Raw genomic sequence first — 136,604 nt, forward strand, 5'->3', positions numbered from 1 at the left:
GGAGAAGGGCAAGGTGTTGGAATGTTGACTTGCCAGTACAGGGTTGGAAAGGGGGCTAGTGAGGGTCAAATATGTGCAAAACAGGACTGTACTTTCACACCTTATTTTTTAACTGCAGCACATCCATATAAGATATTGACTGTCCAAACTGCAAACAGATGCCGACTGTTTTTTTGATTGGTTGTGTGTTTCTAGTTGGTTATGTCTGTAGAGAATGCATGTTCTCCAATTCAGGTATAAAAACAAACATAAGAAAAGCCAAAAAGAAGAGGAAGAAAAAAGAGATTGATCTCTTTTATTAGTACCTGTAAACACCATATATACACAGAATTAATCCAGAATCATAGTTTTTTTTGTACATTTGAACACTGTACAGAAATGTCATATCTACAAATGTGTTATATAATTACAGTTTGAATATACAGAGTTTCGGTAGCATATTGGACAACATAAAAAAAGAAAAAAGAAGAGAAACATATTGAATAAGTTATTTACATAAATGTTTAAATACTCACATCAACCACATATCTTCATTGAGTGTGTTTTTGGGACGGGTGATGAAACATGAAATACACCCACGTGCTTCAGGTTACATCTCATATTCATCTTTTCACAGTAAAAAACGAAACATATGGTCTGCTCTCACAGTACAGTCCTTTCAATGTCAAAAATGACCAAATATGGAGTAACGTAATAGTTAGTTACATCACTTAGTTTTGATTATGTGTGTTGAACATTTCCATTCAAATTTATAGTAAATAGCCTACATAACTGACAACATAAGAGTTGAGCAGAGGACGACATATGATTAAAAATAAATCATGTTATTTAAATAATGTAAATATAGCCTCATCAGTTTGATTATAATTACATTTTCGAATGTTCCTTCTTAAAATTAGCGACACGCCTATTCAAACTGGGCATGTACTGCAGAGATGACCACACGACTGCACACTCAAAGTAGCGTTTTATACTGATATCGAACTTCTAGGGGTCCCAAGTTAGCAAGTATGTCAGTTAAGAAGCTTGATTCTTTTCTCTGAATTGTGCCTTGGTTCACTTACAGGAAATAGAATTTCCTTCCGAACATACTTATCCCAAACCCAATCAAAAACAAATCATTTGGAAGAGAAGAAAATTCTAGATCCAAGGTCTAGATCCAACCCCCAAAAAAATCACTAGTTTGGAGAGAAAAGGCAACTCTCTCATGAGTTTAATTTTGGACGATAAACAGAAAAACAGACTGCGTATTTCCTTTGTGATCATGGTCAGTGTCCAACATGATGTAGGTGTGTGTGTGTGTGTGGGAATCAGACATCAATGCATCAGGGAAAATATTCTGATCATAGCTTAGCTCATGTGCTGTAGGTGTGGTGTCAAGGTCTTTGTATTGGAGTTGCTGGGTTACCTTCTAAATGTTTCCCCTTGTGGACTAAACATCCCTGGTGTGGCTAGATAGCCCTCAGCAAAGACAGCTGATGGACAGGCCATCATGTAGAAGCATTGACACGGACACTTGTGTACACACACGCAGACATGCACCTGCTTACACACACCAAACATACATGTGCCTCTACCCTCATGCACACACAGATGTGTGTGAGCCACACCAATAGTAAGAAGATACACACCAAAGGAGGGGAGAAACGTAATTATGTGGCATAATTGCACTTTTGCCCAGGGTATTTACATAGGCTCCTTCTGCTGGGTCCATTAAGAGAATAGCTGTTCTAGTTCCCATTCTAATCCCATTACAGCTCGTCTCCACGAGCTACCGTGAGGAATACAAAAAAAAGGAATCAAATAAATAGGAATCGGTGAACGGACAAAAGAATGAACAGAAAAGGCTTCCATGATTTCAGTGAACTCAAAAGGAACATAAAATAACATTCAGATTTCATGACGTCGGTGAAAACTTTTTAAATGACGTTGAGAAACAAATAAATAAATCATATTTAAATGGACAACTAAAGACCAGCCCTAGATCCAACACCTCATGTTAACAACAATGACGTGCAAAGTCTCTCTGGTGTGGTGCTCACAGGAGGTCGTCTTCTGTCTCGGGACACAAACAAACTCGGGGAATAGGTGTCGACACGTTCCTAAAATGTAGGTTTTGCACACTCGGAACAACATTTCATCCATATGTGCTTTGCCACGTACGGACGGACAGTAACAAAAATGCACATGTACGAGCATGAGAGGAGGGTTAGCACCTTGTAAGTGCAGACTTCGGTTTTCACTTTAGGTTCACCAGGGGAACAGTATGCAGACGGTGGATGTAGGGGGTGGGGGAAGGGCGTCATTCAGAACTACATTCAGCCATTGGCACATAGGACTTCTGAAGGACAGGAACGGCAGCTTGCTGTGAACTGCATTAACCACTGGCTTTAGCAATATCAATATAATCCCCTTAACTTATTCCGAAATGTGTGTCCTCAAGACTCTGCAGGAAATGCATGAAGATGACGAGCAGGTTGGGGCGGTACTGACCGACAAGCCTCGTGGGCTGCTGGGAGAGTTCTGCACACTATTCTACGGGGGCATGGATTGGTCAGTGGTCATTCATTTTTAGATAAAAAACCACAGAGCTTTGTCAAGGTGGATTCCAAAAGGTTACACATCAGGATCTGCCTCTATTTGATTGATGATTAAAACAGCTGCTCCAGTGTTGAGGTCAACGCATGGTGTTGGTATCGGAGCAGGAGCGTAGTGTTGGTTGAGTCCAACAGCACAATGATGCATTGTCTGGAAGATCAGAAAGTCAATCCGGTCGTGACCGAAGGAGGGGTAAGGCATCTCGACAGGCCCAGTCCTCCCACCACGCTCCAGACAGAAGCTAAGATCATCTTCAAATGAAATACAGGCGCTACTGGCACTGAAACATTCAATTCTGTCCTTCTTATAGGGTTTGAGTGTGTACAATACATGTTGTGTGTGTGTGTATGTGTGTGCGATTGTGAGGCCTTCATTTCCCGTCTAGCTGTGTGCACAAACAGTAGGGATGGGGACTCCCCACTCCTTCGCTTGGCCCTGACTCCTTCTCGTCGTCTCCCACGGTCACTTCTTTCTTGCCCCGTCGACTGGATCTCTCTGCTGCTTAATTAGTCTTTCAATCTCCGCCCCCAACGTCTGAAGATTCTCCTGGAAAGAGAGAAGCGGAAATAGAGAGAGAAAGGGTGGGGGGGGGAGAGAGGGAGAGAAACAGACATAGAAGATAGAGATGAAGATCAATAAGAATTTCTGACCCATTTAAGAACTGCAAATATTCTGGCTGTTGGATTCTACAAAGGATCATCTGGAGTCACTCTCCATTCTGCTTTCTAGGTCAGAAGACCTGGACTGAAAATAGAAGAGAGTGGCAGAGAGAGTGAGAGGCATGGAGAGGGTGAGGGCTATGCATTAAATGAGGTAAAAAGAGTGTATATGTGAAACGAGTTTCTGAGGCTGAGAGAGACAGAGAGAGAAGAAAGGATTGGGGGAGTGAGTGGGTATAGGAAGACACTTACGGCCTGAGATCAATGCCTCCCTGCGCTGTGCTTTTACTTGGAACCGTCTGATTCCCTCAGCATACTGGTACTCATCAAATGCCGCACCCCGGGGCGACAAAGGACAGGTCTGGGAAGCCCCTTAGTGTCAATTCTCCGTTAACACGGTTGTGTTTGGTGGAGTGAGAATCAACCCTCAATCTAACCGGTAGAGACCGGAGTTTCCCTGACTAGGCTGCCCAGACATCTCTTTTGGCTGCGTGTAAAACTCTATTCTCTATAGATTTGTGGTTTTTAACATTGCTCGGTTAAAAAGTGCTTACTGGCTGAATGCTGAAACCAAAAACAGGTAGAAAGTGTGAAGGGGTTTGAGGGTGAAGAAATTAGGGGTATGACTGAAAACTGTGCAACATGTCTGGCTTATTGATGGTGGTGTGAGTTCTGCCCTGGCAACACCATCACCAAGGCATGCAAGTAGAAATATGTCAACAGTCATGCACTGCTTGAAAACCACACTCATCTTGCCTGTCAAAGAATGTGATGTTAATATAAGGTTAGGATTACTTTCAGTTCAACAAAATGGGCTGCACTTTGCTCGGATGAAATTCAGGGCCGCAAACAAATTGGAAGGAAACCTGAGCAGTGAGAGCCCAGACAAAGCCTTGATATCAGACAAAAAGAAAAGTGCCCCTATTTTTCTGTTCAACCGGCATTGAAAACCCAGGGCATGCTCATTGCCAACTTGTCAGACAGTACCGTAGACAATACCAATGGACGCTTGCTGACAGTGTAATAGAACTTTAGGTTGTATGTCAAATGAATGTGTTTTAATTGTGGTTGAATTGTAAGCTCCTTTGTTCATTGTTAAAAAACATCCTGAGACTAGCTTACATTTTGCAGAAAAGGAGTTAGGTCAAGAGGGGTTGAAGGATTTAGGTTAAAAGGGGTTGAAGGATTTAGGGGAATGTTTGTTTGACCGAAGGGGGGTAGGAGACACAAAGTTTGGGTGACTTGAGAGTTACGAGTTTTTGGGAATGTGTAAAGGGTAACACCTTTTTCCTGTTAAGACATCCATTGTGGAGAAGAGTGTGTTCAATGTTTATAATGATTGATTGTTGTTTAGAATGACCAGATGCTGTGAGTGTATACAAGACTGTGTCTGTTGTGGGATCCTCATCACTCAGCTGAACGACATTTAGGTTACGTGTAGACTGGTCACAGAGCGCTCTGTTAAGTACCTTCACTATACTGAATAAATCATTTGTATTAATCCAGGCAATACTGACAATTCGAGTATCCAGCGTCTTCAGAATTCTTCCTTGACAACAAACCTACAAGATGATGTCCGTCAGAGAGGCACGTTGACCACCTTTTGCTTGCCTGGTTCAAGAGGAGGAAGGAGGCGGTGGAACAGACAGAGTGCCGGCTTCAGACCAGGCCAAGTATGACAGAACAACAACAGCAGCAGCAGCAGCACCTCTCGGTACAGAAGCCCAGAGGGAGGAAGAAGAACCCAGCACGTTTACAGAGAAAGACAATGACTGTCACCCAGTCAGAAAGATAAACTAACAAGGAACTGGAGAGGAGCAAGAGGCTGGGAGAGACAGAGAGAGAGGCTGGGACAGAGAGAGCGAGAGACAGAGAGAGGCTGGGAGAGAGAGGCTGGGAGAGACAGAGAGAGGCTGGGACAGAGAGAGCGAGAGACAGAGAGAGGCTCGGAGACAGAGAACGAACAGGGGGGAGCCCCCACCGTGTAGGATGATGTCACAATGCCGAGTCCACATTTTTATTCCTCCGGGGAACAGAAGGGCGACCCACCTTGAGCGTGATGTTTTTAAGCAGCGTGTCCTCCAGGACGGCCTGCAGCTTCCTGTTGATCTCCAGCGAGAGGTCAAGGGTCAAGCCGCTGTCGGCTGGGTGGGACGTGTACAGGGAGGCCATGATGCCGCCCCTGCGGCTCAGGTTGGCTTTGTTAAAGTCTGAGGCCTCCGTGGACAGAGCCCCGGTCTCTTCTCTTAACACGTAGCTCTGGATGATCCTGCAGGTGAGGAGGACACAGGACAACGTTACAGGCAAGCTGAGCCATCTAGCTGAACAGTCTACTGTGGTTATACACACACACACACACAATCAGACTAAAAGCACATCCTGCTGAAACTAATTTTATAGGAGGCCTAACCTAGACACTTGGGAGGCTGCTTGTGGATGCGTTAGAAGCAACAGAACGTGAACACTGTGTGCCTCCTTCACAGACACACCCGCCTGCTTGGAAACGACACACTATCGCTGAACTGGGAGGACTGCGTTTGGTAGTAGTCTCATCCGCTCGCTATTTTGAGCTGAACATTCAATCAGAGCCCTAATGGCTGCACCGTGCCAGTCACAGTTTATGGGGTAGAAGGTTCTTTCACTAATGAAGCAGGGTCACTGCATTAATGTGGGCTGCTAGGACCTCCATTTATCCCAATCCTCCATCTAAAATCAGCTGTCTGTGTGTGTGTGTGTGTGTGTGTGTTTTAATATCTTGGACTATGAAGAGATAAAGATAACTTATTTCCAAAACACTGGAACATATAAAAAATAAAGATACCCTCAAATACTAATATATAAATATAATAACTTTCTTTTGTTTGATTTAAGTCACTTCAATCAAGTGTGGAATATGCATCTTGAAAGTGGACAAAAAGGTTCAGGGTTTATCTTGCAAGACAACCCTCGCCTAATTAAATGATGAACATATTTATATTGAGATCTACCTCCGAAAACCCGCCGAGTAATAAAAGCTCAATTTACATGAAATTGGATCCATGGAGTTCTTATGTTAACAGCGATGGTCATTTGAAATCTTCATTGCCCCGTGTCTCCATTTCTAGTTTTTCTTCCTTATGCAGTGGACAGTTAAGGAGAAACACTCCAGTCTTTTTAACAGTGTGAAGTGGCACGGAGAGAAAAGAATGAGGGGGAGGACGAGGAGAGAGAGATATTTCCATCTCATCCCATCTTTTGTCCAGACTTGTTTGCAATTCTATGGCGCGGATGAGTCAGTAACATTTTGAGGGTGAAATGCTCGACAGGAAACCCAGGTAACCTTTTAAGCTCCCTTCTTGGTATTGATGAAGCTCTTTAGGGGGGATAATATGCTTCATGAAATGTTTCAATTTTCAAGTAAACACACTTCCGTTGGAAACCGTTGATGAATCATGGTCAAGGAATGCTGATGGGGTAATGACAGGTGATAAAAAGCAGTTTTAGCTAAAGCTACGATTTCAAGAACTGTTGGAAATAAAATCTACGCGCAATGTGTTACTAACAAAGGCATTTCTTCTGAAATTCAATTTGTAGCATTTGAACATGTGCATGAACAATGTCAAAATGTTCAAGAATATACTCGTTTGACACTGGGACAGAATGTGCTTCAAACTATCCTAACACAAGAGGGATCACTGAAAACATATTAAACAACAACTCTTAAGACACAGCAGTTATTAAGCACAGTCTAAACAACAAAAAGATGAAAGCTATGTGAGCACTAGAAGAAGAAGCAAGCGATCACCACAAAACACGCACGCACACACACAGTCACACCAAGATAACATGACTTACCCTCGAATTCTGGGGGTCCAATTTCGGACCCCAAATTCCATCACGGTAGTGTTAGTAAAAACAAACAAAGTGACAACAATTGAAAAGAAACGGCTGGCTGGTGAGGTGACAGGCATGCAGAGCTGGGGGGGGTGCAGGGAGGGGGCTGGCTCACCACCAAGCATGTGTCGGAGCGCACGTGTACGTGTTTGACTGCAAATGTGTCTGGTGTGCCTTTTCCAATCACGAGCAGTGGAGGGGGTCAGCAGCAAGGGCAGGAGGACAGCCATGCGTGAAATGCAGCTAGAAGCATGGAGGACATCCTGAGGGGAAGACATACACGCTTGGAGGCTTGTGCACCGGGAGCATCTATCTGGGGGTGAGAGAGACCGTCTCCGTCCGTCCACAGCTGAGGACGTTCTTTACGAGGCCTCCGCAACCTCCGTACTTTTCTCTCGAAATCTGGGAAAGCTTCGAGATCAACTAAGTCGATCGAAATTGTGAAGGCAGTGAAAAGTTGGCTTTCCCACCGAAACGGCACGGATTTCGAATCATGCATCGTGCAATCGGAAAAACATTGTCCTTGAAAGTGTTGCTAATGCAGACCCAAGCTATCCTTGCTTGATGGGATCTAGAATAACCTTGCCTGCGACACCAAGTGTGTAATTGAGCTCAACGATTTTTTTCCGGCCCCCAATGACTTGCATGGCTGATTCCGTTCCTCCTTCGCAATACAGATTATCCTGATCATATCCTGATCACTATCAAAGAGGAGAAAAAAAATCTCTCTGGAGGAACAGCCATCCCTCCTCTGCCAAGCAGAGGCCTGCTCCCTTAGAGACGACACAATCCCAGTCTAACAGCTAAAGGATCTTTAGCCTCGATGCTAACACAAAGCTCACAACTGGAGGTTGAACGCTTCATCTACGGCCCCCACGTTGTCCTTGGGGGAAGGTGTTTGCGTGATGCATCAAGGGACAGCAGCAGATAGACATGGCGAGGACGAGGACACTTTATATCCCCCGGGCTTCACCTCTGCCAGTGTGGCACTGGATAACTCAACGGCGTGGCCGGGCGATGGCATGTTTACGGGTGAAAGGACCAGAGGGCCTTTCTTGCTGGGATAAATCACGTTGTTTATCCTAAAAGGGGAAACGCACGAGGGCAACCTGCTTCTGTACGACAACGGCTCAAGGTCTAGCTCCCAGAAACGACACCGGGGGACAGCACACCTTCCACCCCCTCCCCCCCCCCCTCTCTCATTCAGACACCCTCCCCCGTCTTTCGTGACCCCCGGAGGGATTGGGAGCGAAAGGCAAAAAGGACAAATTCACATCGACATTGCAGAATGAAGATGCCTCCCACCAGCAGAGATTAAACCAAGCTAAATTAAGCTCGGCTGTCGAGGGCTTCGGCCTCGATTTCTTAACTTGTGAATGTAGGTTGCGGTTGATGGCTCTGCTCCGAGCCTATAGAATGGAAATCTTAGAACATAGAAATCTTCCAACAGCATCAAATTAGTCAAACGCCGGGGTGGGAAAATCCCAGGGTCTCGAGGTCTGATGAGAAGTCGTGGAGGGATCCGCAAAAAGGATCCGTAATAAAGCCTGTCCTGAGATAACTCTTGAAACATGATGTCACAGGAAGTTCAAAACCTACCGATCTCCCCCTCCCTCCATCGGAAAAAACAAACCAGTCAGGGCTGCCCCCCAGCTCTCCCTGCCTCACCCCGGACTCCTTAGGCCTCTTAGGGGATTTAAACACAGACAAGACTGGCCTGTCCTCCAGCTAGTGATGCGTTCGACGCCGTCTCTTTGGCTTAGGCTAGGCTGCTGGGCATGAATATGGATACCACATCATTAAGGTCTTCACTGGCGTCTCCATCTCCCTGGACCAGGCTGCTATAAATAGCTGCGACAAACCCTCGTCTGTCAGAATACGGGGATGGAGGTGTGTGCGTGAGGCGCGGGGGGGGGGGGGGGGGAGAGTGAATGAGATTGTGAGTACACACGCTTGCATGCAGCCTATGCATAATGCATGACTGTGTTTCTACTTTGCAGTGTTTTTTTTTTTTTTTTAGGGGGGTAGGGTTATTGGGGGGGGGGGACGCGAGTGCAATAATTCAATGATGTGTCTGTCACACCAGAAGACTGGGTTGAGGAAGACAGCCCTGTGTGAGTGACAATGACCTGCCAAAAAACCTTCACACAGCTGTAAACACAGGTCCCTGAGAGAGGGAGGGGGGGACTTGGGCTATTTTTAGCATCATGACGCAAGACAGAGAGTCAGTGAAAGAGCTGCGCCGCTAAAGCCAGACCGACTTACGGAAATCAATACATCTCATATTAGCCTTCCAAATAGCTGATAGCATCTAGTAGCTTCGTGCTTCTTTAACTATAGTTAAAAGGGCCTCTTTTTCAATTCCGTTGCGCACGTTTAAACTTCAGCATGATCCTTCTGGTACACATTCTTCACGCGTCAAGTGTGAAGGAGACTTTTGCGATCTCTCTCCTCCTCTTCCTCTCTTCCACGCCCGGTCTGTGCTCCTCCAACTCACTTGGTCTTCCTGCGGATCTCCTCCACCAGCTGCTTGATGTGGTCCTCCATGAACTCGATCTTCTCCTGCTGCCTGGCCTGGGCCTTCTGCAGGCGGACGATGCGCTCCACCAGCATGGCCTTGTCCACCTCGGGGAAGCTGTCCACCACCACCACCGAGGAACCCGATTGGCTCTCTGGTGAGCGCTCCTCCAGGGTCCCGCCCCCTCCTCCTCCTCCGTGACGCGTGTTCAAGGAACCTGGTGACATCAGAGAAGGAGGAAGAGAAAACACAGTTGGCGGTGTAGACAAAGACCGCATTATTCTGCCATTCTTTTTTCATCTCTTGTCAAGTTGGTTTTCTTTTGTTGGATGAGACAGCGAAGGACGGACAGGGAGGAGAAAGGAAAGGGACGGAACATGTATGTTCCCCCCCCCCCCCCCCCCCAAGTTGTGATGAAACACGCGCTCCCCTTCCTTCTCGGATGAGAACCCTGGAGGGAGCCGTCCCGGCTGCTTACCTGAGGAGCTGGAGCGGCTGCCCATGCTGCTGACCTCCCGGTCGCAGCCTCCGTTCTCCTGCTGCTCCAGCCTCTTGCGAGCTGTCGGCGACAAGACACACGGGACGACAAGGCCGGTTAGCACACAGCATGACAACCACGCGCAAGACAACGCGGCTTTTTGGGTGGGGGGGGTCTATTTTTGGGGGGGGCTTTTGTCACGGTTTGTTGGCCGGTTATTTAAGCGAAGCGTGACAGGAAACGCGGGGGTTCAAACTGGGGCCGCTGCAGTGCGGCCTCAGCCTACGTGGTGCGCGCGCTTACCCAGGAGCCAAACGTTTACGGCCGAGCTGGCGGGCGACGGCAACGCCGCCTCCCCAGAGAACCTTTCCCGTGTGTCGACCACATTACAAGTAAAAAGCTTTTCCAGCAGAGCTCGGAGAAGCACACTCGTTAACATCGGTGCCCAGAGAGAGGCGGTCGAGGTAACGGCAGCTCTTTAAAAATAACCCCACGTCCTTTCTCATCCTAGCGATGGTAAAACGGGTCCCGAGGCTCTCCTCCTCCTCCTCCTCCTCATCCTCCTCCTCCATCATCCTTCGCTCCGAGACACTGCCCCCCTTTTCTCCCTCCCATCCTTCAATCTGGACGAGCAGGAGTCGTCTCACAACAGCCCCGAGCGCTAGTCTGCAGCCGCTAGCGTGGAGGGGCCTAGACTTGTGTACTACAGCAACACCAACCAACTACACACACACGGTCCGGTGAAATATAACCACACACTGTAGATATGTCTGAATTGGATATAGATTTGCCACTAGCGAGATACTTTTTCTTTGGAGGATGCAGGTTTAGACCTTGCCTGAAGTCCTGGTGGAATGTGTGTCACCTTGCGGGGGCTGTTTAGCTGTCGTACGACCTGCTTTTTCTAAACCGAGGCTCGAGCGGAAACCACAGAGAGGAGTTCGACGCGAGCATCATTTAGTTTGGGGTTGAATGGGACGAGACCAGTCCGTTTCGACATGGCCGTTCCCTTCAGCGGGTTCCGGGGGGTTCCATCCTGACCTTGCGTCAGCTGCTTGGTCAGGTCCTTGAGGTTGGCCGCCTGCTTCCTCTTCTGGGTCTGCAGCTCGTCCCTCAGCTCGCCCACGCGGGTCTGCAGCCGGGCCGTCTCCTCCTGCAGCCGGTCCCTCTCCTCCTGCAGCGCACGGCCCTCCGCCTGCCTCAGAGACTCCTCCCTCCTCAGGCGCTCCGTCTGCACCCGGGGGACAAGCGCTGCAGTTACAACTTGCACATTTGAGAAACTTTTTTATAAAAAAAATTTTTTTGCTGACACGGCAAGTAGCAAGAGTCATTGAGGTTTAATCCACGTTATCGTTTTATACATGAACTGTATATAGGATTCTATTTGTATATATATATATTCTTTTTATGACATTAAAAACACAGCTGCTAGCACAGAGCCCTCTCTGAGTCACCCACAAGGTTGAGAACATCGTTTTTGCCCACGTCAGCTGGGCTATCCACCAGGTGACACCGGCCGGCACGAACAACAACAACAACAACCGCGTCGAACGGTGCGTTGGACCTCGACGGCGGCGGCCTCACCTGCTCGGCCAGGGCCCGGTGAGTGTCCTCCAGCCGCTCCTGCAGCTCCCTGGAGGCGGCGCTGAGGCGGTCCGCCTGGGACTGCAGCCCGTTGCTCTCTGACTGCAGCTGGGCGTTCTTGCTGGTCAGCTTCTCTGTGAAGCCCAGCAGCTCGGCCTCGCGCGTCCGGCTGCCCTGCACGTCCCGCTGGAGGTCGGTGATCTGACCGTTGAGGCTGTCCACCTCCTCACTCAGAGCGGCCACCTCCTGTCCATCACTGGGAGAAAAAGAGTGAGTGAGTGAACGAGTGAATGAGTGAGTGTACAAATAGTAACATTGGCGTTCCCTCAGGTGTTTTCGGTCTGCAGGCTGTCACGGACCATCTAATAAATAAACTGAATGGCTCATGGTTTTACTATAATAGCCAACAGTAAAATGGAATGTCTAACTTCCAGACAGGATGAAGCTATGTTGTTAAGGTTCACACTTGCTCTCCCACACAATCATGTGTGCTGCCCATTTCTCCCAAGTTCCTCTCGGTTCTACGTCCCATTTGTCCTTGACCTAACTCGGAGAGCTTGGCTACGTGAAAGTAGGGCGCATATCCAACCAAGGACAACGCTCACCTTTGCGGTGATGTCAGACCAATTAGGATGAAAACAGACTGCTCCTTCAGAGAACCCAGAGTCATCACGCACAACGTCCCAGGTGTGATCACAAGGTCAAGGTGAAGAGATGCGTGCGTGCGTGTGTACACAGCTGAATTGACCCATGTTGGTGAGGGTGACATGTTCACGGTATATGAGCACTAGAAAACGGGTGACTGCTTCTCTGAGCCGAAAATATTCCTACGGTTCCTCATTAGGCACATCTTCCACGACCAACTTGAAGTGGAGTTCAGCACGAACCTCGGTCACATCCGTCACATCTCCTGGGACACTTGAATTATTGAGTGTTAGATGTGGAAAGTGGACTCTGCTAAGACAGGCAAACGAGGAGAGGAGCCTATGGCCGTCTTCAAACGTGAGTGGCAGCCACTGCCGACAAACAGCGAGTTGGAACGTGTGCGTGTGTCTGGACGTGTGTGAGAGAGAGAGTGTGTGTGCGTCTGAGTGTGCAAGTATGTGTTGGTGAATGAATGTGAGAAAAGTGCTGGAGCGAGGAATGATCTTAGAGACTGTGTGTGTTTTGTGTATGTATGCGTGTGTGTGTGTGAGAGAGAGTGAGCTTCACGTCTCACCGCTGGTGCTGCTCCTCCAGGGAGGTGATCTCTCCCAGCTTGTCTCTCTGCCTCTGGATCTCAGCCTTCTGCCTGTTGATGATCTCTCTGTACTTGGAGAGCTCATCCTCCCAGCGTGGTCTCTCCTCCTCCAGACACTTCAGCTGAGGAGGGAGAGAGGCAGACGGGTGTGTGAGACACACACACACTCTTATACACACACATTCATGTTCATGCACGCACGCACGCACGCACACACACACACGCACACACACACCTTGGTTCGTAGAGTTATCAGCTCATCCATTCCTTCCTTGAAGGTCCTCTTCAAGTCTTCCAGCTCCTTAGATTTCACTCGATGCATCTGTCAGTCAGGTGTTGAGACAGATGACTCACTTTAACCAATGAATAGCTCGAATAGAAAATCACTCTCTTCCCACTATTCCTTTATGTACAGTACAGTATTCTCACAGCACAAAAACTATTCAATAGAAAACGTCACTAATTATACAGACTATTCTTAGCAGAATTGTGATTAAGTGATTAAAGCATGCTGGATGTTTCCCGTAAATCTGTAAAAACCCAGACTAGATGACAGGTTGTTGTTGGGTTCAATGAGATGTTCCACCTGGCCTTACACAAGTGCTACTGCCATTTCATCACTTGAGTTACCTTCAAAAAGGATTCACCTTCAAACACCATCAAAACAAGGCGACCAGCACAGGGACGTACAGTAAACATGTTCGTCCCCGTCAAATCGGATTTAGCTCTGTCCCTTTTCAGGCGTGAATGCACTCTTTGTTTACAGACACGACACGAGGCAGTCAGCGCCCGGGGCCCCCGTGTGGATTCTGACTGGCTGGCGGAAGACGCCTGAGGAGGGTTGATAATGAAACTTGGGCGGAAGCTCAATCGATACTGACAACGGCCCGACGCGAGTCAAGGTGAAGCAAGAGGTGAATTCAAACCAGTAGTTCAGTGGGGTATTTGGAGTGGGGGGGGGAGAAAACACACACCCCAAATGTAACCCTACAAATGGTAACGTAGCTCCTATGACTTTCTCTACTGTGAGAGAATGTATCTACCGTTTCTATATCCACGTCTATCTACTGTATCGATAAGCGTACAATCGGCCTTTAAATCATGCCATATTATAACTGTCATGGCAACGCATCCTTGGATGAAAGAGAGACTGGAGAGAGGGACAACGGGTGATGTCTTTTGGGTTGTTGTTGCAGCGACCCGTGGCTTCATATTGATCCTTTCAGGACCATGTATTTAAAGTGTGTTTTCCCTTGGCCTTGTGAAAGGGGGGGTTCTCTGTGGTTATGTGTGCGTCTGTTATGAGTGTGTGTGTGTGTGTGTGTGGTACCTCCAGCTGGTCTGTCTGCTCCTGCTTGTGTTTCTCCAGCTGTCCTCTGGTCTCCCGCAGTTTGGCATCCAGCTCGTTTGACTTGATCTCCTCAGACTCCTGACAAGATGGAGAGGGACAGGAAGTCGAGGATGACAATGAAGGATCGTTACAAAAAAAGGAGGGGGAACGGTAGATGCATGCGTAGGGGAACGAGACAAAGACCATATCAAAGTTGAACAGAGAACGCTTGGAAAAGGGAGGCGTGACAGATGAAAAAAAAAAAAAAAAAAAAACTAAACAAGCACATTGACCTTGTAGGTAACGCGTTCCTGATTCAAAAAGGTTTGTAATGACAATAGCTCTGCTCCTTAAATCAAACACATGAAACGCATCAAAGCGATGACACAAACAAATTGCAGTCTGTGGCCGGCAACTGATAAGCCAGGGAGAGCGCCACAGCCTCGTACCACCCTCTAGTGGAGCACAGAGCCCAGGCTGCAGAGCCCCAGGCAGGGAGGTCTGCTTCTCACCAGCCACACTGAGGAGCACAGAGCCCAGGCTGCAGAGCCCCAGGCAGGGAGGTCTGCTTCGCACCAGCCACACTGAGGAGCACAGAGCCCAGGCTGCAGAGCCCCAGGCTGCAGAGCCCCAGGCTGCAGAGCCCCAGGCTGCAGAGCCCCAGGCTGCAGAGCCCCAGGCAGGGAGGTCTGCTTCTCACCAGCCACACTGAGACCAAGCATCACCTGATAGGTGCGGATCATATCCTGGCAGTTCTTGCGGATCTGCTCCGTCTCCTCCTTGGCCTGGGTGAGTTTGGCTGTGGTCTCCCTCAGCTTGTCTTTCGTCTCCTGAGGCGGCGTGGGAGAACACACAGTCAGCCGTGTGGGGAACAAACGCTACGACAGTAGGAGATGCACACACACCTGCGCACACACAGACCCGCACGCACACACACCTGCGCACACACAGACCCGCACGCACACACACACTTATCTCCAGGGTGTCAATGATAATACGTCTCGTCTGCACATTTCCTCAAAGCAATTTCTCAGTGCCCCAGTTTCACATCAGGATGAAGATGATCATTTCTTATGATAACACTCCCAAATAAGCCAGTTAACAAGGGCCCTCAGTTGAGCTATAATCATTATCACAAAACTTTCATCTGGATTGTGACAGCAATTTGGCATTACGCAACTCCCAATTCAATTGAAGCATAAATGGACACTTAAAAAGGCATTAGTTTACCTTCCTCCAGAAACCATAACACATCACAAAACAAAATAAGGATAATTGGATCCATTTGAATTACAATATAAAATGGTTTAAAACCATTTGGACTGTTTTCTAATCAGCATATCAAGCCCAGAGATTAAGTACATGCTGTACTGGAGGCAGAAGTGTGGAGACCATCATGTCCTGTAGACCATCATGTCCTGTAGACCACTCACCTTGTGGACATCACACTCGCTCTTCAGCTTGTTCTGGGCCCACTTGACTTTGATAAGGTGAGAGTTCATCTCCTCCTTCACCTTCTCCAGCTCCCGGGTCAGTCTGCTCACCTCTCCCTCCTGAGGTCAGACAGACACAGACAGACAGACGCAGACAGACAGACACAGACAGACAGACGCAGACAGACAGACACAGAGAGGAGGGGCGGGGGGGGGCTTAGTCCTGACCCCACGTTGACTTGGAGGCGGCAACAGCAATGCACAAATAACATGCCTTCATCCCAAGTTCCTCTCTGTCACATGGGCTATTTTGTCTTGGAGATCCACCTCTCAAGTAGGCCAAAACTAAGCAAGACGAGTCAAAAGTACTGTCATGGTTTATTAAGTTAATTTAACTCTACTGTCTGTTTGGGTCACCTAAGAGCACTGCATAGAGGAGAGCAACTCTAAATTCGAGCTCTTCTATTTTTCTATAATGACCCTGACAGCTGTGTGTAGGTGAGTAAAAACATGATTCATGAGTCAAATGTTGTGCCAACATCTCATCACAGCAGTAGTGACCCTTTGTCCCAGGCAATACACCCTGCAGTCTGCCTTTCCCCCCAGTAAACCGATCACGCTCTTCTGTCTGTGTGTGTGTGTGTGTGTGTGTGTGTGTGTGTGTGTGTGTGTGTGTGTGTGTGTGTGCGTGCGATATGACCCAATGGCCTACACCAGCGTTACCATACAGTTATACAAGCTGGCAGGCTGGGGGGGTGTCTGTGAGTTATACATTTGAATATTTGCGTATTTTCCTACTAACATTGTGGAGGGGGACGTGCTCAGTGACTGCATCGGGGCCAGCTGGCTGCGCGCATCCCGCGCACGCGTCTGTGTGACCTAAAGAATGCGCCGCGTAGCGAGAGCCTTGCCGTTGCCCGTGGTTACCTTGGCTTCGTGGAGCTGCTGCAGGCGGCCCTTCTCCTGAGCCAGCTGGTTGCCTCTCAGGGCCTGGCGGTCCACCTCCTTGCTGGCCTCCCGCAGCCTCTTCTCCAGGGACTCCTTGTCCCTGCGCAGGTCCAGCGCCTCCTTCTCCCCCCGGACGTACCTCATGACCATGGACTCCTTCTCCTGGCGCGCCTCCTCGCACTTCTTGCCCGCCTGGGAGGAGAGGGGGACGGGGGCGAAATTGGTGTGACTTTGCGTTAAAGGTTTCCCAATGTTGTCACATCTGGGCACAGATACATGTCTGTCGAGACGGGAGAGGACGACAGGGGTCTTCCTTTATCTGTCCGATCACGTTCTTATCTTGCAGGTCCTTCATGAAAGACTTGAATGTGAACGCCAAAAGCGGAAAGTATAAACTCATTTGATAAACGAAGAGGGGTCGGCTGTGGTAAAAATAAAAATAAAGTGAAATAGCTGCCTCGTAAAGCATGGTTAAGAGCTGCAATATCTAGGGGGAGGGGGGGGGGATTTAACAATTCTACACAAGTCTGTTAGGTATCACACCATGCGAAAGGAGGGCCAGAGCATACCGTGATTGAATGGTCTGCTTCTATCCATAAATTAGGAAGACATGCAGTCATTGGTCATTCACTCTTCCCTGCCCATGGAAACCCTCGTTGATTGGACGGTAAGTTTTCCCTGTGTTAGCTGACCGCTGGCCTTGAGACAGCCAGTGGCTCTCACACAGGTGTGTTCATTTCTCATGAGGATGACATCTCCTCAATGTGTCAGACGACGCAGGCGAAGGGAGGAGAACGGTGGATTCGTACCTCCTGTCCTGCACACACACTCGCCACCACAGAGACTATGGCTGGTATAAGAGAGACAGGTTGAATGTCAGCAGTCTCTCTGACTCCCTGTATCCCCTTTCTCAGTGTCTCCATGTAAGGAGGAGAGCTCAGAAGCAACCCTCCTCTCAGGGGTTGCTTGAAGGCAAGAAGTAAGAGTGAGGAGACCGTTGAGAACCAGAGAGAGAGGGAGACAAAAATAGAGAGAATGAGAGATAGAGTAATGAGTAGAGGGGTGAGCCGGTGTAGTTCTCGTCTCAAAACAAGGGAGGCTGTTTAATCTGTTTAATCTTCTAGATCACCTGTCTACAAGCGAGAGGGCATCACACAATGTTTGAGGTAAATATTCAGATGGAGGGTTGGGGGGCTGAAATTCTGTCAGATCCATTTCCTAGAGTTCAGTGGACAGTGAAATTGAAGGTGTTCCTTTTCCAAAAGCCATTGGAGCACAGTAGCTTGACAGTTCAAAATCAGGTGTACAAATACTGAAACTAAAGACGACACAGTCACTTGCCTGTGCCTGTACCTGGGTCTGTGACCTTGACTGCTTTAGCGCAGAGCTGAGAGCGCCGCAGTTTTGAGAACACGCCATGAATTTAGACTCTTTAGCGTGTAAAACGGTTACGACGGTGAGAGGAGTGATGTGCAGACCATGCCCTCACCTGTTCGAGGCGGAAGGCCATCTCTCTCTGCATCTGCTGCAGGGCCCCCTTGGCTGCCTGGTCCTGGTGAACCAGTTTGTCCCTGGATTCCTTCAGCTCCTTGAACAGCTCCTCCACCCTGGCCTCAAACTGAAGACAGTGTCATACAGCAGGTTAGACTGGAGCTGGCAGACCCAGGGGAGCCCGCCTAACAGGTGTGTATGACAGTCACTAAAATACTGAGAACCAAAAATGTGATTATGTCCAATGGGACAGACAGACTTCCTTGTTAAGGGAAGTTACTTACAAATCTAAAAATGGATATATATATATATATATATATATATATTCATATTCTTTTCTTTTCTAACAAACCTTTTGCATTTGCTATATTATAGCCCAATAAAAAAAGTTTCTCATCATTTCTGTCTCCAATGCAATCATTCAGAGATGGCAACACACACCCAAATCATGTTTCATTAAAAAAGGTAGGCCGGTATGAGGAACTCAAACACATATTTTCATTTCTACGACGGCCTCAGATGCGTTGAATAACATTCAGATGCGTTGAATAACATGCAAAGGTCACATGGGGATCAGATTGCTGATAAGCCTTGGCTTGGAACAAAGCGAGTGAGCGCGCGCGCACACACACGCGCTACCCTGACAAGCACCTGCAGTGTTTGGCAAACGCGTGTCAGCTTCCTGCTGGCTGCAGACAGCCAGCTGCAGATGACAATCACAGCTCTCTTCTGAGCAGACGGCTCTGTTTGGCGAGCATTATTACCGGTTTGCAGGGCCAGCGCTACCGTTAAATTAGCTAGTAATTACACTGTGACAAGATTTGCTCTCAAACACAAAAACAATTTGCCTTCCACCAATCACAGAGCGTAAGGAGGAAACACTGGATTACTAATGTGAGGAAACGGTGAATGGTGGGCAGTGTTAAGATGACACAGAATTGGAATGAAAATAGATGGACAATCAAGTCCTTTGTCGATCGGGCTGGCTGCAATCACCATGCTACACAGCAAGCGACCCATTCATGTGAATACATTTACCTGTCGATTTTCTGCTTTGTGCACTGTGCAAATGTTACGTTCGTCAGGAAAGGTTCCAACTAGTAGCGCTTACCTTCTTGATGGTGGCCATGTGCTGCTTCTCTGTCTCCGCTCTCCTCCTCAGCTCCTCCCTCATGGTGTCCTTCTCAGAGCAGATGCCCAGGATCAGCTCCTGGTGTTTCTTATTTTCATCCAGCAGCCTAAAGGGGGAAACAATCCAAAAAGTGAACTATGTCCTGGTTACAAATCAGTCTTACCTGTGGAGATCAACACGTGTGGCTCCTTTACAGAAATATGGCAAAAATATCTGACCTGAATATTTACACCTGTAATATGAACCTCTACCTCAATGACCTCCAGGCAAGGAACAGAATTCAAGGGTTTATAAAACAGGATTATGGCAGGCACCTAAGCCCTTTGTGAATTATATGAAGTGAAAACTACCCATTTCAACACTTCTACCCTGAAGTCTTCAATAAGAAACAACAAGCTAAAAAGGGGTCTGTAACTACGCCTTGGACTTTTCTTACAAGCTACACCTGATAATGACAACAGCACTTATATTAGTTAGTGGTTGCTTTTACATTTCTGGGTCACTTCAAGTGGAATTCATCAGAACATACAATTTAAACAATGGCTATTTGCTCAAAGCATCACTGCATTCATGTCCAGGAGACTAGACTACCGTAGGTCTGCTAAAGAGATTAGCACACGGGTTAATCCTATAGCAGCTGAATGGACCCATTATAAGGGCTACAACCTTGGGGCTGATCAGATAGCAGACGTGAATGGTTGATGATATGGCAGCACACCGCCTGTCAACCCTCTGGGTGGCCTTGTGCATCATCACTGACTCAGCACCAGAACAGGAACATGGATTAGCCTACAGCGCCAATCATGGGGGTGGAACTAAGCTTCTCTACAAACATTGTTTCTCTGTATGGAAGACCGTCCTCGGAACATGAATCCAGGAGAAATACCGAGTGGCTACACTCAGGATTTCAATGTTAAAGACTGTATCCGAACCAAATCCATCCCCATTATATTGATGATATAACCACAATGTACGGTATCAGGGACAGAGACAGAGAAGTTGCGTTCATCATTGTAATACATGAAGCCTGCTGTGCCGCAACAACGCATTGGTAGTAAAATGGGCTCTTGAGCATCCAACAGTTGCTCTCAAGGCCATCATCTCACCTCTTGATAGCCTTCTCCTGCTGGGCGTACTTGTGCTGGACACATTTCTCAAAGGCCATGTGACCCTCCGGGTCCGTCTGCAGCCCGTTGACGAGGGGGTTTCCATGGCGCCCTCCGCCCCCTCTTCCTCCCTCCGGGAGCTGGTATGCAAGCAGCTCTGACTCCAACTCATCCAGGAGGGACTCCTGAGACAGCGAGCGCTGGATCTGGGACATGAGCTTGCGGCTGCAGTCCGTGTCGTATGGGCTGGAGGAGCTAGGTGGGGGAGGCTTGCTGTTCTTGGTAGGAGGGCTGGAGGCCACAGAGCTTGCGGTGTCAGGGCTGGAGGGCGTCGAGGGCGTGGTAAGACCGTTTGAGACCCCAGAGTCAGGTGTGGAGTTGGCAGTCGTGAAAGGAAGTTCGGTGGAGCATTCCAAAGTGGAAGGGGGACTTTCCCCGGCTCCTTCAATAACAGCGGGGGGGGTTTCGGTAGAACCATCCAGGACGGAGGGCGAGGAATCTCGCACGTCCTGCAGAGGAGCCAAGAGAGATTCTCTCACACCACCCAGCACAGAAGTGGAGGCTTCTATTGTTCCCTCCAGAACAGAGGAGGAGCTTTCCACCACCTCATCCAAGACAGTGGGGGAAGATTCCAGAACACCACCCGTTCCATCCAGAAGAGCAGGTAAAGTCCTACCGTCTTCAATGGAGGCTGTCTCACTGCCGCAGGTGGTGTCTAGCTCCTGGTCACCTCCACACCTAGCTGGGACACTCGGCTCTGTCTGGGTGTCTGTCTGTGCGTCTGTCTGCATCCATGTCCTTGGTTCTATTGGCTCTGCATCGTTACATGTTGGTGCTGTGCCATCTTCCAGACCAGGCCGTTCTGTTTCCCCTCCACTTTCAACGTGGTGGTCTCCTTCCATCTTTCCCGCAAACGTGACCTCTGACCCTTGAGGCAGGCTGCCTGCTGGGGGATCAGACTGGTCCATGGGTCTCCTTCAGCTACACACCTGGGGGTGGGGGGAGAGACACATAAGAGAGGAGAGAGAGAGAGAAAGAGAGAATGAGAGAAGGTAAGATGGAGATGGGGCCAGACTAAGATGAATGAAACTAAAACGCACATTTAAAGCCAACATCACAATACTCACTCTCAGACCCTCCCACACAGACTCACATGCAACAGAGAGGTGTGGCGCTGCAAATGACACAATAGCAATATAGCTTTAATTCCACCCTTTTTCTAAAGGTTGTGAAACTCAGTTGGGTGTGGGCTTGCTACACCCATACCAGTCTTCCTCTATATACATCTAAAATGTCAGCCATTATGTACACACAAAATGAATGAAACGTAATATCAATTATTTGGAGTGCCACTGCCAACCGCCTTGGGCCAGTATTCCACAAATGGATGAGGCCTTACCTTGCTTGCATATGAACAGACTAAGCCAATAGATGAATATTGCCCAGCACAACAGTCCTCAGTTAATTAATCACCATTGCATAGCACTAGGCTTACTGACAGCATAGGTCAGTAAAAAATGACTTACTCTAGTTTTGCAATTATCTTTAACCACAACATTAAAGAGGCCCCTGGACAGTGTTGAACTTTGCTGACGTTTACACTTGTATTGTCCAGATTCGGCGATGATCTGTAAGGTGCACCAGTAGCTGTCGGCTATGGCTGCATCAAGCAGCGACGATAACGACCGTTTAGTTACCAAGGCATGCAAAAACAAACACAAATTGCTACAGTAACCATTCAGCTCTGACAATCTATGCTAGAAAACTGCTCCAGTCTTGCTTGTTAGCATTTTAAGCTAACTTGAAGCATTTGTTGTTTATTGGGGTTTGCTAACTTGCTAGTTGTGACTACCGGGCTAAGGTACGTGGATGTGCATTGTCTAAAATGTGCACGTAGAGTGTAAGATTGGGTAGCTAGTTAACTCACGATCTTTTAAATACAAGGTTATTGACCATGGACTTGGCTAGGCTAACCATTTACCACTGCTTGACAGATAAGAGATAGCTAGTCGTCTAACGACGTTAAGTAGTGCTAGGCTAGTGCTAGATAGCTAGGCTAGCTACAGTACCTCCCACACCGGTAGATTTGATCATACCTAGCACGAGTTGATACTTCAAAACCATACGTTCGTAACAATCGCACCAACCTTATATGATAAATCCATTCTATAACGTTTATGTAGATGAGAATATAAATCTGGAAATATGTAGCTGGCTAGCTTCGCTTGACTGAGGCTTGTCCAGCTGGGTAGTCGAAACCAGTCGCTACTGAGGTGACACATCAACAAATATGGCCACTGGCACTGTAAGAAACAACGTCGATAACCAATCAACCAATGAAAGCCGTGAAATGGGCTGACGTTAAATTTAAAGGTCCGCGAAGTTAGTAGTTTTTTTTTTTTATTAGAGGGACGCAACTGTCCAATTCAAAAAGGACCAATTCAAATTGAGTATTTCTACAACCACCATCTAGTAACAGAACTAGCCACACACTTTGCTACTTGCCTTGTTGTTCTCTTGATCACCCAAGGAAACTGAACCTATTGTCTTTCTAATGCCTTGTCATCTCTAAATAATTTCATAAAATAATACTTAAATACATACTGTAGCCTACAGCCTATATAAACTTTTGGCTCAACTTGTCCCAGCTTCACTGGCATATTTTACTCCAAATGATCCAGTTTGACAAAATTGTTTCACACAGTGGCTCAAATTCTATTATCAGTGGCTCATATTATGCTAAGTTTATTACCTTGTTTTGTATCTTACACATGGGCGGAAATCCCGGGGGGGACAGGGGGACACGACCCCCCCAATCCTGGGAAAAATATGATTTGTCCCCCCCAATAAATCACTGTAAACATAACTATGTAATTTCAACAACATTGATAATATGCAATGAAAGCGCTTTGCTGATTATGGACACAATGGCGCTTTTTGAAGTTTAAAAAGATTTCAAACCCCGCCCTTGGTCCCACAATGGTTTGATCCACAGCCCCAGCCCTCAGCAGTGATGCAGGTACGTGTGTGAAAATCGGACAGTATCTGTTTGTGTCGTTGGTGGCTGATGTCCAGTAAGTAGTTGTAATATCTGACAAGGTGACTTGAGTGTCTACCATTTGAAATGCACGTGGCTAACGTGAAATTAATCCAGTTAATCGCACCATAGCGATTTCACTATGTTGGCAGGGTTCACACACACTACTGTAAGCTAGCTGCATTTGCATAGCTAGCAAACAAACCGATAGAGAAAACATTAGCTAGCACTATTCCATTTGGCGTCGTCAAAAGATGGAAACTTTGCTATCGTCAATTTAATCCAAGATCAGCACGGATATTGTAGTTCTTCTAAATCCATTTGCCATGCGTAGCGATACTGAACAGAACTATACTATATTCTACCATTGTCATAATTATCTTAACCCTTGTGTTATCTTCGGGTCGTTCTGACCCATCAGTCATTGTGACCCACCGTCGTATTGCGACAACTTTACCGCATACAAAAACAAAGTGAAGCATTTTCTTTTAACCGTTGGGCTGTCTGAGACCCCCCACATTGCCAAGGTTAAAAGAAAATTATTTTTATTTGTTTTTGTATTGGGTAAAATTGGGTAAACACAACGATGGTTCGTTATGAACCTTTGGGTCATGTGACCCGAAGGCAGCACGAGGGTTAAATGGTCCAGTTGCAAAAGCTAAATCGTCTCTAGGGACTTTGAAGCACCTGTGTGCCGATCTGGAGTAAACTGGCCATAACAAAGATGATGGCAAATACCACACAAACGGAATTGGGGCTCGCTAGCTGCATATTCAGCTATTTTGGGAAGCCAGCCAAATATAAAACCAAAACATGAATTATATTAAAATGACAAAAGGTTGCAGTTTGCGTTGTGTAAAGGGTGAACTCATACAGCTGTCAATCCAGCTGTCAATGCAATCCGTTTCACCTTTCCTAACTGACTGTCTAGCTACCTGGTAGATCGAAGCCTATTCTAGAAGAATGGTAATAAATGATAAAAGCCCATCTCCTACTGTAAATAACCTGTACATTGTGTGTGCGGCCAGCATGGTAGAAAAATTGCAGAAAAAAGAAAGACGGACATCAGAGCATTTCAGGACACCAAAACGCAAAGAAAGAACCCTAGGGGCCTAATTTCAAAGACTAGTTGATAAAATGTTCATAAAAATGATGTGAAATGTGCTAAAATAAGTTTGTTGAGTCTCTTGTTTGGCAACATGACGGGTTCTCTTCTTTAGACTTGTAAAATAGGGACATAATTGGACAATGCCATGGATACCCTCACTCTCTACTTAAACTGGTGACTGAAACAAGATTAATTTGAGGCAATGGTATTGTTGTTGTGATTAATTGTGTAGTATTGGGTACTGGTAGTTAGGAGGATGGCAAACATCTTATTTCTTTTCTAGGAGACAGACTGTGAGTCAGTGAGGGTGGTGAAAGGGAAAGAGCCAGGGAGAGACTTCAGATGATAGTGTCACAGCCATGGCAGGTCCGGGGGTCAACCTTTTTGCCAGCAGCACCAGTATAGGAGACAGTGGCACAGCACTGTCTAGTCACCTCAGTGGTGGCACAGAACCATATCAGCCACACCCACAATTTATAGAACCGCAGACTCTTGCCAACAAAGTGTTGACATTTCAAGAGAAATGGTTTTGCGATTTCCCCCAACTTTATGATGGTTCAATTGAGATTATTTTAGATGAGACTGCACCATGCCCATTGTAATGACATAAACTGCACCCATACAGTGTACAGTACATACTGGCCTTTCTTGGTATTGCTGGTTGTAAATACTGTACACCTGCATACTTGACTGATAAGAAACACTACTATAACTACATTTGAACAAGTTGAGACAACCCTTCAGTTACTAACTATAAATGATCCAGGAGTATTAATTATGGTTCCTCAATATACATTTAACATATTACAATGTAGGCTGTGTTACAGCAGTCATTTTGGTGTCCCCCTCAGAAATTGCTCTTGAGAAAATGTCATATAATTGTCCCCCTCAAAGTTGATAGCAGATTTTCACCACTGATCTTACACGACCTTAATATGTCATCATGTCCAAAACAAATAGTAACTTACATTAAAATAGTTGGGAGCGGCCACTATTTTCTAGCCATACAGTTAGGTCCATAAATATTTGGACATTGACACAATTTTCATCATTTTGGCTCTGTATACCACCACAATGGATTTGAAATGAAACAATAAGATGTGCTTTAAGTGCAGACTTTCAGCTTTAATTTCAAGGTATTTACATCCAAATCAGGTGAACGGTGTAGGAATTACAACACATTTTATATGTGGCCCCCCCTTTTTAAGGGACCAAAAATAATTGGACAAACTAACATAATCATAAATCTAATTGTCACTTTTAATACTTGGTTGCAAATCCTTTGCAGTCAATGACAGCCTGAAGTCTGGAACCCATAGACATCACCAGACGCTGGGTTTCGTCCCTGGTGATGCTCTGCCAGGCCTCTACTGCAACTGTCTTCAGTTCCTGCTTGTTCTTGGGGCATTTTCCCTTCAGTTTTGTCTTTAGCAAGTGAAATGCATGCTCAATTTAGGTCAGGTGATTGACTTGGCCATTGCAGAACATTCCACTTCTTTGCCTTAAAAAACTCTTTGGTTGCTTTCGCAGTATGCTTCGGGTCATTGTCCATCTGCACTGTGAAGCGCCGTCCTATGAGTTCTGAAGCATTTGGCTGAATCTGAGCAGATAATATTGCCAGAAACACTTCAGAATTCATCCTACTGCTTTTGTCAGCAGTCACATCATCGATAAATACAAGGGAACCAGTTCCATTGGCAGCCATACATGCCCACGCCATAACACTACCTCCACCATGCTTCACTGATGAGGTGGTATGCTTTGGATCATGAGCAGTTCCTTCCCTTTTCCATACTCTTCTCTTCCCATCATTCTGGTACAAGTTGATCTTGGTCTCATCTGTCCATAGGATGTTGTTCCAGAACTGTACAGGCTCTTTTAGATGTTTTTTGGCAAACTCTAATCTGGTCTTCCTGTTTTTGAGACTCACCAATGGTTTACATCTTGTGGTGAACCCTCTGTATTTACTCTGGTGAAGTCTTCTCTTAATTTTTGACTTTGACACAGATATGCCTACCTCCTGGAGAGTGTTCTTGATCTGGCCAACTGTTGTGAAGGGGTTTTTCTTCACCAGGGAAAGAATTCTTGTCATCCACCACAGTTGTTTTCCGTGGTCTTCCGGGTCTTTTGGTGTTGCTGAGCTCACCAGTGCGTTCTTTCTTTTTAACCCTTGTGTTATCTTCGGGTCATTCTGACCCATCAGTCATTGTGACCCACCGTCGTATTGCGACAACTTTACCGCATACCAAAACAAAGTGAATCATTTTCTTTTAACCGTTGGGCTGTCTCAGACCCTCCACATTGCGACGGTTAAAAGAAAATTATTTTTATTTGTTTTTGTATTGGGTAAAATTGGGTAAACACAACGATGGTTCGTTATGAACCTTTGGGTCATGTGACCCGAAGGCAGCACAAGGGTTAAGAATGTACCAAACAGTTGATTTGGCCACACCTAATGTTTTTGCTATCTCTCTGATAGGTTTGTTTTGATTTTTCAGCCTAACGATGGCTTGCTTCACTGATGGTGACAGCTCTTTGGACTTCATATTGAGAGTTGACAGCAACAGATTCCAAACACAAATACCATACTTGAAATGAACTCTAGACCTTTTATCTGCTCCTTGTCAATGAAATAACGAACTCCCATGAGGGAATAACATACACCTGGCCATAGAACAGCTGAGCAGCCAATTGTCCAATTACTTTTGGTCCCTTAAAAAGGGGGGGGCCACATTTCAAATGTGTTGTAATTCCTACACGTTCACCTGATTTGGATGTAAATACCCTGAAATTAAAGCTGAAAGTCTGCACTTAAAGCACATCTTGATTGTTTCATTTCAAATCCATTGTGGTGGTATACAGAGCCAAAATGATGAAAATTGTGTCAATGTCCAAATATTTATGGACCTAACTGTATATGTTCCAGCAATCCTATTCCAGCTGTCCTTGTCAATCAAACTCGAGCTAGAGGAAAGGGCGGAACTTCAGACAAATGGGTGCGCTGTTTCTCGTATTTTATTTTCTTAGGTTACTGAGAATTTTAATTGATTTACTGATTTAATTTTAATTTAGTTTTTATTCGAATTTAGATGATTGGTCCTAACCCTTTAGACAGTTTTTAGCTGTATATCCAAATCAAAATAGATCTAAACATTCTTATCAATAGGCTAAAATATTCATAATATAGAACATTTGCATTACAACAACTTAAATGTAACATACAGCACTGACAAAAGACAAAATAACTTCATTTCATTTTCGATTCCATTTGGATCCCATTTTATTCCAAAATGATTACCCAAATAGCCAATTTCCTAGTTTAACGCACGTGCACGGTGCGCGTTCGAAGTCTGTGCACCAGTGTTCACAATCATGACATGACATTCAACTCACTGAAACTCAAAGCGCAACACGTGGGTGGTTTTGAAAGGTAAAATGTCCACGTTTTATTGCTTCGTTTGTAAATAGAACAATATGTTCATAGCAATAACCGTAATATGCACTGCAGGGAAAGTTACTTGTTTTTAGGAGGCCTATCTTAGAAGTGTTTTCATAAAACAAAACATTGGTCTGTACAGTAGCTAGCTGTTTTTTTTTGCCAACATTGAATTGAATGTTGCTAACGTGACTTGACGTAGCCTCGTCAAGTAGAACATTATCAGCTAGCTAGCTTCACAAAACGATTTAGCTAGCTAGCCTATACGTACTAACCAAACGGCTAGCTTCGTCACAACATGCCTACTATTAGTAGGGTGGGCCTATTATGCACTTAAGTTCCACTGGGCTGTGGAAGGAGCCATGGGTGGCACTAGGTTTTTAATAAACAAAAAAACTAAACTGTGATAGCAGCTGTCGCAAACTGGAAACAGCCTGGAACATGTGCACAGTCAGTACAGTGCTAGCCGATTTTGTAGTTAAGTGCGTTGAAAACGTAGGCGTAGATGACCTGTGGTGGTGATTGCATGTTTCTTGCAGCTATGACATTGCTGGCTAGCTGTATCCCGCTGTGCAAACATACATGTTTGAGATGTTGATATTATCTTTCAATTCGTATCCTTCAGTTAACAAGCCATATCGTCATGAAACGCACGTTTCCCCAATCAATGGTGATGCCCAACATGCCACTGAGGAGGCCTTCCACCAGCCAGGGCGATGCCCCGGTCTCTCCCAAGACTTTCACCCCGCCCATCGGAACACCAGAGCGGCCTCTAGTGACTTTGAACGGTGATGGCGGTACGCAAAATGTTTTTTGTGCCAGTAGCAATGTTTTTCTTTCATGATAAATTAACATCATTAAAAATCAGACTTTTTTTTTTCAAGGTGGTGCCGAATCTGTTGTTCGTTCTTTGGTATGTATATACATTACGTAAATATGTGACCTATCTCAACTATTATATTATATTCTTAGTAATAATAATAAATATTTAAAAAAAAATAGCTTTCTGGTGAAAGACAGTGGGTTGGGGGATTTCTTATCAGCAGGCCTGTTCACTATTGGGTAGATTAAATGTAAATGTAAATTAAATGTACACAAATATGAAGAAAGAAAGAAAATCAACAAGTGTCATGTGTTTTGCTCAGAGTGATTCCTTGCCACCCATGACTGTGAAGCTGTGCAACTACTGCAGCCAGCAAGGTCAGTTGTCATTCTTGACATTTCCAGCGATCAGGTTCATATTTTTTTTCTTTTGATTCTATAATGAACATTTCTGTAGTATAATCTATTCACCATTTGATTCATGTCTACTGTGTGATCTATGCTGATGTAAGGAAACCTTCTCTGTACACGCTGCAAGAGAACCTGGTACTGCTCATTGGCATGTCAGAAAGCCAACTGGAACGCTCACAGACACTTGTGCATGCCAAGTACGCCAGAAAGCCCTACTAGGTAAACTGAGTCCTCCCAGAGTGGGGACATCACTTAAGCCCACTTTATACTCACGGACACAGGGAACGCCCTCGGAGAGCCCCGAATTTTACGGGTACCCCTTGGCCGTGATTGGTCCGCTACCGCTAACCCTACCTACTATTCTGGCGGTGAATTGTTTTCAGTACCCACAGCCTTCGGAGTACTATAAATTCAAAAGAGTAAATCGAATCAGTCCGAATCCGTTTGTCTGTCTGTCCGTATCGGAGTTGGAGTAGTATAAAGCTAGCTATAGCCACACAATACATTTCTTTATGGACAAACCCTGACATAAGCTCTCCAGTTTAACAATTTCTCTTTCAATTGTTTATAAAAAGTGACCCAAAAGAAACTCCACTGTCACCAGTAGGAAATGGATCCAACACAAACTCAAAGGTATCGTTATTTTTTATGTTGTAAAATACTTTTTCTGTGAAGTGTAAAATATACACAGTTCAGGCAAATACCCAAGCATTACCAATAGTAATGGTTGCACCTGTAAGACGTTTTTGTTTCCAGTTCAAACAATATGCCCCAGGGCACCTTATTGCTGATATGGGTTCAGCGATAAGACCTTTATTCATTCCAGCTGATGACCTTTTGTGTTCTGACCTTTTCAGGTGAACAACTGTGATGTGGCTGGTCCCCGGAGAGTCTACCTCCAGAATCTGCACAAGAACGACCTCAGCAAAGGAGCTGAAGTACAGGTTTGGGATTATGCCCATTTATCATCCCAGGAGGACAGGTTATAAGTGCGTGCTTACGTGCTCCAGGTTAGGGTTGGATATTGAAAAACCCGACCATTTAGCACCAACCAAAGGAGATATCGAATATCAAATGTTTTTAATCTCAAAAGTACTAGAGTACAGAACCAAAAATTACATTGTCACTATGCAATGATTTATGGTGTTCACTAATCATTTTTATCAAAGTTGTTGGCCTGTAATCTTATTAGGTTTTCATGATTAAAATGATCGTGAAGGCATTGTATTAAAAGTATCTGAAATCTTCAAACAACATCCAACACGATTCCAGGCAACTGTGGTGGAGCTCCGAAGCCCTGGCAGGTTTTTCATCCACGTGCAGAGCCCTGAGACCATGGAGTCTCTTAAAACCATTTCTGGAGAACTACAGAAATACAGCGTCAGTCCTCTGAGGTCCACCTATGTGCCTGATCAAAGAGAGGTCTGCGCTGTCAAATTCTCCTTGGATCAGGTGAGCTGTCCGGTCAATTGTCGTTGCCCATTCCAAACACTGGCCCTCCTGTCAGCTTGACATCCATACAGAGGAGCACAAACTGAAGAATGATTCTCAAGTAAATAGTTTTAATGTTATGTTTTTAGTCTTTCATGGGCGTGTGTTTTATGCTGTTTATGAGCCTCTAATCTAAGACAATCTTCTATCTTTATGTGATAGACAATAGAGTTGTTTGTATTGAATTTAAAGAACTGAACCGCATGTCTGCCGTCCTGTCTTTACAGAACTGGTACAGAGGTATGGTCCAGTCTGTGGCTTCAGACCAGAAGACTGCCAGTATTCTCTATATTGACTTTGGCAACGAGGAGAATGTGACAATGGACATGATTAAGCCCCTGGCTGCTAGCCTGGAGCTCATGCCACCTTGTGTGAGTCATAGGATTTTAAACAGGAAGAACTTTGTATGTTAAAGCCTTTTTTATTTTTTATTAAATGAAGAAAAATTTCCCTTTATGGAAATAATACTTTTTATTAGTGCAGTAGTTCTACCCTCGAGAACTAGCTTATGACGGTAAACATTTCTCCAATTGAACAAAACTTACCTTATTGTACAGCTAATCTGTAGTTTCAGCTTTCTACAAATCTCTACTAAACAATATATGTAGTGGATGCAATTATAAAAGGTAAAACTCCTAGTAGCTACCCACATCAAATGGGCCCAGGTGCTGTGTCACCTCAGGCCCCAGAGGTTTCTTTGACAGGTTGTGACTCCCAGATTCTCCTGTGTCAGGCCGTGGAGTGCCGCGTGGCAGGGATCGAGCCCGTGACGGACAGCTGGACGGAGGAGTGTATCATAGCAGTGAAGCAGCTGGTCGCAGGGAAGAGCCTGACGGTGACTGTGGTGGATGTCCAGGAGAGCGACAGCGTCCACTCTGTGGACGTGTTATTGTCTCCTATTGGTAATGTCTATGACTATGTACAGGCTCATTCCTGGGCATGTTGCTAAAGCCAGTTAAGCAGTTAGAAGTTGTGCTCCCACCTTTTGCCTATCGCTGGCTAGTCTTTGAGCTCTTTTCCTCCTAAATCCATCCACCTCACAGGCAAGAATCTCAGTACCTTACTCGTGGCCCAAGGATATGCGGCGAAGGTGACCAACAAGCAGTGCTCTGAACAGGACATTGGTGAGGAAACTTCCTTAGTCAGCCTGTAGCTGGCTATCACAAGAGTTCAATTCAACTGACAATGAAAATTAATGGCGCATTTCAATATTTTGGTTACTCTTGTTTTTGTTGAACAGGTGATTTGTAGCATACTTAAACTCTTTATTCCGCTACATTCCTAAGCGTTGTATCGTATCTAGTGAAGGTTTTATAACTCTGATACTCCAGTGAGTGCTTCCCTGGAGAACTTCCGTAGCCAGTCGGGCGGTAAGAATGAGAACACGGATGCCCGGTCACCCGACCCGCTGACCCAGGGGTTGGGAGACTCCTTCACTGCTGTGGTCACTCACCTGCAGTCCCCTGACGACATCATCTGTCAGAAGTTGGAGAACGCCAGTAAGTGCCACCCACCTGCCGAGCCTGCTGAAAGGTTTTTCGTGTCAATGCTAGGTTGTATGGTTTCCAACTGGGACCCATTGGTCCAGAAATATCTCAAGTGATCTTAATATAGACCGGCCTGTGGAGAGCGCTGCCTCCAGATGGTCCCAGTGGTCGGAGCAGTACTGGTGTGTGTGTGTGTAGGTGTGATCCAGGAGCTGCAGCTGAAGCTGAGGGAGCGCTGCTGTCAGGCTCCTCCAGCCAGTGCCAACTTCAGACCGGCCCCTGGCACTGTCTGCTGTGCCCTGTTTTCAGGTACCAGGTCATTCTCCAATCACAGTCTCACTTTTACACACACACACGATCGACAGTCAATCATTTTTTTTAACAGAAATGCAGAACGTGGCATCGCCAGCAACAAACGACGCAGGCAAAACCACTTCAATCCTAACACACGGCTGGCTTCTACCATTTGCATAAACTTGGCATGTGTCAGTGTTGACATGTGCTGCGCCTGTCTCTCTGCAGAGGACAACCAGTGGTACAGAGCCACTGTGCTGGCCTACTCGTCCGAGGAGCGAGTGTGTGTGGGGTACATTGACTTTGGCAACTCTGAGGAGGTGGACCTGGGGCGCCTGCTGCCTCTGAGCCCGGAGCTGCTGGTTCTGCCCATGCAAGCCATCCCCTGCGCCCTGGCCGGTAAGATGCCAGGTCCTGGAGTCGGCTCTTAATATCGAGCTGCATGGCCTGATATGAGTTTTTTCTAAGGGTTTGAACAACCACAGGCAGTGGAGAAAGCTGTACACTTGTTTAGATGTGGTCCTCAAGTGTAAAATAGTCAACATGGGAAGTTTGACAGTTTAAACAGGTTTGTGTCTTTTTAACCTGGAAGGTGAAAGGCTGTAGTTTTTAACGCGTGGACACTCCCTGCCGTCCTCCAGGCGTGCGGCCCGTGGCGGAGGCCTGGTCCGAGGACGGCGTCCAGATGCTGCGGCGCACCGTGTGCAACCGCTTCCTGCGCGTGGAGATCCTGGGAGAGAGCGAGGGCAGGGCGCTGGTCACCATGGTGGACGAGGCCAGCGACCCCCAAGCCAACGTGGCCGAGGTGCTGGTCGCCACCGGCTACGCCCTGCCTGCTGACCCCAGCCCCCCCCGGGACGCGGAGGCTGAGGCCGCCCCCGGGGTGGAGGCCCTGGAGTGGTCCTGTGTGGAGCTTCCCTGCGAGGGCCAGAAGGTGGCGATGTTGGTCAGCGTGATCGAGAGCCCGGGAGAATTCTACTGCAACGTCTACAGCACTAAAGGTACAGCCGTTCAGATCTGTCAAATAAACAGTGTTCCATCCATGCTTGACTTGTTTTCAAAATGGCTGAATTTGCAATGATGCAGTTATTAAATGAGTAATGTGAATAAATACTCTATTTTAGAAAAATACTCTTTCTAAACTTTCTATTTATCTAGTACATGTTTGTGTTCTTGTTCAGAGTTTCAGGTTCTCGCTGAGCTGAGGTTGGAGTTGACTCAATACTGTGAGGCAAACAACACCCCCTTCACGCCTACAGTGGGAGTGCCCTGCTGTGCCATGTTCTCTGGTAACACCTCACCCAAGCTACCACAATCTCCAAATCCAAATATGAAGAAATACTCTGTAGACCCCCCCCTCTCTCTCTGCAGGAGACGGTGTGTGGTACCGAGGTATGGTGCAGGAGGTGTGTGAGGGCAAGGCCAGAGTCTTCTTTGTGGACTACGGCAACTCCGGCGAGGTGGAGCTGCCCCACCTCCGAGTCATCACGCCACACCTCCTCAGACATCCCTTCCAGGCCATCCGCTGTTACCTCGCAGGTACGGTGTGAACGGCCTGCATTTGAATTTCACGCCAAAAACTGAATGTCTTTTCAAAGAGTACTGACAAAACATTTCTAACTGGAATTAAATCTCGACGTGTGTGTCGTGCCAGGTGTGGAGCCCCCAGGCTTCCAGTGGAGCAGCGAGTCTCTCAGACGGTTCCAGGCCCTGTGCATCGGCCACCAGCTGCTGGGCCGAGTCCTCTCCATTACGGAGCAGGGCTACGGCATCGAGCTTGAGCGCGGCGGTCAGAACATCCGTGCCACCCTCTTCTCTGAACAGCTGGCCAGAGTGTCCGGTCAGCAGCTCACACCAGCTTCTAAAGAGACCACAGCTAGCACCGGCCCACCCACAGCCATGCCCACCAATCAGAAGGAACATCACTTGGAGATGCCCAAACTGGCCATTCAGAAGGAGGCTCCTGCTCAGGTTCCGATGCCAAAGGAAGGTTCGTGATTGGCCAGACAAAATAATTTGTATGTGGTAAAAAAAAATAAAGTGGTCAAAGTTTTTTTTTTTTTTTTTCTCAGCAGCTTCTTTCCCTGTGGACTGGAGGACTGAGGAGTTACCCACCCATGAGACCTTCCAGCCCCGCATTGCAGCTGTGGTCAGCCCTAGCCTGTTCTATCTGTTCAACCCCAACCAGGGTGAGGAGGCCACACACACGCAGCCCCCCCCCCTACCCATCATGCTGCGTGGCGCGTCAGTCCTGGTCAGACGTGTGTTTTCTGTCTGTTTGTTTCCCAGTGGACCGGGAGCAGCTGCAGCAGGTGATGAGGGACCTGAGTGTCTACTGCAGCAGCCAGCCCCCCCCCAGCCAGGGCACTCCTCCCCCTGGAGCTGCCTGCTGTGCCCAGTTCTCTGGTCAGCACTCCAGTCCCCATCTTGCTGCACGGCTGCTCTTAACTGTGACACGTGACCCCATACGTCTCCGCTGTTACCGTTTGGAATAATGCTTTTCCCTCTGCAGCAGATAAGAGCTGGTACAGAGCGGTGGTGCTGGAGACCCGGGACATGGAGGCCACGGTGCTCTATGCAGACTACGGCAACTCTGAGACGGTGGCCCTCTCCTGCATCCTTCCCATCCCCAAAGAGCTGCTGCAGCTGCCCTTCCAGATCTGCCGCTGTGCCCTGCAGGGTAGGATGGACTCTGCCCCTCCATCCCATCTGTGTGACCTCTCGTCTTTTTGGACGTCTGTTTTAGTTGTGTGGTATTTTTACACTGCAGTCTCATCTCGTCTTCTTCCCACACACCACCACAGGTAAGGAGAACTTTCCCGTCGTGTGGCCTGCGGAGGTCCTGGAGCTGTTCCGAGTCTTGCTGTCCGACGGCGTCCTCGCCTCCAAGCAGACCTACGATGGACGCTGCAACCTGCTGTCGGTCACCCTGAGCAACGAGCACGGCCAGGGCCACCTCAACAGCATGATCCTGGAGGGCCTGCAGAACACCAAGGCTCAAGCCAAGACCGTCTCACCCACACCACACCACACCCTGACTGCCACGACCACGCACAAACCGGATCAAATCACGCCCACGCCGAAACCGCACCCAGCCCCGACCGCTGCAACCACCCAGAACGCAGCTGGCTACATGGAGACCGCCGCTGTCATCTTGGAGACCCCAGGGCCGAGACACAGTGGGGAGAGTGCTAAGCCTGCTTCAGCTCCAGTCAATGGTAGGGGGATTCAGACGGGGGGGTTTAGCAGTGAATTCAGATATGAATTGACACAGTAAGTGGTTCTTCCATGTCATATTGGACGTCATTGGGAGGTGACAGGGATTCATTTGGCTCATTTAAGCTGTCATTTCATCCAGAGGATTTCCTACCAACGCTGCCCAAGCAGATGGTACACTTGGCTGCCTAGAAGCCAATTAAGGCTCATTTTAAAAGCGACTTTATGATTGATGGTCTCCATCGAAGAACATGTTGACTCTTGACCTGTGTTTCCAGAACATACCAGACAAGTGAAGCGTGAACCCAAGGACCCGCAGAGTGCCACTTGTTCAAAGAGCACCAACGGTATAGTCTCTCTCTCACTGCACACTTCTGTACTTTGCTTTGTCGCTCTGCATGAAAAATCTGAAAAGTCTTTATTGTTGAGTAAGCCTGCTTGCAGCGACATGGCGGATATGCTGCTCGTTGGTCAGTACCACACAATGATCCTAGTGTTTGACCTGTTTTTGGTCCTCCAGGAGTAGAATATTTACAACTTGCTTGATTTTGTGAATTGACTCAAAGATATGTTATACATCCTTTCAGGATTACCATGCTGCTGTCTTCAAATAAAGACACAGGTGAGAACAATCTACAGTATGCATTTCTGTATGTAAGATTCATGTTTTTAGTAAACCCTCAGCTTGTGTGTTTTTGTTAACAGTTGCAGTATTTGGTTTTGTCTTTCCCCAGATTGATAACCTTGAAGGGCTGATTCTGTCTCTAATGAAGCAGTTAGGAGGACTGCCCAACTGAAACCCATGACTCTGCCCTCAACTGTGGCAACAATAAGGATGAATGTAGAATATATTTGGATATTCTGTTAATATTGTTTACAACTAAAGCAAGTTTAGTTTCAATGTTGTGAATGTTCCATTGAGATTTATTATTGTTAGTTATTTACATTATGTATGTAAAATGTTGCCCTTCAGTTTAAAATGACACATTTAAATATTATGTTTTAAAGTGACAACCTCAATGATCTGCAAGAGCAGCAGATCTGGTTCTAGATGGGACTACAGTGTGGCGTTTGAAAAGCCCGCTGTTTTGTGTTCAGACTGTTTGGTTTTGTCAGTTACAATTACTCCCCTTTCTCATTTACTGTTGCAATTATATTTCTGTCTTAAATTGGAGGTTTTTAAATTAAAGTTCATTTGTGATATGTACTAGAAAGTGTATCGCCGTAATTGTCTTCCATTGCAATAGTGTATCGTATTAGTTTATTAGTTATAAATAGCTGGGGGAGCTGGTCTTGATGTAAACGCTTGTGTTCAGGTTCTGTGCTTTATTAATGTGGTTGGAGAAGGAGTTAGAGTAAGACATGCTAATACACACTTCTTACACATGGACACACCTGCACATACCAACACACTCACTGACATATCTTAAACTCCACACACTTCCCAAGTTCTACAGTCTTCAGACACCATTGGCACTTTAATATAAAGTACATCACAATACTCGAAATAATACCTCTAAATACGGTGCACTACTGTGTGCATTAGTATACCGCTAAAACAATATCTACTGTCTTATTATTTGACTCTTCAACACCTGTAGCTAGCTGGAATATTTGCTCCTAATCTACAGAGTAGCCTACCTACTTTGAATCTACAGGTTGACCTTGGCGATTCATATTTCCATTGTTTGGAGCAACAGGAAATTAAAGCATCTTGTTTGCAATGTTGGAGTAAACTGATCGTCTCGGAAGTGGGAATGACAGGATTGGTTGCCCATCCCAGAAGCGAATGAAATCAGATGTTTACCCACTGCGGAAGTGAGAGTTGAAGGCAGAGAGTGAGTGCTGCGCTGCGGAGTTTGGGGGATCTGTTATCCAAAAGACGCGTCTGTGGGAACGAACTCAATCAGCTGTTTTGGTTGGTGCATCCGATATTTTAACAGAATATTACATGGTATGTACTTGCCACAATTAATTCCATAACTCTTAATACATTGCAGTGCTGAAATTGGAAATGTTTTTTTGGCAATTTATTGACTAGGCATGTACTCGCGCACTGATCTGTATGTTTACAAAAAAAGCTATTTGACAGTTACTGTACCAATTTGTCCATAATCAATTAGGCTGTCGTGATTTATTTTGTGTAGAGAAATTCAACGCCACAGTATTGTTTTATCTCCATCTCGGTAAATGATTCCCTAAGGAAAGAAACTTTGAGCAATGTTTTACAAAAACAAACACCCTGATCCAGTCGCAGAAGTCTTATTATTGTAAGTGATCACACAGAAGGACAATGATGTCCAGATGAAACTATCTGGTTTCTGATTGCAAATATAAAAACAATTTTGGAGTGTAATACATGGGCTATTTTTGTCTCTCAACTTGTGAGCATACTTGTGTTTCCTAAAAGCGTTAAGGACATGCCACTGAGCAGAGCTCTTTGAAGTGTGTGTGAGTGTTTCTGTCTGGGCCTGTAAGTGGGACTTGAAACACTTGATCAGTGTTCTTTTGAAATTGATTAAGGGCCATGTTTCAAAGTAACTATCCTTTATTACACGAATGTTCAAGTATGCCTAGTTGTCAGTATAATATACTACTCTACAGTCTACTGACACTGCTCCTCAAATATGTTTTACATTTTTCCACACTTTCATAAGAAACATGCTTGTACATGTAAAAAATGACTTACTGTAAGGCGCTTTAAGCAGTAGTTGTAAGGAACAATTCCTAAAGTTTAGGATAAGGTCAGTGTGTCTGTCTGTCATTGCTCATATTATGCCCAATCTGGATTAAAACGAATCCAGTCAAATTAATTTGAGATCTTTCTGAATATCCACTCAATGGGGAATGTTGACATGGTAGGATGGTTGGAAAACCTATATGGATTATGATTTTTAAAAGTGTGTGTGCAGGTGTGGTTTTGTAAATAGCATGTGTGTTTACATTCTAGGTTAAATTCCTAGTATTTGTATGAAGTGAGTTCAAGAGCACTCCTTTCTAATTATGTGGTGTGGATGCAGTTTTCTGACTTTCAGAAACAGAAGGCACGTACATTATCTGTTTCTGCTCTTGGTGTGAGTTTGTATTCGTATTTTACAGTTTGCACATGTTCCACATCGTTCTCTCTGGTGTGGAGGAGAACCTATCACGTCTGGTTCTGGTTTTCCACATTAGCCTGGCTACTACAAATGGAAACAATATTGTTCTGTTTAACTAGTTTTCTTTCATTAGATTAACAGTTATAGTTTTGTATATATATATATATATATATATATATATATATATATCAAAAGTAGTAGCCTTTAAATTGACATTAAATACAGTTCAATACAGTTTCCCTCAAACAGGTGGACTGGGGGAAGTTTCAGATGAAAGAAGCAATTATGTGCGGCACAACCTGACAATCTGCTTTATAACAAACTTTCTACTTGTTAATTACTGTGGAAGTTCAGCATATTTATGTTGAGATCATTTCTTAAGGGACATGAGAAGAAATCTCAGATAATACTGGAATGTGACTCCATTAGAGTGACAGAGGGGGAGAGAGAGAGGGAGGAGGGAAAGGAGGTTAGGTTGGGTGAAGGGTCCTACGGAATGTGTTAGAAGAGGATGCCAGAGAAGTAAGGTGTGTGCTTGTGCGTGCGTGTGTGTGTTTGTGTGTGTTTGTGTAAAGTACCAAGTGTGTCAGTATGATTTTGTCTGTGTACTTGATCATGATCATGAATGTGTGTGTAAGTGGGTATGCATGAGTGCATGCTTGTGTGTATCTAAGCCTAAGCCCCCTCACTCCTTAATGAAATCTCCAGTCCTTGAGATGCCCTGGTGAGCACACAAAGGGAGCAGCAGGCCACTGATGGTTATCTCGCTGGGCTTCTTTGGCTGCTTTCTGAACGGGCTCTAACAGAGGCACTCCTGTGTCGGAGCCTTAGATGGCTATCACAGACAAAGAGGCTGCTCTTTAGGAGCGCTCTCTCCCCTCCTCAAATCGGACTCACATTCTCTTCTCAAGGCATAGACACACACACACACACACACACATACACTTCCTGACATTTGCCATTCACTCCTCGATAGGATATGACTGTTCCTCAGATATCTGCAGGCCTTGAGTCTGTGAGAGGTTTTATGGCTCAGTGTGTCATCTTTGGAATCGCACCGCAAATCCTTAGATGTATCATCTCACCACTGGCAAACTCCACAAGGCACTTGGAACCCAACCAATAAGATTTCACACTGCAGACCTGAGAAGGGTCACCCACTTTTCCTAGACATATTTCAGTAAGTGCACTGTGCCATGCGCACACAGAGACACACACACAGATGCTCACATCAAAAGCAGGTGAGATGTTATCTCTTTATCTGTTGGCACGCCAACAGCTTTGAGGCAGACTGTCAGAAATACTGTAATCATCCTTTGTCAACCACACAGACTCAACAAATGGAGGGAAGTCGATATGGGGGTTTAACCGTAAAGATAATGTAGTGTCTATGTGTCTTTGATGACAAAGTATGGTCACACAGACCAGTGGTAGTGACTTGTGGGCATTCCCATCTGAAAGAGTGCATGCCCTCTTTGTGTTTGGTTATGTATGTACAGTATGTACGTATGTAAATAGCTCTGCTTTCCAACTTGCTCGGGTGTTTGAATGAGGCTGTTATTATTGTTGGGGAACCTGGATGTAGCAGAGGTTGTTCGTAATTAAGAGTTTGAGATATGTCACGCCTGCACGGCCTATCTATTGCAGGTCTGAGACCAATTTTGAGAAACAGTGGGTGCATGGAGTTCATTGGGCTGGAAACTGTATGAGGCAGTCACTCAACCTCACTCATTGCTCCCCTGTCCCTATGCTGCAGAAGGGTTGCAGTCACTTGTCAACATCTTTTCATTTCATCCTCTTGTTCAGGCCTTGAAAGTTTCACCTTTGGCCTTTTCCTAGTGAATAAGCGAGGGTCAGAGAGTGGAGGAACTTCCTTCGCTTCAGGACAGTTCCAAAGTCACTTTACTTTCCACAAGTACAACCGTTAGACCTTACTAGGAAACAGGTGGAGCTGACCTAAGATCAGCATCTATGCACTTTGTCTCCTTTCTAGCAGATTAAATAGAAAGTTGTCAATTAACACAAAAAACTGTGGTTGCTTCCTGTTTCCCAGTTGGAACTTCAGGATAAGATGGGATAATAATGGCCCCAGTTGTTGTTCAAGTCATCCTTCCGTTCTATAAGTAGCATCTACTCTACTGGGCAGGTGACCATTTGTGCTCCAACTGCGTTGTTACCAATTCTGTCAGCTGATTCCAATTTCAACCCATCTGATTCCAATTGTGTCGTTAGTTAATGGTCTTTGCTCCTTGTCTAACTGCAGACCTTTACTTTGTGCTTTTAACTAAGGCTATGTAGCACAGGTATGTACTGTTGCAAATATGACCTGTTTAGGGCAAAAATACTTTGTCATCAATCTTTTTTTTTATTGACACAGACAGGTTTGTAATGGTCTGCCATTGAACAGCGCTCTTTGCGATTGACGCCTTCTCCGGAAGGCACAGGGTAGACTTCCTCCTTTCATTTAATTATTCCCATTACCTCCTCACATGTTCACACACACACACACACACACACACACACACACACACACACACACACACACACACACACACACACACACACACACACAAGTAAATGATTAGTCTAGTTGCAATATCATGAAAGATTCTGATTGATGTTCAAATGACTTAGTGGCATGCAGTGGACACTCCTAATTCCTCAGAACCTGTGAACTGTGGGATTTGAACACACAGTTCAAGCCCTTCATACAGTACAAGTGCTATGATGCCGCTACATCGCGCAGTAAACACTGTCCATGCCATGAGTCTAGATATTAGAATACACATTAGTTTATTACTATGAAAACACTTCCTGATGCCTGAAACAATGTTGGCTTCATAGGTCACTTCATCATCATCTTTGGTTTCCATGATATTCTAAATGGAACGGATTCTTCCCACTAATGTCCACCTGTGCTCACTTCAGTGTATATTAGCAGTGCATGTAGAACTCTTTAGCCTGGTACTCCACGCCCCACATTGTGTGCATGTTATTAGAATAGCCTTTCTGTGCCCTGTCCTGCGCTTTTACCTTTTACAGTAGCACCCTCGTTAAAATATTTCTGTGGTCCTCTGTTACTTAGAATAGAGCACAGCTGTGCTGTCCTATTCTTGTCGGTTCAATTCTCCTCTTGTAACCCCCGTTCTGTCTTTACCTCACTCCCACTCTCTCCCTCCAGTGGTAATTTACGCTGAAAGTCTTTCACAAACACACACTAAAAGAATGTCTCTGTGTCTACCTCTCTGGCTCTCTTTCACTCTCTCTCTCTCTCTTACACTCTTACACTCTTTCTCTCTCTCTCTCTCTCTCTCTCTCTCTCTCTCTCTCTCTCTCTCTCTCTCTCTCTCTCTCTCTCTCTCTCTCTCTCTCTCTCTCTCTCTCTCTCTCTCTCTCTCTCTCTCTCTCTCTCTCTCTCTCTCTCTCTCTCTCTCTCTCCACTCAGACGGCTAAAGGGTGAGATGCTGTTTCCTCTAAACTTGAGTATTTCCTTCCAGGTTTCCCCAACATGCATCGTACCAGCCAGCTCTCCTGTCTCCTTGCTCTGCTGCTCATTCAAGGTAGGTTCACCCCGAAACACCACCAGAGAAGCAGATGTTACAGGAACATATGAAAGAACGGTCATGTTTAAAAAGAGATGGTGAGAGAAATGCGTGGAAGAAAAATACCTTGAGAAAAGCCAACTCAAAGGAAGTCCACAGGAAAGGATAACTAGGAACTTGTAAATGGTACACATAGTTAAGCATGAATGTACCGGTAATATCTGGAAACAAGTGGAGTACTATTTTACAGTTCAGTGAGGATTGTGTGACATGTTTTACAAGCATGTTTTTACCCCTTTCGAACAGTTGTGAATTTCATTGCCTTTTGTCTGTCAGATTTTAGCGCTTCTTGCCAGACAGCTGAGATTTGTCTTACTTTTATAGCCTATCCACAGAATGCACTTGGGCTATGAACATTCGCCCTGAGGAAGAGGCGTTATTGCTAGGACCAATATACCAGTTAAGGTGTTTTCTAAAATAACTGCTTTAGCGTCTGCCAAAGTATTTACTGTTGGCCATTACAACACTTTGAACTTCAAAAACCAGCCTGGTGCATGGCTTAGACGGCTCCCCCTTTCCCTCCCTTGCTGACAAGACAAATAACATGTTCCAGTGTTTGAGGACCTCAGGATCCATATAATCCCAGCTCCATGCACCCAGCTCCACGGATAGATAGCACCTAATCATAGTTTTCCTGGGAGATTCCTGGGAACCTTCCCAGAAGCCCCTTAGCTTTCCTCTCTCACTGACACGGGTCGTCCTGTCAGCTAGGCTCCTCACCCCCACAAAGCTTTCTCCTACACACATTATACACGTGTTGTAAATCTGTGAGGAGGTTTGAGGTGAAAAGAATGACCGTGTTCAGAAAGGGCCTTCGATGTACACTATAAAACTGCCTACACAGGCCTTAAGGTTCCACAAGTCGGGGGCCCTGTGGGGTCATGTGAAGCATCGAGGTCACTGTCACTTTGAAGATCAAAGTCAACGTTGGAAGTGTGGTTGACACAGTTGAAGTAGTCGTATTGGACCGTGTGGAAGACTAACCCTAAGATGAAATGAAATGGTGTTATCTGATGTTATGGACCGTCAAGGTTGAGCCAAATGATTTCGAAGATGAAGTGATGCGATGAGATTTAAACCAGTCAAAGTTGTACTCTGTATCCAGCTGTCTGTTTAGGGCTGTCGTGAACCATGAAAATAATACCCCCTGTTACCCTCAGCATTGATTGTCTGTTCCATGGCTGAATCACATCACAAAGGACGTGAACATGAATTGGAACTGGTCGTGAGCCTTGGGGCACAGCTAAGCAGCTTTTTTTTGCAAGATAAGAGTGTTGGAAAAGTCATTTTTTGTCTTCACGAAGCACCTGGACAGGAGAAGAGGTGTTGATGTAGCCTACTTTAGCAGGAAAGAAGACATGCAGAAGTGATGTGACTGAAAAGCACGGTTTGAAAACTTTTTATAGTGTTTATACGATGTAGACAGGCCTCAGTGGTAGAGGTAGTGATGAACATTTTCCGTGGATTTGATTTGTTTGTCTGTGTGTGTGCTGGGGCACCAACTACTACAGTATAACAGCACAGAATCTAGCTCAGTATAGTGGCAATGGGGTGTAGTATTGTGGTTGACACTAGTGATTCCTTAGTTATTACATCCCCTGTAATATGACACATGTTGGGTATTTATGAAGAGCTGAACAGGAGACACATGTTCACTGGCTCTCATGCAGTAGTAGGTTTTTAGTTGGCATACGTTCATGTTTGTTCAGTGTACACGTTTCTATCACTCAACAAGCATCACAAACTCTTTGTATTGTCCCTTTGAATTGGTCTAGTGAAGGAAGGACACTGAAAGCACCCTAAGCTTTCTGCGCACCAATGAACCATCATACTTTCCCAAGACTCGCTAGATATTTGCCTGTCACTCGGTGGTCACCATGGTGATATGGGAAGGCCTACTCATTCCTCAATGTTTGTGCATCCAAGATTACATGCCCCCATTCCAAACCACACACCGCCCCGGAGAAAAGCAATGGTGCCCATTAAACTACTGTGATAAAAGGATTTCATCTCTCCACGTTGCTGTCACCCTGTCTTCCAACTTGATGGGTTGTTGTGAAAAGAGGGAGAGGATGGTTGTTCAATCAAGCAGCTAGTAGGACTCACTTTGAGGACAGCTTCGCTCCCGTTCATTCACAAGGCCCAGGGGGCGTGGTTGGAATGCCAATCCCTCTAAATTACGTCCCTTTTTAAAGAGTTCAAAATGGTAGACAACTAACATTTAGAGACCATGGAGGTTAGGGCCCCCCTTGGCCCTAGGGAAGTGTGTGTGTCTGTGTGTGTGTGTGTGTGTGGGGAGGGGGCAGGGTTCTTGTGCGTGTAGCACAGGAGGGGTAAACACACTCCATGGGCACGTGCTAATAAGAGGTTGTCGTTTTGAGTTTGTTCTCTATCATTATGCTCTAGGCTGTGAGTCACATCCCAGCCCTACAGTTGTTCAAACTTCTCATCACTTTATCCACATACCAATTGTCACTGACATGACATGACAGTAGGATGGTCTAATGGTTCAGCCTCCCAGCTAGTGTTCCTAAACATCCTGACTGAACCAACTGATTGTCAGGCTCCACCTTTCTGACCGGTTGTCAAATCTACGTTACCGAAACGAAAAGGGTTTCAGATGTTTTCGTTTGACCTCTGTTCTTTCACTCACCATTTTCTTAAGTGACTCCTTTTAAAGTTGTTGCTATTCTCTTCCCCACAGTTAACCCTGTGCGCTCTGTGCAGGAGATCCAAGCCAACCGTGAGACCATCAGTAAGATCCACACTGCAGGAGACAGTGAGTAGCATGTGGACCTCAGGCTGGCCTTGGTTCTTCTCTCGCCGTGTTCTCAACAGGCTGCACGGTTGATGCGTGTGATGGTGTACCGCTTGCAATGGGGAAGAGTTAGTCGTGTGTGTGTGTGTGTGTGTGATACCTGCGTATGTGATCCAAAGGTTGTGTGTGTGCGTGAGTGTGTGTGTGTGTGACTGGGCTGGTTGGGAGAGCAGCAACATGTTTCTGTGCCGTCTGACAGACGACAGCAGGCCGTCTCCAGCTCTAATCGCTCCCTTTACGGCCGAGGGCGTGTTCTGACATGACAGCTACACCACTCATCATTTACACTGCCAGCCGGTACAAACATGCTCAACGTTGTGTGTGTGTGTGTGTGTGGGGGGGAGAAAAAGATTGTGTGTGTGTTATTGTATATGTGTGTGTGAATGTTTGAGAAAGAGAGAGAAGAAGAAGACGACTGCTATGTGACATTGTGTATCATTGTGTGAGTTTGTTATTCATTCATTCATTCATTCACAGTGAGACTTATTGCAAGTTAACAAGCGTAGCTCACAAATCAACGAATTGAATAACAAGATGCTCAGCCAGGAATGCAACTGCTTGGCATCCAGCCACCAATTGATTGCAGCTGAATGTGTGTGTGCGGTCCTGTTAGTTTACTGGGAAGAAAGCCATGTTGTTTTTTTTACCTCTTCTTTTTTGTGTGTGTGTGTGTGTGTGTGAATGGCTGTGTGTATACTACATGTTCATTTGTGTGTTTGTGCTAACCTAACGTGAAATCGATCCCCTTTTTCCTGTATGCGTGCAAGTGTGTGTGGTGGTCTGAGTGTGCGGACATGCGTTTGACTCTCCCTTCATCGCCGTGTGTACGTAGTGATGAAGTGTTCTACTCCAATGGACGTGCTTATCCTCATGGACGGTTCCTACAGCGTGGGGAAGGGCAGCTTTGAGAGATCCAAACACTACGCACTCAAACTGACAGAAGCTCTGGACGTCAGGCCCAACAAGGTACAAGCCACACGAACGCGGGTGCAAAGGTAACTCGTGTTATCTGTCCAAATCACAAGTCAATGTTGTTGTGCCACTGAGTACAGGCATCATAAATCCAATTCATATGGGTGCATTAGTATCTTCATAAATTCTTCTTGAATTATCATCGTTGGAAGGATTGCAACCCCCCCCCCCCCCCCCCCACAATACATTTCCCGAGAGGGACATCTCATCTTTCAGATTCCCATAAAGACATTACTTTTATGGTCTTCTGTGTTCAGGTGCGAGTGGGATTGATCCAGTTTGGCTCCTCTCCTAGACTGGAGATCTCTCTAGACTCCTACTCCACCAAGGCAGAGCTGCGGAAACGATTGAAGAAAGTCACCTACAGGTACAGTACAGGCTCCTCTCTTATCAGTTCTGCCTTCTTCTACAGGATTTGTTTTGCTTTAGTTACTGAATGTCTTTGGCAGTGTCAGTAACCACCAATTATTGAATGGTCAGCCTGAAAAAAAGAGTCGATTCCTCAAGAATGATCGACTGAGTTGCTCAGTAAAAACTAGGGGTAACGCACCTAATCCAGACCCAGGAGTTGAGTTGTTGATTTACACCCCTGCAAATTCATTCTTGGGCGGCGGGCCCAAAACTTGCTAATCCAGCCGGACGTACCATTTCCCAGAGGGGGCGGGGGGGGGGGAGGGGGGTGAAAGGATGATTTCACACGACTGCTGTGGAAATATCTCACGTCAGTCCTGCACAACTGCTGTGTGAGCCTCTTTAAGCCCCGTCTGAAATGCCTCCAAGTGTTTGGTACGTGCTTCAATGATGCCATGTGAATCTCCCTGCTGTTGTGCTTCACCAATTTTAGACAAATCAGCGGCCTCGTACTATTGTGGAGTGATTGGCAGAAATGTAGAGAGACACCCATTGAGGTAACGAGAGACAAAGACACTGTTGATAGAATAGGTCCCTCTTTCCCTAAACATTTTCGACACCACAGATGACCCCCTATAGATGTGAGTATACCACATAAGGCTTTGGGATACACACATATTATTCACGCACACACACACAATTTGAAGTTTGGCAAGGATATAGGGAAGGGGTCTCTGGTACTAGAAGCAAATTAAATTCAGATTAAGAGTAGATAATCCTGCTTGGAAATTGGATAAACTGGTACACTTGAACAAAGTGTGTGTGTGTGTGTGTGTGTGTGTGTCTACTATGTATATATACATTCCTATGTGTAGTGTATTCCTTCTTGTGTATTGCTATTGTAGTGAGTGCCCTCACAGTGGATCCCAGTCTTTTGTATTTTACAGTATGTATAGTCTACGCCGGCTTGAATGCCTAGACAATTCATTGTTTGTGTATGAGAGAGGTCAACAACAAGGCCACAACTATCACATTTCCAACACTCACGTTCCTGTCAGGCTTCTCCCAGCAATTACCATCTTCCACCCTGTAAACACTGTGAAAGTATGCAGACATGAAACAGAATACTGAAACCACCCATAGACTCACCGTCTTTAATTCTCTGTTTTTCCCTTCCTCCGCCTTCTGTCCCTCTCTCTCCCCCCCCTTCTTCCTCCTCTGCTCTGAACCACCTTGTTCCCCTCCTCTCCCCTCACACTCCTCCCCCCCATCTCTCCCTCGTTTATCTCCCCCCCACCTCATTACTCTCCCACCACATTGTTCAACCCCTCCTCCCTCCCTCTCTATACCTCTCCTTCCCCATGCCAACTTTTGTTCCCCTTTCACCTCTCCTCCACCCACCACATCAACTCCTCATCCCTCTCCCTCCATCCCCCTCTTCTGCTCCTCCTTTCCCTTACCTCCTCCACCTTCCTCTCGCTATCATCTCCCTCCTGTGTCTCCTCTGCTCCTCCCCTCTAACCCTAACCCTAACCCCCAGAGGGGGCAGCACCCAGACAGGTCTGGCTCTGAAGTACATCCTGAAGAAGGGATTCCCGGGCGGGCGGAACGCCACCGTTCCCAGGATCGTCATCCTGCTGTCAGACGGGAAGTCCCAGGGCGCCGTGCTCAAGGCCGCTACGGAGCTCAAGCAGATGGGCGTCACCCTGTTTGCTGTGGGACTCCGCTACCCCAGGTAAGGCTGTGCGTCTGCTTGTGTGTGTGATACGGAAGGGGGGGGGTTAGTGGTTTGTTAATTGTGTGTGGAGTTGAATATAGGGCGGGGTCCAAGCAGGAAAAGAGAGAAGAATCTTCATTAATGATCCCCCTGCTTAGCTAGGAAGCTTAGTAAAGAATAGAGTTGACATTTCCTCTGCTTCAAGATCTGCCCACGCATAGCAAAACCACACACACACACACACACACACACACACACACACACACATCCCCTAGTCTCTCTGTCTGCCTGCCTCTTACCCTGGGGTGTCTGTTGGCACCGTTAGCGCCATGGTTACAACAGGGACTGGAACTGGGGAACCATCTTTCTCCTTCAGTGTTCTCCAACAGAACTCTTTCACACGCTCTTTCAATGTCAAACGCTCTCTTTCAATGTCTCTCTTTCTCCCTCTCTTTAGGCAAAACGGACTCCTACGTCACAGTTTTTCGGTGGTTTAATGTTATGAGCTGTCTCTCTTTTTTTCTACCTTGCCTCCCTCTATCCCTCTCGCAGGTGGGAGGAACTCCACGCCCTGGCCAGCGAGCCTGTGGAGAGTCACGTGTTCTTCGCAGAGCATGTCCAAGACGCGGTCAACGGCCTGTACACCACCCTCACCACCTCCTCAGTCTGCACTGCTGTACCCCCAGGTAGCTACCGTACTTTGGCCCTAAACCACAGGTAGCTAACAGCCCTGTCCCACCTCACACAGCCCTAACCCACCTACCATAGCCCCAACCCATCTAACATAGTCCTAACCCACAGGTACCTAACATAGGCCTAACCCACAGGAGAAACCTAACAATCTGATCTGAGCATTTTCGCACTTTTCAACTTTCCTTCTTGAGACATTTTCAAGCATCATCGTTTGGGATCATTGCTAGGGATCGTTGTGTGTTTTTGGCGGTGTTCAGAAGACACTGACCCCTCACTGCTCTCGGCCTCTTCCCCTCCCTCTCTTCAGGCTGTCAGACGGAGACGCTGCCCTGCGAGAGGAAAACTCTGGATACCGTGAAGGAACTCCAGGGCAACTTCATGTGCTGGAAAGGCTCGAAAGGCTACTCTCCATACACCTCCCTCTGTCCTTTTTACAGGTCAGCACAGACAACACGCCCTACTTCCCCCCCTGACACACAAGTACACACTGCGACACTGTCTGACCGCATGGTCACGTACATTCTACATGTACATGCTCAAACAGGAAATGAAAGAGCGACCTGTCCTTGATAGGACATCCTCTGACTTAGGTGTGTGGTGTGTCTCTACGCTTGTATGGTGTTTATGTGTAGTGATGTCCTTAGAAAACAGTGACACTTCTATTATCGTTTCTTCTCATACCTTGTTATTTCAGCCAAACACCTGGAAATATCTATATCATCCCTGGTTCATGTGTTGGAAACTACTTCGGTGCATTCAGAAGGAAACAGCTGTCATTTAGATGCATCTGTTCCTGAACAAAGAAGATAATTCTACAGTGTGTCAGTTTATGGGGATTTTCCATAACAGAAGCTACTTCATGTTGCAGGTGGAATAAGGTTTACAAGAGACACCAGACAGTCTGCCATCGAACTATTTGTCCAGGTAAGTCCCTAAAAACACCCGTACACACACACACACCACACGCATGCATGCACCCACACACCACACATCACCACATACCTTGAACTCCCATCCAACATGTATACAAACCATGGTTGTGTTGTGTCCCAGAACCGTGTGACTCCCAGCCCTGTCTGAACGGGGGCACGTGTGTTTCTGAGGGGCCAGAGGCGTTCCGCTGTGTCTGTCTGCCCGGCTATGGAGGACACCCCCAATGTGGTGAGTGGAGGTGGTCAAGACAGTCTCTCATTTACTCTTTCAACTGTGGGGTCCACATAGTGTTGACCACATTAAGGGTAGACTTGCTTTTACCAGTCACGATCAATTAACTGATATTTCGATGCTTTGTTTCCATGCTTTGTAATGGCTGGATAGAGTATCTGACTTGAGCCTAAACTATTCATGGCTTACTTTGAGATGATGTGAGATACGATTCATATTCCGAATGAAGGAAGAGAAAGACAGGAGATGTAGTCCAGAAAGGGGAAAACATTCTTCCTGCATTCCTACTTTGTGGCTGTCAGCACTGCTTGGTGACAACACAGATCTGACCCTAGAATAGATGCATGAGCCCCTATGGTATTTTTGTTGAATGAGCTATATTATTAAAACACCCCTGTTCCACCCTCACCCCAGTTTCAGCCGAGATCTCTATCAAGAATATAGTGCTGAATGATGGAAGAATAAGATTTTTGTGAAAACCTGAAAATGCTGTATACAGTGCCTGTGAATGAGTCCACAAACTGACCCTATCCTCTCCCCCTCCCCCAGCCCCGAAGCTGATGTTGGACTGCTCCGTGGACCTACTCTTCCTCATAGAGGGCTCTACCACTCTCACCTTAGAGGGGTTCCTGCGCCTCAAATCCTTCCTCAAACGCTTCCTACAGGCCGTGATGGGTCACGACACCCCCACGCTGGTGGGCCTGGCCGTGTTTGGTGGTGAGACGCGCGTGGAAGCTCCGGTGGGAAAGTTTAAAGGGGATGTAAGGGGTCTCCTCAAAGCAGTGGACGGGCTCCAACCCATCGGAGGGGAAACGAAAACGGGTCAGGCGCTCCGCTACGTGACCCGCCACGGTTTCCATAGCGCCCCGGTGTTTGCCGACGTGACCGACGACCTCCCTCGAGTTGTGGTGCTGCTGACGGCCACGCCAGCCGTCGACGAGGTGGTGGAGCCCTCGAAATACGCCAGGGACCGGGAGATCTTCCTCATAGGGGTGGGGCCTGACGCCTTAAAGGAACAGCTCAACAATATCACAGGGAATCCTCAACGGACTGTCACCTACTCCTCCCCTGATAGGTTCAATGCCAAAATCCCGGAGCTGAAAGCCAAGATTTGCAGCGTGGACAGTCAAGGTACTTCTTTGTTGTTGAATGCGTTGATGTTTTGTAAATGAAAGAGGCCCAGATGCAGGAAAAGGTTCTGTTTGTAACTCCTTTGTTTTTAGGCTTATTATCTAAATACCTGTAGTCTTTCTACACGGAACCTTTTTATGAGACACGACCAAGTGAATTTACCGATCTGCTCTGCCGCGATGATGCGATGCTGTGAGTCTCCCTCCTTCCCTCCCTCAGGGTGTCTGGGCCAGGCTGTGGACCTGGTCTTCGCTCTGGATGGCTCCGGGGGTGTGGGCCGTGACAACTTTGCCACGCTCCGAGACTTTGTGCGCAGCCTCAGCGTCCAGTTCGACATCAACCGGGACGTGGCCCAGGTGGCGCTGGTGGTGTACGGCCGACGCCCCGTCACCACCTTCGACCTGGACACCCACGACACCGGCTCTGCCGTGCTCAAGGCCGCCGCCGCCGCCAACTACCTGGGCGGCTCCGCCTCCACGGGCTCCGCCCTGCTGCACATCCACTCCAACGTGCTGACGGTGGGCAAAGGGGCACGGCCGGGGGTCAACAAAGCGGTCGTGGTGGTGACGGACGGGTCGGGAGGGGACGACGCGGCGGTCCCTGCCCTGAAGCTCCGGGAGAACGGCGTGTCGGTGTTTGTGATCGGGATCGGGGACGTGCAGCGAGACAGGCTGCTGCGCATCGCCGGGAAAGAGGACCACATGGTCACCGTGACGTCCTACGAGGAACTGAAGTACTTTGAGGATGTGCTGGTGCAGATGGTGTGTTCAGGTACTGTTGCAGCGTCCCTGACTTGGCCACATGGGCTCATCTTCCAACACTGCCTCGACAGTCTCTTTCTAATTCATGAATTCTCATACATGTTGATTGGGGATTACAATATGATGTCATTAACAGCATAAAAACATTCTATGATAAACATTGTCTCATTGAAAACTAGAAATAGTTTTCCTTTGGCTTACATGGTTATTTTTTCCTCATTCCAGTGCCAATCCATTCTAATATATTCAGTGACTGTATATATAATTGTATAATACTGCATGATATGTATAGTGGAACATTACACAAATCGTCTTCTGAGCTACAAGCACCAATAAGATGGTTTGAAGCTATCAATGCCTGTGCTTCATTCTCATATCAGATGTGAAGAAGCCAGTAGACCTGTGCAGGCCCAGCCCCTGTATGAATGACGGGATCTGCATCCTGTCTGGAGGGAGCTTCCGGTGCCAGTGCCAAGGCTTCGAGGGGGCCCACTGCGAGACACGTCAGTACCCGATGAGCACTCACTTTCACTCTACTCTCCAGGTCCCTAAGGCCTATTGTACACAAAAGGTGAAATTAGAGTGATATGGAACACATAGGAACTTGGGTTGGACCTGAAACTTGACCTGCTGTTCCTCAAACTACACACTAGAGGTCCACTACTTATCAACAAGCGTAAATTCTCAATAGCTGCGACCGATCGACTGACATATTGAGCTATAGAGCTGCTAGTCGCAGTCAAAGGTTATTGATGTTGAAAGTTTTGTCTTTAGCCTACACAGTACTTAGTTAACATGATCTATTCAATGTTACTGTTTTGACTCTCAGGAAGTAGCAGGCCGTCCTCTAGAGGAGACCTCCCCAGACCTGCAGGCCTCAGGAAGAAGAGCAGACAGAAGAAGAGCCATGAACAACTGCTGCATCACTACAAACTCCACCGCAGGAGACACACAGACAGGGCAGCCTCCTCCACACACACATAAACAAACACACATAAACACACACACACACACTCAAACACACACTGATAAACACACACACATAAACATACACACTCCTAAACACACACTCACACAACAGAACGAGCAGACACTGTGCACGCAGCACATGTACTCTGCTGCAGACACCTTTAAGGGCATGCACATACATAAAGGAGTAAAGGGATGTTTTTATGAAAGAGGACTTGGATGATATCATGTTCAGTGCTTGTTATTGTGGTGAATCTCTGATGAGAGACAGTAGGTCCCCATGCAGCCCATAGGATTTGGCATTACTGAAACTTACTATACAGCCATCATTGCGCCAATGTTTGACGTGGTTTTGTACATATTTTAGTTTTTTCACACTACAGTACATCTGAATTAATATTTGTTCATTTGTTAAAGATTACTGTAAAGTCAATCTTTCAGCAACTACAAATAATTTATTATTAGTATTATATTTTCATCTTGGTGAACACAATTCACTTACCAAAGGGACCATGTTTTGTCCTTAATTTCTGGCTTCATTTACTGTCTTATTTGTTAACCATGTTAACTAGTGCCATATTTTCCATAACCTAATATTTTATAACAAAAGTGTAATTGTTATTCTGTTGGATTATCTCTGGGAAGAACAAGATATAACACTATTTTAATAAAAACTATTTATTTTTTTCTTCTATGATAGAACAATATCATGACCACATTTTAAGTGTCCATGTATGACTATTACGAACTATTGTTTGTAATAGTCACCAAAAAAAAATCATTTCACAACTTTAACAGGCCGGCTGTTTGGACACAACCTCTGCTGCATATGAGTTTACTTGGGGCAGTGATTCTGAGGTTGGCTATGAGGTCCTTGTGTGGGAAATCACCAAGTTAACAACAGGAAGGGCAGGCTGCTGACAGTAGCACCAACATGACGAAGTGTACAGAAACACTTGTATCCTCAAACCAATTTCCTTCCCTCCCATTAAGAAGATCAACTTGCAGAATAGTGTGCCTCAATTTGAATTTGTTTGACGCTTTGAAGCTTTGACTATTAATAGTAATTTGTTGTACTTTTCAAGTTGTTGAGGGCTAAATGTATAAAGATATATATTCTGACCAGTGTCCATGTGTGACAATGCTAATTGCAAAAATGCTGAATGTAGTTATTTAAAGAAAGTCAAACTAAATGCATCGGTTGCTGTCAGTACTACTTTTTATTTGAGTAAAAAGTGCAAGTTTTAGCTAGCATACAACAAGTCAAACAGGCAGAATTGAACTGTGTAATAATATGTATTTACATCTTGGCTACCGGCATACACGAACCAAGCTACGATCTAGACAGTACCAAATGGCCTTGTAGGGGGGTAACAAGATGACAAAGGCAGAAAGTGGTATTCAGTGGTCTCTTCCACATCTTTGGGCATGTTACTTCAGTCTATTGAACAAACATTCAACGTTTCCATTATAATCAAATAACTGGATGATATCTCCCTTATAATTTTTTTTTTTTTTTTTAATAGTCTGTAACTCTAAGGTTGTCCAGTGGCATTGGTAGTCCAGGAGACAGGTGTGCTTCTTTGTGATTGGCTCTTTTCTGAAGCACTTGCTCCTATCATTGTCTCTGGTTGGCCTGACGCTAGCGAGAGGGCAGGGGGAGGAAGGGGGTGGGGGGGTGGAGAGCGCTGGTACAGAGATGGTCATTGGCTCTCATGCCCAGTGTAGCTTCTCCCTGCCTGGCCATGTGAGGGGATGAACAGCGGACCTGGACACGGGGCACCTGGACACCACAGTCAGGTGACCTCCAGCTCTGTACATAAACATAACCTTTTCTCTCTGTACTAGGTGGTGGACTTCTTCTCCCATTCCTATGTGTGTAAAAAGAGAAATATTTTGTTTTACACACAGTGCACTGCCACATCAAGTCCTAACGTTGATGTTAGGTGTACAGTGGTCGCCCCCTTATGGCCAGAACAAGAAAAGTGTGTTTTCACCCTCAGTGCAATGCGTTTGCGTGTGTGGGTGTATGTCGATGCCCTCTGACCTTAGCCTTCTCTAGGACGTTTCCTTTGCTTGAGGACATGACGGATGCAGGCCTGTTCTTCAGAGCCGTGGCAGAGTTGATTGGTGAGGACAAGTCTCCACTGTTGCTGGTTTGGGTGGTTGTCATAGATACTGCCTTTGGCTAGGAACATGTGAGAGAAAGGAGAATCAGACTAATGAATCATTGCTGTCATTGACTGCACAGTTACTTTGTTTCTGACAAATGTTTACCGTAAAGAAACCCCTAGGCCTAACCCCTGCACAGTTATGTATATTGGATGTCATTTTATGACAAGATGAGTGGGTCAGATTCATGTGTTAGGATTTTCTGGTCTATCCAGCCAAGGAAATATGTGTACATTTACTCAGTATATCAATGTTAGAATAAAGCTATTATATTCTGTATTCTTTCCCAAAGTCATACTAACCGTAGGCGTGTCTTGGAGACTGTTCAAGGTGGTCCCTAGAGTGAAAGGCCCTGACTCCACCTTCCTCAGGTTCTCCTTCACCTCCATCAGCCTCAGCTCCACCTCCACCCTCCGGCGCTCAGCCTCCCGGCATGCCTCCTCCTTCTGCTTCAGACAGGCCTCCAGCGAGGCCTGCAGCCCTGGGTCTGAGACACACCACGGTCAGGGCTCAGTTAGCAGCTCAGATTGGTACTGTGATCGTGCTTGCAAAAGCAAGCCAAAGCACAAGCTTAAAGATGTCGTAAACAAGCGAAAACATAACATGTTGGTCTACAGGAATGGTCTTCAACCCTGGTCCTCAGGGCCCGCTGTCCTGTATGTATTTCACTGCTGCGACGCAGCCGATTGAAACGAGCGGTCGTCATCAGGCTTGGCCTTCGCTGGCGCACAGTACCTTGGCAGGTGCTGAGCTCCTCCTTGGTTCCCCTCCTCTGCTTCTTCAGGTGGGCCAGGCTGCTCCTCACCTCCTCCCTCTCGCGCTCCAGACCGTCTCGCTCGTCCGTGTAGCGCCGCAAGTCGGCCTCCGTCCGGTTCTTCCCCAGCTTGGCCTCTATGGCTCCAGGGTGACCTGCACATATCAGAGGCTCAGTCTCCATCCTCTAACGTTGCCTTCTCACGTCGTTTATAGCATTAGTGACTATGGTGATTGTCAGTGTTTTGATTGACAATCTCCATTCATAGAGGCAAACGGAAAGGGAATTCCGCACTTACAATCGATTGAAAGCAAGCAATGACTTTGTCAAGTATAATGTCAGCCTTGCTGACAGTGCTCTCTCTAATGCTATTCCTTGCATGAGGTCATTGTTGCACCTCTATTTCCCTTTCTCACCTGTTGACAGAGCCTTGATCTTGTCTCCACTGCTGGTGCTCCTTCCTCTGGGGGGCTGGGGACTGTGTGGGGGAAGACTGGCTGTGCTCAGTCCCACCTGAGTCTTGGGGGTGTGTGTGCTGAGGGGAGCTGCACTGGAGACAGGAGGGGTCTTTGTTCCGGGGTTAGCCTTCCTCGGAGTGTCCTGGCTGGGGAAGGTGTTCTTCTGAGGCGGGGTATGGAGAGGGATGGGACTGGGGCACGGGGAACGGCTTTCTGGTTCGCTTCTGCTGGTGGTAGCGGTGGGATTGGTGCCATTTTGGGTCAACGAAGGGCTAAGGTCTGATTGGCTATTCGATTCCACCTACAACCAATGAACATAGACTAAGTCAATATAATAATTATTAACTGTGATTTGATATGATGATCTAGGAAATTGTAGCATGTACAGTGTGTATATCCAACAAATGGACAATTAAGACTTTTTCAAGCTTTTTCACAGCTGCCATTCACGCACGCGGGTTGAAGCAAAGATACTTAAACTGATAACTACCCTGTTTAAAAGTTCTGAAAAAACATACACCTTACATCAGACACCTCTTATTTCAATACAGAATTATGATTATTTGGGGAATACAGCATTGGATACCGAATTCACCCATGTGGTACGCACATCCAAAGAACCAAGACATTCCCTCTCACGCCTCACGGTGCTGGGGGGGTCCAGCGGGCCCTCGGCGGGGGCTGCTGTGGGACTGGACGAGTCTTTTAGAGGAGACGTCCTCCCACCGGACGTGTGCAGGAACGACCTCACCGGTATGAGATCCAGGTAAACCTGGTCGGCGGCTTCCTGCCCCGAGCCCAGCGCAGGCTTGACCTCCGGGCCGCACGGCTCCTCCTGACCACACACGCCGCTGTCCTCCCGGCTCTCCAGGAGACTGCTGTCCTCAGCGTCCTGTCACGACATGAGAAGGACAACAGACACTGAGATGGAGCATGAGATTTGCATGGCGGACCCTGGAATGAGGTACATGGTCTATTTGATGCCCAATTTGAAATTGTTTAATACATAAAGTATACTATTTTATACTTATACTTGTGGGTAAGCATGTGAATATACAAAATCCAACAAGAATTGGGGGGCGCTGTTTCTCATATTTGAAATTCTTCATGATGTCACCCATTAGCTCGCATTGAATACAATTCAATTCGATTTAAGCATGCTCTTTTTCCACTTGGGTGAGAACACTATCAAGTCCCGTGAAAGAGGTTCGTCAACAATTCACGTTTGGCGTTCTGAAAGTGTTTGAGGCTATAGCAGGTACATACTGTTGTTAGCTGTCCACCCACAGAGAGGTATAGAGGCAGTGCGTGCTGAGGGGCTCACCTCTGGGTCGGCCTCTATAGAGGGCACATCGTCATACAGGTCGTCTGAGCCATGAGGGACGGAGGGAAGGCTGTCTATGTAGTTGTTGGGCTCAGAGAACCTCCTCTGCATCAGACTGTGGGGCGCACACACACACACACACACACACAAACAAGAAGCATGACACACACATTACACACACAGACATATATACGCCCACACAGCACACACATGCGACACACGAATCACACACTGTCATTTCTGGTCTGGAGAATAGGTCCAGACCAATACATGAACACTTACAATGTGCAAATCCAGACATGCATATTAGGTGTTGGTTGACACCCACACACATTCCAGACACACAGTTTAAGGCTCTTAGTAAAACACTCTTGAATAGGTCAACACACAAACACAGCTGGTGGACAGGTGGGGCTGTGTGGCTCACTATAAGGACGTCTTGGCTGCGTTGACGATGCTGGAGATCCTCTCTGAGTTGACGTAGTCGTAGGTGAGCTCCTCGGGGTCGGTCTTGGACCCTGTCTGGGACAGCAGGAGGCCCAGCCAGTGGCCCATGTCTGCTGATGACTTGGCCTGGGAGTGGAGGGAAAGGACAACTATGAATATGTACACAAAAGAATTGTTAGATTGTAGGTCAGTTGACATTAGTTGTAGCTTTTATCCCTCAGCTACATTATACTGTAGTTATATTTTTTATGTAACAGTTAAATAATATAACTGTATAATATTGTGTTTAAACAATTAGAAAACATCATATGTTATTATACAATCATAAGTAATACAATCATGCATTTTAAATGTCTTGGACAAGCCAACAGGTGGCAGTCATGTCAAGGCCTCAGAGTTTCAGTGTCTGATTCCAGTGTGTATTAAGAAGAGTGAGGGACAGCATTGATGCAACAGAATTCACCCACGGTCTCAAAACAAACTCTGCTGACCTCCCTCCCTGTTGACCTCCCTCCCTGTTGACCTCCCTCCCTGCTTATCAATGTTTGTTTTCCTTTATCTCCGGGTCAGAGATATACAACATACAACGTTTTACTGGAAGTAAGCTATATATCTACCTTCCGTGTACGTTTACGGAAAGGATAGGAAACGTGTAATAGATTGGAATCTAATCTACTAGATTAGACAAAGGCTCGTATTGACAGGGTGGTACTTATAAAGCTTTATGAAAATGGGTGTTCCATTATGTTCACAGAAACCCTGTACATTCCCACCCATCACAAACACTCACACACACATTACTCTGGGCTTAATCCCAGTTTGGACTGTTCGTCTGTGTGCAGCTGACTGGGGCTGGAGACTGTTGGGAGGAGCAGTGCACCATCAGCACAGTCTTAGTGTCAGGAATGCTAATATGTGGTTTCTGCCCAAGACACTAGCTGTGCTACACTACATGTTCTTCTCCACAACAACATTGGCCAATCCAAAGTAGTTCCCCACCCTTTCCTCCGGGAAAAGGCTGATCTGAGCTCAGATGTATGCTCTGAGGCAAGTATGAAAAGAGGCCTGGGGTTAGTCAGGATCATGAACTAGTGTGTGTGTGTGCCAGTATGTGTGTTTTTGTCCTAGTGAGTACTTTAAAGCAGAAAGAGGGACCTTAAGTGTGAAGTGGGAAATTATCTGACACTTTTATGTGCTTTTAGTCATCAAACAACGTCAGAACACACAAAGAACTTTCACTTTCAAGGAAAGGAAAAGTGCTAGAGAAGGCTAAGATCAGAGGACATAAACACAGACACACACACGCACACACACACACACACACAAACTACACACAGAGATGCATTACACTGAGGGTAAACACACACACAGTGGGTTGTAATCCCAGGCATGTTACACAAAGTCCTCCAGCCACCTCCATCCTCCTACCTCCAGAGTAGCCAGCTGCGCTCTGTCGTTCTCGATCCTGAAGGAGTAGAGGTGTTCAGGGCTGGGGTCTGGAACCACCATGCACCCCTCCAGGGGAACCGGTTGCTGGGCCACCTTGGTCTTGCCCTTGTCCTGGTAGAGCCACAGCTGTCCGTTCCTGATCAGACACCAGCGGCTACGCCAGTGGCTGTTTACCAACACGTTGAGGTAACCTGGGAGGGATGGAGGGAAGGAGAGATGGGGAGGAGGTGGGAGGAAAGGGGGGAGGGATGGAGAGGTGAGATGGAGGGTGAAAGAGAGAGAAACCGAATGAGGGAATAGAAAGTGTTGGATAAAGGATCAGAACCAGATAGAAGAGGGAGTAGAAATAGATTCCACATGAACCTTTCTGATGTTGACCATGTCTGGCTTGTGATAAGGTGAAAGACAGACAGAAATAAAGAGAGACAGACGGAGAGAGACAGACGGAGAGAGACAGACGGAGAGAGACAGACGGAGAGAAACAGGCGTTCTTGTACCTGAGGTGTCGACACATTTCTCTGATATCTCTAATGACAGGGGTTTCTTCTTGCCCATGTTCATGAGGTTGCTGAACTTCAGCCCTGCTCCGTACTTCTTCTTCACTGTAGACGAGGAAAGGAACAAGATAATAGATCTAGGAATAGATATCTAACTAGCTATGTCAGTGCCTGATGAAACTGGTTGACTAATGGCAATTAAATGTAAATACACCAAGCTGAAGAACACAGAGAGAACTATTTGACTTTAAACGACCTGGATAAGTACTTTTACTGCGTCACATAACGTTTCTGTATGTGGACCGTATGGGCGGTCACCAGCTGTCATAACACGCTGACACGTCGCTTCTAGAACGCAGTCGATTTAGGGAAGCTGCTGATGGCGTGCTGAGAGTGGACGTGAAACCCTGACGTCCGGGGTAACAGCTGAGAGAGCCGTCTCACCGTCTTTGTTCTCCGGGACCTCTGCATGGCTGTCGGTGCTGCTGCCGCTCTCTGACATCACAGAGTACCTCTCGCTCTGCTCCACCTGGGAAGGCAGCGTCTGTGGTGTTACCAAGGATACCAGGTGGTGTTACAGTGGTGCCACGCTGCAGAGGCGGACAGAGGTTATTCGTGGGTGAGCGGTAGAGCGGGTGTGTCTCTGGGGTGACCACGGCATGACAACATGCTCATCGTCGCGTTCACCTTAGTGCAGATCAGCCGTGGGGAGTCGGAGACCTGGTGCTGGGCATCCTGGCCCTCTGCTGGCCTGGGGCTGATCTCCAGAATCACCTGGAGGAGGAACGGAACACCTACCATTAAGACGAGGGACTGGGGTGAACGTTCTTCTATCATTCCATCTAGCCATCCATCTACCCATCTATAATTCTATCCATCCATCCATCCATCATTCCATCCATCCATCCATCCATGTGTCAGTGGTCTACAAACCCTCCTGCTCTCTCTCCCCGCTCACCTTGAGCCACTGCTCTGCCTGCTCCTTGCTCTGCAGGCCCAGGACGAGGGTCTCCCCTCCCATGGGGATCACTTTCAGCTTGTGCTCCTTCTTCTTGGGCAGCTTCTCCTTGTAGACCACGGTGCAGCCCAGCAGACTGACGTCCAGCAGGGGGGTCTGGTCTTTGGAGCTCTTGTAGCACTGAGGGGTGCAGCACACACAGAGACACGATCATGGATACCTGATGACAAAACCCTGGGCTTTCTTCTTCTTCCCTTACTGTGTGACCTTTGTCCAAGTCGGATTGTACGGTTATGGATTTATTCTCTATACAGTATATTTGTGGTTCAATTTCCACAAATATAACAAACCAAAAAAAGTAACAGCTGTAGAATATTTAGCAACAAATGAACAGTACCAGCCTAACATGGATCAAATGTGTGTAAGTATAAGTGCACACTGCAGTGCATACGGTATGCTACATCTCGATGCGCTCCCCTACATTTGCCCCTTGTTTTCATTACAAACATTATAAACAAGTCCTCCACCCACCATGAGGCGATGTTCTCGGATGACACACAGCTGTTTGGCCCACTGGCCCAGCCACTTCTTCCTCCAGAGGAAGGCGCAGATCCTGGCGTCCTTCATCAGCTCGATGGACGCCTCCGTGGACGGCCACTGGTGCTGTGCGGACAGCGTCGACTTCCCCTTGGTCACTTCCTCCTCGTCGTAGGACTCGTACGAGCTGCTCACCGCCTCGCCGTCGTCTGGGGAGAGGAGGAAGGAGTCAGAGCTGACCGGAGGAAGAGGAGGAGGAGAAGGAGGAACGTGAGGGTGACCGAGGGGATTGAAATGGATGGGTTTTTGGTATTCCTGGTGAACGAGCGATGAGCTGGCTAGAGAGTTCATTTGGAGGAGAAGTGATGAAGAGATGAGGAGAGAGTGAAGGGATCCTGCTTGGTGGAATGTGTGAGGAGCATTCACCGGGATGCACAGAACCCCTCAGGACCCGGACAGGAGAACGTGCTGATCGTGCAGGCAGGCAGGCACTCCCACTCTCTCTCTCTCTCTCTCTCTCTCTCTCTCTCTCTCTCTCTCTCTCTCTCTCTCTCTCTCTCTCTCTCTCTCTCTCTCTCTCTCTCTCTCTCTCCTCTCTCCGTCTCACGCACGCGTGCCAACGTTCCAACACGAACCTTGCAGACTTGTACACATGCACACGTAAACACGGAGACACCTACACACACACAAACACACACAGACACATGCGTGTGCACAGTAATAGGAGATGCATGCCTGTACCCCGTGTGATCACAGCATAGACCACACTGTCTGAGCTCTCTACCCGGGTCCACGCCTCTGAGAGAAGGCAGAAACAACCCATGTTGTCTACACGGTGATGAGACGAGAGGGCAAGACCAAGGAGAGGAGCGGAGAGAAAGAGGGGAAGGAGAGAAAGATGAGAAAAATCTTTGATGTGCAGTCGTTCAGGTGAAACCTGTATTTAGGCTCAAAGTACAGACTCTAAAAAGAGAAGAGTGCAGGCCAACTAATGATTAATCACTCGACCCATCTCTGCTTGGTTTGCGCTAATCAGAGTAAATGCTTTAATATCGAGTCATAGGGTAATAGGTTTGTTTGTGAAGAACACACTCTGAGCGCCAATGTTCCATTAGACCTCTGACACAGCTGTATGTACTCATAAACACTCATGTGTTTACTCATAAACACTCACAAACACACTAACCCAGACTACGTTAGTAAACGTAAGACTGTTCTAAAAGATACGTTTTGATGGTGGCAGTAGTGCCATGACTAAAAATGTCTAGTTGATTGTGACTTGTTTTGAACTAGAACAGGTAGCTACATGTAACGACACGTGATAGAAGTGTCTCATGTCTGTAGGTTGTCATTTCTCCATTGTGGTCAAAAAGCTGTGAAGCCATTCTCAAGGACAAAGGACAACGGATTTGAAAAAGCCAATGGCCTGTCTAACCAAATGTATTCACATGCCAATTCCCCTCTACCCACAAACACCCACAGAGAAAACTGCTTTTCACAGTTCTCTTTTTATCGGCCAATAGACGTCTGAATCTACCGGATAGTTTCATTTATTTTTCATGGCCCAGTCCCCTACTTCGTTTTTTCAAGTGAACGGTTTGTCTAGAATTGTGGAAGGATTTCATTTGAGTGCTGCTAGAAATGTCTGTCGATTCTTAACTCTTTAGACTTCATTCGTTCTAACAACAGCTCTCAAACACGGTCTTATCCTCCCGCCTCAAAGAAAACGTGGAGCGTTTGTTCCTCATTTCAATGTTATCCTGTTCGTCACTTTGTATGTGTTTCCCGTCTTTCCCCTCTCCTCCCATGGATCACCTCAGCCCTCCACAATCTCCCGCTCCCCCGGGCCGTGGTCATCGGTTCTCCTCTGGGCCAGAGGAGCAGCTACAGAAGAACAAAGCACAGCCCTGTTCTCTTCTTCTGCCCTCTCTTCCTCGTCATCCACTTCTGTATCCGTGTCCATGTCTCTCTCTCTCTCTCTCTCTCGCTCTATCTCTCATTTCTGTCTCAGTCCGTCTCCTCCCTCTGTCTCTCTCTTTCGGACTATCTTGCTCTCTCTCTTCCTCTCTCCCACACAGTTGTTGTTCTGCGTGCCCCCGTCTCTTGCCATCTTGCTCTCGGTCTATCTTGAGGACTGATCCCAAAAAACAGCCCAAGTTATGAATCAATGGCTTCCTTTGACCACAAGACAGAGAGAGAGAGAGACAGAGAGAGAGAGAGGCCGGAGTCAACAACCAATCAGGCTGTCAGAATGTCAGGAGAGTCACTTCCCCTCCAAACAGACTCCACGTTTGGCACGTGTCCATCATCTTCCCACTTGCATGAAGTGAATCTTTCTTCCGGAGGTCTCAATCCAGTTTCATACTTACACGATACCACTAACACACTATTCCTAATATGGTTCACTGTTACACATACCTCTTGTTGATCGTCTATACAGTATGACCACATTTACAAAAAAAAGGAAACGTTTGTTTTCGTCATCAGAGTTGATGGTAATCTCGGAGAGAGGGAGACAGGGAGACAGGGTGACAGGGAGACAGGGTGACAGGGAGACAGAGAGACAGAGAGACAGAGAGACAGAGAGACAGGGAGACAGGGAGACAGGGTGACAGGGAGACAGGGTGACAGGGAGACAGAGAAACAGAGAGACAGGGAGACAGGGTGACAGGGTGACAGGGTGACAGGGAGACAGGGAGACAGGGTGACAGGGTGACAGGGAGACAGAGAGACAGGGTGAAAGTGAGACAGGGAGACAGGGTGACAGGGTGAAAGGGAGACAGGGAGACAGGGAGACAGGGTGAAAGGGAGACAGGGAGACAGGGTGACAGGGTGAAAGGGAGACAGGGAGACAGGGAGACAGGGTGACAGGGTGAAAGGGAGACAGGGAGACAGAGAGACAGGGTGAAAGGGAGACAGGGAGACAGGGTGACAGAGAGACATGGTGAAAGGGAGTCAGGGAGACATGGTGAAAGGGAGACAGGGAGACAGGGTGACAGGGAGACAGGGTGACAGAGAGACATGGTGAAAGGGAGACAGGGAGACAGACAGGCAGTAGCTGCTTACCGTTGTTGGTGGAGTCATAAGGCTGGGCCTCCTCATAGTACCCTTCCTCCAGGCAGGCTGGGGCCGGGGTCACAGGCAGGGCAACAGGCAGGGGAAAGGGCTCCCTCCCTACCACACCCTGATGGAGAGAGAGAAGAAAGAGAGAGAGACGGTGAGACAGAGGAAAGACGGGGGAGTAAGACGCGAGGGAGGAGAGTGGATTGAAATAGTGAGGAGACCGGCGGGAAGAGAGAGGGGGGGGGGGGTGAGGAGGAGGAGGAGATGAAAGTAAAAGGGGAAGGAGGGAGAAAAGTAGGCTATTGGAAGGAAAGAGATTGAGAGGAGATGTATATGGAAAGGAGTAGAGCAGATGACAGAGAGATAGAGATAAGGAGAGGTGATGGAAGCACGTGCATGAGTCATACTGTACAACAAAGCTCTTTGTTCTCTCCCGCTCTGTACAGTATTGTATCTATGTCACTTTACATCAAGCAATTAAACACACACATTCAAGGACCACATGCACATAATCCCAGTCACCTTACTGTATACTTTACGCTAAAGACAAACATCATCCAACTTGGGGGCTTAGACCTATTGGCCAATCCAGCTGTCACTCAAGGTGGTCTCCTATTGCTCACTCAAAGGGGAATTCCACGTGTAACCAATCCTGCTCTGACCTCACCCTTTGGACCGGGATGGGAATTCCACACGTTTGCTTTTTTGGGGAGGGGGTTACACACACACACAGGCACACACACACACACACACAGTGTGTGTGTCTGGGTGGGCTCAGCCCCCGGTGGCTTTCCCCAAATCAATCAGCCTGGTTTTACCCACGTTCCCCTGGGGTCCACTTGTCTACTGTTCCCTCTCTAACAACATCCCGCAGGCAGAGCTGTCTACCGCGTCTCCCCACAACGTCTGCTGTTACAGCCACACACACGCACGCACGCAGTCACACACACGCACACAGTCACACACACAGTCACATGCACACACACATACACCGGGCAGAGTTCTCTGTGTGCTCAGGCCAGATGTAAAGAATGTTACACTGTGGACTCTTTTTTTTCTTGAAACAGACAATAATAGATGATGAAAGGAAATGTAAGATGTGAGTGTACAGTTTGAATTTATTGTGATGTCTTTTCACCTTTTCATACATTTAAAGTACAAACTTTTGAAGCAGGCGCTGATCAGACACCACAGAAAAACATCACGTTTCTTTTCTATTAAATCAATTCAAGAATTTGACAAATAACAACAAAAAACATTGAACATTACATCAATTCTAACGAACTTGCTGGGATTTCCATGGTTTTCAATGTATTCCCAGAATATATTTAATCTCATTGAACAAACCTTCCGCTAACTCAGAACAGATGTCATGAGCTGTCATAACATCTGATGTCATCGTTTAATCCCGATACAGTCTTGGTGACATGTGGTGTAGTCGGCGTTCCACCACAAAGGAGAACAACATCGTAAATCACTTGATGTAAACCTCAGTCACCTGACAGTTAGACTCCTTCGGTCACATGCCTTTGAGCTCCGAGCGATGATGCACAGCCAATGGAGTATTTGGGGATTTACGTATATCATGCTGTACTTAGGCATGATTTTTTGTTTGTTCACTATTTTGAAGTGATTCTACAAGGTTTGTTCGACTTCACCAGCCTACTCAAATAACATTTTCTTATGAAACTACACACTTGCATCGAGACACACTGTCTATAACACCACTGGTTTACTAGTCAGAGGGAACTTCTATTGAATTCATGTGAAGACACGACAGTGTGTTTTATCTTGTTATCCGTGTTTGAGATCACAACATTCTCAGTGTCTCGCCCCTGGCTTTGGCTTTGAGGTGCTGGAAGGCTGAAGCGAAGGGAGTGAACTGACGAGCTAGTCTACACCCCCAGACACAGACGATGATGGAGAGAGAGAGAAAAGGGGGAAGCGCGAGACACAGGAGAGAGAGAGAGACAGAGGGAGAGAGGGGAAGAGACAGGAGAGAGAGGGAGAGACAGAGACAGAGAAAGAGAGGGAGGAAGGAAGGATGTTCAGTCTCAGAGCTAAATAATTTGAGGGTCTGACTGTCACTGGCAGCACAGGGGATGGATGGAAGGGGTGGAGGGGTGGGTGGGTGGGGGGTGGAGCGGTGGGGGGGGGGCGTGGGGGAGTAGAGAGCTGACAGAGAAACTATGTGAGAACAGAGCGGCTACGAAGAAAAAAGGGCAAAGACACAGTCCTGAGCAGGGAGGGTTTGGTGGGAAACGCGTGAGATGACCTGATATCTACTGTGGGTGACGTTGGGACAGCTCTCCTTCTCATTGGAGGACATGTCTATCACACACCCAACAGTGCACTGTGATAAAAAGGCAGAACATCTGTCAGTGATTAAATCTAAAAGGCCAAGCATTCCAGGGCAGCCCCCTCTCCTCTTCTCTCTCCTCTTCTCTCTCCCCCTCAAACTCGCTATGTCTGTTCTTCTAGTCAGGGCCAGAAGGCAGCATGGTGGAGCATACTAGAGCGCAGCTGGCCTGATATCAGACAGAAAGAGGGGCGGATAGAGAGCGAGAGATCCATACAATAGTATGCATGTTCTTTGTGCATATGCTAGTGTGTGTGTTTGTGTGTGTGATGCTCGGTGTGAGAAGGCGTTGTGTGTCTCTCCACAGCCTCTAACTCTGCCTCTTCCTCCAAAGCCTCTAACTCTGCCTCTTCCTCCATAGCCTCTGCCTCTGCCTTTCTCAGCATGTGTACTCCCCTTACACTCATCTCAATACCAGCAACAGCTCCCACTTCACATGGCAACCGGGACCCCCATTCCCCCACCCGCTCGACTCATCACCACGGAAACACCAGGCCATGGAAGCGGATCAGGAGTCAGGCATAAATAACAAAGTGCAGAAGTGGGCGGAGGGGAAGAAAGAGTGGGAAAAAAGGAAAAGCTCAAACGAACACCCAGAACATGGAAAATCCCTGGTTCCCATGCCAAGGAATCCAGCACAGCAACACAAAAACACACACACACACACACACATTCACACTGCCGTGCTGGGAACAGAGGAATGGGTAGAAGGTAACGATACAATTAATCAGGATGTTGGAAAACAAGGGCTGTCTATTGTACTCCACTCACCTCAGTTCTCTCTGTTCTACTGTCTATTGTACTCCACTCACCTCAGTTCTCTCTGTTCTACTGTCTATTGTACTCCACTCACCTCAGTTCTCTCTGTTCTACTGTCTATTGTACTCCACTCACCTCAGTTCTCTCTGTTCTACTGTCTATTGTACTCCACTCACCTCAGTTCTTCTCTCTGTTCTACTGTCAAGCTCACTGTTCCAGCAAAATAGTAGAGGTAATACGTTTTACAGTACATTAGCTAGTAAATAGGTAATGTTAATCGGCATGATTGGCGATAATAGTAGCCTACTGCATAGATGGAGCATACTAGTATAATTGTCGTACTAATCATGCACTTGCCATTTTTCACGAAGCAGTTGTGAATTATTCAACAAATTCCTATTTCAACCAATGGCAGAGGTGCAACGTTGTGTTGTTTAAATGTTGCCCGGCAAGTCAGCAGTTCCCTTTCCTATCTGACGCTTGGTACTGCTATCTTTAGCCTCAGTCTATTTTCAGAACAGGCAGGACATGATGCCACTCTGCACCGCTCTGACATACTTCTATTGACTTTCGTCTCTATGAAAAACTTCGGAGATTGTGTCACATTTTTAGACATGCATTGCCGCTGAAGCGTGCTACAGGCTTTCCGGGAGAAGACTCCGAAAATGAAATGGATGCCTGTACAAGCCCAGGACACGATCAGAGCACCGTAGCCCGGGGTGTCAGCCCAGGGCCAGGACAGCTGGAGCTGCTCACAGGCCCAATGACGGTGAGGGTGGAGGAAAGCCTGTTCACCGTGGAACGCACCCTGCTGGGGCAGAGCAGCGAGTACTTCTGTGCCCTCTTCCGCTCCGGCATGAGGGATTGCCAACAAGACGAGCTGTATCTTAAAGGGGGAGTGCGTGCAAGGGGTTTCCTAATTGCTTTGTCTGTATGCAGGGGTGAGACACCTGACATCAGGGACCCGGATGAACTTGTGGAAGCCGTCGAGTGTGCCGCCTTCCTGCAGGTGGCTCCCTTGGCACGACACCTGTGTGATCTCGTCGACTCGGACAACTGCCTCCTGCTATACCACGCCGCAGCGGTCTATGGCCTGCCGACTCTATTTCGCAGCGCTGCTCTCTTCCTCCGCGATGCCTACGCTGACCTGAAGGAGGCAGCGGAGAGCGCGCTGCCTGCGGAGCTTCTCAGATACACCGAGTCACTGTCCCCGGCCGCGTACGTCGCCCTGGGGACCCACTCCCCGTCCGTGGAACTTTTGCATGACTGTTTTCGGAATGTTTGCTACCTGGATGAGGAAGAGGGGGAGTGGAAGCCACTGACTGACCTCCCGACCCTCTGCAGCACCTCCATGGCTGGAGTTACAGTCCTGGACAACCGACTTTACATCGTCGGAGGCGTCTACGGGTATGGGAAGGACACGGTCGATTGTAGCTTCTGCTATGATCCGGAGAAGGGAGCCTGGTGCATGCTACCGGGACCCCAGCAACCCCGATTCGACTTCACCCTCCTGGGACTCGAGGGGCGACTTTACGCAGTGGGCGGCGAGCACAAGAAAAGGACAATATCTTCGGCAGAGGCATATGATGTCGTCGGAGGGGAGTGGACGTTCATACGGCACGCGCCGAGGCCGGTGGCGTCGGCAGCGTGTGCCGTGGCGAGGCGGCGGATGTTTGTGTGTTTCTGGAAGCCGCCTGAGACGACGGATATTTATGAGTACATTCCGGCGAGAGACGAGTGGACTCTCGTCACCACCATGATAAAGCCGCAGAGCTACGGACATTGTATGGTGGCCCACAGGGACAATCTTTATGTCATGCGCAACGGGCCCTCAGACGACTTCCTTCGCTGCCTCATGGATCGCTACAATATCACCACTGGGCAGTGGACAGCGTTGCCTGGACAGTACATCAACAGCAAGGGGGCGCTGTTCACCTCGATGATCCGGGGTGACTCGGCGTTTACTGTCAAACACATGTTGACTCTGGAGTACAGCATCGCTGGAGACTTGTGGAAACCACGTAGGCAGATGAAAGGGTTTCCAAAGAGTGGTTCCCTGTGGACGTGCTTACTGCGTCTACCTAAGACTAGAACAGGGAAGTCTGATGGAGAAAAGAGGGGATCACTGACAGATAAAAGTGAGCAAATTGAAGAGACTCTCTTGGAACTGTGAATGTACTTACATGACAGTTAACAGTAACACACAAATGCAGATATGGACAGTTACAACCTCATTGAGAAACTAAAAGCAAATAAAGACCTTGATGAAGAGTAACTGATAGCGTTGAAACATAAATCGGTCATACACAATGTTGAATGGAATTCAGAATCCAGATGGAGCGCAAGGACGATGAAATCACACACAATGTCCCGTCAACCACACCATGGCCTTCCCAACCACTGTAACAGCTGTTTCTAATCAGAACCTCCGCACTGTGTGTGTGTGTATGTGTGTTTGTGTGTGCGTGTGTGTGTGTGAAGTTCAAAGGATCTGAGGGGACGTCCATACCCCATCCTCCTGTCTGTCTGTGGTCTCCCCTGCCTCTTTCACGCTGAGCGAAACAGAAGCCACCTAGCCCCCCGGTCAACATAAAACTCAAACACACATGCGTTTCCCCACTCGTTTCCTTCTTTTATCGCTCCAAGTGGGATTCAATACCTGTTGCTGTGGGTGATTATAGCACATATTAAATCTCAGGGAGCTGCAGCATCTGGGATTTACGACTGTGGGAATGTAGGTTGATTTTTTGCGGCTTTTGAAAACACACTGCTACTATTGAATATGAGGAAAACTCCAAGAGAGATGTGATACCATGGAAATGATACTGACTAATGATAGGGGAATCATAGGTTCATTACACGTACACGAAAGTAAGAGGAGTTATTATTGAGCTTTGTGGCACATGTTTTTGGATGAATACTATGTGGTCGTTGGATTTGATGCTGTGAATCTGAACATTACTCACTGTCCTGGGTGGAGGCAAGTCTGGAAGGCTCTTTTGAGGGGCGGGCACAGGTTTTCCTCCTTTCCCATTGGTCAGGTCATCTGATATGTTAGTTGACAATGTTGACAAGGAGACAATATTACAGACAGAAGGGAAATAATACTTTTCTTAAAAAATTATGATCACATTTTAGAAAGAGATAAAGGTGAAACCTCTTCATGGTCTTTTGACCTTTAAAATTATTAGATTTGTACTTTAATGAACAATATAGGATTACACTACACTGCAAGGGCAAAATGTATTACATTAATTTACAGACACATTTTTGTTCCTGTTTTTGGGAAACTGTCAATGTTAACTGCTATGTTCTCTGGTTCATTTGAATTATGTGGTACAGTAACTGCTCCCTCTTGACATACACATTTTTAAGGAAGTTGCTGCAGAGTTCAAATTGAATATATTTGGACGGCCATTGTAATTAGATTTGCCAAGACTCACCACCACAGTTTACCAAGTAGTGTCAGTGCAGCTCATTTTGTCAGGAAATGAAAGATTGTGGCTGTACCTAAAAAGTTGCCAAAAGTACTGGTCTTTATGCTTTGTTTATGTCTCCAAGCTTAAGCCATTAACTGTCTTCTCTACTCGTCAGACATTCCACTCACTTCCTCCCAGAAAACTGACATCTGGGTTACCATGGGAGCACAAGCCATGAGTGAGCCTCATGCTGTAGGGGACAGCAGTGAGAAAGTCACTGAAGAGAGCAAGCTGAACAAGCTGCAAGTTACTCCATATTGCCTCATGTGAAGTTGTGTGTAATTGCAGATTGCTTTTGACACCTGTATGTGGACTTTGACCCTCATGTTGTAGTTAAATTCTGTTAGTTTGAAGGCTTTTATTTCACTATGAATGGGATTGTTTGATAAGACTTTTGAACAAATATACTTAACTAGGCAGTAGATATGTGCTTTTGTGTTCCACAAAGGGCTATTTAATTTTTTTTGTCATACAATGGAACTTACTCTCAAAGACCCTTCTGAATGTAAGGAGGACATACACAAAATATATAGTATATAATATATATATATGTAGTTGTATCATGGCACCAAAATAAAAACGTGTGTCTAGCTCTTCTGTGTAGTGAACGTATGTGTTATATGCTGTGTACTCTCAAGCTCATTCTTCCTCACAGTCCAAACATAACAGCCTGGGCCTCAGATGGGAGTTTGAGAGAAGCAGAGAGAGAGCTGCCGAGAAACAGACAGGAAGTGGGGTTATGGAGGAGGGGGCACGTGAGAGGGAACGGATGTTTGTGGCAACGTTTTTTAACACCGATTTGACACCTCACTGCTGTATCTATCTAGACAATCTGACCGCTACATTTCAGTAGGAGCTATTCTAGTGACGGCAGATGCTCAACAAAAACAATGACTGTCTTGGGGAGATGACTAATCAAAGAATTATTGGGCAAATGGACTGATTAATGGATTATTTGATTAATTTATTAATGTCTGATTGACTGCTTGATTGAATGAACAATTGATTCCCTCTTTGACATGACCTTGACACTAACATAACGCCTCGAAGCAGCTTCTTCCTTGATGCAGGTACATTTCTCACCTTTGTCCGTCTTGTCCTGGCCTTTCCCAGGGACGGTGACTTTGTTCATGTAAATGTACTCCTCATCACCACCTGAAATTTGACGGACAAAGAAAGTTCACATTGCAGAATGAAAGATAGAAGGCTCTGTGGAACATACAGTTAATAATTTGCTTGCTAAGAACAGGGAGAGAACAATGCGTACATAGTGAAGTGGCAAAATCTGCATTGAATCTATTACTATATTACCGCATGCAGCCTGTTCCTACACACGACCACTGTAAATGTAAGAATGAGAGAAAGAAAGCATAAACAAATATAATAATATTGAAATAAAAATGTTCTTGCATAGGTTCACAGTTTTAAAATAACTGCACAATACCAGTGCAGGTAGAAATAATAGACCCGGACTAAAGTGACGTAAATTATTACATCAGTTTGCTCCTCACACCTGTTTTCCTGATTCCTGAAACTCAGGATTAAAAACTGAACAAGCTGTGCGTTATCCTGGTACACTGGCCTATTCAAAACCTCTCGCTCTCGCTCTCTCTTTCTCATTTTCTTCGTCTTGCTTTGCACTCATCTGACATTCCTCCCAGAGCTCTGTGTCAGAACAGATGGAGCACTGTGTCCGCGCGCTCTTTGAAGGCTTTCAAGATCTCACGACTGAGATGGACCATAGCTCACCTCCTGATCCCACCGGCCTTCAGCTCGCCATCAAAGGTGACACTTCATGTTTGAGTTTGAAGGATGTCATTCATATTGGATCTAAGTGGTAGGGCTATTGGCCCATTAAATGTAAGCAACAAAGCAAAAAAAAAGACAATTAAAAAGACTAGCCAGTCGCTGCTGTGCAGAGGCAGTGCAGTCATGGGCCCTGTCTGGTTAGCTCCCGGCTGATGCTCTCCTGTTTTCTGGTAATTAAACGTTCTGCCCAGCCAATGAAGGGAAGACAAAAGCTAACCATAACTTTGCAGCTGAAAGTTAAAGGCCAAACACAATAAATGTTTCGGCAAAGTTTGTTATTTTTTATTTGGGCCTACAGCACAACCCGCTTTCTGGTCTGTATATGTACTATGCTACAGATACCTAGAACTTTGTGGTTTCTAAAGAAACAGACTCAGAGATGTTGGCATCGCTGCACGCCCCTCCTCGGAAGGATGTTTCCCCTTTGATATGGATATCAGGGTAGAAGGCTGAACAGCACTACAGTGAAACTGTGTTTTGCCTGTACAGTGAAAACAGATTTTGGAGGATGGAAATGAATGCTATTTATAAACTGCTACTCAAAGGAAGTTAGCATCCCATGAGGATAAGTGCAGCCTTGGAAAAATGATACAGTTAGGAGCCAGGGGAGGAAGTGAAGGGGAGACCAGGAGCAAAAAATACTGTTTAAAAAAGATACTATTTTACTACAGACAGAAGCAAACGTACCACTCCATACTTGTGTGTATTATAGTTGACAATTTGTTTTCACAAGGGTGGACGGCAGAGGAGCCTACACGATGTTCTCTGAACTGTTTACCATGTCTAGGAGGCAAATATTAACAATCATTGGAAGCTCTCCAGTTCTTCTTCAGGGGACAATGAGAAGACCGGAGATTATTGTTCCTGTTAAAGAGCTAGCCCTCGCTCCAACTTCTGAGGAAGGTTAACAAGCAGATTATAGGTGAACTCAGAGTGGTCGGGAAGGTCCTTAGAAAAGCTGTGACTCATAACGTGCCTCCCCTGCTCCAGTGGAGACGTGATGGCGGATGCAAGTCGATGCGACAGCAGCTAAATTGAAGTTTCTGCTTTCAGTTTCATGTTTAGCAGTTTGACTGTGTACAGTCCTCGGATTGTGGATTCACAATCCACACAAATGTTCATGGCTCTTAGCTTTTTCCAAGTCTACACACATTTCTATTGGGTAGAGCCAAGAGGATGTTTTTGCATTATCTGTACATTAAGAGAGTAAAAAGGATTCAGCATCAAGTCTAATGACACTCTATAGAGAGTCAGGCAGAATTCTGAAAGGGTCAAAGGGTCACTCTCCCCCCTACCATTGCCCCTGTAAGATTGCAGCAGGTCGGAGAGGACGCCTTTTTGGATGGTTGCGTTCCCACTCAGGTTCTCCTTGTCCAGGACGACGAGGAATCGCTGGAGCTCCACCAGCAGAAGGTCCAGCACTGGAGACATTCAGAAGACAACACATTCTCAGTCAGCTGTTTTTTTAAACCCAATTCTGTACAGTTAATATGCAGATAGACAATCTCTTTTGGTAGAGACCTGTCCAAGATGGCAGTATATATATATCATATGTTACATATGTCTTTATTTATCAACTTTGCCCTACTGTAACTTTTGGACAATCATAGACCTAAAGTCCACAGTGTGCCAGTGTTTGAATCCGAGTACGTCTACCTTACTGGTTATAACATTTAGTCATTTAGCAGTGAAGCCTGTGCTAAATGACATTTAGTAACGTGAAGCCTGTGCCGTATAATTTTGCACAAAACAAATGTCAAGTGTGGTTTCACTCAAACTTTTTTTTGCCCTGTACTGCAATGTATTTCACTTCAGCTTTCAGTCGAAGCCTCCCACCACAGCTGGCTGGTTTTGTCTCACGGTAGCATATTATGGGCCACTTCGAAGAACGCGAGATATTGAAGGAATCCCCATTTTTATTGTTACAACCGTTGTGCCATCCTCTCATGTTCTTTCAGTCTCTTCTATCCAACTCCCTCTGTTTACAGTTTGAAGTCTGTTTGAGCTTGTTATGACTGCAGACATGGGTCAGTGTCAGAGGGGAAGGGGCTGGTGTGAGGGTGAATGGGGCCGCTGTGTCTCCCAGCCCGTAGGGTGCTGCCCACACATCCTCCAGAGGTCAGCGGAGGAGGGGGTCTCTGTGGCCTGGTTCACTGTATTTGACTCTTGTGAAAAGGCCCTCATGACAGTGGGCCTCACTGTGTGACCACTTCTAACTGACAGAAAACAGAGGCGGAAAAACAGGAAGATAAAAGGAAAAAGCAGGTCAGATATTCGTGGGGGTGCAGTGGTGCTCATTTTCGGTATGCTGCTCTACCTCTTCCATTCAAACGGGAGTTGTTTGAAGTCCGATGCAAAGCAGAATCGTTTGTGAACTCTTTGAGGATTTTATTTATGGAAGATTTGATATGAGGTGACGTGCATACAAATGTATTGTGCTCCATCTAAGGAGTTGCTTTCATGCACTTTAACACTCCACAACTGAGCAGAAGCACAACAGCTGTCTTATGAGGACTCATTCAAAACTTTTTACAGAGGAGAGCGCTGCTATGATATTACCGACATAGTTTCCTAATTCCATCACCGATCCTAATTTTCTAGAATCACATTTAAAAATGGCAGATGACACAGAATGTTTGCTTACTTCCCACAAAACCCCTCCATTTCTTGTAAACATTTACTGACAGTTTGAACTCTCTTGACTTGCACCTACTCCAGTCAGAAGCTGCTTCAAGCCCCGGCTCATCAACTCTTTAAAAAGAGGGAGTTTTGGTTGGGACCATTCGCCCCCACGCACTTCAAAGGGTTTCTGGTAAGAGGGACTTGCAGCGTAAGGCATCCCACTCCAGTCAGCTATGCCTTCGGGAGGCGACAGCTTGGCTTTCCCAGTCTCATGTTCTCCGGTTGCTTCTCCTCCTCAGCTTCTCCTTGTCGAGCTGAGTCAGCCACTGGGAGTTCACCTGAAGAGCTCCACTGTGGCATAACGTCATCCTTTTAGACTCCTGGGAGGTCAAGAAAATCGACCTCGCCTACGCATGAACACATCGAGCCACAATTAAAACACAGTATTTAAGTACCGTACGCAGACCCCTCCATCCAGACCAGTTCATGTACTGTACTTACAACATCAGTGCTCAATTATGTATTTGTTTGGACCATTAAAGCATCCTCAAATGCCGTGTTAACAGCAGAAAGCCAGTCCAACACAACCCTTGTTAAGCTGCTTATTTTCTGCTCATTGTGTCCAAACATTTTCCCAAGCCTTCCCCGCTATGTGTTTGCAGAGATTGACTCAGATGGCCTTTTGGAGAGGGGGGCCCTGGGAAACAGAGTCAGCTGACAAGATAGGGTCTAGAGTGGGCTGTCTCCATGGGTTACTGGTTGGCAAGGTGCCCACAGACCAGTGAAATACAGTAGTGACAGCAGCAAACACAATATAAATACTCTGTTCCCAGAGAACTGAAAGCAGGGGCTAAGTAAGCAGGCAGCAGTCAGAAGGTTTTTCTTAATCTTCAGTTGAAATTGGACTAAACCTGCTTGTCCAAATCTTACATACGTAGGATGTGCCATTAGTTGGAGATGGACTTCATCTCCTAATGGAACCACATCATCCTGGTCATGTGTAAAGTTGGTACACAACACTGTCCTGGGTGTCATTATCCCTTCAAGCATACTTGTCCACAAGTCAGTCCAAGTCTTTAAGGTAGAATCCAAGTCATATATTTTAGGGTCGCAAATCCTAATAGGACTGATTTGGACTCACAGCGTATCAAGTCATTTATTCAAGGATTGGGGTGAGATGGAGTTTCTTTATGACTTAAGTGTGACTCAAGTCCAAGTCTCCAACATTCCATCTGTGCCTCATAGCCACAAGTCTTCTGACAAACTTTTGCAAATTCTTCAGTTCTAAAATGAAACCTTAAACTTATTTGCTGGAGGCAGACTATGTTTGAAACCTGGTGCTCCATCTTTTGCATGGAAAGCAGAAAAATCTCAGTGACACATCTAAACTAAGCAAGAGCAAGCACAAAAAAGACCCAAAGAAGGTTTTTACTTAAGAACCTTCTGGAAAACATGCATGTTGACAGCAACAGTGAAGTTTTTGGTCAACATGCTATTTCCGTCTGACAGACAACCACATTTGAACCCAGCTGTGGATTATAGAGGCTCATGGTCTAGGTTTGGCTGCAGTCTTCATGCCAGAACACATCATTTCTATGATCCGCAAGGGCCGCCCACGGACTCCAAACGGAGACAGTGTCAGTCTTGTGGGCGGTCACAACCAAGCTGGTTGTGTGTGTCGGTGCATGTATGATGTGCACTATGTCTGTATGCATGAGAGTATTTCTGTTGTGAGGTAAAACTGCATGTGTGCCGGTGGAACAGTGTAGCATGTGAATCCATCTTTGCAACACCATCTTGTCACTGCATTAATAATAGGCAAGCTATGCAAAGGTTGACCTCACATCACTATTCAATACTCAACTATCCATCTTCCCAGAGTTTTTCCTTGCTACGGTAGCTACACAGCATTTTGTAAGGTATGTTTTTAGTTGGGACGAATCACCATCTGATATTTAGATATGTATTACCTTGAAACAAGCTGCCAACTCTATTTCAACAAATGCAATTACATCTGTAACAGCACACCAAGCCAAGTCCATGACTTTCCAAGGTGTATTCGCAGTTCATAATGAAACCTTTAAATGTTTTTCTATGGTTTCATGATAAGATGCATAGTGCTGACTATTTTATGATGTTTGCATTTCAGTCAAATCTCACTTGCTGAACTGACTGATCACACTCCAGTTCATCTCTCGCTAACTGTTGTGTGAACAGTGAAATGGCAGGCCTGAGAGCACAACTCAGGCTTGGAGCTCATGCTGTGAACTTCACAAGCACAGCCTCCATCTCCACTTCTCCTCTCCACTTTATTTATGTAGAGTTATCTGGATTAAACCAGGAAGCCGAAGAAAATCGGATTTTACAGGGAAAATAAGAAAACTGTTGAGCAAACTCAATTTCCCTTAATTACAGACTCCCTCGTCAAGGGAGCTCAGACATTCTCTTCACGTTTCACTCTCTATTTCCAGCCTATGGGCAGGGAGGAAAGTGAAAGGTTTGGTTTTTGAATGTGTATGGATGATAACAGGTCAGGGAGGTTAAATGAGGTGCCTTTGGTATGTCAGGCATCCCTGCTGAGTGGGGTTCATCTCAAACAGCCTGGATGCCTTCAACACTGTAGAAGAAAAAACACTGTACTGGAGGCTTTGCAGTAACAGTAGCCTGTCTGCTGTGTCCTACAGCTGTATTTACTGTTGGTCACCTGTTTGTTCATGTAAACTACACTGTACTGCTGTCCATGTAAACAGTAATGGCCAAACATTTGAGATTGAAGTGAACGCGGAGGTAAGTCTCTGTCAGAGCTGCGTGTGTGAGGGAAGTGCCTGGGAGGCTGGACAGGTGTGCAGAGGAGGGCGTAAGGAGAGAAGACTGATCCCAGGGTAGACAGACCCTCTGGCTGGGAAGGAAGGAACAAGAGAATAGCCTTACACTCCTGGCCTGTCCATCATGGTCTCCACTCGCCAACATCTGCCTGTGTGTGGTTGAGTGTGTGTGTGTGAGTGCAGACACACATAACTACCCATATGTGTGTGTTGTACCTCTTCCTCTCTCCCTAACATTTTTACTGCAGAGTTGAAAGGCGTGGGAGCGAGAAGTGGGATGTTTAGTCAAGCCAGTAGTAAACGAGTAAGGCTTGTTTCTGTCAGTCTCTGAACCCCGGCCAACTAGCCCCGCTACTATACTGTCGTCTCCAGGGCCTCCAAAACAGGAACAGATGCTGGCGACTGGAGCTGCCTCCAACAATAACCACCTCTGATGACTCGGGCTGCCGCTCTCTCTCTTTCACACACACACCTCTTCCTCTCTCTACCTCTCCATCTCTCTACCCTTCCTCTCTCTACCCTTCCACACACCTCTCCATCTCTCTACCCTTCCTCTCTCTACCCTTCCACACACCTCTCCATCTCTCTACCCTTCCTCTCTCTACCCTTCCACACACCTCTCCATCTCTCTACCCTTCCTCTCTCTACCCTTCCACACACCTCTCCATCTCTCTACCCTTCCACACATCTCTCCATCTCTCTAGCCTTCCTCTCTCTTCCCTTCGACACACCTCTTCATCTCTCTACCCTTCCTCTCTCTTCCCTTCCACACACCTCTTCATCTCTCTACCCTTCCTCTCTCTTCCCTTCCTCTCTCTACCCTTCCTCTCTCTTCCCTTCCACACACCTCTTCATCTCTCTACCCTTCCTCTCTCTTCCCTTCCTCTCTCTACCCTTCATCTCTCTACCCTTCCTCTCTCTTCCCTTCCTCTCTCTACCCTTCCTCTCTCTTCCCTTCCACACACCTCTCCATGTCTCTACCCTTCCACACACCTCTTCCTCTCTCTACCCTTCCTGTCTCTACCCTTCCTCTGTCTACCCTTCCTCTCTCTACCCTTCCTGTCTCTACCCTTCCTCTCTCTACCCTTCCTCTCTCTACCCGTCTACACACCTCTCCAGTTATTGGTAGTAAGAGAGATAGCCTGTACAGACAGAACCGCAGTAGTTTTTCCAATAAAATGTGACGTCTGAATCACAAAAATGAGGTGTCAATGCTTAAGTTGTTGCACTAGGCCTGTGCCCGCATCAAGCCTGAACCATCTCACATGAAGGATCTTAGTTGTTAGAAGGGATACTGTTAAGGAAAGTGAACTACAAAGGATGCAGATGAAATGTTATGAAGCAATAATGATGCAAAAACAGGAATCAAATACAAATCCTTCATCTCCTCTGCTGTGATTAGTCTCTGAAGTTCCTTTTATGACATTTGCGTTCTCTTTGTCTGAATCATTGTCACGTTATGGGATGTGGTACACTTGTTTCAAAAGCCATACTGTATTTTACTTGTGCTACTCTTTTTTGTTGCCTAAACATACAACAGAATGTGTTGTTTTGTGGTTTATGTTTGTTTGTCTGTTTGCCTGAATGAATGCATGCCTACCCTATGAGTCTGTCTGTTTGTTGTACTGTCTGCAAGTCTGCCTGACAGTTATATGCCTGACGAGCATGTCTGCGTGTCCATTTCATATGTGAAACCATTTGCTTCCCAGATGCTAATTCCTCATAATGAAATTGGTTATAGAGCAGCTGCACAACCATGGAAGCAGGACACGAGACGTGGCGTTGGACTCGGTTCATCTTCACTCACAACGGGACCAATCACCAGCCAGCCAGCCATCCCGCCAGACAGACAGACAGACAGCCATCCCGCCAGCCAGCCAGCCAGACACCAGCACCAGAGCTTTATCATGCACACATCTGAGTTCCAAGCCTCCACATTCTCTTTGTCCTGTGACTCTGAGGTTTTGACCCTTTAGAAATAAACTGTTATGACGTGCACTTTTAAATCACCCTGTAAAGCCATTGCAAATGCATTGACATTATAGATGGTTTCTCCAGGAAAAAAGAACTATGAGTCTAAAGGGAATTTAAAACAACACTACAGCACAATAACCTTACAATTGCTATGATCTAGTGCCTCATCAAAAAGTGGAGCCGTTAGTGGAACTAAAATGTGTCTGAGAAGTATCTTGCTCTCATTTTCTAATTTCCAGTATATTTTTACTTAACTTATTTATTTAATCATTTGCAGACATTGTATTAACAATAAGTGCATTTAATATGCAAATAAGTGGTTCCAAGGACTTACTTGAAGAGAAAAAGTCCATAGAAGTGAGTGATTACTAAGCCGAATTTGTTTTCTAAACAACTGTACTCAGGTAATCAGAGTTTAAGCCAGTTTCCTTGCCATAACACCCCCCCCCTCCTGCAGCAACATCTATGTAATGGTCCTCCTCAACCTCCATGTCAGCGACCAAGTCGAGTCACAGCGAGGTACTGCTCGATGACAGGCCTGATTAAAGGGGCTTTTGGCCAAACCGATTGGCTGTCTGTTACTTTTGGCCAGTGCTACTCTCCACATGCACAGTTCACTAGAAGGGTAGCGAGTTCACTCAGACATGGGTGAATTAATCCAAGCTGTGTTTTGTGGTTATCGCCTTAGAAACTGGGAATAGAGAAAAGCCTTGTGTCGACACTATGATGTCATCCCAGTCCTGTCGCAATGCTGGGACGTGGCTTAGGAAACTCTGCAGCAGGTGTAAATCGGTCTTTGTTCAATCAAATCCAAAGAACATGTCGATTCAGAATTACGGCAAACACCCGCTCTAGCATTGATTGCCAATATCTGATAACAGTGGAATACACAGGTTGAACCGCTAGATAGTCTAGATGTTTCTTCTGCTCACGTGACCTGATGATGGAACTTGTTGAACATGTTTTTCTCACTAGATAAAATCAAACCGAATTAGTAGTGGGTCTGAGGACCCTAATCCCTCTTCAGACATTCTAAAGAGTGCACAACATGACCCATGCTCAGGGCATGCAACTGAACTGCATCTCACTGCTTACACAATCCCTGTAAGTGTACATCCTTGCCTGCTCCTTGGGGTGACTGAATTTCACTGGTCACCCTGTAACTTAACTCACATTTTATGACAACCCACACACATGTGCACACAAACACACACACACACACACAGTGTGTTCCCACTTCCCAGTAGCTCACAGTCAAGCCCACTATATTCATTCCTCTATAGACCTTGAGTTGGCTCAGAGCATGATTGCTCTAACTGATAAAGAACCAAAAGTCCAGTCATTTATTCTCAGTGTGTCATGCCTCTCCTCTCCCTCCTCTCTCTCCTTCAGTCTCTCCCTCTCAAAGTCAGATTCTGACAGTACTTTCAGACATAATCCAAATGCCTCTCACACATCAAACCAACTGTCTATTTCATTCCAACACCTGTATTTACATGCCTAAGATCGGAGTTCACATCTTATAAAGTTTGTCATGGCTGGTAATGGCAATACAGAACCTGTAGGTCGAGAAAGGCCATCCCTGAACTGATTGCCTATGACCGCTCATCGAAAAACAGGGGGATCAAGTTTGAGGCTCCAGCTAGTGTCCTGCTCTGCTCTACACCTCCTCCCCTCTAATCAATCCCCTGACTATGCGGGTTTTGGTTGATCAAAGGCCAGCCGGATCAGTTTCTCTCTCTGTTCTCTCTCTTGCACTCACTGCTCTGTCTCAGGACACCCAAATGCTAATGAGAATGCTACTCTCTTTCTTTCTTCTCTCTCACTCACTCGCTCTCTTCTCTCTCACTCACCCTCTCATTTCTCTCCTCCCTCTTTCTCTATCAAGAAGTGAAGACAGTCGTCGATAATGAGGGCTAACGGTCCATAGAGGGGGAAGTTGAGTAAAATAAGAAATGCTGATTGGAGCCAAATCCAGTCAGACTGGTGCTGTGCAAGCCCTCCCCGGGAGTTTCGGCCTTTATTGGGATGCAAAGCAGGTTTCCAAAGAAGTCTGAAAGATTCAGAGATTGGTGTGTGTGTAGGGGAGGGCACCACTTAGTTTTGAGATCTAGTTCCTTATGCTGCCTTTGAAAAGTGTGTGTGTGTGTGTGTGTGGTAGTTAAAACGGTAGTTACTGTACACAGCATATTTACAGTAGTATCCTGAGAGACCTACCACAGAGTCTAAGCACACACACACAATCCAGTGGATTATACATTGCAATAACATCAACAAATCAAGACGCTATTTTACTGTACACTGTCAGATAATATTATGCATGTCCACTGGAATTCTCACACGGAAACTCCAATGGACTGGGCCAATGCTCTCATGACAAACAATCATGAATCTGCACAGAGATGGAAAATATGTCACCCCTACGCTGCGGAGAAGACGAGTCTGGGATGCCACCTCCCCACTCGCATCCTGCCCTCCTCCTATCTGTCCCTGCCTCCCTCCTCCTATCTGTCCCTGCCTCCCTCCTCCTATCTGTCCCTGCCTCGTCCTATCAGTCCCTGCCTCCCTCCTCCTATCAGTCCCTGCCTCCCTCCTCCTATCTGTCCCTGCCTCCCTCCTCCTATCTGTCCCTGCCTCCCTCCTCCTATCTGTCCCTGCCTCCCTCCTCCTATCTGTCCCTGCCTCCCTCCTTCTATCTGTCCCTGCCTCCCTCCTCCTATCTGTCCCTGCCTCCCTCCTCCTATCTGTCCCTGCCTCCCTCCTCCTATCTGTCCCTGCCTCCCTCCTCCTATCTGTCCCTGCCTCCCTCCTCCTATCTGTCCCTGCCTCCCTCCTCCTATCTGTCCCTGCCTCCCTCCTTCTCCTCCTTATCTCCCCAAAACAAACCTCCCGCAGCCACAGTGTGGCGTCTTGGTCATCCCCGACAACACAGCAATGAGTGATGACTTCCGTTGGTTTTGTTAAGCGAGAGTGTCACGTGACTCAGTTGGTGTTTGTGCATGTGTGTGTGCGCGCATGTTTGTGTCTTTACTACTACTGAGCTCACGCTCATTATTTGAACCATACATAACTAACCAGAAACCTACAGTCCCTCCTCCTCACTCTGCCTACCTGTTGGTCTGAACAGTCAGTGTTCCTGACCCTGGATGGTACTCAGAGAGGAGAGACAGTAGGCTTAATGAGCATGGGAGCCCTGTTGAGAGGGAGAAACCAACAACGACTATAAAAACTAACAAGCATGGCCGGCTGAGAGTCGCCACATGAAAGCCTTCTCCTCTCGTTCATTATCCCACAAACACGGCGTAGGGTTTGATGACGCGCACGTGTGGGTTTAGATATGGTCGTCTATCGCACGGGTGGATTTTCGGGGGTGAGTGTTTGACTTTGTATTTGACAGAGAAACACACTTACACAAACACACAAACTAATACCTTACAAATGCACACTTATACACACACACACACATCCTCAGACAAGCTCAGTCAGCGCCCCACTGCCACAGAGAAGAAAGACTGTCTTCTTTTCATCATTTTTACAGCCTCCCCTGCTTCCTGAAGCACTTCTCTCTCCCCCTTGGCAATTACCCCCTGACACACATCCAGGTTACCAGGCAGGTGATCCTACTGGCCTACATTAACCAGACTAAATCACCAAAGGAGGTGAACCCGATAAACCTGCACCCTGCTTTCCAACTAGTCTTAGGCTTACAGCCCATCCTACTGGTTCTGGAAGAAAAGATTCAAGATATGAAGAAAGGGTTGGATTTTTACCACATATTATTCAGATCTCAAAGTCAGTGTTTCACTTTTTAACTTTTTATTTGGAATGCTATAGTAATAAGTTAAAGTGTTGCAAGGGCTACTTGTACAGATAGTCTTGCATCACGTTAGGAAAGTATCTTGCAGTTTGAGTTGTTCACGTAGATGTGAATGTAGCCTAATACAAATCAAGATATTTCAGAATGACAAGAGTCAAGGACGGTTACAGAGTATAATGGGGCGTTGTGCATAAATATTTACAGTGTCATTGTTGAGCAAATGGGCAGCCCAGTATTTAGAAGTAGATGAAAACTGAAGCGAAAGAGCTTTGATAAGAATTGTGGTACTACCCTTACAGACAAGAGCGAATTGTTCTGAAACCATTGCCTCCCACATACAAAGATAGCCTATGATCTAAGATCACAGGGGATTTCACAGCATTACTGGCCTAGACAGAGGAGGACTTCATGTGTCTCACCTGAGCTAATGCATACTCACAAACAAACAAAAAGTCCGGATGTTAATGACCTACACGGAATCTAAACTGTCAAATGTACATGTCAATGTCAAATGGAGCCGAAAAAAAGCATTTCTCCAATAAATTGTTTGCCTATCTGTGGATGCCGCATAGTCAACCCAAAGTGGATTTCCCTGCGATTAGGCTAAGGCCAAGCTAAAATATTTAATAGGCTAGTGATTCTCGTGAAGAAAAAACTAACCGCAAGAATTTGTGGAATCTTGTGAGAACAATTGTTGCTACTGGAATTCATCTCCAGCGGACACTGTTCAACGGGAGTTTATTTATGAGAGACAAAGCATTAACGGGGGGTTGGGAATAGACTGATGAAATACACATACTGTTGAGTCCAGAGGAGGAAGAAAGACAGAGAGTGGGAGAGTGGAGAGAGACGGGACAAAGTAAATATTTACTGTCAAAAGCCCATGGGACCACGAGAATCTCATTTAGCATCATCTAATCCCGTTCTGGAGGAACGTTTTGCAAATCCAGACAAACCATTCAAATTCAGTTTCCACGGACCGTAAAATTACCTACTTAAATCACCAATTTCATATTAGTTAATGTCGATTTTTGGAATGCAGTTGGGTTCCTAATCAACTGTCAGCCGGCGCGTTGGCGGTGGGTTTGACTTGGGGCAAATAGGCTACATCGAAGACAGCTGTGCGAAAATGTGGACAGACAGGCAGTCCAAGTAGTCTAACAAATAGACAGTTGTTTTCCAAAACAATATATAAGTGTTAAATTCTTAAAAGGCACAAGGATCATAAGGCAATCGACAATGGGCTATATTAACCTACTGTTGGCAAATAACAAACTTTCTCCGATTCAGGTTTGGCGTGTCGTTGAACAGCAATCGCCTCAGTCAAAGAAAGGTCCGAAAGACAACACTTTATCTTAAATAATAAAGTAGCCTATTGATAGTTACAGATGAGTGTTTATGGGATTGTGATTTGCAACACGCATCACGTCTCGCTGCAGTGGGGTGCAAGTCCAGCTGGTTTGGGTATCCTCTGGACTTGCAGTGCGCAGTCCGAAACACTGTCCCAATATTAGTTGTCGGTAGTCTGTAGCCTATAAGTTTTATAATAATAAGCTATAGCTTTGAACTCCAAAACTGTCGACATTCATAAGCCAATGACTTTTTTTTCATTCACTTACAAGTTCAGTCTGTACTTACCTTTGTGCTTCTCCATTCTCGACACAAACCAGTTAAGGTTCTTTATTTAAGAAGGCTATTCCAATATAGTAGTCAGCTAGTTGATTAAATAGGACTGCGACTCGATTGATGAGCCTACTCCAATACAACAGTGCAGTTCAGTCCGAAGCTTCTCTGTCAGTTGGACAAGCGCGCTCCCAATTGCGCGATTGCCGCACCTCCTCTGAACGTCACCGCCTGTGTCAGCCCACTGCCGCATCCCGTCCGCATCAATATATGACACCTCTCATGTCTCCTTATCATTTTAGCAAAACGTTAGTAAAGTAACCAACCCAAAAATGGGTTTAACATCGGAAAAGCAAACTCATCACCAGTAACCTTTAAATAACTGAATGCTATGTTATATTTATGAACAATATATTTTGACATACAACTTAGGACAACACCCATTAGATGCAAAAGTCATTAGAAAGTCATTTGGTTCTATGTCATTTAGTGGCCTACAGATGAAGCAGATACTTAATCGGCAACTGTGTTTTTCATAGACCAAATATCCTACTAAACCCTCCACAAGTGGAAAAGGAAGTCTGATGGGGCATTATGGAACAACAAAAACAATTAGAGCTGTTTCTTTTCCATAGATATTGTTTGTGTTAAAGTAGGGGGAGCGACGTTCCCAGAGAAAACCTTCGAATCCCTGACAGAGAAAGGCAAATTTATCCACTTAAAAACAAGCGCACGACCCATGGGAGAGCCATGACCGGGTGAAAACACGATAGGAATGTAGTGCGCACAGGCAATGTTGCAACGGGACGGTAAATGTAACCAAAAAACCCTGGGAGTCGACGGCTGTAGAACAGTTAATGAATTTCATCAGAATTTGAAAGGCGAAAACTCACACACACGAGAAAACACATACGTAAATTCATTTTCTAACTCCAAATGCAGGAATATGTCCTCATTTGAACAGAAACTGAACTAACTTTGACAACATGTCTAACATGTATGAGCTGTATAATTGGTTGTGACCTTAGAAAGCTGGGTGGAATCACCAATAGGAATGTGCCAAAGGTCAGTTTTACATTGCCTCAAATAATATTCTAGTTTAAAATATTGAATGAGTTGAACTGATCTTAGTACTACTACAGTATATCTTGCATCGCAGTAAAGTGAGGCAGGTGGCTTGCGTGATGTCATCTGGCCCTGGAGCTATGGTGCACGACACAGGGGAGGGGGCAGGGGGGGCACAGAAAGGGTGGTTAATGATTATTTCATCCTGTGTTGACGCAAGGCCCTGACCATATTGAGAGTATACAGAATGTATGTATTGAAGGGTTGTAACAGGGATTGCAGTGTGTGCCAATAATATGTGAGTGCATGCAGAAGACTGCGTGCGTGTGAATGTGTTTAAAACCTATGGGTGAAAGATTGTGCAAATATCCTCATGATTATTCAAGGAAATCAAGATATCCTATGTGATTTTGTTGATCACAATCAGTAGATCAGCTACTGCCTTATTATTTGTATATACTATCTTATTATACGTGTATGTGTTTCTGCTGTAGCCTAATCTGTGTACAGATGACAGTTATGTATTGATCAGTTACGTAACAAACACCTATTGGCTGTAGGCCTACTGTATGTTATCTTAGGTTTTCTCTATTCACCATAAATTCGGTCCCCTGACTATAGTGCCTCAGAAAAAACGTGATTAGTCATGTGCGTTTGATTGGGTCATTATTTTTGTGTTGTTGATGTGCTGGATTACTCTCTGTAAATCTCTCTTAGAAAGGCAACCTTGAGCAAGTGCGAAAATGTATTAAATGGGAATGTGCAAACATTCTCACTTTAAACAGGATTTTTTGCATGTGACTCCCAATTCATGTCTTCTGAATTATGATCCAAATCAAGGATGACTGAGAACATCATTGTCCTGGTATAAAATCTCCCCACTCACTGAGGAGAAGGAGATTTGGATCATACTTTGTCCAAACCCACACACCACTGTGTGTTTAAAGTCCAGTCCTACTGCTCCTGCGTCTTCTTCTATAATCCCAAGAGGAAACAAAGTTTCCACTGGAGTTTTGCTCCATTACCAAAACACAATGTTTGGGGGTCAAAAATAGCAAACTGTGTCTGAGATGATTCCCGTCAAAAGGGGGCCACTACTATAATAATAATGCAGACAGTTTAGTGCCTCCATAGTTCCATTACAAGTAGCTTACATGTACTGGCAGTGTATGACTGTCAGAATGTAACCAAAAGTAAGTTAGTTGACATTTTGAAGTCACTATTGCCAAAACACTGTCAAAGGATGTTTTCCTATGTCGACTGAATCCCATGTGATCAAGCTCCCTCAATGCAGTTTCACAGGAGTGTTGATACTGAACATGTTAGTGGAACCGTTGGCCAAAAAACAAATCACAACAGGCGCTATATTATATATACAAATTAACATATGTATCACCCCGTGGATAAACATAAAGATACCCTGAAATGACCAACTTCACATGACATTACAGTTGACAATCCCACAAAGCTATCAGGGTCTCTCTCTAACAAAGGAGCCTTCAGAGTGCCCACATGACTGGATGTGTGGGCCCATGTATGTGTTGTCTATGTGACTGTGTGACCCATAGGCCTCGTCTAACTGAGTCTGTTTGGGTGACTTGGAGAGGGTAGCCAGTGGTCCATGCTGACAGCCATGATTAGCACTGGCGCTCTGGCATGGTAAATGGACCCACCCTCCTCCTGGCAGTGGAACCCAGCTGATTCAAAGGTCTTTACTGCTGAATGTGTGAATGAGAGCGCAATGAGGGGGTTCTGTCTGTACAGACTGGAGACAGACACAGAGGGTGGTCCGGTCTCTCTCTCTCTCTCTCTCTCTCTCTCTCTCTCTCTCTCTCTCTCTCTCTCTCTCTCTCTCTCTCTCTCTCTCTCTCTCTCTCTCTCTCTCTCTCTCTCTCTCTCTCTCTCCTTCTTGCTCACCCAGCAACCCACCACTCAAAAGACCTGTTTGCTGAATAGGACGGGGGATCTTTTTATTGTTCATGCTCAGTAGCCTTGAGCAGGAGCAATGTCCTCACAATTTCTTGTGAACTTGAATTTCATTCATTTGTACATTTGTTTGTGTGGGGAAAAGGAAAGCGAGTGTCTGTGTGATAGAGAGAGAGAGAGAGAGAGAGAGAGAGAGAGAGAGAGAGAGAGAGAGAGAAAGAGAGAGAAAAGAGAGAGAAAAGAGAGAGAAAAGAGAGAGAGAGAGAGAGAGAGAGAGAGAGAGAGAGAGAGAGAGAGAGAGAGAGAGAGAGAGAGAGAGAGAGAGAGAGAGAGAGAGAGAAAGAGAGAAAAGAGAGAAAAGAGAGAGAGAGAGAGAGAGTCCATATTACATTTTGAGTGTACTTCTCATTGTTATGGCCACCACCCGAAAAACATTGCAGGAGTGTTGCAAGAGCGTTGTGTGTAAGGTCTTCTCCTGCTGGACTGCTGCTGGTTGGAGGACAAGAGCATTCCTCGGCTGTGACTCAGGGGTGAAAGGTCACTGACTCAGCTTCATATGAGCACTGGGCCCTCTTTGATAAAGGGACCTTTCCCATGTTAATACACACACACACTCTGTCACACGCGCACTCAGACATAACAGCACTTGTTCACAAAGAGTTGATGAGTGTGACGAGAGGATGTGCCAAGTCTGTCTGCCTCAAGACTGCATAGAAAGGAGTGAATGGATGATGATTGGCTGATAGCAAATGAACGCTGATTGGATGAAATTCTGGTTGTAGTATCTGAAGAGTATGCATGAATATTTCTGACAAGAGATAGCAGGTTTTATTTCTCATAACATACCTTACATAAACTGAAAACATTGAACGCTCTCTTCAATGAAATAACAGAACTAACACTATGTTAAACTGTTTTTAAGAAGAAAAGTATAGAGGAGAAATACCTCCAAATGTCTCTGTATTTCCCCCCTAAATCACATAAAAGTGTTTTTAGAACATTTTACTGTGTGGACACAAAAGGTATGTGCTGAAATCCATGACACCGTGTAAAGGGGGTGTCAATTACACAGTAACACCCAGGAGAAAGCACCTGACCAAACGCTGGCTGGATCTCCAGGGGCTCTATGAAGGAACGTTAAGTCATACCATAATATTATTGTTATTAGTTCATACGTGATCAGGTTCACTGATCACAAAAAAAAACTGGTTCTTTGAAAATCTAGTTTGGGTGTGAATGACTCAAGACAACAGACTGTAAAGGGTGTGTCAACAACTCTGTGTTGTTTTCCCCTGACACCAAACGGTCAAATCCCAAAGATGATTAAAAGTAGTAGGCTGTATTAATCCAAGAAAACAGCAAGGCCCACCATATCTTGGAGTCTGCTGTACTTTATTGTGTGAAGTGACTAATGCAGATTGCACATACATTAAGTGCGTTGGATGTGAAAATATTATGACAGCCTCTTCAGAGTGCACCTGAACCAGGTCTGATTTGAAGTAAAGCAAATAGTTGAAACTCAACTCTATTAGCAAATCATGAAAAAGAAAACAGTATCTTCAATAGCATTCTAAATATACTGCAACTCAGGTAACAGGTAACTCATTCCTGTTTAGCCCTGGTAAAACAGGTAAATCCTGGTTAAGTCATTAACTAGGTTTCTGGAACCATCATGCAAATCACCACTTGGTAGAAAACATTCCTATTTACAGGAACGAGGAAGCAACTTTTCATGACCAGAAACAGAAAAGGAGGGAGCGTCCTGACCAGAGCAATATCCAGGTTCCTGCGATGATGACTCCACAGGAGGGTGTGGGAAAGTCCAGGGCCTCATCTTTTTCAGGAATGAGAAGAACGGATCTATGTTACAGTCTGGCGAATCCATAGAATGCCTTTTTGTCCAACGGGTGGGAGAGGAGGGTAAGTATGGATGAATGGGAACACCAACAAACACTCTACTTTGTGTGTGTGTTTGTGTGTGTGTGTGTCAGTGTGCTTGATTGATAGTGTAGGAGGATTATGAAGGTAAAACAGTGGGGTGTGGGGATTGTGTGTATTTAGTTAGAAAACGAGGGAGAAGAGCATCATAAATATCAGGCTTGATCGTCGTACTGACCGCACTCCAACCGAAGCGTGAGAATAATAGAAATATTATGGGACATGCTGTTTCAAGGTGTTACAAGTCTGACCTCTAGTGTCGAACATCCTGCTGTGTCCTGTTAAACGGTTTGCACCAAAAGTATTTTCATAGGGTAAATAAGGATGCCATCAGTTCTGACTGTTAAGATAAAATGAGATCCAAATCAAAGTGCAGGGTACGTGTGTCTCAATTGTTGGAATATTGTTGCAATATGGAAGACAGTGTTTAGTTGTAGTACTAGGGTGATGGAGTGAGGAAGTGTTGTGAAATAGGTTAATACAGGACTGAATGCAACATTGACGATTATGGGAAAGCATGGTTTAGGATTGTGTGAGGAGTCCATGTGGAGGACACCGTAGAGAATGTGTTGATTTAATTTAAGAACACTGGGTTGTGGAGGAGAATAAAAGTCGATTGGCCGAGACTCGCCTCACACTCCAGCCCAATGGGTGGCAGTAACCCGCCAACCAGACACCGAAGAAGACAACTTGTTGCTTCAACTTGTTTGACCGGTGAAGCGAATAGACCGCGAGTCTGTGTGCAGGGGTTGTGGTATGTGTTTGCATGTGTGTATGCATGTGAAATGACCATGAAACGAGAGCTTGCATCCTTTATCGCTGAACGATTGACAGTCGCGGCTGTTGAAATCATTGGAGCGGTGGCTAAAACAATATCCGAATATAAAGAAGAGACGGAACGTTTGAAGAATGAAAATACACGCCTTCTCTCACTGTTGAAAGGAGGCCAAATCAAATCTGAGCTAGGTAAGAAATGTAGGCCACCTTAACATGTGTCAATTAGTTGTTATATATATCCCTTACTTTTAAGCGTGAGAAGTAGGTGTTGCGTGTGAGCGTGTGGTTGAAATGCGTGAGACATGAGAGCCCTGATTAGCTGAAGATTGGTAGCCTATGTGAATTCCAGCTAACCCTGAACACTGAAGTCCAGTGCTAAGCTTGTATCTTACTGTAATGTTTATCTAGTGTCCTTACTACATGATATTTTGATTAGGCCTATGATTTTTTGTCAATACATAACATAAAGGCAATGTATTCATTAAAGCATTCAGTTATCTATATGTACAATAAGTGTCCCAAGGATCGATTTGTTTGTCCGCTAATCTCAGTGACTCAGTTTAAACCTGTCTTTCAGATGCAATAGTCACCGAAGTGGCGGTTGAACCCGCTCAGCCTGACCCAAAGATCCGCACAACTGAAGATGAAGGACCGTTTCGGCAGCAGGATTCAGACAACAACAACATCATACTGATTCCCATTGGCGAACCCTCTGAAAGTGCGCACTTCAAAGAGGACCCACCTCAACCATCACGGTCCTGCTTCTATCAGGTCATAAACATCCAAGACGGTACTCTGTTGGACTCTCAACTCAAGACTTCCGCCGTTTGCGGTGACCGTGATGAAAGCGAAGGCGGGGACATCGCTGGAGGACTGCAGTCTATCTTGAGGCATCTCGGCTCAAACGGCACAGAGAAAAGGGAGACGCAGCACACCTGTATCTGTACCAAGGATAAGGAGAGCGAGCAGACACTGGAGGAGATGGACGTGCAGACAGAAGAGCAGAGGCGTACAGAGGCATTTTGTAAGGATTGCAATCTCAAAGATGACTCGAAAGATGCCACCAAGCAAGTCGAAGCAAGGGAACTTTCCAACGGTTCATATCGGTGCACAGAATGTGGCAAATCCTTTCCCAACAATGACAAATTCACCATTCACATGAGCATGCACACAGAGGAGAAACCATTTCCTTGCACAGAATGTGGTAAATGCTTCCAAACCAGAGGTTGTCTGACAGTTCACAAGAAGATCCATACAGGGGAGAAGCTGTTTCAGTGTGAGAAATGTGATAAGTGTTTCAATAGGAAAGATCATCTGGTATCTCATTTTAAAGTCCACCAAAGGGAGAACACATATTTCTGCACAGAATGTGGTAAAAGCTTCAAATTCAAAGGTAGACTTACAAGTCACATGAAGATCCACACAGGGGAGAAACCATTTCCGTGTAAGGAATGTGATAAGTGTTTCAATAGGAAAGAGCATCTGGTGTATCATTCAAAAGTTCACCTAAGGGGGAAAAAACTTTTCGGCACAGATTGTGGTTAAATGCGGGAAGATCATCTGTAGTCTCAAATGACGAACAACACTAAAGGAAACCAAATTGGTTTCAGTTAGGCCTATGGAGAAAGGGAGTCTCCCTGTACTAAGCAACCTTGATTGTCTAATTCTTCAGATGGTGAGTGTGTTCTGGGGTAATAATGTGCACAGTGAGATGGGAAGCTCCCTAAAAACCTACAGAAAGTTCATATTAAGTTAATGACTTATCCCAGGGACACACTTTGTTTGGACACACATTTGGAAAATTAAGAGAAGCTTTGCTTACATTTAATGTTAACGGTTGAAATTTTGGGTTAAGAACTTGGCAAAGAGAATTTTTGGGCAATTGACTTTATTTAGCTATTTTTTGTATTGACAACTCAACCACTTGACAAGCACAACATTACATGCAAATACAAATGCAGAAAGTCAAGAGTGAACTTTTTTTTTTTTTACCCTGCTACTAAAATGTTATAGTGTTTCTTTAGTTGTCTGATACTCTGTTGCAATCTTGGTATGTAAGATCACTGTTGTTGCAATCTTGGTATGTAAGATCACTGTTGTCATATGTTCCCTCATTCATAAAAAGTTGCGTTGTGGAATTTAAAGACTGGAAAGTTTCTGTCCTGTTTAGTCTATTGAAACACACGTTTACAATACCATCAAACTGTGACTGAAGCTCACAATCTTCTCATTCATAACTGTAATATAAAATGACAACCAGCCTAACACACACCACTTAAACAATGGGCTCAACATTTGAAGAGGAAGGTGTAAAGTACTGAGGAAGACTCAGAAATAGTTTCAAAGTTGTGTTCCTGTTAATGTTGTCCAGAACAGCTTTTAATGTCTCTTATTTTTAAGTTTCTTATTGTACACCTCACATGTTACTAATGCTTTTAGTGTTCTATTTAACAGGTTGTACATGGTTTCTGCATGCAGCAGACCTACTGTAAATGGGTTTACATATTCCTTTGTCTTCGAAAGGAGCCACATTTGACCTGCTGAGTAAGCTAGTGATGGTCCAATTAGATTTTGATTTGCTTTTCTTTTATATAGCCGGTGTCTATTATGCAGGTTGGGTCTTGTATCCAAGTTAACATTGAATAATTTAAGTTGAATTGCACTTCAACTTCTAGTCCAGCAGGTGGCGCTAATGAGCCATAATTTAGCTTACCATGGCAACAGTTGCTGTGGCTGACCAAACTGCGTTTCAGTGTGTTTGCTGTTGGTGTCTTTTCTCTTCATTCCTGCTCTCACTGGCTCTGAACGAGTGTGGCCCCATGCCAAGTTGGCAGCGTTTTCAATTACTCACCAACACTGGTTGGCACACTCACACCCACATAACGAACACACACAGCGCTGGGTAGGGTCATTTTTATTTCCTGCAGAAGAAAGCAGAAGAAGGGACCTAAGCACGTAGAGCCGTCGGATCTTTATTTATTTTTCCCGTGTGTTCCTCTGATTTCTCCTTATTTCTTCCGACGGCAGGTCTCTCCCTCCCTCTGTGTCCAGTCAGACCAGTTTGTGTGTGTGTGTGTGTGTTTTCTCTGGTCTGTTGGTGCGGCTGACAGAACTAATGATGTTGACCCTCCTGTGAGGTCAGACCATAAGACGGAGCACTAACTGCCACAACACTACTGGTGAGACAGCCTGTAGAAGGCTGTCTGTGTGTGTGTCTTAACTCCCTGCTCCGCTGGTGAGCAGCCAGGCATGAGATTAGCCTGCATCCATCCTCTGTCACAACAAATCATCAACGCGTTGGCTAAATCGGCTTGTCTGCCACACACAAATACACACTAATGAATCCACGCTTTTAGAAACAGACACACAGCACAGGTCGACATACAATATTTATTTAGGAACACAAAAAATGATAAGTTAATTATCAGGTAGTCCACAAATATTGTGGGAATGGTATACAGTCATACAGAGGGAAAACAGGCACCAGGAACAGGCAGAAACAGCCAGTTCCGAGGGGCTCCCAGTCCAGAGATGGTGAAGGAGGATGCAAAAGGGATGACACATTATTTTAGTCAAATTAAAAAAAGGTTACTCGTCATAATTTGGATTTCCTGTATCTTCGTGGGAAAGTGTCCTCATCCAAGTCATCACTGTAACTCCCCCCAAAAAGTTCCAGCTAATGTTCAAAATGTTTTTGTCCTTTTTTCCCTCCTCCTTTATCAAATTCAAAATAATCTTCCGCCACCAGAAGTGAACAATTGAAAGGTGCTCATGCATCCTGCATTAACGTATTGCCTTAAATCAGTCTCTTGTTACTCTGTTTTGCAGTGCTCCATGTCTATCCCCGCACCACCCCCACACACATGTAGCTGCTGTACTACCTCTCTGACCTACCACTCTGAGGGAGGATGTCAGACGGGGGGGGTCGACAAATACAGTAGATCAAATACTTCCAAGGATTGCAGGGAACTTAATTACAACCCCCGTTTTGCTCTTTTGTGACATAAAGTTTCATCTCCGTGGGTGAACTCAAACAGGTGAAACCAAAGTCAGAACGTGTGAAGGGTTTGACCCAGACCAGGAGCCTTTGAGTCCTGTGGAGCCAGTAACATGGCTGGCTTCTCATGGAAATATGCTACAAAACATGGTACAGTCGATGAAACACATCATGCAAAGTGGCAGTCCGCTTACAAAGAGTCCACAAGTATGGACTAAGTTGTTTTTTTTTCTGAAGCTTTTTGTTTTCATAAATAGCTGCTTTGATTGGCCCTTCCCCACAAAACAATCAGAAAATCCCACCCACTTTCAAAGCCTCTTTTCAGCCCCCTCACAAGAAAACGAAAGATAAACTATATTATATCAAACCATGATTTTATAATAATACCCAAACCTGTACAACCAATTGCCGTAGACCGTCGTTTTTCATCAGTCAATTGAAAGCAAAGCGGTTTGCCATGAACATCAGCGCTTATGCCTTTAGTAAAACTTGTCCTAAAAAAATGTCCTGTGTTGCTATCAACAACGGTTGAGAATCCCTGATTGGCTGAAAGATGTCCAGGTGACCACTGGGTGAGGTAAGAAAGGTCCCACCTTTAGTATGAGGTTGAAAATACCGGATGTCTGTGTTTGTCCTGACGCCCTAGATCCACCAAGGGCATGCTGCCACTGCCATTCCTCTACCGCCACTGTGATTTAATCTCTAATTCCAATAAAACCTTCCACCTCAAATTACACTCCATGGCACCTCTGTGCCATGTCGGCTCTAAAGACTTCTGAAACCAGCTGAATAATGCTGTCCACAAAAAGAAACTGGAAAAAAAAAAATCTATATTTTAGTAGGCCTACTAGACACCGTTTCCTCAACCCCAGGCAGGCTAATGCTAACAGATGCTAACTTGGCCTTAGATCCGCCTCTACGGAGGCTAAACGCTGACGACGTAAACATGAGGAACGGCAGAGGGATGATAATGGCATTATGCAGACAAGCCACAAAGCTAAGGGCTGCCGTTTCTCCCATCTGCTAGCTGAAGTATGCTTGTGTCTGTGCGGGCGCGCGCGTGTGAGATCATTATAAACTGATCACACGCGCACACACCCGTTTGTGAATATACTAAGATAACATATATAACTGCTTCCTCGCCCTCTGCGGCACGAACGCTTCTGAACACAAGGTTTCCAGTCGTGAAAAGCACTGGATGAACAGAAGGAAAAAAAGACGAAAGAAAAAGATCTTTCTGCCGTTGATTTCCTTGTTTCAGAGAACATTAAATATCCTTGGGCGTGACGATTCTTAGTTCCTACAATTCTCTTATCTATTATTATACTGAGAGAATCAAAACTAATAAAGACTTCTGCTGCTCTTGTTCTTATTACTATGTGTGCGCGTTCCTTTATACATTTTTTTTATCATTGTTTTTTAACTGATGTTTTTCCACTTCATTCTCCTCATCAATTGTCCATGTAGTAGTTGCTTGGTTTTTCTTGGTTTGTGTAGCTCTCTCGCCCCTCTCACCATCCTTCCATCCACCTATCCCGACTATCCATCCTCTCAGTTTCGAAAAAAAGAAGTTAGTCCACTCCTCGCCGCCCCTCCCCGACTCGACTTTCCTCCCTCCCTCCCTCCCCTCCCACCCAGACGAGGCCAATCAGTCCTGGCCCCTCATCTCTCGGCCTCCATGGCGACACTAGCCTTCTGCTCGGAGGCTACGTGTGGGTGGGGGCCCACGTTGACCCCCGTGGGCCAGGCAGGCGGGTGGGGCGGCTGCGAGGGTGGCTGCCCCTGAGTCCAGAGTCCCTGCGGGGGCACGTTGGGGGGCGCCCCCCCCCAGGAGGCCTGCGGAGGCGGGGAGGTCGCCATGGAGGCCAGGCCCATGGGGCTGCTGCTGGTGAAGCTCTCCGACGCCTTCAGACGCGAGAACATGGTCAGAGCGTCCGGGAAGTTGGGGGGCGTGGCTGGCGTGTTGGTGGGGGTGCACATCTGGAGGGGGAATGGGGGGGGGGGGATGAGAGAGGGGAGATACAGATAAGAGAGGTTAGCGGGGAGAGGCCATCTAAAGACGGAGAGAACAGCAGTGACGTCACAAAGCCGAGCATCCTGCCAGTCTGGCGTGGCAGCCGTGACAGACTTGTCACCTGTCTACTGTCTGTGAGGGACACGTGACGAGGTGAGCTGCTGTTGCCCGCCGGCGGGGGGGATAACCCCCTCACGAGGCCCCGCCTTCCGGGAAGTGCCTTCTTTTTCCACAGCAGCGTCCCAGATGCATGGCTTCTTCATGCGTAAGCACACAGCACATAAATAATAAACAACTTTTCTACTCTAACCAAGACGGAGCGAAGAGAACGCCGAGTCGACAAGAACGTTACAGGAACACGGAGGAAGGCGAGGGGGATTGCCGCAGCAAACACGTACGAGCACGTTTATCACCCTCACCCCTGAGGTGCTTTGGTCTACTGCCAGTTACCTCACGTGCTGAGCGCTGGGACTAAGGGACCTTCTCTGCCCGTGACAATAACAACGTCCACAGGACTGGGAGGAAGATCTGGGCCTCATCTAGGGGGCTAAAAGTAGACAGCGGGAGTGGGTCATCTATCACACGATATCATCTGCAACCAAAAACACAGAGTAAAAATAGCAAACAAAGCAACTACGGGATATTCGGAGAACCGTGACTGCGGAAATCGCTGAAGGCTGAGAAAAAAACGGGCCAGTTCTCGGGAGAACGTGAAACAACCATCGCTTGGGTCTGTTTTGTGTACATTAGGCATCGATAGGACAAATCTTCATATCTTTCTATATATAATTTGACAGGAGCACCCACAGTGGGCTGGCCATGGTAGTTCTGCAGCAGCTAACTGTTTAACCGGGGGGGGTGTATGCAAGGCTGGGGGGCTATAAATACAGGAAGTGGCATGTTGTGAAGGGTGAGCATGTCTCTGCTGCCCTCCGAGAGGAAGTGCTGGGTCATGTCTCTGCTCCACTTCCTGTGGTAAACGGATACCCTGCACCAACAGGATCTCTTTGCCTCCAAAGCGCCCCTCCGGTATGTCAAAGTAGCCAAACGTTCGCTCAGATTGTCTTACTGCTGAGCATACATCTGCCCCTCTCACTCACACACACACACACACTCTGGCTTGACCTTCACACACGACACAAAACACCACAGTGTGTGGGGCCTGGACAGACATGGAGACAAAGACAAGAAGGCACATGGGCACCGGCTTCAAGTTACCTTTAAACTAACCCATGTCACGTGACCTCCGTCGGGGGAATGGGCTACCTGTGGTAGGAGGTGCCAGGCCCCATCCCACCTTGACTTACACTAACAAGTTCAGAAATAGATGATGGAGGCTGCTACCACGCTTTAGGGCTGTGGGGATGAGAGGACTAGCAGTCTAGTCTATGTAGAGAGTACTGCTAGCCTCACGTCTGTATAGAGGCTACTGCTAGCCTCACGTCTGTATAGAGGCTACTGCTAGCCTCTAGTCTGTATAGAGGCTACTGCTAGCCTCTAGTCTGTATAGAGGCAACTGCTAGCATCTAGTCTGTATAGAGGCTACTGCTAGCCTCTAGTCTGTATAGAGACTACTTCTAGCCTCTAGTCTGTGTCGAGGCCTCTACTAGCCTCTAGTCTGTACAGAGGCTACTGCAGGCCTCTAGTAGAGTAGGGCTGAGAGGGATGAGAGGCAGAGTACAGTAGGGTTCCAAGCGGTAAAGGACACAGGTAACATTGCAAGGGCTTCTGGGACGCTGCGTGCGTGCAAAGCATGAAATCCAATTGGCTGACACAGGCGGCCCGGGACAGGTGCACTCCCAGCGAGCGGGGCGATCTCTTACACGCCACACGGCCACACACACACACTGTGTTTTCTAGACAGTAAGCGCTGCACCGTCCACTGCAGAGATCCAGGGAATGTTTGTTTGTTCTAGCGGGAGAGTGTTTTCTAAACAGAGTCGAGGCAGAGGGGTTGCCATGGTGACGGGAACTGAAGTGACACAGTCAGTGTGTCGTTGATGTCGAGTGTTTGTGTGTGTGGCGAGGGGGAGATGAATATCCCTCTCCTTTTCTGGCTTGTTTTAGCAACCACTCGGATGTCGGGCCTGGCCCTGTCTGTGTTTAACCCCGAGCCCTGAACACCCAGCTCTGCTGTGTAGCTCGGAGATCCAGACTAGCTGTTTCTTTCCACCAATCGAGGACCTTCTGACAGGCTGGTCAGGCTGAGCTGGAGTCCACTGGACTGACCGAGCGATCGTCTGTTGGTTCTCTCGTTCCTGTTTCCTTGTGTGGTGACAGTGTGGCTCCGGTCCACAGTGTGTCTGTCCATGTCAGTACTTGCAACCCTCAGAGGATCGTAAGGAAGAGAGGGGGGGAGAGCAAGGGGGGGAGAGAGGGAGAGAAAAAGAGAGCAAGGGACAGGCTGAGAGAGAGAGAGAGAGAGAGAGAGAGAGAGAGAGAGAGAGAGAGAGAGAGAGAGAGAGAGAGAGGGGAAGAGACAGAAAGGGGAATAGAGAAATGGAGAAAGAGAGAGAGACATAAAGGGAGAAAAAGAAAGGGAGAGAGTGTATTACCCTCTTTCGACCCACCCACATTCCTACCAGTCCTGCGTCCTTTGGTGCTGCAGACTCTGTAAACATTTCTGATGGATTTACAGTTTTCACAAGAAGCCTTTAAAATCTTCTCCTTTTCTATCCGCCTCCCGTTTTCTCTCTCTCTCTCTCTCTCTCTCTCTCTCTCTCTCTCTCTCTCTCTCTCTCTCTCTCTCTCTCTCTCTCTCTCTCTCTCTCTCTCTCTCTCTCTCTCTCTCTCTCTCTCTCCTCTCTCTCTCTCTCTCTCTCTCTCTCTCTCTCTCTCTCTCTCTCTCTCTCTCTCTCTCTCTCTCTCGCCACCATGCTAGCAGGTCCAGCTGAATGAGCTCTGGGCCTTGTAACAGCTGGACATGTCATCCTCACCTCAACAGCCTGGATAGAGAGAACACAGGCTAGGAGTAGAAAGCACAACGAGGACAGGAGATAAGGACACAAGGTGAGGAGATACCCAGACAGTTCAGACTGAGGTGACAAAGATGACAAAGTCACATGTCCAGGTATGTAACAGGTTGCATGTTATGCCTTGCAACACTTTGGTATATTGTTTAAGGCTGCTTGCCCTCTCGGCGTCAGCTAAACAGGACTCAGAAACAGGTTCCTATAATGATCAAATTGGACGGCTGTAACAGCTGACCCTGTGGACGCTACAGTGACCTACCCCCTAAATATCCCCCAGATCTCTTGTGCTCTCCAGACACAGTGAAGGGGATGTGCTGGTCTCCAGTAGGCCTGGCTCCCCGGACCTCCTCACCCACACCCAGAGTCCTCTGCCGGGATCGTTCATTCACTCAATCGCCCCATTCATTCTTCCTTCAAGTACAACGAGGAAATGTATTTCAGTGGCTGGCGTGCTCTTTGAACTGGCGAGCCTACTGTTAGACTGTGTGTTTGCTCTGCGCTGCACTTTGTTCCAACAGCATTAATGCTCAGCAGTTGGACTCAGACACACACCCGGGCGCACACATTCACAGCCTCTCTATGAAGCCCTACATGATCCCATTCTCCTGGAACAGGCAGCCACGGGAGGCAACGGAAAAAGGATGAACACATGATCAAATCATTTCTTTAATTTATCATCGGTTTACCGGCGTCGTCAGTTTACACACATCTGTGAGTGAGTGTGTGTGTGTGTGAGAGAGATAGTGATTAAGAGAGAGAATGCATGAGCCTGAGCGCGTGTGGGAGAGTGTGGCCGTGCAATTGTCCTAATGACAACAAAGTGTTTGTTTGTGCAAATAACAAAAGGTAGCTGGAGTAACAGGAGCTGAACACCCAGCGGTGTTCATACTGTATCTAGACAGGACCTTCCAGACTATGCACTGCTGTCAACACTTACATTCACAGACTACCATGTCCAGAATTAATCACACACCCCCTCACACACACACACACACATTTGACTCTCTGTCACCCCACACACACACCTGTTCTCCCATGCACTCACACGTCTTGAAAGAACAGACATGGTGTCAGTGTAACTGTGAGAGATTATGCATGTGTGTGTGTGTACAGTAAGTGTGTGCGTGAAACCCAAGATAAAGAGAGAGAGAGAGAGAGAGAGAGAGAGAGAGAGAGAGAGAGAGAGAGAGAGAGAGAGAGAGAGAGAGAGAGTGAGTGCGTTTGTGTGTGTGTGTGTGTCAGAGAGCGAAAGGGTCTGTGTGTGTGTGACGTTTGTGCCAGAGAGAGAGAGAGAGAGAGAGAGAGAGAGAGAGAGAGAGAGAGAGAGAGAGAGAGAGAGAGAGAGAGAGAGAGAGAGAGAGTGTCAGACAGACAAAGAGTGTTGCGTTGGGTGTTCTGGGAAGCAGTGCTGCAGGAGACAGGGAAGGCAGCCGTCAGAACATGCGGAGCACAGACCAGGCAGACCAGGCCCTGTGAGACGTGGCCCGCTGCCACGCACTTTCAAAACATCCCCAATAAAACACATGACACACTTCATTCCACGGTCAAAACATCATTGACTCGCTCGGTCCCGGACCTCGCCGGCAGACGCAACAGTTTGTTTCTCGGAAGAACCACAACTCTAGTTCCCTTTCCCCTGACGCCTTCCTCTCAGTGTAACCTTTTACCCTCTCCTATCTCCCCTCTCCCTCTCTCTCCCTCCGTCCTGCCGCTGGTGGGATGAACAGATGGAGCAGCAGACAGAGACTGCCTCTCGGACAGTGAGTCCGAGAGGCAGTCCTTGGTGGCAGGCCTTGGTGTGGAGAGAACGGAGACCTTGAACGGCAGACAACCGCCGGCTAGGGAGAGTCTACGTGTGTGAGAGAAGACTAAATGAAAGCGGTGTGTGTGCGTGTGTCAGCAGTTTGGACATCTAACAATCTTTTAAAGCCCCACCCAGACACAAACCACATGTTTGTAGTTACCAGAAACAACTGGCCGCTTTCCTCTGCTCCCACTTTCCCAACCTCTAATATTCATAGTGCCAGGAAACAGGCTTTCATCTCTTCTTTATGGATGCCCTACGGTGCCCAGTTCAACTTCGCTCCACCCAGAGACGGGGCAGGGAGGCAGGGAGGGAGGGAGACAGGCAGACAGGTAGGGAGACAGGCAGGGAGACAGGCAAGGAGACAGGCAGGGAGACAGGCAGGCCGGCTGGCCGACAGACTGAGGGGTTCGCTGCAGTGAAAGCTACTTTTGTAACAGCCTGGTTCACCACAGTGTGACTATGACGGGTCCCTCCTGAAGGCAAAATGACATCACATCAGCCATCCTAAAACCACAACAGCGCAATCATTCAAATCCATACAAGCCTAGCCCAGGCTGGGTGAGTGTGGATGGGGTTTTTAGGTTTGTGTTCAGTCACATGCTTCTCGTGCACTGAAGTGGAAGTCATGCTGCTTCCTGCTCTGTGGTTAAAAGGAGATTCATTCACTCTACTGCTGATGTGTGACCCCCCCACACACACCACTGAGTCAATAGATTCTCAAATCCAATTCAGCAAGATTGACATAGAGATAGAGAGATAGAGAGAGACAAAGAGAGAGGTAGAGAGAGAGGAAGAGAGAGGTCGAGAAAGAGAGACAGAGAAAGAGGTCGAGAAAGAGAGAGAATTAGGTGAGCAGAAGTAGAGAGAGGTATATAGAGAACCCCTGTGTGAGTTTTTAGAAGGGTCCATTTTGGCTCGTTCGGGGTCAGCTTCCTGTGCGTGGGTGACAGTGTTTGTACGGGCAGGGAGAGGAGCAGGAAACCGCAGAGCAGGAGAGCCATGCATTAACAACAAAGAGACCTAATCTAAACATGGCTGAACACAGACGGGCCTCACACACACACACACACAGACACACACAGACACACACACAGACAGCTCTTCTGACATCAGCTACGCAGGAGACACACGGGCCAGTGATCTGCTGAAGGGCTGTGTTTTGTTGTCATGACAGTGTGGAAAGAGACCAACTCAAAGAAGTGATTCATCGCAGCCCTGCTGTCCAAGTCAAGATACACACACCGCCTCGTACCCTCCCACACACCTCCGACTCTCTGGCCCTTCCCCCCGCTCTCTTACACACACATGCAGGATGGACCTTATAATGGGGTTTCCACACATGCAGGATGGACCTTATAATGGGGTTTCTGTGCAGAGATTAGCGTTTGTTGTGTGTGCTTCACAGTGAGGCCTCTAGCCCACGGGAGAGGGGAATGAAAGAGCTCCCAGTTTAAAGCCTCCCTTTCCACAACACCAGTAGAAGACAGGGAGTGGACACTGTCATGCCCCCTGTACTACACCACTATTCCGTGACCTATTTATTGGTAAAGTCCAGATGGATCAACTGTCACGTAAAACATGTTGTCATCCGTTCACTTCTAATCCGATTTTTGGCTTGAGACGTGGAATGATTTCAGAGATATAGTAGGTGCTGGTTTAATTCCACAGCCGGAATGCAATCATATAGATTTGTGATGACCTGATTAAAGGTTAGGCTGGTGGTGTGATAGAAGACAAGCCCTTCTACTCTGGACAGCAGCGTTGCATCGTGATAGGGGATGGACGGAGAGTAAAAACTCAATAAATGAGAAGGCCGCTGAGACCACAGAATAGGATTCTGCGCTAGAGGTGCCATCACGGCTATTCACAAAGCATATTCACCTAGGCTATTAGCACAGAGGTGAGAGGAGGGAAGAGGAGGTGAGTAGTACCAAAAGACTCAGGTCTGTTCATCAAACTGTGTCAGTGGTAGGAAACTCTGAGGCAAAGTGGATTACTCCTAGATCTCCCTGGTTAGGTCAAACAGCAGTGGATTAGATCACCTTTGAGCTGAGGGCAGGGGGCCTGGGCTGTGAGGACTAGCAGCCGCCCTGCTGAGACCTGAACCCGCTCCCAGACTAGCCGGCCCGGCAGTCACAACCCCAGTCCTTTCTCCACACAGTCACTCCTCAACCCATTCCGCCATGATCCACTGCAACGATCCACATTTCATGCTGGCATGTAGACTAGAGTGTGTATGCATGTGGAGAAAAGCCCCTGATAAAACCGTCCATGCCTGCGTTCATGTTGCCGGGCTACAGATACTAGCACTGAGTGAATATTAAATGAAAGTGGAATTTCCCCCTCTTATCAGCAGATTGTGGGTTGGGGGGTTACGCTGCAGCAATAGCTGGTTCACACAAAGGCTCTGTAGAGACAGATGAAGACCCCTCTTGGCCAATTGTTGACACAGTATATTAAAGTCAGTGCAGGTGACACATCAGGGCTGGTAAGGTTCTGGGGAGTCAACCTACTTCTTCCTCAACAGACGATAATGGACTTTTGAATACTGTATTGTTTCCAGTACTGCAGTGTTTTCTGTGCTGAAGCTGCACATTAAGCACACTGGGATGCTATTAATCTTGCATGAGTGGTTTGACATCAATGTGGGCTACTGTAAATACAGAGGCACTTTATACATGAAACTAAATATTGTGTCACACGTACTTTTCCCTTCCTGTCTCTCTTTCCCTTCTGCTCTCTCCCTCCACCATCTCTTACCCAAAACAACAGACCTAAAATGTCCTCCGCTGCCTTGTGTCCATCTGACAGAAATGGGAGAATGTAGTTCAATATTCGGATGCACGTACACACACGCACACACACTCTGTTCGCTCAGCTCAACGATTTCCCTGAAATCCCCATCTAGGGATGTTCCAGCAGCTGTTGCTAGACCATGCCATATAGCTGAAAACAAAGGCTTAGGTTGGAGTGGGTGCTTTCAAAACCCAAACAAGCTTGTATAATAACCACGCACTGTACTCTGCAGTAGCCTGTATTGCAAGAACACGGTTTGCTTGCACTTATTCCACCTAAGATACCATTTGCATTAAATTATAATACTTGATTTCCAAAGCATTAAGCTTTAAGTCCCGTCATAACGTATTATTTCATTACAAGGAGGCATATACTGCAACGGCAGCAGTTACTGAAGGCAGTTGTTCTTTTGCAGGAAACACGCGTTTTTTTTTCCTCTTAGAAATATGAACGGCCGTTCCGCTTGTGGCATAGGCTACACTGGAATGTGTAATCGTGGTCATCCACAGGAGCTAATGCAACGTTTCTTTCCCCGCTCTCCCTCGGTACTGAGCCCCCTGTGTGTGAGCGTGGCTTCTGCTGCCGCATGCCTGGCTTGTGTTTATTTCTGGAAGCTCTACTTCGCAACATGGCCGACATGTGCTTTGTTATTGGTGGTATAACACTATAATAACGGCTCTATATGTTTCATGAGGTATTACAGTTGCGTGTGTCCCCCCGTTTCTTCAATGTAACAACACCGTTGATTTGTGTAAGCTGTTGTAATTGGATACACTACATTAGAGGGACACCACTATAGCATGGTGTTTACACCCTATAGTATACTTACCATTTGATGATGATGGCCGTATGGAATATTTGTTTCTTGGAAAAAGGCACTGAGGGCAGTCTGAAAGAGATCAAACAAAAGATTATACGCATCGATTGTACACATAAATGGTTCACTACTAGCAACTGTAATACACTGTATGGGTTGTCGAGTACATTAAAAAAAACATGTTTTAAAGCTAAACACAATGACGTGAACAGGTCGACTGTCAGATAATGTGTAAATTATCTAACCTCAGATAAGCCATTCGTGCAGAAAAAATCTAGTCAAAACAAAGCCAGCGGTCGTCTTCATTGCATAATAGCATTTAGCCTGGTCACCACTGTCATGTAATGTGAGGGATTATAGTATTTATTCTATAGTCAATTCTAATTGGATAGTTGCATGGTATATAAGCTTACCGGTCCATTACTACTGATTGTAAATCTAACATAAAATTGTCCAATAATTTGACATACATTTGCAAAACATGAATACATAAAAGTTGAGTGAACTGTTCGAATAGGTTTTGCAACTTCTTCTTGCGACTACGGCCATAGCCCATCAATGAATATGGCAGGCCAGTCAAAACTCAGATCTGTCAGACATAAACATTAGGCACAGCAAGCTCGTCCTCTCCATGTAGAACGAACACCGACCCTACCTCAAATTGCCAATGTGCCGCTTGCAAAAGCTGCTTTGCCTGATCCGCCGCGCACCCGGCCGTCAGGACAAACTGGTTAATCATAACTTGATGTTTGAGTTCATCCATCTTCCCGGAAGCTTTATTCCTACTCGCGGCAAGGTGTGTTGTCGATTAAATACAGTATTTCGTGGTTTTAGTCCTCTCTTTTCAGCCTCAGTCGTCCACCATTACAGCCGGTTGAGCAAACACAAATATTTACTGTAAGAGCAGTAGTGTAGGAGCGCCGCCCTGATTGACGTGAAGAGACAGCCAATAAAATGAAAGACGTGACAGTGGGAATTGTATGCCATTTCATCTTATTAATACATGTCTGCTTTTGAATCAAGACAATGTGATAGTGTTAATTAATTAAATGCCTACAAATATTGAATTACATGCCTCAATTTTACTGTCAAGAACGCACGCCCAACCTCCTCAAATACACAGGTTAAAATCCGTAGGCCAACATGTCACGAATGGTTTGTTTTGGACTACAAGTCCCACGAGCACACGCTTTGTTTGTAAGGTTCTAGAAGGCAGTATTTTGTGAATGACGGCCGCTCCTATCCAATTCCCATGCGCGCGGTGTCACCATCTTGCCAAATATGGTAAACAAATCTTCTATCACGAGCACATTGCTCCTCAGAGTAGCACTAGGGACAGTTACGTACGTCGACACTCATGGATGTATTTAGTGTAGCATTAGCAAGCGTCATGTCTGCGCAGCTTTTGCACAGTTTTGCGAGATTTGACGTACCGTTTTTTTTGTTTGTGTTGTAATTATAAGTCTTCCATCTGTAATTGCGAGGTCATAATGAGCTCATATTATTTTAGAAATGTACATTATATACAGTAATGACAAAAAGTAAGCTTTATTTAAGAAGCATCTTACAAACACATCTGAGTTCAATTAAAACACTAAAACATAGCAGTATCTAAACAACGAGATGGAATAGATAGACTCTTATCAATATATCCTGGATGGGTGTGGCCATTGCAGGGAGTATTTCCCCCATCGGCAGTAACCAAGTCAATTCTTCAAGTAACATTTTGGTGAATTACCCTTCAGAACTGCACTGATTCTTTCTGAGGCAGGACCCTGAATATCTCCCTCTACCACATATGGAAAATGTGATAGTGGCAATATTACAGTAAGGAGTGTGATGCAAATGATAATGATGATAATGATCATGCAGAAGATGGTACACCTCTGGGTACCATTGTCCTTTATTTATTAGCACCCTCGGGAGATATAAGACTTTGGAGACCCTCTCTTTTTCCAGTCAGTTGCAAGGAAACATATGTATAAAATTAGCTTTCATTCCAGTTAATAATGCACTTCTGGGAAATAGAATGCTGTAAACATCCTGTTATCAGCAGCAATCTGTATAGGACATGAGTAAGAAAAATGTAATGTTTATGTGTGTGTACGTGTGTGTGTGTGTGTGTATGTGTGGAAAGAACGGGGGAAGTGTAACTGTCTGTGCTAAGGTTCTCATGATAAAGTGTTCTAGTTTAAAACAATTAGAACAGCTGTTCAAACATTGACTTATTTCACCAGCAGACCCTTGAATGAATGGTTGTATTTTCCAAGAAGACTCTCTGTCACTGACAATGAGCAGCAGCTGCGTTAGCTTATCAAATGTATTTTATCTTAACAGTTTGCCTCACGTGCCTTGCACACATGTCATATTTCACAGTAACGGGGTAGGAGGGCATCAACAGTCTGTCTTGGTTTGATTATGTGTGTGTGTGTGTGTGTGAGAGAGAGAGAGAGAGAGAGAGAGAGAGAGAGAGAGAGAGAGAGAGAGAGAGAGCATGTGTACCTGTACGTGTTTTATACCTTTAATATATGGGCTGAGTTAGCTGTGAATAAATCTTATCCTCACCATTACTGTAGCGAACAAGGTGATCTCTGGGCAATTGCGCCACCTTCTGGTTCATGAAGGCGAAAACCTCTCAGTAGAAACAGTGCAACACAAGGCCTCAAGGTTAACCATGAGATGTTTGGGAGGGGATGAAGACAAATCAGTGTGAACGTTTGATTAGAGTAGCAAATACAGAGACTCTTATCAGTATGGGAGTGTTGGCATGAAATCAGATATTTGCCCTTTATCTATCAGCACTTCTATAAACCATACCTCAGTCCAGGGGTCTGCCAGGGTTCTGTAGCATTTAACCACTTCAGGGTGTGAGGGAGGCTGACTTTAGACTGTAGATGTTCTTGGTCCTCAACATCTGGTTCTGGGCTGGAGTTGTACCAAGCAGGTGTTCTGCACTGTTGCTTTTAAACTGCAATACACCGTGTTTCCACAGAGTGGCAGTGCACAGTAGAATTATGTAGGCCAGGGTACTTTTCTACAGGTGAACTGTATTGCTATTGTCAAGTGGAATGTACTTGACAAACCGAATAACATAGTTTTTTTCCATTGAACTAATAATTGTAGGTTTATTCAAAGGCCTGTTAGTCTACAGGATAGTTTGACTGAATGTTCTGAAAGTGAAAAATTCCATGTCCTACTGCAGTCTACCACCCACATACCCTTTGACATGTGCTTACTAGATATGTGATATGGCAAATAACAGGTTACCGGCTCAATGTTGACAAAGGTGTTGAATGATGAGTGTAAAGTGCACGCTGCACACGCGGGACTTGTGGCGCTAATTTTCAGCGCTTTCAGGGGGCGGTGTCGCGCGACATATCACTCCTACCTATTCAACTATTTCCTCCCGGGAACAATAGACTGCAGAGTAGAACAAAAAAGACGAAAAAAAGAGTATACCACTCCGAAACCAGAGGCTACATACTCAGAACTGCTGTATGCGCGGCATGTTCTTAATACACTTCAGAATTGAAAGCTCCTTGTAACCCCCCCCCCCCCCCCCCCAGTCTCCCGTTGAGCCGTTCGTGTGGGTGACTTGAACAAGTGAAGCCTGAAGAGTCACCGAGCCAATCAGAGACCTGGAAGACAGTTAAAGGACTCGTGGGCTGTCTCTCCACCTTTATCAAGGACTATTCCTCAACCTCCGCATAACATTCAAACACTGTCCTTCACACAGACGAAACCAAGCGGATTGGATTAAATTCCGTAATATGGATGTTATCTATTTTTTCATGTGAACTACATTTGGATTCTACTTTTGGAGTCTTCCCACTCTGCACTTGTTACAGAAAGGATAGATGCTCCGCCTGGGTCCCCGGAGAGTATAGGTTAGAGCGCAGGGACGGACCGACCGCTGCAACAGGTGCTCCTCAGCTCGCGAGCATATCGCTGAACTGAATTCGAGGTAGAAAAATATTAATGCATGTTCAGTATTGTTAATGTTCTTGCTGTTCATTTAGACATATGCCAGTGTTGTAAGTAATGTTACTCTTGCTTGCGTGAATTATTTTTACATGTTGTTTTTATTTGTATTCATTCGAATTTGTTTATTTTTTATCTAGGACCTCCGATATTATATTTTCTCACATTTTGAGAGGAACCCGTTACGCACATAATGCCTGTTCTGATGAGCCCGGAGATCGCCGCCATGTTTAAAGAGAAATGGCTGCAGGTGCACCCGGAGGGTCAGGGTGACGAGGCCGGATCTCAGCACCTTGACGACAGTCTCACCAGCCTCCACTGGCTTCAAAACTTCTCAATCCTCAGCGCGGATCCGGAGAGTCGACCCACCTGCTCCGGCTGCCCCTCACAGCAGCACTTGCTGTACCACCAGCGCCTGTACCCCCAAGGCACCGACTCTCCGTCCAGCCCGCCAGCCGGGGATACTGCCGCCACGGGGATGCCTCTCTGCCTCGGTAGCCCCGTTACCTCCGGTAGCAGCTCCACGGACTCGCGTGGGGCGCATTACTCACAGACTTTACACTTCCCGCATGACCACCACCACATCACAGCGCAGGTCAGTCCCCCGGAGGAAGTCGATTACAAGACCAACTCGAAAGTCAAGCCGCCGTACTCCTACGCGTCTCTTATATGTATGGCCATGCAGGCCAGTAACCAGCCCAAAGTGACCCTGTCCACTATTTACAACTGGATCACAGGAAACTTCTGCTACTACAGACACGCAGAGCCCAGCTGGCAGGTAAAATATCCACCTCTCTCATCCATCTCATAATTTATGTGATTCTGTCTTTCTTTCTATCTTTCTCTCTTTCTTTTTCTCCCCCCCCCCCTGTCCCCTGAATGTAAGGGAAAGGAGGATGATATACACAATATCAAGAATATGGATATAATTAAACATATTTGCGAATGGACTGCGTGCAATATTAATATTGTTTTATAACAATGCAATTAATGTGCCTTCTTGCTGGAATGAACATTCATCTCTCTCTGAATTGTTGAACATCCTGGTGTTCTAGTGGCTTGTCTCATTGGTTTGATGACAAGTGTTCTAGGTAGGGGGAGGGAGAGAAAATGGTTTGTGTGTGTGTGTGTGTGTCAGTGTTAATGAGGATCCCTGAGAGAGCTGGCAGCCGAGCCCAGCTGATCATGTTTGAAATGCACTGAGCGCTGTTACTTGAAAGCCTCATTAGGTACATTTGCTTTCCTATACAAACAACAACAATACCCCCTCCTCCCCTTTACATGCCTTTATTTCTCTCATTCTGTCCTTTCTCTCTGGCTCCTTCTCACACACACTCATGCACCAACCGATGACCACACACAGACACGTGCGCATGCATGCACGCACACAAACAGCAGATTGTCTCAAACATACGACCTATCCAACACGGGTTTAACACGTTCCTTAACATGATCCTTTCCTTAGAACTCGATCCGTCACAACCTCTCCCTCAACAAGTGCTTCATGAAGGTTCCACGGCAGAAGGACGAGCCGGGGAAGGGGGGCTTTTGGCAGATCGACCCTCAGTACGCCCACATGTTTGTCAACGGCATCTTCAAACGCAGAAGGATGTCCACCAACCACTACAGCGGCGGCGGCAGCAGCCACAGACAGAACAAAGGGCCGCAGGGCCAGGCGTACCACACTGGCTCCCAGGGCCAGAGCCAAAATGGCCTCCTCTCAGACACAGAGGTCTACCACGGGGTTGGGGTGGGCAGCAAACGCAAACACCTCTCTCCCAAACACAACAGCAAGCTGGTGCGGATGCCCAAGTCCCCCCTGCTAGCGACGGAGGCTAACGGGGCCGACATCCTGAGGGGGGATTTTGACCTTGCGTCCGTGTTCGACGACGTCCTGAGCGGGAGCTGCAGTACCTTCGAGGACCTGGACATCAACACAGCGCTGAGCTCCCTGGGCTGTGAGCTGGACCTGAGTCTGCAGGGGAGGCACCCTGCTGGGCAGGCCAGGTGGTGTGGAGAGGGCGAGCCCCACATCCAGGAGCAGGCCCAGCACCAGAACCATCTCTCCTATGGCTACATAGAACTGAACAGTGCTATGGGATGTACCATGATGGGGGACATACAGCTCCAACAGCAGCACCAGGATCTGCTGTTTCAGGCACAGCTCCATCCCCTCCACCAGTTTGAGGAGCCCACACTGTTCTTAGAGCAGCAGGAGGTGGTGGAAGAGATGCATCCCTGGGAGATCAAAGAGGAACTGCAGGTGATTCCTCTGGGTCTGGAGCAGGGCTTCACCCTCTCGGATGGCTTCTTCTCTGAGCTGCAGCCCTGGGAGAGAGGTCAGGTCTACATGTGACCTCCAGAATGTACCAGGCCTCCAGAAAGATGACTACCCCTCTCTAACTAACACAACAACCGTCTCATATGTAGGGTTTTCCAAGTCTGTGGGTTTCCCATTAGATGTCTCAAGAACATTGTTGTTTTTGCTACATGTATTGTTTTGACTAATATGCATTTTTTACATATATGGGTTTCGCTGAAATATTTTCACAGTATATAGGGGTCATTGAGGTCATTGAGTTTATGAACTCAGAGGATGCCATTGGTGGGCCTGCAGCTCTGGTCTGTCTAGAGCAGAAGACTTGAAGGCTCAATGGATGGTGGGGTCGCAGAGATGTTTGATTTGGCTCCACATTCAGAGTGTCATTGAAAACAAAGTACCCTTTTTGTCATGGCACACTGTATAGAATCAACCACTGTTTTGACCTGCTGGGACATACCTACGTATCTGCTGAAGACTACTTTGCTACGTTAGCATCATACACACTCTTACAGATTATAAACTGTTTTCTTTCTGTTTTCATCTGATTTGGAGGATCGAGAATGTTTTATTCATGAATTAGGATCTCGAAGTTAAATTTATAGTGTTGAATCATAATCAGAGACTAGTGATGATGAGATATCCATATATGTGTTTTAATTAATTATCATAATACAGTATATACAACCTAGAATTGACGGGTTAGAGATGGGTGTTTGTCTGTAGTCATATTGCTAAGCAGAGAGATTGGGATAGACTGAAGCTGATCTGAAATGCCTTCCAGTCAGTCATCAAACAAAATATGCACTTTGATGGACAAAATATGAAAAAACAATCTTGACATTTTCTACAGCACACACTGACCTTGTACGCCACTATCACTGTACCACATAATTAAGAATTTCTGTGTACTATATCTGTATGCCATTATTGGACAGCAATAACAAAACCTGTTTATGTTTATGTTTAAAAAGTATATTGCCTCCTAAATAGTTAGCTTTCAGCTGGAAACCCGTTGGATGAATCTGCCAAACTTGCATTTGAATTTGTAAATTAAGTTGATCAGGATTTTGCAGTTGAGAGAGATGACCATATAGAGATACTATGATACAATGATCCAGAGGACTGCTGTATGTGTGTCTGCACTCTTGTCACTGGGTGATGGACCTTTCATTTATACTGATTACTTTTATGTATGATTTTTGCATTCATATCTTTCATGAAATATCTCAAATATGAACAGCCCTAACCCTAACCCTAACATTAATAAAGAGTACTTTCTTTTGGGGGCGAAATGACAAAATGGATGGGAGATTTATACTTTTTCAGTTGTTTAAAAAATTCAATCATTCCCTGATGCAATAAATGTTGTCATTTTATATGTTGCTTCTTCTTTGTCATACGAAACCAGCTCAAGGTCCTTGATCCTTATGTTACTGGCAGAGTTTGTTCCCTGATAGGGCATCTTGGTTTGCACGCTCCATATCTTTAGGTCTAGTCAGGCCCAGACTTGCCTGTACTCTCAGGGTGTTGCAACATATATTGGAATAATATCTTTAACAAGTTTGCTTGCATATGAGGTCAGGCTGTTCTTGGGTCAGAGCTAAGGAAGCAGGTGGGACAAAGGGAGATAGAGGAAGAGAGAGAGAGAGGGGGAGAGAGAGGGGGAGAGAGAGACAAGAGACTGTAATGTTTGGGGCACAGTGTTTCACCTGTCGCTTGGGTCACCTGGGAATTAAAACCAGTTGTCAAACATTGTACACACACACACACACACACACGGTTAATAAAGATTATGGATAACACCAGTCAACATTTGGTGTGCCAGAACACTTTTCTTCAACTCCAACTTCTCTAAAAAATCCCATTTCAAGGCCCCAAAATGAATTAAATAACAAATATCACATAAAAATGTAACTTGCGTTGACACCATCCCCAGCTGTAGGGGTGTTTCAGGCCCATGGCCTGGACCTATGAAAATGTGCTTTTCCACTTCAAATCTCTTTTTAATTGAAAATGGAGAGAATAAGGAGAAATGTGGATTATCCAATCCGAGCGGCTCTGACTCCCTGGGGTGGGAGGGTCATGTGTGGAGATCTTTTGGGATTGGTAGAATTACTCAGATTCCTAGAAACAGCAGGGACCCATGGTGCACTGAGGCAGCTTCTCTCTGCCATACTCACTAGAAGGGACCCATCGAATCTATATTCATCTACAGACATATCTATAAGTATCTAGATCTGTTTCTATCCACAGATCACTGTTGATGGAGTAGTGGTGTTTAACTAGCTGACATGCAACTGAAATTAAAAACATCTGGCTCCGCAACTCCAATAGAAATCGAAACCTCCACGGACGAAATCCATATTATGAAATCTTATTAGAAGGGAGGAGGGGCAACTGATTTGTGATGAGAGTGTGTGTGTACACCCGTGTGTGTGCTCCCGGTGTATGTACAGGCTTAGACATGCGCGTCCCGTGGCTGGGTAGATAACATTATCTCCATGGACGCAGGGTCCTGCTGCTCCATTCAGCCTGGGCCTGCCCAGGACGCCAACACAGCGCCGCGACCAGGAACAAGACGAGCTGTCGCACAGCCCAAGCACTCCTCTGCTTTATAGCTCCCCTGGCACCACTCTGGAGCACCGATTGTTGCTTGTGTAAAGTGCGTGTCTGTTTGTGCGTGGGTGTGTGTGTGTGTGTGTGTAGGGGGTGTTGTTTTATAATCTCCTTGACACCCTCTGGACCGGTCCAGATTAGAGAGGGGGGCACCTGTACCCAGGAGGACGGAGGGTACCCTACACGGAGAACCCAGAGCTCGGGGAAGGGGGAGCCACGGCACCCCACGGCAGGGAATCTACGGGTCAGTCAGGTGTTTCTTAAAGAGGACAGTCTTCAAGTCTCCTGAAAAGAATATCAAAAGGTGCGTCCTTGTGTGGTTGCAGCACAATGTCATCCTTGGTATATGAGGATACCAAAGAGATAGAGCATCAAGCTGTTAGTTGCTGTTTTCTCACTATGGGGAAACATTTATGTCTAAGTACTACACTGATACAGGCCATCCTGGTACTGTACTACAGTACTGATACAGGCCATCCTGGTACTGTACTACAGTACTGATACAGGCTAGACTGGTACTGTACTACAGTACTGATACAGGCCATCATGGTACTGTACTACAGTTCTGATACAGGCCAGGCTGGTACATCTTCCAAGGCCAAGTCTTAAGTCTGATGTTGTCTTCTTCACTTCGCCATATCAGGATGTAACGACTTGATAAACACTGTGGCTCTGGTCTTCATTAGTGAGTCAGGGGAGACTTGGAGAGGATATACCCTTCGATGAGCTTTTACAGGAGCCTCTTGGTTATGCATGACATGCAAATGTAGTTTCCATTAGGGGAACTTGTTCCATCATGAATGGGAGCAGGGGTCCTTGCAGCTGGAAAGGTTGTGTGCCTGACTCACTCTGGTCTCCTGTCTCCTCTTTGGTGAACTGCCATTCTGACAGATCACATACACGCTGCGAGGCCATCTTGTCATGGTGGGGTCGTATGTTTTGCAGTACACCAAGGGCAGGACTAGGAACTGATGGTTTATCATTGTGTATGGAGAATGTGAGAATGTGTGCGTGTGTTCTTGCCTGTGTGTGACAGAAACTGAACACATCAAGTGTGAAGCTCCAGAACAGGGGGAGGTGCAGGATGGGTAATGTAGTATGAAGACAACAACAGAACACGCTTGTCAAGGATCAGCTTATTCAGTCGTCACTGCTGACAGCAAGGCAGACCCAATTCCTTTCCTTGATCTTTGCAGACAAAGAATCATCCATTGTGTGCGTGTTTGTGTGTGTGTGTGAGTGTGCCTGTAATGGGCTGTCTTGTTGCTTAGTGGTGTTTTTGTTAAGGTCTGTTTTCCAGCAATCATTCTAGATATGTGACTTGATTACCAAGAACCAAACCCTTCAAATTTGACCATACCTACCACCTCTTCCCTTACATGCACACGCACGCACGCACACACACACACACACACACTCACACACAAAGACTCAATATTTTGTTTTTGTTTAGATGTGCTAATTTAATTTATTCCCGACAGGGCCTGGTAATAGAGGCGGCACAAGAGGTGGCACACACACACACACAGACCCGCACACACACAGGGCTGGAGAGGTAATTAGGGAGATGTATAGAGGCTAAAGAGGTTCCATTCAGAGGCAAGGTCTGACTGGGCTGCAGACCAAACTCTACTTTTTCTTCTCTCTCCCTTCTCCACTCTCCCCTTACCTCTCTCCTCTCTCCTCTCTCCTCTCTCCTCTCTCCTCTCCCTTTTTATATTTGCCCCTATGCATGGGGACATTTCTGACATTTCTCACCAGAAGGCTTTCTGAGAACTCCTTGGCGTCCGTCCTCAGATTGATGGAGAGAAGATTGAACATTGCAGGCAGTCTGAGGGCTCGTGAGGCGGAGTCATAGCAGAAGTGCCAGATGTACATGTAGACACCAATGCATATCAATCAGGCCTTCTCTGCTCCTGAGTGGGCCGACTGCCATGTTGACCTGAGACCTGTTCACCTCCTTGTACTGGAGCACGAGTACGTCCTGATGACACCAACTGAGGGAGACTGGCCCATGTCACATCTCAGTCATGGATCTCATGATTGGCCCACGGTGAACCGCTGACCTCGGCAGAAAATGAGGGCTCTGGCCGTCTCTGTCATTTGCCGTCCAGCAGCTCTCAGGGACGGCCATTACCAAGCAGCTGCGGTGACAAGAGGGAAGAGTGTGTGTTTGAAACAAGGCCATTACCTGTCATGAGAGAGAAAAAGGAGAGATGGACAGAGAGAGACCGAGAGAGAAAGAGAGGGAGAGAGACAGAAAGAGAACCACAAAGAAAGAGAGAAAGAGAGAAACTGAGAAACTGAGAAAGAAACAAACAAACAAACAAACAAAGAGCGCCAGGTTAACTGTATACAAGCGTTCCTCAGGCCACCATCAATCAGCCAGCTTCCAGCTGGTGGCTGAGTCTATGTAAGGGATTCTGTTGGTCCTCTATCGTGCGTGTGGGTCTGCATCAGCTTGAACTGGTTGTGTTGGCATCATTGCCCCTCAGACCAGTGAAAGGCATTCCAACATGTTCTCTGTGGTCTCTGTGGTCCCAGAACCAGACCAGGCTGGCAGGGAGGGTGTCGATGGCTGGGAGAGAGATACTGGAGCCATGAGGGAGGGCGGGCTGGGGGTGCCTGGAAGAAAAGAGAGGTTGTGGACTGGAGGAGAATAGAGGCTGGGGACTGTAGAAGAGAGGCCAGGGACTAAAGGAGAAGAGAGGCAAGGGATGAAAGATGCCAGCCAGAGGGCAGCGTGTCGGGGCACGATGAGAGCCAGAGACCCCCAGGTCTGGAGCTCTGCCACACACACAAACTCATACACACACATACACACACATTCACACGCACTTTTTCACACACTCCACTACCCCAGATCCCAGTGCCAAGAGACAAGTCAGGGCCCCCCCGTTCTTCGGTTCTCTCTCTACAGAAGCCTACTGGGTATTTACTGAGTCCCCTCAAAGAACAACTGCGCTTTCTCTTTTTTCAACCTTTGTTTCTTTGTTTCTTTTTGATCCTACACTTAGAAACCAAGAGTTGTACATAGGACTGTAGGTATAGCACCCATACTTCAATAATAAAAGCTGCACAGGCTGACACGAGGAACCAGAGTAATCGTTAATGCATTATCTTCATCCCATACGGCCTGATATGGTTATAGCCTATCAAAGACATCTGCTCTTGTCATCACTGTGTGTCAGTACTGACAGCTGTTGGACAACACTGAGATGGTCTGAAACCGTTTGTCAGGGAGAAGACAAGGAACGGAAAGGGTCGTAAAGTGTTGCGTCAAGTCTCCAGTTCTGTCACCAGCAACAGGTAGCCACGGTCTGCTGGGTGTGTTTGTCACCAAGGCACAGCAAGAACGGGTTGTATAAAATGACTGAACCAGGCAGTCTGAGAGTGAGGGATGGAGAGGGGGCGAGATGTCAGAAAAGGAGGGAGGTATGGAGAGAGATAGAAAGAAAAGAACAAAGAAATAGACGTGTGCAGATGGAGAGAAAAAGAGGGGGAACAAGACACAGAGTGTGTGTGCTTGTGCATCCACCTACACCAAATGTTGTGAGCCTCTTGAAACCACTAGACCCCCCTCCCCTCCTCCTCCATTCTCCTCGCAGCCTCCACGCTCCTGAGAGCTCTCATTTGATTAGCCGGGCTTTGCTTTGTGAAGGCTGGCATCTGGCTGCATGGCCCACCAGGAGGGCAATGGTGCACCTCACGCACAGACAAACACACAAACAAACAAACACACACACACAGACAAACAGACATGCACACGCACGCAAACATACACGCAAACACGCGCATTCACACAGACACGGCAGTGCAGCCGCTCCACGGACACGAACGTCGACGCGTGTGGAGGCAGCAAACCCGGGAAGGAGCAGCAGGTTCGTAGCCAGCGGCCCAGACTGAGGCTGAAGGGTTTCCAGGAAGGCTCAGATACAGTTCCTGTCTATGATCTCAGCTCATTGTCAGGAAGGCACCCCTGGTTACGTCAGGCAGAATGAGGAGGGGAACACTATCTGCCCAGCCTTAGTTATAATCACCTGCCGATCAATTATGCATATGAGGTCCCTGTGTGTGTGTGGGTGTGCGTGTGTGTGTGTGTGTGTGAGAGTGACCTGCGTGGACAAGACAGGTGCCAAACATCAGGTGTCAACCCTCACCTCGGCTCACCACTGCCTCATCAACATCAGAATGGACACCCACACACGCATGCACACACGGGCACACACACACACAGAACTAGGGGCTTAGGTCATATTTCCTGAGCGTGATGTTGACGTCTAAAATATAGTTCCTTCAGTATGTGCGCTTGTGAGACTCACCTCCCCGTTATAATGAACTTTGCTTCTTATTTCTCTCATTATTCCTTTCTCTCGCTTCCTGTCTTCAGAGTTATCTTCCTCTCATTCTCTCTCTTTCCTTCTCTCGTCCCTCTTTTCTTCTCACACATCCCTCCCCCACCCACACTCCATCACAAGGGGTTAATTAAAACTGATTGGGTCTGTTGGGACCACACCTGCCCCTGACAGGTAAGATATCAGGCTCACATGTTCCGTGTGTGTGTTTGGTTGTGTGTGTAGGAGTGTTTGTGTGTGTGCGCGGGGTTGCATGTGCAGATGCATGTCTCCATGCGTGACTGTGTGTTTGTTTGTGTGACTGCCAGTGCGTGTGATATTGTGTGTGTGTGTGTGTGAGAGTGATTGCATTTGCATATGCGTGTAGTGTGAGAGTGTGCATTAATGTCTTCACAGGGGTATTGTTTACAGTAAGTGCCTCTGTGTGTGTGTATGTGCATGCATGTGTATGTATGTGTGAGTGTTTTGCTTTGTGTGTGTTTGTGTGTACTGTATGTGTGTGGGTGAGTGTGTACGATATGTGTGTTTGTCTCCGTGTGTAAGTGCATGCATGTGAATTTTGTGTGTCTGTGTGTGTGTCTCTGTGTGTGTGTGTGTGTGTGTGTGCGTCTCTCTTTCTGTGTGTGTGTGTGTGTGTGTGTGTGTGACTGAAGGTCCTGGTGCAGAGAGTGCAGCAGGCTGTGTGTCGGGCTCTGGGGCTGTCTCCAGAGTGATCCCAGCAGGACACGCTGAAGAGCTTCATCCTCCACATGACCTCTTCAGAAGCAGCACTGATTAGAACTACACTCTGGAACCTGCACACACACACACACACAAATTAATAGAACTACACTCTGGAACCTACTCTCTCTCTCTCCATCTCTCTCTCTCTCTCTCTCTCTCTCTCTCTCTCTCTCTCTCTCTCTCTCTCTCTCTCTCTCTCTCTCTCTCTCTCTCTCTCTCTCTCTCTCTCTCACACACACACACACACACACACACACACACACAAAAATGAATAGAACTTCACTCTGGAACCAATTCCTGCATTGCCTCCTCTTCACGTCTGCCACTCTGCCCACAGCCTGAGGCTGGGGGAGGATCAGAGGGACAGAGTCGTCAATGTGAGCTTGACATTACTTGTATGCATGCACATACACAAACACACACACATTTGTACACACAGACGTACACACACACTGATTGCACACACACATCCACGTACATCCACACACATACACCCTGTAATTATCTGCATTTTGACATGTACAGAGGTACAACCCAAATCAGTGACGTTGATTGGGTGAGAAATAAGTTGACTTCGAAGTGGTGTGACAAGGATCCTTGTTTGTGCAAGTCAGAAGCAATGTTCTGCAATAGCAGTCAGCAGGGGACATGGATAATACACACACACACACACACACACAAACACAGAAAGAGAGAGCTGGAGCTCCCAGTGCTGTCGTTGAAGGTAGGACAGTCAAATTGGCCCCTGGAGGATAAAGAGATGTACCAGGCCTCCTCCCTGGAGGGCCGGAGAATGATGAGGGAGGAGGGAAGGAGGAGGAGACAGGGAAAGCAGAGAGTGAAGTGAGGGGAGAGGAGGTGGAAAAGACGGTAGGGGGGGGGGGGGCGTGTGAGGAATGCGAGAGAGGAAGGAATGTAGAAAGAGAGAAGGAGGGAGAAGATGAGGAAGGAAAGGGGAGGAGAAGGTAGTGGGGATGGAAATTGAGAAACCGAGGGAGAGATTGAGGCGTAAAAAGGAGAGTGTCGGGAGACGGGAGGAGGAAAGGTGTCTCAGAACAGGTCAATCAGACAGGTAAGGGGCCGGCCGGCGCTGAGGGGAAATCGGAGGGCGAGAGACGGAAAAGGAGGAGGGAGATCCACGGATGAGATGTCTTTTGCCTCTAATGATACTGAAGGTGTTGACATGAAATAACGAGTTTCTCGAGCACACACGCACACACACGCTGACACAGGCAACTAACCCTGTCTCCCAGTTGTCTTCGACAGGCTGAAAGGCCACAGTTGTAGCCTTCTATGAGTCCGAATCAAAGCTCTCGGCGCCTCGTTGGGTTCTGTGTCTCACTGACACCACTGCTTGAGTTCCCCCTCACAAAAACCCACCAACCTCCCTCTCTTTCCTTCTCCCTTTCTTTCTTTCTTTCTTTCTTTCTTTCTTTCTGTCCTTCTTTCTCAGTTTCTCTTTCTCCGTGACTTTCTGTCTTTGTCTCTCTCTCTCTCTCTCTCTCTCTCTCTCTCTCTCTCCCTCTCTTGCTCTCTCTCTGTTTCTCTCTCTGTTTCTCTCTCTCCCTCTCTTGCTCTCTCTCTGTTTCTCTCTCTGTTTCTCTCTCTTTTCAATCCTGCTGCCACTTTTGTAAATCTCTGCCATTTGGTGGAACACGTTCCCCCCACTCAGACATGGAAGGTGGAGTAGAGCTGATGGGAGAGGAGAGGAGCGAGGAGGAGAGGAGGGGGGAGGAGAGGAGCGAGGAGGAGAGGAGCGAGGAGAGAGAGAGAGAAACAGCCGTATTCTCTGTAATGAGCTGGGTTGAAGCTGTGCCAGACTGAAGCCAGACCTGAGCCAACTCATTATGCAAGGCTACAGCCACACACCGGACAGCTCAGCCAACAAACCTAGACACAGAGGGGAAGACAATGGAGAGCGAGGAGGTGGGGGGGGCAAAGAGAAGGGGGGGGGAATAGTGAGGGGGAGAGAGAGAAACAGAGAGACAGCGAGAGAGAGAAACAGAGAGACAGTGAGAGAGAGAGAGAGAGAGAGAGAGAGAGAGAGAGAGAGAGAGAGAGAGAGAGAGAGAGAGAGAGATGATGCAAGAGAGAGAGAGAGAAAGAGATACACAGAAGGGGGTTGGGTAGAGAGAGGTAGAGGAGAAGAAAGAAGAATGGGAGGAAGGTGGTATTTCTGGTCTGTGGTCAATTAGAGAAGAAGGTAGAGAGAAGGGTGAGAGAGAGAAATAGGAGGAGAGACAGAAAGGGAGAGAGACAAAGAGAGAGAGAGATAAAGTTACACATACAGCACATACTGTGTAATTATGTGTTGACCCGGAACTGTTTTGGGGGTTCATAGAAGGACTAGTTTAAGTGCACCTGACCCCTCTCGACAGCGGTACTGTCCCCACCAACTCACTGGAATCTGAAAATACTCCCCCCTTTCGAAACATGTCTGGTCCAGGCAACCGTGAGTGTGTGAGGGTGTGTGTGAATGTGTGTGAGTGTGTGTGTGAGGTGGGGAGTGGCAGGGGGTATTGTGTCTGCCTGCTGCCCAGTGGGTACTGGGTGGCAGGAGGGATGTGTTAGGAATGCTAACTGTGTCTGATGGTTTAGTCCTGTTGTGGTGTGCAACAGAGTGGGTGTCGGTGTGTGCGCGAGCATGTCTGGGTTGACGTGGCGAAGAAGGGTAAGATAGGGAGTTAGCATGTGAACATTCTGGAACACTTGAACATCCATAGTTCTTTATCCTTGAAAACTGCAGAGGTCCCCCCCCCCACACACACACACACACACATATAACCATTGATGAGGTCCAGTGCACATTAGAGTTGGGAGTGTGAATTCATTAGCAGTTGTAATTACAGGATCCCCTCTACAGTAATCACGTTCCATTAAATCCCCCTCAGCTCACCACAACTCCAATTAAGATCTGCCTTTCCCCCTGGGACCTGGGACCAAGGCGGTCTGCCAACCACAAACTGGGGCCATGCACTTGTGTGTGTGTGTGTGTGTGTGTGTGGCGAGAGATAGCCGCAGAGAGAGAAAAAGAGAGGGATGTGGACAGAAAGAGAGAATGATAGAGAGGGGGGGTGGATTAGGAAGGGACCCGTGAATAGCTTCTGATTTGACAAGGTCAAGTTTGAAAATATTCCAAACATTCCAAAATAAACGTGTATAATGGTCCATCACCTGCCTGCCTGAGTGAGTTTAAATGAGTGACATCAGAAGATCAATGAGACATCAACAATGGCCGGGGCCACTGCTGACACGGTTAAATGTTAATGCCTACTAAAAATGTATGCTTCATTTGTTTTTAAATCTCTCTCTCACGACTAGCTCCCACGGCCCCGGTTTAAAACCAGATGAATTACTGTAACACGGTGTAATTCCAGTGATCCCTCCAATAAAAACGTTTAATATTCATTGCCGAATATTAAAGAAAGAATACTTAACATTCTAAACCTCTACATGAACTCATCAGGCAGGGGGTTCTGCTGTATGTCTCTGGGCTGCGTCCTCTCTGGCCTCTTTTACCTGGCAGAGCGGGCTGAAAACCTGGCCCTGTAGCTCATGTGCAGTCGTGCATCGTACATGCAATATCACATATACTGTGTATATATATATATACTGCATGTATGAATGTGTGTATATGGTAATAAATCATTTGTATTGATTCCAGTTGTCTTTCTCAGTTCTGAAATGGCAGAGGAGAAGAGAGAGGGTGAGGGGAGAGGAGAGAGGAGAGGATAAGAGAACGGAAGAAGTGGAGAAGAGAGGAGGGGAGGGGGAGAGGACTGGAGAGGAGGACAAGTGTGAAGATCAGAGGAGAGGCAGAGCGGAGGAGAGAGGAAAGGAGGAGAGGAGATGGCAGGGGAGGAGAGGCGAGGAGAGAGTGGACGTCAGACTGAGAGGGAGTCAGTAAAACAACACAGGGGGAAACCAGATGGACGCCTCCCAAGGTGGTCTCCGGCCAGAGACCCCGATAACACCCAGGGACAAAGAGCAGGCCAACAAAGAGATACAAGAAGGAGGGGGACGGAAGAAAAGGATACAAGACAAGAGGAGCCGAGAGGAAAGAAAAGGTGCCGCGGGTGAAAAGAGAGAAAGGTCACATCAGAAGCCCTTGTAACCGACTTCTGTGGTTATGAGACCGAGAGAGAGGGAGAATGTGTGTGTGTGTGTGTTCTCTGAACACACAGGTCATGCTGGATGTTGTCCAAGCAGCGGGGAGTGAACAGGAGGAGGGAGGGAAGAAGAAGAAGAAAACAGGGAAGAAACAGAGGGCAGAAAAGAAGAATAGAAGGAGGAGTCTTCCCTCTCTCTTTCCCTCCGTCCACCGTCCTTTTCCCTCCCTCTCCCCACTCTCCTCCTGCGTCTGTGCAAATGTGTGTGTGTGTACACACACCCCCGCCACCACACTTGAGTCTTTTACTGATTACCTCACACACGTCACGTCGGTGTGGAGTGGTTTTAACGGCACAGGATAATCCAGCTGGTTTAACCCTTTCCCTGCTCCCCTCTCCCCAGCAGCTGGCTCAACCTCGCAGGGTCTTTCTGTCAGAGAGACCTTGTCCGATCTCACCACACGCACACTGTAGATTGCGTAATACTTCCTTGTACATCCCGACTTTGCAGTGAGTGGCAACCCCGATGTCAACAATAGTGTAAGTGTGTGGCAACGGATTTGTCTTCCTCTTTGCGTTGTGTGTTTTGTTTTCCGTGTGTTTCTGTTGTTCTTTGTGTTGGTGCGTGTGTTTGTCTCGTTGTGTGAGTGTGTGTGTGTGTGTGTGTGTGTGTGTGTGTGCGTATAGCGGTGTGTGTGGGTGTGTGCATGCGTGTGTGTGTGCATGTATGCGTGTGTGTGTATGTAGGCGTGTGTGTGTGTGTGCCAGCTCTGAGGTGGTCGTGTGTTTGCATCTCCCTCCCCCTGGCGTGTTCCTCTGTGTGTCCTCGCCGTCCTCTTCCATTCAGCTCTCACTTACCATGACAAAGCCCTCCCTATGAGCCCCCCACCCACCACCCGTAGATGGCAGACACATTCACCCCCCCCCAGCCCCAGCCCCAGCCCTCACCCCAGCCCCATCTCTCTCCCTCCCCATCCCAGTTTGGGACTCTCACCCTCTCCTGTCTATCCCCAGCCCAGACACGATGCAAAGTCAAACAAAAATCTTGCTGCAGAGAAAGTCCTCCTCACATACCTGGTTCTTTTTCAGCCCCCCCCCCCCCCCCCCCCCCCAACCACCAGTGGCTGGTCGGTTGCTGTGGCGTGATGTCTTCTTGTTGGTCTTCTTGAAGACGACCGGGGACTGGGAGAGGTGGGGGCCGTGGGTCATGTGGAGGAGGGGCACAGGGCGGAGACAGGATGGTGCGGCTATCAGGTTTATGTGCCGGTGCTCTGGTGTATGGAGGCTGTTACGGGTTCAGCAGGCTCTCGGCGGGAAAGCAGGGGGCTGGTGAATGGACAGGAAAGCTGTCCGCCAAGGGAGGGCCTGGACGCCTTTAAACTGGACATAAAAAGCAGAGAACTCTGCCTTTCTCTCTTGCCTGGGTTTATGACGCGAGGACGGTTACTAAGACGGTCCTAAAGACCTTTCTGTCTCAGGCTCCTTCGTCTCTGCTGCTTCCAGTGTTACAGAGCCGCTGTGACGCCTGTCTTTCTACAGGAGTTTTGGTAGTAAACTCTGAAATGGGCCGTGGAGAGTAGGTGGAAACTCCGCCCTTTTCCTCCTCTGCTAGAATGCAAACAGGTGTTTGAACCTCACATAATCAAGACGATCGGACATGAAGCTGACACAGAACCGGGGACCCCGACCAGGAAGTGCTCATTGCATGAATACACCCAATCCCCTCACGAGCAGCAATCACTGTACTAACACGTGCTTTGTTTATATGGCTGCTTACCTGAGCTGTTTCCTGTTACACCCCCCCAACCTTCTGCCACGTGATATTGTCTGTGGGAGGGGGGGGGGGGGGTATGGATCATCGTGGCCCATCAGAACAAACTATAGTAATCATCCTTACAGGCTGAACCAGACAGGTTATCCTTGCAGGCTGAACCAGACAGGACCTTCTTACAGGCTGAACCAGACCATGGGTGATTGGCTTTGTCTGAAGAGCACCACTCTCACCCAAAATCATGCCAGCTGTAATTTTGTAGCGAGGCATTCACAGGGGTCTGTTGATGATTGGAGAACAGATTGGGATTCTGTGTGTGTATGAGTGTGTGTGTGTGTGTGCCCATCTGAGTGAGTACGTTCCTGTGTGAGTGTGACAAAAGCAGTACGCGCATGTGCCACTGTGTGTTTGCAACTATCGGTGTGTGTGTGTGCGTGTGTGGTGCGCACACCCTTATGTGTGCCGCAGACCTTGGGAGGCCTGGCAGAGCAAGTCTCAGCTTGCCTGCTGCTGTCACAAAGCCTGTCACATTGGACAAACAGTGGTCAGTGTGTGTGTGTGTGTCCGTCTCTGTGTGTGTGTGTCACAAGAATGTGTGCTAGTGATGCATTATAAGACCCATTGCTTCTTTACAATTCTACATCTACCCATGAGACCAGGGAGGTTGCAATCCTTATCTCTGCAGCACATTATCTGTTATCTACAGGAAGACTCACATTCATCGGTCCTGACGCAGGTGACAGATAGCATAGTTAACACACACACATATGCACAGACACACGCACATGTATACACAAACGTAGCCTCAAAGGCAGACACACACACACACAGGCCGACACACACGTATACAGACGTACACACCTACGTGCATGCACACAAAGTACCATATAGTTAAAAAAGGGGCAGATTGTCAAAACAGGGCGTTCTCTCCCTGTAAATCCATCAACAGATATGGTCACCTGCAGTTGATGACCCCGCATGAGTCAGTGTTTGAGGAGGCTGTGATTACGCTAACAGCCATCCAATCCCTTTTTTATTGACTGTCAGTACTGTTGCAGTGGTGACACTGCAGAAAGGAGGCATGGAGAAGAGACTGGTCTTACCCAGGGTCTGACGTTTTCATGGGATCTCTACAACAGAAAACTCAAACGAACTTCAGGAAGTTCATTTGAACATGGTCTAGGTTGTAAAAACTAGGTAGAAACTACGCTCTTAGCTTGATCAAGCACTTACCACAAAGACTGTGGAATAAAAATAAGAAGAAGTAATGAATACTTCCCCTTTTATGAATTACGAATCCACAGAAGCCCGACAACAAAACCGAAGTAGGGGGGAATGTGCTTCATTTGCACTCGTTGAAGCTGCTCAGAAGGATCCGATCATGAGACATTCAAGTGAAAGGGCCAATCACAATTTAGTACTGAGGACGGGATGGAGGGATGATGGGAAATGAAGGCCCAGCCGGATGTGATTGGACCGGTCATGATTGGGGCCCGTAAAAACAACACTGTTTTCTCACTGTGACTGTAACGTTGGATCTGGAATACGTTTGGTGGGTGGAGTGTGGGGGGGGGCTGCAGGAGTGAGGAAAGCTTTCGGCTGACGGGTCTCGGGAACATGATGATTGATCAACACAAACGGCTTCTAGTAAGACCTGGGAGAACATTGTGTGCTGCCATGCCGAACAATATGGAAGGTCAATGGAGTGTATAACTAGAACTAGAACAGTGTGAGCGTGTGCTTGGATGTGTGTGTGTGTGTGTGTATACATTTGTCTACATATACGTGTTCCCTTTCTTCTCTTTGCCAAGTCATGCAGAAGCTCTGGCCAGTGATAACGGCCTCTCCTTGGTCCAGGGCAGGTCCAGACTTGCCCTGTTGATTAGATTCACTAAGTCCCATAAGAGGACACACAACAATGGACCTTCCTCTGAACCCGGACTGCCAGGGAGCCATCAGCCCAGCGCGCAGAACACGACTGCAGGACTGGACATTCTGCATTCTCAGAAACCTGAGAGCCTGCGTGATGACAATGTGATCAGTATTACTCGAAACACCTCTGTGAATGGTGGAGAAATGCCTTGTCTCTTTTCCTCTCCGTTTCCTTCCTTCTCTTCTCATCCGATGTGCATGTTGTCCCCTCACCCCAACGCTGCACCTGTTCCTTAAAGGGCACACACGCACAGAGACAGGATTCTGAGAGGGCATTCATGGAAAGAGCCTTGTTAAAACGATCCCCAACGAGAACGGGCGCGTGAGTGTGCGCATGTGTGTGTGTGTGTAAGTGTGCGGGTGTTTGTGTGTAAGTGTGTGTGGAGGTAATTAGAAGGGGTGAGTGGAGGCTTAGGAGGATGAGGGGAGGGAGGACGGCTGCAGGGCTGCTGGGGAAAGGCTGGAACTGACGGGCTGGGGGGGGGGAGCTGGTGATGACGGGCTGGGGGGGGGGGGGGGCTGGTGATGACGGGCTGGTGGGGAGGAGGGGGATGGAAAGCCGGCAGGGTGACAAGGTTAGAGGGGGCAGGGATGGGGGAGGAAGAAGAAGGTGGGCTGCGCCATATTACGGAGACAATTACACACAAGAATGACCTCACGCACAGAGACGTCACGAGAAGATCCTGAGGAGAGAGTGAGTGAGATCATGGCTGATGGTTTATTCATCTGCAGGGGGCCCACACACTCCTCTCCTTGTGTGTGGTTAGGGGCTACAGGGGGGGCTTTTCCTGCCAGCCCAGGTGGTAGATAGGCCTCTGATCCAGGCTAACATTACCGCCTACACTACCTGACTTGTCATTGGTCGCTTCAGACAGGTGCACTGTGGGACAGGACGACTCCCTCCCCCACACCTGAGAATTGGGGCCTGGGGGCTACAGCTGGTCTGAGGTGTGTGTTTGTGTGTGTGTGTGTGTTCCTCATGGCCATGCTTGGTACAATGAGGAGACAGGGTCTGCCAGTGACCACCTGTCTGGCAGCTGTCAGGGTCCAGTTTCAGGGTCGTCTTTCCAGCCAGGGACAGCAGCAACAACACACCTCCTGCAACCTCCCTCTATTTACCCATCCAGCTATCTCTGCACTCACCCCTCCATCCATTTAGCCATTTATCAATCCAGGAGATGAGAGGAGAGCAGAGCAAAGCAGAGGAGTGGAGAGAAGGAGAGAGAGGAGAGGAGAGAGCAGAGCAGAGGAAGAGAAGGAGAGAGCAGAGCAGAGCAGAGGAGAGAAGGAGAGAGAGGAGAGGGGAGAGCAGAGCAGAGGAGTGGAGAGAAGGAGAGAGAGGAGAGGGGAGAGCAGAGCAGAGGAGTGGAGAGCAAAGGAGAGGCTGTGAATCTGTTATCTTGTTTGATGCTGATCAGAAGCATCCTCTTATCTGATTACCATATCTATAGAGCTCATGATGGCGGACATAAGAGGACCAAGAGGGACAGAAAGCAGCCAGGAATACATGGACAAGAACAGAGAGAATGAGAGGTAGAGAAGGGGGTTTGGAGGTCACAGAGAGCAGAGATAAGGATGGAGTAAAAGTGGACGTACAGGAAAAAGAGAGGAGCAGGCAATTGGCGAGGAGGAAGGAAAAAGGGGGGAAAGGGGCGATTAAAAAAGAGGGGGAAGGGAAAGGGAGAGAGCTCATTTCATAGAGGAAGGAGGGATGGAGGGAGGGGGGGTTAATGGCAATTGGTGGCTCCTTCAGCTGCCCAACTGTATTAATGAGGAAGGAAGAGAGAGGGAGATAAACAACAGAGAGAGAGAGAGAGAGAGAGAGACATAGGGGAAGGGAGAGATCAAAGGCAAGCTGACAATTTCCATTTAACAGTATTGTGATTCACTTGTAGACTTGATCAGTTCAGTTCAACTGATGTAACAACAGGTTTGTCTGTTGATGTGTGTGTGTGTGTGTGTGTGTGTGTGTGTGTGTGTGTGTGTGTGTGTGTGTGTGTGTGTGTGTGTGTGCGTGTGTGTGTGTGTGTGTGAGAGGGGGCCGGGGGGGATGTGAGCTGCTCTGCAGGGGGGATGGGAGCAACAATCTGATCAAGCCACACTGAACAAAGAGGAGAACATAATGAAAACCTTTCATGGATCTCAAAGGTAAATATGAATTGAGCTTGAATTAAGGACATTCAAATGAAGTTCATTTAAATCAACAAGGCTTACAGATATAGAGTAAAGAGAAACAATAGCCTTACCTTACAGAATTGTCATGCAAGGCCAGAACACTGCAGGACAACTCTGCCACCTAGTGGACATTGTTAACACAAGCTGACGCAAGTCAGGTGGCTGAGCGGTTAAGGAATCGGGCTAGTAATCAGAAGGTTGCTGGTTCGATCTAGGAAAACCCCCCGACCCAAATCTAGTATTAATCTAATTCCCTTTGCTTCTAGTTCACTGCATTCTATAGAGGTTGAACCCAATGGATTTCAGGATTTTTTTATCCCTTCTTTTAATGTGGGCTCAAACTCAAAGCCCCCCCACACACACACACAAACACACCCACACACACCCACACACAAAAAACGACGGTAACACTAGCGACGATCTTCGGCTTGGTTTAGTGTGCATTGTAGTTTCAGGTTCATATGAATGGGTAGCTAAAACACAACCCTTCAAACACGACACTGGAACACACGTTTACATGTTTACATGCTCTGTCGACACAAAGGCCAGGTACCAAATCACACCCAACATCCCATGAAGTCCACTTCATCCCTCCTATGCAGCCTATGAAGCACACTTCCTCATTCCCCACTCCTTCTGTAGGACACTTGGTTTAGGCCCGTCTGGTTGAAGCTGGTGCACCAGGCTGATGAGAGCAGGTATGCTGATGGGGGAGACCGATATGGCAAACACGGTTCCCTGTGAGTCTCAGCGGCGTCGAGGCACGGAGGCGTTCATGGTCCTATGGGAGAGATTTCACTCTCTGAGGTCATCCAATAAACGGATAATACTCTTAGTCCGGTGTTATGACGTGAGTAAAAAAAAATAATCCGCCCAGCTGTGCAGTGTGGTGCTGGACTGAGAGTGTAGATTCCTTCGTTGGCCACAAGGGGCTGCCAAAGGGCCAGTTTTCAGTTGCAGCCAAGAGAGAAGAGCAGGATTGAAGGCAGTATAGAAAAGAAACAGCCTTCTCCCTGTGTAATCTCTATGAAACAGACGTGTCTCTCCAGGAGGGGCCATAGAACACAGAGAAGCAGCTGATTGCAGAGGGGTTTTTACTCCAGATTGTCCTTGATATCGAACACACATGTTTTATTGTACCAGCCCGTGACAGGCACCCACAGTGCACCAGTACCAACAGTCCAGAAGGAAAAACCAGACCTGCCCCAGGGTCCAGGGTTACAGCTGGTGGGACAGCTGTTCATTAGGGCTCCACACTCCGGAAGGCCTCTTCAGAGGAGGTGGGCACTGGCCAAAGCAGTCATTCATCCATGCATCCATCCATCTCCATCCGTCCATATCCATCCATTCATCCATGCATTCATCCATCCATTCATCTCCATCCATCCATTCATCTCCATCCATCCATATCCATCCATCCATTCATCCATGCATTCATCCATCCATCCATGCATTCATCCATTCATCCATCCATCCATTCATCTCCATCCATCCATCAATTCATCTCCATCCATCCATATCCATCCATCCATTCATCTCCATCCATCCATCAATTCATCTCCATCCATTCATCTCCATCCATCCCTCCATTCATCTCCATCCATCCGTTTCGAGGAGAGGCATGGTCAGTGTAGGTGGGCGTTGAGGTCATACTTGTCACAGAACTTGTCTGTGATGGGGATGCAGGTGAGGTACTCGCACCAGTCACACTTGACCGGGTAGACGTAGAAGAGCACGGCCAGGGCTGACATCAGGCCCAGGAACACCACCAGGAACACGCAGATCTGACCACGCTTACGGTACATGTCCGACTGGCCAAAACTGCAAACCACAAATGACGTTTTGTCTTAGACTGGTGAATAAAACATTGTTTCCATGTTTACCATGTTTCCTAGGGAAACATGTTTTCCCTGGGAAACAGCATATAATTACGCTGCATTCTCTCTAAGTCTGTACATCATAGCTTCTAGGACGCAGCACACAAACAAGGTAGAGAAGCTAACAGCTGAACTCAGATCAGCTGCTGGGGAGGTGACTCCGTCTCACACAAGATAAAGTCAGCTTGAAACCTGACCCTGGACCAGCATCATCACAGCACCCACCTGATGTAGGGGAGGAAGGCGAAGGAGAGGAAGAACCCAGAGATGAAGCCGCAGATGTGGGCGAAGTTGTCGATCCAGGGCAGCAGGCCGAAGGAGAACAGGAAGAGGGCGATGCCCAGCAGCTTGGCGAAGGCCCGCCACGGGCGCTCCAGGATCTGCCAGCTCTGGAACAGCTCCACGAACAGGCAGGCCAGCGTCCCGAACTGGGACCCCGCAGGACCCACCTGGAGGGGGAGGGGGGGGGGATGGGGGGGATAGTGTGACGATGAAAGCGTCTTCTTGTGACTGTACACCACACATCAGGTCACACCTGTGACTGGGTGCAGGACTGTAACAACAGATCCATACTCATTGGATACGTAGATCTATCTGATGCGCACAGATGTTCAAGGTAGAGCAGCAGGAATCTCACCTCTGCCCGGTAGGGCAGGAAGATGGCGCTGGCCAGGTTGCCGGTGATGCCAGACAGGATATAGATGATGGAGATCCGGAGCCAGCCGGCCAGCTTCTCCAGGTCCCTCAGCACCGTCATCTGGAACAGCACCGACACCAGGCAGTGCAGGATCCTACAGGGACAGAAACACACGTTACATCAGGATCCTACAGGGACAGAAACACACGTTACATCAGGATCCTACAGGGACAGAAACACACGTTACATCAGGATCCTACAGAGACAGAAACACACGTTACACCGGGATCCTACAGGGACAGAAACACACGTTACACCGGGATCCTACAGAGACAGAAACACACGTTACACCGGGATCCTACAGGGACAGAAACACAAGTTACATCAGGATACTACAGAGAAAGAAACACACGTTACACCAGGATCCTACAGGGACAGAAACACACGTTACACCAAGATCCTACAGGGACAGAAACACACGTTACATCTGGATCCTACAGGGACAGAAACACACAGGCAAACAGCTAAAAAGATGTAAACAGGTGCAGGGAGACTCACCCAGCGTGGAGGAAGAGGGACAGCCAGAGGCGGTAGAACTGGTCAGGGATCTCTGGGTTGAGGAAAGGCAGTAGCCCACACACATCATCCATACAGGCCACCTGGAGGAGAGGTAACAGAGGGATGAAGAGCATGTGTTGTCGAGTGAGTGTCTGTGTGTGTGTGTATGCGTGTGTATGCATACGTGGTGTGTGTGTATTTGTGTGTGAGTGTGTGTGTATACATGTGTGTGTTACCCACCTGTGAGCAGAGAGTGGCCTCCTCGTGAAAGTAGCCCTTCATGAAGTCACAGTACTCTCTGGAGGTGATCTCACACCTACACAACACACAGGATATGACTTTGGCATACTCTGACATCAGTTCCTGCCACTGAATAGTGCCAAAACATGACAACACCCAGGTAGCTACCGAACATCCACAGCTCAGTATTCTATCAAAGCGATTCAAAGTTCAGAAACATGGGATTGGCTGTGAAGCGTCCAGACATTGGCCAATAACAGGGCAGCGTTCTCACCTTCCCTTGGTGCCGATGCAGCAGGGTCTGCCTGTGATGGCACAGTCCACATGGGGGAGGTTGGTGTGATTGGCAGGGTTGTATCTGGTACATACCTAGGAACAGGGAGACATAGTAGGTGGATGTGTGTGGGTGTTTGGGGCGGGGGGCGCTTGGAGGTGGGGGTACTTACTGGCCACTTGGTGATGTCATCAGGCCACTCGTGAGGAGACACAGAGGCGGGCTCCAAACAGATCCTGGATCAGACAGAGAGGACAGGACAGTGGGTGCCACAGTATCTATGGGTTATTTGTAGGTGTGCTGTATTACCTGGCTTCTACGTATGTGTTATCTGTGGAGTAGGTGTATTACCTGGGGTCCTGGTGACAGACGGAGCCATGCTGGCGCAGTTTCCCATCATGCAGCGGGGCGCTGGGGTGCTGAGGCCACTTCACCCACACTGCCAGGGTGGTCTGGAGGATTCAGGATGAACTCAATTCAATGATAGTCATTTAGTTAGCAGTGCAACCAAATACTCTACCACATAAAATGATCTGAGATCTGAACACAGACGAATTCTGTCACTCCTCTCCCCATCCCCAGTCCTACTCTTCTTCCTCCTCCCCTCTTACTATCCTCCTCCTCTTTCTCCTCCTCTTTCTCCTCCTCTTTCTCTTCCTCTTCCTCCTCCTCCCCCTCCTCCTCTTTCTCCTCCTCTTTCTCCTCCTCTTTCTCCTCCTCCTCTTCCTCTTCCTCCTCCTCCCCCTCCTCCTCTTTCTCCTCCTCTTTCTCCTCCCCCTCCCCCTCCTCCTCCTCCTCCCCCTCCTCCTCCCCATCCTCCTCCTCTTCCTCCTCCCCCTCCCCCTCCCCGTCCCCCTCCTCCTCTTTCTCCTCCTCCTCCTCCTCCTCCTCCCCCTCCTCTTCCTCCTCCTCCTCCTCACCGAGCACTCGTCCTGCGAGGTTTGGACGCAGCCGGAGCGGTCGTTTCGGACGCAGCAGGCGGACTCCCTCTCTCTCCCTCTCTTCTCCTGGATAAGCTCGTGCACCTCCTTGTCCTGACGCATGCAGGGGGAGAACTTGGCCCCCAGGTGGATCAGTGCCTCCTGCAGGACAGGAGCGTGAACTGCAGATCAGCAACCCAGCTGGAGAAGAAGCCTACCTTCCTCCATACTTGCAAGGAGCCATGTTACCGGGACAACACTTACAGAACTCGGGCCCACCCAGAAGTTCTCTTGTTGCACAAACTTGACGTTTTCGTACACCCCTTTATTTCGCAAGACCTTGAAGGAAACAGAGGGTTAGCCAAAGACGACCCCACTTATGTTTGCATAAACCGCCTTTACGTAACTGCACACAACAGAGTACACACCAATACACAACCAGAACCTTTCACCACATTCAGAACCTTTCACCACATTCAGAACCTTTCACCACCTTCACAACATTTCACCACATTCAGAACATTCACCACAGAACATTCCACCACATTCAGAACCTTTCACCACATTCAGAACCTTTCACCACATTCTGAACCTTTCACCACATTCTGAACCTTTCACCACATTCTGAACCTTTCACCACATTCCAAGCAGAGAGCCTACAGCAGACCCACCGAGTCGACAGTCTCATGCTGGGAGAAGCCCACCGGGGCGATGCCGTAAATAGCCACGGCCAGGATGGTGATGAGCAGGTGGACGAACGTGATCCAGTAGGTGAAGAACGGCCTGCGGAGAGATCACACACACACACATGCGCACACACGTACACACAAGTGCACACACACACACAAAGTCAGACCCCTCAGGGGCACCATTAGGGGGGCGAAACGTATGTAGGTAAAATGCAGGTAAATAGTGGTCCAGCCTCGCTGGCTAAGCTTCCATCTGAAACCTATGAGCTGTCCCTCCTACCTGTGGTCATCCATGTCTTCTATCTGCTGCTGGACAAAGCTGTCGATGCGCTTGCGGTACGTCCGGTTGGTGAGCTTGCCCACCATGCCCAGGCCGTATGGGCGTTTCTCCCGAGCGAACAGCTTCTGGACGGGCACAGTGATGCGTTGGCCCCGCCGGGGCTGCCCGTTGATGCTGACCACTTCCTGGCGCAAGCGCACCTTGGGAATCTGCAGGGGGCCGTCCCTGTCCTTACGCCAGCCTCGCTCCAGGGGGCTTCACAACAGATGGGGGGAGGGGTCTGGTTAGAGCATGCGTGAGCAGGTATGATTTAGCGTGTGTGTGTCTGTGGGGGTCGGTATGTGTGTCTGTGTGTGTGTGTCTATGACTGTGTGTGTGTGCGTGCCTATGTATGTGTGTGCGTCTATGACTGTGTGTGCGTGTGTGTGTGGCCTCACAGCATCAGGTGGCTCCTCTCCAGCTCGGTCTTGTCCAGAGCGCTGCCCGTCAGCTCCCCCTCCTCCAGAGGCAGGCCAGACTCCGCCTCCTTGATGGCCGCCTCGGACGGCGACTCAAACACCTCGTCTGCGTAGGTGGACAGTTCATCATGCGCCACACCATCCTGAGAAGGAGGTGAGGAGAGGAGGACAGGAGGCGAGGAGAGGAGGAGAGGAGGAGACAGAGAGAATGAGGCATTTGGTGCTAAATGAGCATTGATGACATTTTTTCTTCGTTGCTCTATTATTCGATCAAATATAGACCTGTTAAGGATAGAAAACTATTGCGCGTGTGTGTGTGTTTCTGTAGTCACCCTGGCAAAGAAGGAGGTGTCCAGCTCATCAGGGAAGTCCACCATGTCTTCATCCAGGAAGCTGGCTGGCATGAAGCTCCGCCTACGGCCACGCCTGGCAGGGGCAGCATGCACCGTGCGGCCCTACATACATACACACACACACACACACACACACACACACATACGCGCATGCACACACCCCAAATGCACACACAGGCATGTCAATATGCTGTAATAATGGATGTCATTTGCAGGAACTGAAGGATATTTCCTATGCTTTATGATCAGATGACCGACACCCTCATCAGTCATCACATTAACATGTAGGTGTGTACAGTAGCACCAACTGTACCCTCCCACAACACACAG

The 136,604-nt window shown here is 47.0% G+C and overlaps 9 protein-coding genes across 16 annotated transcripts; 5 read left to right on the forward strand and 4 right to left on the reverse strand.

Moving 5' to 3' along the window:
• Nucleotides 1–270: 270 nt before the first annotated feature.
• Nucleotides 271–22,672, reverse strand: ccdc186 (coiled-coil domain-containing protein 186). The gene is made up of 16 exons (XM_062474618.1): nt 22,538–22,672; nt 20,391–21,379; nt 19,264–19,390; nt 18,151–18,279; nt 16,641–16,853; nt 15,714–15,833; nt 15,006–15,110; nt 14,281–14,379; nt 13,186–13,272; nt 12,930–13,072; nt 11,711–11,966; nt 11,168–11,357; nt 10,127–10,207; nt 9,628–9,865; nt 5,307–5,526; nt 271–3,144 (listed from the first exon to the last, which is right to left on the reverse strand). The coding sequence occupies exons 2-16, from the start codon at nt 21,356–21,358 to the stop codon at nt 3,061–3,063; spliced, it is 3,060 nt and encodes a 1,019-aa protein (XP_062330602.1). The 5' UTR covers nt 21,359–21,379; nt 22,538–22,672; the 3' UTR covers nt 271–3,060.
• A 5,186-nt stretch (nt 22,673–27,858) lies between these two features.
• Nucleotides 27,859–36,906, forward strand: tdrd1 (tudor domain containing 1). Of its 4 annotated transcripts, XM_062474614.1 has the most exons (25): nt 27,859–27,965; nt 28,597–28,768; nt 28,856–28,884; nt 29,117–29,171; nt 29,306–29,423; nt 29,780–29,837; nt 30,062–30,148; nt 30,477–30,656; nt 30,923–31,066; nt 31,429–31,597; nt 31,739–31,819; nt 32,027–32,194; nt 32,381–32,491; nt 32,705–32,875; nt 33,118–33,477; nt 33,658–33,765; nt 33,848–34,015; nt 34,131–34,466; nt 34,549–34,665; nt 34,766–34,882; nt 34,989–35,156; nt 35,281–35,694; nt 35,971–36,039; nt 36,280–36,314; nt 36,427–36,906. In XM_062474614.1, the coding sequence occupies exons 2-25, from the start codon at nt 28,615–28,617 to the stop codon at nt 36,487–36,489; spliced, it is 3,480 nt and encodes a 1,159-aa protein (XP_062330598.1). In that variant the 5' UTR covers nt 27,859–27,965; nt 28,597–28,614; the 3' UTR covers nt 36,490–36,906. The 4 variants fall into 4 exon arrangements, with proteins under 4 accessions (XP_062330598.1, XP_062330600.1, XP_062330599.1 ...); XM_062474616.1 differs by lacking the exon at nt 27,859–27,965 and having other exon boundaries at nt 34,992–35,156; XM_062474615.1 differs by lacking the exon at nt 27,859–27,965 and having other exon boundaries at nt 34,552–34,665.
• Nucleotides 36,907–37,491: 585 nt separating this feature from the next.
• Nucleotides 37,492–54,091, forward strand: vwa2 (von Willebrand factor A domain containing 2). Its single transcript, XM_062474627.1, has 14 exons — nt 37,492–37,646; nt 42,288–42,350; nt 45,097–45,171; nt 46,043–46,176; nt 46,440–46,549; nt 48,074–48,268; nt 48,803–48,936; nt 49,251–49,380; nt 49,812–49,867; nt 49,997–50,104; nt 50,657–51,238; nt 51,458–52,009; nt 52,380–52,502; nt 52,829–54,091. Exons 2-14 carry the CDS (start codon nt 42,299–42,301, stop codon nt 52,981–52,983), a joined length of 2,406 nt encoding a protein of 801 aa, XP_062330611.1. The 5' UTR covers nt 37,492–37,646; nt 42,288–42,298; the 3' UTR covers nt 52,984–54,091.
• A 59-nt stretch (nt 54,092–54,150) lies between these two features.
• afap1l2 (actin filament associated protein 1-like 2) lies at nt 54,151–86,138 on the reverse strand. 4 transcript variants are annotated; one of them, XM_062474625.1, is made up of 19 exons: nt 85,910–86,138; nt 74,329–74,454; nt 72,299–72,379; nt 70,712–70,791; nt 64,631–64,748; nt 61,559–61,773; nt 61,028–61,207; nt 60,757–60,843; nt 60,514–60,598; nt 60,070–60,174; nt 59,552–59,763; nt 58,104–58,249; nt 57,677–57,791; nt 56,963–57,244; nt 56,311–56,653; nt 55,876–56,049; nt 55,443–55,627; nt 55,016–55,156; nt 54,151–54,839 (listed from the first exon to the last, which is right to left on the reverse strand). In XM_062474625.1, exons 1-19 carry the CDS (start codon nt 85,923–85,925, stop codon nt 54,813–54,815), a joined length of 2,718 nt encoding a protein of 905 aa, XP_062330609.1. In that variant the 5' UTR covers nt 85,926–86,138; the 3' UTR covers nt 54,151–54,812. The 4 variants fall into 4 exon arrangements, with proteins under 4 accessions (XP_062330609.1, XP_062330610.1, XP_062330608.1 ...); XM_062474626.1 differs by having other exon boundaries at nt 72,308–72,379; nt 85,910–86,137; XM_062474624.1 differs by having other exon boundaries at nt 60,514–60,613; nt 72,308–72,379; nt 85,910–86,136.
• LOC134031127 (kelch repeat and BTB domain-containing protein 13) lies at nt 68,152–71,815 on the forward strand. Its single transcript, XM_062474639.1, has 2 exons — nt 68,152–69,883; nt 71,340–71,815. Exons 1-2 carry the CDS (start codon nt 68,416–68,418, stop codon nt 71,492–71,494), a joined length of 1,623 nt encoding a protein of 540 aa, XP_062330623.1. The 5' UTR covers nt 68,152–68,415; the 3' UTR covers nt 71,495–71,815.
• A 5,169-nt stretch (nt 86,139–91,307) lies between the features above and the next one.
• Nucleotides 91,308–93,744, forward strand: LOC134031133 (zinc finger protein with KRAB and SCAN domains 1-like). 2 transcript variants are annotated; one of them, XR_009931834.1, is made up of 3 exons: nt 91,308–91,789; nt 92,178–93,218; nt 93,250–93,744. XR_009931834.1 is itself a non-coding variant. In XM_062474646.1 (2 exons), exons 1-2 carry the CDS (start codon nt 91,471–91,473, stop codon nt 93,143–93,145), a joined length of 1,287 nt encoding a protein of 428 aa, XP_062330630.1. In that variant the 5' UTR covers nt 91,309–91,470; the 3' UTR covers nt 93,146–93,744. The 2 variants fall into 2 exon arrangements, 1 of the variants encoding a protein (XP_062330630.1); XM_062474646.1 differs by having other exon boundaries at nt 91,309–91,789; nt 92,178–93,744.
• Nucleotides 93,745–94,976: 1,232 nt separating this feature from the next.
• LOC134031425 (UBA-like domain-containing protein 1) lies at nt 94,977–107,235 on the reverse strand. Its single transcript, XM_062475045.1, has 3 exons — nt 106,659–107,235; nt 106,016–106,075; nt 94,977–97,577 (listed from the first exon to the last, which is right to left on the reverse strand). Exons 1-3 carry the CDS (start codon nt 106,764–106,766, stop codon nt 97,260–97,262), a joined length of 486 nt encoding a protein of 161 aa, XP_062331029.1. The 5' UTR covers nt 106,767–107,235; the 3' UTR covers nt 94,977–97,259.
• A 2,388-nt stretch (nt 107,236–109,623) lies between these two features.
• On the forward strand, nt 109,624–113,672 carry foxj1b (forkhead box J1b). The gene is made up of 3 exons (XM_062474929.1): nt 109,624–109,967; nt 110,125–110,762; nt 111,450–113,672. Exons 2-3 carry the CDS (start codon nt 110,178–110,180, stop codon nt 112,338–112,340), a joined length of 1,476 nt encoding a protein of 491 aa, XP_062330913.1. The 5' UTR covers nt 109,624–109,967; nt 110,125–110,177; the 3' UTR covers nt 112,341–113,672.
• A 17,432-nt stretch (nt 113,673–131,104) lies between these two features.
• On the reverse strand, nt 131,105–136,405 carry LOC134031734 (inactive rhomboid protein 1-like). Its single transcript, XM_062475440.1, has 14 exons — nt 136,254–136,405; nt 135,901–136,064; nt 135,464–135,718; nt 135,166–135,277; nt 134,759–134,833; nt 134,495–134,656; nt 133,926–134,026; nt 133,747–133,810; nt 133,575–133,669; nt 133,301–133,376; nt 133,061–133,161; nt 132,503–132,656; nt 132,091–132,314; nt 131,105–131,809 (listed from the first exon to the last, which is right to left on the reverse strand). Exons 1-14 carry the CDS (start codon nt 136,323–136,325, stop codon nt 131,614–131,616), a joined length of 1,851 nt encoding a protein of 616 aa, XP_062331424.1. The 5' UTR covers nt 136,326–136,405; the 3' UTR covers nt 131,105–131,613.
• Between the last annotated feature and the right edge of the window lie 199 nt (nt 136,406–136,604).

The sequence above is a fragment of the Osmerus eperlanus genome, chromosome 12, assembly GCF_963692335.1.
Source record: "Osmerus eperlanus chromosome 12, fOsmEpe2.1, whole genome shotgun sequence".
Classification (NCBI taxonomy): Eukaryota; Metazoa; Chordata; class Actinopteri; order Osmeriformes; family Osmeridae; genus Osmerus; species Osmerus eperlanus.

Bases quoted from the DNA above. Each gene is read 5' to 3' on its own strand.
- LOC134031127 (XM_062474639.1), top strand. From the start codon at position 68,416: ATGGATGCCTGTACAAGCCCAGGACACGATCAGAGCACCGTAGCCCGG. The intron at 69,884-71,339 runs GTGAGCAAATTG...TCTACTCGTCAG, and splicing joins GGGATCACTGACAGATAAAA to ACATTCCACTCACTTCCTCC.
- LOC134031734 (XM_062475440.1), bottom strand. From the start codon at position 136,325: ATGCCAGCCAGCTTCCTGGATGAAGACATGGTGGACTTCCCTGATGAG. The intron at 134,027-134,494 runs GTGAGGAGGAGG...TGAATCCTCCAG, and splicing joins CCTCGCAGGACGAGTGCTCG to ACCACCCTGGCAGTGTGGGT. The intron at 133,811-133,925 runs GTAATACACCTA...TGTCTGATCCAG, and splicing joins GTCTGTCACCAGGACCCCAG to GATCTGTTTGGAGCCCGCCT.
- ccdc186 (XM_062474618.1), bottom strand. From the start codon at position 21,358: ATGGACCAGTCTGATCCCCCAGCAGGCAGCCTGCCTCAAGGGTCAGAG. The intron at 16,854-18,150 runs GTGAGGGCATGG...CTCTCCTCCCAG, and splicing joins TGGCCTTCCGCCTCGAACAG to GCGGGCAAGAAGTGCGAGGA. The intron at 9,866-10,126 runs GTAAGCAGCCGG...TGATGTCACCAG, and splicing joins CAGCCGCTCCAGCTCCTCAG to GTTCCTTGAACACGCGTCAC.
- LOC134031425 (XM_062475045.1), bottom strand. From the start codon at position 106,766: ATGGATGAACTCAAACATCAAGTTATGATTAACCAGTTTGTCCTGACG. The intron at 106,076-106,658 runs GTAGGGTCGGTG...GATCTCTTTCAG, and splicing joins CGGCACATTGGCAATTTGAG to ACTGCCCTCAGTGCCTTTTT. The intron at 97,578-106,015 runs GTAAGTATACTA...TTCCCCCTCCAG, and splicing joins ACGGCCATCATCATCAAATG to ATGTGCACCCCCACCAACAC.
- LOC134031133 (XM_062474646.1), top strand. From the start codon at position 91,471: ATGGGTGGCAGTAACCCGCCAACCAGACACCGAAGAAGACAACTTGTT. The intron at 91,790-92,177 runs GTAAGAAATGTA...CCTGTCTTTCAG, and splicing joins CCAAATCAAATCTGAGCTAG to ATGCAATAGTCACCGAAGTG.
- afap1l2 (XM_062474623.1), bottom strand. The intron at 57,245-57,676 runs GTGAGCCCCTCA...ATGTCGTGACAG, and splicing joins CTATAGAGGCCGACCCAGAG to GACGCTGAGGACAGCAGTCT. The intron at 56,050-56,310 runs GTGAGAAAGGGA...TGATATGTGCAG, and splicing joins GATCAAGGCTCTGTCAACAG to GTCACCCTGGAGCCATAGAG.
- tdrd1 (XM_062474614.1), top strand. From the start codon at position 28,615: ATGAAACGCACGTTTCCCCAATCAATGGTGATGCCCAACATGCCACTG. The intron at 32,492-32,704 runs GTACCAGGTCAT...GTCTCTCTGCAG, and splicing joins CTGCTGTGCCCTGTTTTCAG to AGGACAACCAGTGGTACAGA. The intron at 33,478-33,657 runs GTACAGCCGTTC...GTTCTTGTTCAG, and splicing joins CAACGTCTACAGCACTAAAG to AGTTTCAGGTTCTCGCTGAG.
- foxj1b (XM_062474929.1), top strand. From the start codon at position 110,178: ATGCCTGTTCTGATGAGCCCGGAGATCGCCGCCATGTTTAAAGAGAAA. The intron at 110,763-111,449 runs GTAAAATATCCA...TCCTTTCCTTAG, and splicing joins ACGCAGAGCCCAGCTGGCAG to AACTCGATCCGTCACAACCT.
- vwa2 (XM_062474627.1), top strand. From the start codon at position 42,299: ATGCATCGTACCAGCCAGCTCTCCTGTCTCCTTGCTCTGCTGCTCATT. The intron at 48,269-48,802 runs GTAAGGCTGTGC...TCCCTCTCGCAG, and splicing joins GTGGGACTCCGCTACCCCAG to GTGGGAGGAACTCCACGCCC. The intron at 48,937-49,250 runs GTAGCTACCGTA...CCCTCTCTTCAG, and splicing joins CTGCACTGCTGTACCCCCAG to GCTGTCAGACGGAGACGCTG.